Source organism: Ostrinia furnacalis, unplaced genomic scaffold (genome assembly GCF_004193835.3).
Source record: "Ostrinia furnacalis isolate ACB-3 unplaced genomic scaffold, ASM419383v2 OfSCF7332, whole genome shotgun sequence".
Classification (NCBI taxonomy): Eukaryota; Metazoa; Arthropoda; class Insecta; order Lepidoptera; family Crambidae; genus Ostrinia; species Ostrinia furnacalis.
Window position 1 is genome coordinate 63,079 of NW_021137571.1, and position 144,179 is coordinate 207,257.

Below are 144,179 nucleotides of genomic sequence, written 5' to 3' on the forward strand. Positions count from 1 at the left end.
AGTGTCGGCTCATATACCCATTTACCTAACACCCTGTAGAACCATAATAACATTAGAGTCCGATAAGTAAATGACTTAGATGCCTTATAATATCAGTAGTAATATAATAATATAATGACTTCCCGTGATATAATTGATGTCATCTAATTTCTGAATGCAAAATCTTCTCTGTGTATTATCAACTTCTATTCAAACTATGTCCAATGTCTTGTTGAAGATAGAAGACGACTTTTCTGTCTCGAACACATGAAAACTATAATATTTTATTGGACGGGTTGCTTCAAAAGATTTACAGGTGCCTCAACTGCAAAACAGACCCAGACGATTGTATAATTTACAGTACATGCACTGAAAAATCGGAAGCAATTTTAGTTGTTGGTCGTGTTTCTAGAGTCACAAAGTCAATATATTTTACAGTGCCACATCTTTTCTTCTTTTCTATTATGAACAAAAATGAAAATATTGCTCATTTTAAAGCAAATTTGCAAAATTGTAAAATACCTACATAATTTAACTTTGTTGTGTAAATGATAAGATTTATTCATCAGCCATATTTGGTCTTGAGTCTGCAATCCAATAAATATTTGGTTTAATATTACATATTTTTAAAATCAATTTAGCTAAATACTGTAATTCCTCTAAAATTTATCTAAAACAGAGATTTGTTGGTGTTTTTTATAGTTTCATAGTATTATTTGTACTTTCCAATGCAGTACACCATCTTGTTGCTAAAATCGAAATGTACTATTGTATGTTGTACGCAGATTTAGGGCAGAGTATCTTTATTGAATGTTTTGATTGATGTGAATGTTCGTATATACTGCAATAACGCATATTTATTAGAAAATATACAATAGTGTTCATAACACTATATTATTTTCTTAGTTATGTCTCATTTAAAAATAATGTAAGGTTTTAATATACGGTATGTCGTCTAGATGAATTGGTGCGATATTGCAGTATTTGTAAGGGATGACTATTATTTTTAAGAAAATAATGTGTACGTTTAATAATAATTATAAGAAATTAATTTCCAATTATTTGTTTCTGTTAATTAAAATACCTAAGTGAAAATTCACCATTATGTTAGCCGCTAAATATCTATTTAATACGTTTTAAGAAAGAAGGTCTATTCTTTACTGTATGTATTATCAGAACGAAAATACTTATCTGTATAGGTATACAGGTGGCAACACTTGAATATACACACTGGCTCCATAAATAACATTGAATTTATTTACATATTGACTACTTATACATAAACAGTACAGACTTTCTCAGAGAAAGAACATTCAAGAACTTTTTAGATATTAATTCAAGTTTGTTTCTTCATAAATTTGTTCTAAGAATCGAATATTTTCTGCACCACTAATATTAATACACGTGTTTTGTTTATCGATGACTAAACAGTAGCGGTCGGATTCTGTAAAAGGTTGCCATAATTTCGTTTCTGGTGTGGGGTTCCTGCAAGGAAGAAATATATGAATCTATATCATTTTGCAAATGTTTAAACTAAAATTTAAAACCGATTTTGTTTGCAAACTAAAGATAAGCGGCGGATCATGCTTTTTGGCACTTCTTAAAAGCTCACGTTAATAGAAAGCAAGCAGCAGCTTGCAGTGAGTTGTTAGCATAAGCTGTGTTTTTATAGGTATAAATAACTACAAACTTACCCTGATGTCGCAAAATCCACCCATAGTGTTACAAATTGTTTAATAGTTTTTTTAGACTCTTCTGTCAAAGGTATTGGTAGACATGAAACGTGGAACAGGTAATGCAAATCGTCCGCGTGGCAAACACCGTTTATGGAATCCATGTTATATTGTTGTTTTGTATAATTCCTTTCAGTTTCTGCTGCGAATTGATATACGTAAACAGGGGAATTGTTTTGGTTGATACGATAGTGATGTCGAGCAAACCTCAGTATATTGTATACAAATAGTAAGTCGGACGTAAAGTTCGTCAGTTCTTGAATCATATCAACAGTTATTTCCTTATCTTGAAAGTAAAACTTTCGAAGTTTTTCGTCGACCTCTTGGATTTTTTCCAACGACCATTGGAATTTTAACTCCCTGGGTACGACATCGCCAACTTGGGACAATATGCCTGATGCAACTAGTCCATTTATATTTCTCGTTATTTCGATTCCTTCTCCAGACGTGTATCCCAAAATTAGTGGCACTTTGGCAATGAGACCCTTCCTGACTAGATTGCATGGTGGTTCCGTAACGAATTTCTCTACTTTCAAATCAGATTTTTCAATAACTGGTCCAAAAGTTATGCTATCTGTTAAATCTCTCTTAACGTCGATATGTAGTGGTGGCAGTTTTATTTTTATTAACGAAGATGCTGGCAAACTTTTTAAAAATTGCAACAACTCTTTTTCGTCTTCTGTGTCTATTCCAAGTAATTTACCGAGTTGGAAAGCTCGTTGTCGTGGGTACAAATTGTAGCTCCAATCACTGAGGCAAACTCCGCTTTGGCATATCGCTTTATTAAACAAGCCTCTGCTCATTTCAGATATTAAATGGTATGACGTGCATGCTGCACCGGCACTGCAGCCAAACAAGGTGATATTGTCGGTGTCCCCACCGAATGCGGCTATGTTCTTTTTTACCCACTTCATAGCTGCCACTTGGTCTTTTAGTCCGGCGTTCCCAGGTACTTCCTCGTTGTCGAGACAGAGGAAGCCAAGCACTTCCAATCTATAATTGAATGTGACCAGAATAACATCGTGTTCCATGAAAAATTCCGGTCCATAGAAATCAGAATTCCCCGACCCAGTATAGAAGGATCCACCGTGGATCCACACCATGACGGGGAGGGGTCGTGGTGGTGTGAGGTTCTTGGAGTAAACGTTGAGGTACAGGCAATCCTCGCTGCCTTCGTCGATGCGGTCCAGGCGCTCATTATACTGAGGACACACTGGCCCATGTTGCGAGGCATCGCGTATTCCTGACCAAGCTTCTGGAGGTTCAGGAGCCTGTAAAGAAATGTAAGTACCTATTTGAGTATTTTTGGAAGATTAAATTATAGAATCAATAGAATTAAACCTGGGGCTAATTCTGTGTTGATACAGCCTCTCGACGGTATACATTAAAATTTTGCCTGCATCAGGTTGGCGCCGGGGAAGCGTGTGGCCGTAAATTGTATTCAGACACGCGATCTACCTGCGGCACGCCGCGCCGCGGACGCGAATCGAGTGCTAATTGAATGGGCATTAACGCGTCGTGAATTCGTTATAATTTAAAATTAAACCACGTTTTTTATGTAAGATACTCTCTGTTTGCTATAGAGTTCCCACAGCATACCGTGTAGCCATGGTGACATAAGAGTAGCTCTCATTGTATGAACTTTGCAAGTTCCCGAAACGTATTTCTTAGATACACATCACCAGTGATTTGGCCATGTTCTTTCACAAAACACAAGGTAGCCACTGCAATTTGCAATTTGTGAATTTGTACGATACTCGGATTAAACGAAATCTGGCGAGTGCAACGAGGGAGTTTACGAAAGCCTAACGTGAGTAACACATTAATAATTCATATGCCCAGTACACACCGATTATGCAGATACATAATTATATTGCATATAAAATCGAATAATGATTACGTGAATGACAAATCTGTTACCTTGAATCTCAATGGTCCGAGTGGCGGCTTCGCGTATGGGATGCCTTTGAACGCGTAGTATTTTCCCTCTTCATGTTCACAGACTACGCCAGCCAACGCGCCCTGTTCGACTTGCACACGTGGCATGCCGTTAGTCGCCTGCAAAGGCTACGCCAAACTGAAATGAAAACACAAATGACTGACTTTTCACTATTACAGATGAATTGGCAAATTGCCTAATACTAAGACCGCAAATAATAATTAATATACATAGGTTATAATATAATAATAGTTAAATATGGCTCGGTGTTTGATTGAACCTTGGACGTCCGCTCACTGCGCGTGACGCGACAAATTACTCAGCAGAGGCAGAGCGATCAATGCGTCTGACTTAATTTTGGATGTGTATTGTGTATTTTGTTGAAACAAACGACTGCTTACGTCAAATAAAAAAAATCTACGATTTTACATACCATAGATAGATTTCAATAGCTAGGTACGAATTCGAAATACTAAATGAGACAGTAATAGCCGTGAAGCGTGTTTTGTGAAGTCAGTTTTGCGTCTGGGATTGTGTGTTGATAAACAAAGATAATAACGCTGAGCTGATAAAAGAGACATAGTTAACATTTTAAAATACCTCAAAATCAAAGAGGAACTCAAAATTAAACAAGGAATATCTGTAAAATAAAAATTCGATACCTAATTTGATTGTATTATAGGTACAAAGGTAATATGTTAAGTAATTTTATTTTAGGTTTATAATGTACCTATTATGGAATTTGAACATACACATAATGATCTTGTTGTTCAAGATAAACTATCTTTAGATACTGTGTGGCTAGCACGAAAAACTTTCGTCTTCGAATCGTTTGCGTATTCGAAAAAATGCGATATCCAGCCTTCGAAATCAACGTTAATATGACGATCTCGACTGTCAAAATTAGTTTCGTTCTACCTATGTTTCTGCCATTTCTCATACTGAGTTCATTTTAGGTCAAGTTTACAGGGGCGCTGTTTAAGTTTTCATACTAAATTTTTTGATGGCGATTCGAATACGCAAACGATTCGAAGTCGAAAGCTTTTCGTGCTAGACGTACTGAAGTGATGAGACAGACAGCTATATAGAAAATATCACATTATGGTGGTAGTAATTTTAAGATATTTTATAATCAGGAAGTTTGATATTAACATGATTTTAAAGATTAATCATTTAGTCATATGTTATTCTGTGGAAAGTCCACATAATCTATTACTTAACTCTATTCGGCTCAAAGGTCATTTAATTTTCAGAAACTAACTGAGCGATGACCATGGCAAGGCAAGCGTTGATGGATGCTTGTAGCAGCTTGTTTATCTTGTAATTTATAAATATTCGTCGCGTAGCCCTGCCATTGAAGGGCCTGCCTTGTAAGATAAAGTTAGAAGGTAGAGCAAGCAGTTTAAAATTAAGCTTAAATCCGTTTTCCAATTATACAGGGTGGAATTTTGTAATGCCACCTGGAGGGAAAGTACTCTTAATATTGTAGATAGAAAAATGTTCTCAAAGAAAACATTCCTTTATTTTTTAAAGAAATAAAACTGCATTCAAAGATTTCCAAAAATTTGCTTGCTACACCTGGGAATCGAACCAACTAAAATCTGTTAAAATTACACCCTGTATTTTTATTACATCGATCGTTAGGGTTAAGCGTATAACGATGAAATCTCTCTAACATACTTGATAAATCAAATGAAAGGAAAACCATGAAGACTTAAATTATTTTAATTATGTTACAGAAAATTGTATGGTAGTGTATGGTATGGTAGTGAATTTTCGAAAAATTTTCGAAAATCTTTGAATGCAGTACCTCTAGTACGAAAAACTTTCGAGTTCGTTTCGTTGCGTATTCAAAGTGTCATCGAAAAATTTTGTATGAAAAATTAAACAGCGCCCCCTAGGGCGGCTATAATATAGGGGGCGCTGTTTGATTTTTCATACAAAATTTTTCGATGACAAAAGTGTCATCAAAGGAATACGCAACGAAACGAACTCGAAAGTTTTTCCTACTAGAGGTACAGTTCTCTTTCTTTCCAAAAATAAAGGAATGTTTTCTTTCAGTAAAAATGTATATCTACAGTATTAAGAGTAGGTACTTTTCCTCCAGGTGGCATTTCAAAATTCCACCCTGTATACTTACCTAGTTTAAAGAGTATAGCTTAGCATAGCTTTAAGTAAGCGATATAAATGCTAACTAAATAGTTCTGTGCTAGTTTCGTATTTCCCTCTACTTAGGTCGGATCTGAATAGCCAGACAAAAATTGATAACACGAGGCTTGGCTGGCATGCAATGTTTGATGTGTACTTTGATACCGTGCACATTATTGTTTATCGGCACCCATTGATAAGATAAGTGTAGGTAATTAATCTTACGCACATCGCAAAAGTGACGCATTTCACAAACTCAATTTTTGAAAGTTTAAGTAAGTTAACTAGTTTTTTTAATGAATGTAGGTACTTGTACCGTACTTAGATGGCTAAAAAACTATCTACAAAATAAAACTAAACGTGTTGGTAAATATGTTCATCAAACTTTATGGTAGCGTTAACTTTATTATATTATCACTTTAGTCCAGTAGAATTAGCTTTTAAATCGGAAATAATTCCTACAAAAGATTTTATTGTTTTAATAAGACCAAATTCATATGTTTATCCAAAACATATGAATTTGGTCTTATTCAATGCAGGATTAAGTGCCCTTCAACCGTCATGAAGACCACTTTTTGATAGGGTAAGTCCTTTACGCGGTATAACCGGAAAACCGAAAAAATGCCCCTTTCGGGGGCCCCCACCACCAATGAATGGTTGCCCATTAAGACTCTCCTAAGTTTTCGACTTCGACGGAGTTGTGCTTAAGTGGTGGGGGCCCCCGAAAGGGGCATTTTTTCGGTTTTCCGGTTATACCGCGTAAAGGACTTACCCTATCAAAAAGNGGACCAGGCATATGGCTAAGCAATGAAATCGTACAGAAGGGTACAAGGAAGAGGGGCAGCCACATTAGGTAACACAGAGTCGTTTAGGAGAGTGCCAGGAAGAGGTGCAGCAACCGCAGTTAAGGAACGGCTGGGACGAACAAGGATAAGCGAATCAAACTCGTGAGCCTTGTTAGGGTTACACTGGTTAAGGCGACCCTTTACAAGGATTGGAAGCATGTGGGTAACAAGCCATTGGACGTGGAGAGGGTCATTAATTAGACGTATATTTTCTACTTTGCCGAACTTCAGCGCGAGAACGGTTTGTCCAAAACATATGAATTTGGTCTTATTCAATGCAGGATTAAGTGCCCTTTAACCGTCATGAAGATCACTTTTCGATAGGGTAAGTCCTTTACGCGGTATAACCGGAAAACCGAAAAAACGCCCCTTTCGGGGGCCCCCGCCACTTAAGCACAACTCCGTCGAAAACGAAAACTTAGGAGAGTCTTAATGGGCAACCAATGAAGCCATTAAAGCAAAAGAATCTTTTGTAGGAATTATTTCCGATTTAATCAATTTTTGTGTTTAATTCTACTGGCCTACTTACCTCTTTTCCTGTATGTGAATTAATGCTGCTAACTCCAATTGAAAAAATCCGTTTGCACCATTATTAGTTTGTACCTACTTAGTATGATTACATAAAGTGGGTAATGTACCACATTAGGTACAGTTAACAAAATAACCAAGTAATTTGTATTTTATGGCGCACAAACTTAATATTCGTATTTGCTCTACTTACAAAGCAATAATAGCACAGTTCATTAATAGCTATAGGTACGTTCTTAACTACTTACACCACTAAATAGGTCTTCATCTCATCAACTTCTCAGACGAATATGCAGGATTTATCTTAATTTTGTAATTTATCACTTGCTGTGGATGAGTCGCGTTTTTACAAATTCCGGTCTGAATACTTCAGGTGTTCTGCCTACAAAAGCTACTTTGGTTGATAACACCATTCACGTTTATGAAGGGTTTAAGTTTTGTTAAACTGGATAGGTAATACGAGTATTACTGATCTGGTTTTCGAATGATATAGGTACGCGAAACGTCTTGTATTCGCATCACATTCACGATTGTTGAAATTTTAAATGACTTCAAATATTTTTTATAGGAATAAATATACAATTATTTGAATAGGTATTTGTAAATACGCGGTTGAGATAAGATTTTATTAGTATGTTTATAGCTTGCGTAGTACTTGTGTACCTAAATATAGACTTAGCACTTAGCTGAGTCACGTTTTCTTTTAAAATGAAATGCCTATTCATTTAATGTCGATTTTCAGCCCACACCTACACGACACTCCAATAAATTAAGTCACCTGAATTACTTAAGTGATAAAATAATTCAAATTCAGCAATATTTTAAGTATAGTTTGGGCGCACGTACGTCGTGTATCTTAACATTGAAAAAGGAATAATTGATGACAGGAGCAATAAAAAAGCCATCGTAACGTGTCGGAGTTGGGTGTACGATACTTCATACATTATGTACGGGGCTGAAACCACATATTGCATAGCGACACCCTCAAACGTTGCTGATTCTACCCTCGGGACGTCTAACCGGGCCAAACTTCTGCACACAGCTCTAAATAAACACGCTGGATGAGGCTATTTTGTAATATAGGCAGTTTACTTTACTTGGCGAGCAAATTGTTATTATTTTAGTTTACACAGGGTCTATCCACATTGATAAATTAGGCTTATGTAATTAAGTTTTATTGGTTTGTAAAGATTTTGTTTGGATTTTGTGTCTGACTCTTGTGGAAGGGTTTCTTTCACAAGCGTTTCACACCCCGCTACGCGCTATAGTGATTTGTCCTCTGAGATGAGATTTCACAAATTGCTCAGTGTCAGTTTTGATGCAGAATATTTTTTTTAGATGTAGGTATACAAATGTCACTGTTGTTGCAGTTGCATTTCTTCGGGTTTACATGAAGTTCTCTATCTGTGTAAGAAATGAAAGAACGGGTTTCTTATTCTTCCTTGCATGAGTGCTTTTTAAATAAGTATACTTCAATGTTAAAAAGTTCAAAAAGCTCTTCGTAGGTTTGGCTACAGAAAATGTAGAGGCATTCGCTAAACCTAAGTAGGCAATAAGAATTTAAAAATACTACCTACACGTTATTCTGAGAATATACGAGTAGTTTTTTACAGTGTGTGGGCTTCCAGTAAGATAGCGTAGGTGTTATTTTGCTCATAAGACGTCCTACTTTAACCTCATTAATTTTTCATTTTTTTCACGCGACGGGACACAAAGGAGGAAAGGTAAGTGCTTCGCTACATCGTACGTGAATGAACGAACGTGTAATTATGAAACGAGACAACGCTGTAAATTAATCGCCTTTGGCTATAAAGATTAATTACTTTTTGGTTATTTGACTTCATTACAACACAGATAAATAATTAATTCGTTAAAAGATTAGGTTATTTTTGTTTTAAATGGACAAGTTATTATTTTGGTTAAATATTTCACCTGAACAATATTTTTCATACAACTGAAAATACTTTCAAAGCGCTAATAAATAAAACATCAAAATTTCACCACAATTTCCCCTTTCATGCTGTGCGTAACCCCATAAAAGTTTTTTTTATTTTCGAATATTGGAATATTATTAAATAAAAAGAACACTTTGAGGACTTGGAGGGGAAACTTTGGAGGGCCGTTGTCCCCGCAGGCAATTGGGGAATGCAGATACTATTTAGAATTCCTATGGGAGTGGCGTCTGGCAGAGATGAAAACTGGTCATGTGAAAATGTTGTCATTGCTTTTCGCGCGCTGCTGGAGGTTATTTAGACGTAGCGGTGTTGCGTAGCGATAGTGCGCCCCTCGGGACCCGATGATGCCAATGCGATTGCACGCGCTCTGTGGGAGCGGAGCCAATGTATTCCGCGCTATTGATTTCCCTTACAAATAACCATTTGATCAGTTAAATATCTGTGATGCATTGCGATGGGGGAATAAAATTTGTATTAACGCAGAATGACCATGTAGGAAGTTATTAAGTGTTACCTACTACTTCAAATGACCTGAAGATGTAAGACAGTGTATCATTTGTTTCATGTAAATATTGGATTCGACAAAATAAACTGCTTTGTAGAAAAGTAAAAGTCGTTTGTCGCTATTAATTCCTGCTAATATTACGAGTAGGTAAGACAGGGAAGAAAAGCTTACAGGCAGGCAGCTTATTTAATATAGAATATCCCGAAATCAAGCTCGACAAAGCTTTTAGAAAAATGTGGGAAATTTCGTAGAAGCTCTTCGTAATATCAATGATATTCATTCCCTTTTTTTACATAGAAGTTTGCATAGGAATATTCCTCGAACAGCATATTATTCTTGTGCTACTGTTTTTGGATTTTATGGTCCAAAAAAGAAAATAAAGAAAATTGTGAATTGCTAACAAAATTCTGATCACGAAAACTTCTTTATATTTAAGAAAGAGTAACTTATTTATAAAAACCAAATGACGAATTACCCCACATTGTGAAGGTACTCGTATGTAGGTGGTACTTACTAAGTAGTATTAACATATTAATAATAATAAATTAGAGCGTTGTGGGAATTGTTTCCACGAGTCAGAGATTATAGGTATCGTATTATATTTGGGGATTAATTACTTAGTTAATTATGTAAATTACACCGTTAGTCATATCGGAATTTAATCGGCAACCGAACGAATTACGAAACATCGATTTTTTAGATAAAGTTAGAAATGAACTGAAAAAATGAATTTCATTTGTTAGGCTCCCAGTTAGGTACCTCATTGGTGAATTATTCACCAAAATCGTCCCGTTAGACATATTCCCCCTTAATAATAAAAGTTACACCCTAGTTAAACTTAGTATGGAAATGTCATTTTCATCCAGAGTTTATCCTAGGTGTAACTTTTTATTAATAAGGGGGATTGTGTTGCATCTCTACATTATTCCCTGGTAAATATAAATTAATTTTCTTAATCTGTCTAAACCGTTTTGTGCAAATTACAGTTTTTAAAACCTTGTATGCATGCAAAAAAGTAAGTTATTTATGTATATCTTTGTATCTACTTAAACCCTGATCTGATAAAATAAGATCAAAGGCATGTTCAAGTAGGTAACGCATTTAATCACTGAAATCTAAATGTATCGACAAATAGTTATCCCACCAAAAACATTCTGTAAAAAACTAGCCAAGTCTCGATGGAGCTGCTTGTTTATCTCTAAAAAGTAATGAAATCTAGACAAAGTCGTGCCAAGTCTATGGTTCCTTACTGCGATTTCTTTATTATTATAGTTAATGTTGTGTGACTTGGCCGTTGAAGGGTGACAAAACCAGGTGCTCCATGACACCATTGCACCAATCTGTCGCCAGAACCGCTACCCATTGACGATGGAAAATTGCCACTTGGAAAACGTTGATTCAACAATAACCAGTCAATTGTAGGTTCAGTAAAATTATCTTAATAAAGATTGTTCAACGGCCAAGTCACACAACATTAACTATAATAATAAAGAAATCGCAGTAAGGAACCATAGACTTGGCACGACTTTGTCTAGATTTCATTACTTTTTAGAGATAAACAAGCAGCTCCATCGAGACTTGGCTAGTTTTTTACAGAATGTTTTTGGTGGGATTTCACTTCTTTTTGTGGAACGTGGCAAAATTATTTAACGTCGTCGTTTATCAACATTTTTTTACGATATTAAACACAAATAAACTCAACGACCTTTAAAATGGACAACGAATCAGATTGTTTTTAATTATAACATAACCTAAGCGAACCTTACAGTATAATAAACGAAATCAACGAAATGCAAATTACACAACATTCAACTTAATCGACGACTTTCTCTAGAAAGGAAAAAAATCTGGACACCGCTTGCTAGTGCTAGCGCCATCTAGCGGTGAGCGATACAGGCGAACACCACGGTGCCGGAGTAGTATTGATTATGAATGTGGTTACTCCAGATCTTCGATTTTCCTAGTTTTTATAGTTTTCCCTTTATGTGGCCATTAAACCCTAACTCTGTACCAAATTTCAGCCCTCTGAGTTAATGGGAAGTACTAGTTCTATTTTGATGATCATCAGTGAGTGAGTGAGTGAGTGAGTGTCGTAAATGCGAAACTTTGCTTTCGCTTAACTTCGGAACTAAATGACCTACAGACTTGAAATTTTGGATTTAAAGTATGTGATTATAGCTTACTAGATGACGAAAATTTCTGCGTTCTGGTCTTATCCAGAGGTTCTCAAATAGGGGCCTGAAAATGCGGCGAAATGGTTCCAGTAAAGGATGGTACGGCAGTGTTTGCTTCGCGCTCGACTTGGCGGGGGCACTGCCGTGCCCCCAGATATTATCTTGTCGAAATTGATCTTGAGGGATGAAAGCAATTCTTGGCTGCTAAAACGCTACAAAGCAAATAATGGGGTGCACACACCCCGGAGCAATTATGGCGAAAAAACTTTGGGGAACCCACGAGATGAGCAGTGAACCCTCCCCTTACATAAACAATACACTCCACCAAACATTCCACCCATGCATCGCTTTTTAGGGATAGAAGTACCTATAGCTACTTTGGAGCTTTGACTTAACAAAACATTGAGTTTACGAGTCTTTTGGCGTGTTTCTTCGAGCAAACGCAAGAAAATTTTCCGAGAAATCCAAGATCTCGGGCATACCTAAGGCAATGTAAAAGATGTATTTTTAAAATATTTTTGTTTAAGTACTTTAGAATAGTTAACTACACTCTTATGTACCTACCTAAAACCTAAAACTAATTTACTTTGTCACGTTTTTTTACATCGCTTGTCGTTCGGGCTCTAGGTTAGGTAGGTATACATATAACCTTGGGGTCGACTTGAATATGATATGATCGTTCATTGTGTATTGTGTACAGATAGGTTCATAAGTTTTCCATTTAATTATTTAAAGAAGTTAATAAACAATGTTACTTTCTGACATAAAGGCATTAAGTTTGTTTGAGGGAAAAGGGTGTTTTGTGTTAAAACCCCCTATAAATATTGATTTATTATACAAAAGTTGCAGCGTCAAAGTTGCAATTACAATCGCTGAGTCACATGGGGTTATGGATTACGATGACTAAAGTTATTTCAATTTGGAGAGCATCCTCATGCGCACTTTAATCTATTATTCAAATGGGACCCTCTGCAATTATGACATTTGATGTGCCGGCCTGGGGTTCCGTGCACGCTCACTATGGCACTTGCATAAATTTAGTCAATTTGACACGGAGTATCAGGGAGGTTTGCCCTCGGGGTGACGAGGGAACTGCGCTTCGATATCCGCGCCCGAAATTACATTTTCAGAATAGTTATTGATATTTTGAAAGAAATAATATTTCCGAAGAATAGAAAGATGACGAGTAAGTATGATGTGGTTATAGTGAAATAATTAATATATCATCATTAACGAACGAATGTTTCGATACGATTATTCCCAGAACAGTGTGTAGGCCGTTTCGTGTGTCGTTCATCAAGTTGGAGAAATTCAAAAGTTTGCTTCGTTACGGGTGGTCCAAAAGATAAATAAGCAAAACATTACGCAGTTTTCTCTGTCGTATGGTAAATAAAGGGAGCCACAATCGTCGTAATTGCGCAACCAAGCACTCGCCCTCCAAAATATAACTATTACGCTTTTATTAAGCTCACCAAACCCGCCGAAGGGATACTCATAATTTAATTACGTACCCCAAAATAACTTATTTCAACTTGCTAGGGATTGCTGTGCTGGTTTAATTGAAATGAAGGTTTTCATAAGAAGTCGGAAGTTGGGCGGGCTGTAGCTATAGACTGAAACTTTGAACAGAATAGGCAAACTCCATACAAATAACGTGAACGGATGTTTAATTATTTGTTTTCAAAATGTTATAGGTTGTACAATGTACCTATAGCTTGAACGACATGGGGATTTGGGATATAATAACGTCCCTAAGGTGGCATTGCAATAAAATAACGTCGTCTTAGGTACATAATGTCAATTTATCCTAACAGAAAAAATCTGCGACATTTTCTGCTCTACCATGCGAAGCGAAGAAATATAACGTTTGCCTATTCCCGGATGATTTGGGAGATCATTAATAAAATAATCGACAAGACCTTGGGCGAAATCTTTGTAGATTGAACTCAACCGTGTGTTGAAGGGAGCGTTTTATGTAAATAAGATATGAGGAACTGAAATTTGCGTACAGCCGCTCACAACGCGTTAGCGTGATCCGTATTCATGACGAATTACATTGTCTTAACCACGCTATGCATACGAGAGGGTGTTTTGAATTTTCCTAGTTGTCCGTATATTACTAGAGTAGTCGGTAAAGGGGACTGTTATTAGGGATAATACGGGCGCCCCCGGGACCCTCTGGACTGTAGACAATAACCGTTTCCCTTTCAATATTGCTTCGCTACCTTCCGTTTTCGGCACCGCGTCGCTAACTGTAGATTTATTATGTAACCCAACAACCTTCTGCTATTGTGCGAAATGTCTCTTATTGTACACAGTACGGCATTAAAGAGTGCGCAGTGATTTGATGTTTATCGAGAGCCGGATACTTAATAATAAGTCTACCAATTCAGTAGCCTTTCATGTTTCAGTTAAGTACCTAACTACTGGATATTTTCTTTTATGCAATAATTTAAAAAGTCGATAGGTGACCGTGACCGTCTTTTTAAAGTAATCATAACTATTTTTGGTTTGAATATTTCAAAGTGCCTTAAAAGTTACTTAAGAAATAAGAACATTGGATCTTACATGCTTATCTGAAACTCAAGTATTATTTACCAAAATATCACTTTTAAAATCATGAAATGTTTGGATTTGATTGATAATTTGAAAAACCTTTCACTTGAGACTGCTAACAATCATAATGGGGAAAAAAGTTTATAATGAGAATATTAGAGTCGGAGAACAGAGAAAAGTAGTCGACGTGCATTGATCAGTCCCAGAAAATGGGGCGCGTTTGTCTCTGACAGATGATGTGAAAGAAAATAAATAGGCAATAGCTATCTTGCAGGAGGCGTAGAGTTCAATAATATCTAAATAATAACACAGGGCTGAACGTAAACGTAAATAAATAGTTATTGTTTAAAGAATTCACTCCCCATAAATCATTAGTCCAGTCAGCAATACGTATTTTCATGGCAGTAATGGAACGAAGTATTTCTAATCAATATTTAACTAATTTACTTTCGTATTAACAACTTTGTATTTTATCCATATTCGTAGTGGGATTAATTAGTGGCAAAATAATGATAATGAATTGTATGAGCTAACATAAATTATATACACGTTATGTTAAGCGTGGGTAGAATAAATATACTACTGTTTAGCGGAAGCATTAGTTTAATTTTCACGTTCATGATTGAGTTACCAAATATGTTTTTCTTTCTTTAGTTATCATAAAAAACTTTTTAACTCTTTAACTAAAGAAGAATTCTCTATTAAAGAATTATATTAATTTGAATTTCTGTAAGGTATTACCACAAGACCAAGACCAAAGCTCGAGGCAACAAAGGACACTGAAAATTTATCGCTACTGCAGAAAGGGTAACGCTTTTATAAAAATAATATTGCATCCCAATGTAAACGTTTTCGCCATTTTTTCGATATTGTAGTCTACAAAAATAGTCGATCAGGCGCTTTGTATGCAAGCGGCGGAATCTTTCCGCTGACGATATTTGGGTAACTTACTCGACTCTACATAACTAGCAACTTCGCCCTGTGGTTGTGAAAGATATGTTATGATGGACGGGAATACAAACAATACAGACAACAAACACAAAAAATATAGGTAGGTACAGTTTTATTACTAAGTGATATAACAAATTATTAGTTATCTTGAAAAAATAACATCATAATCTATCTATATGCTATCTGTTGCTGTGATGTTTGTGAATGGGGTTTTTTTTTAATTATAANAAATTATAATCTAAAAAATCAAAATCAAAATCAAAATCAAAAAATATTTATTCAGTTTAGACCACAAGTGGCACTTATGAACGTCAATAGAAAATAATAAAAAAAGAAAAAGGTAGCCCTTATGGGGCACTTTACATGTCTCCTTATCTTTTCTCTTCTCGTTTTCTAATCTCAAGTTTAGACCATTATACTTGCTTATTCTTTCAGTTTCTGAAAGATACATTATTCTAGATAGAAATGGGCTATTATACTTTGTAAGTATGTGCACGGTCATGACAGATAAATTGTGAAAAACTGGGATTGGCTAGCTTATTTAAAATTCGTAGTCGTAATTATCTGAACAGATTTTTTCATAAACACGCAGAACAAAAAGGTTAAATTGGGAACATTTACCTACTTAGTTACTGTGTGCCTACCATGAGTTTACGTTAGGTGAGCTCGCTAGCGAATACGTCAAAAAATTCTATGAAGATTTTATTTCTTGAAAGTAGCCGCTAGGGGCGCTGCACAATATGTCATACATTCAAATGTCATTTTTTTACGCAGTCGCTAGCGAGCACTGCTAACGTAAACTCATTGTAGGCACACTGTTTATTTCATATTATCCTGTGATGATCCTATTATATTAGATATACAGGGTGGCCCAGAAGAAAGTTCACTTTTGAAAATTCAAGGAAACGAAAACTACATTTTTATAGAACTTTAACTATTATAATTTAAAGGAAATTTTATGCAATTTATTTTTAAATTTACCTTTATTAAATTACATCGCCCAGGAGATTTCCTTGACGCTTACAACATTCGATCAACGTGTATCAAAATCTTGGAATGCGTTCGTTAGAATTACCTCGAAACCTATTTTAATTTTTTTGCCGAATTCTCGGCTTCAGTTGCTGCATGGTTGTTGGATTATAAAAATATACTCTATTCCTAATGTAACACCACAAAAAATTATTTTCTGGAGTGAGATCAGGGCTTCCTGGAGGCCAGGAGATGTCACCCCTGCCTGAAATTATTTTTTTGTGGGAACATGTCTCTTACCATCTAAATGCTCTCATTTGAAGTGTGACACGTAGCCCCATCTTGATGAAAGCAAGTGCTCCGGTCATAGCCTTGCGAATCTTGCAGCTTTGAAATCAAAAAGCTTTTCAGCCTACCAGTATAGCGTTCTCAAAAATTAATCATCCTTTCAATGCAACAAACCAATTAAGCAGGGGTGAAATCTCACTGCCTCTAAAAAGCGCTAATCTCATTCCAGCAGACTTCTTTTTGTGGGGTTACCTTATGAGCAGAGTATACTCTAATAATCTAAAAACTCTGCAGCATTCATCCATCCTGAATCCATTTCGAGGTAACTCTAACGAAAGTTTTCCAAAATTTTTATGTATGTTGACCGAATGTTGTAAACGTCAAGGGAATCACATGTACGATAAAATTTATAAAAGAAAGTAAATTTTAAAATAAATTGCACTAAATTTCCTTTAAATTGCAACAGTTAAAGTTCTACAAAAATTTACAGTTTTCGTTTCCTTGAATTTTCAAAAGTGAATTTTCTTCTGGGCCACCCTGTATTACATGTATAACGGAGAAACCAAAATAAAGTTACACGAAAACATGTAACCTGACCTAACCTAATTGTGGAGAGCGACTAGGTAGGAGAAAAAAGGGTCAGAAAGCAGGCGCCTTAATTATAATATTATGCTCTCCACGACTCTAGGCAGGTACACCGTACTCGTACGAATTTCTCTCGAAGGAGTTCATTTTGATATGTATGCATGTAGGTGTTATCTTCAGAGCCTTCATTCCCTTTTCCTAATGACATACTTATTTGCGTTAAAATTGTGCCTATCTCGAACTAAATTTTAAATAGTAACTTGAAAAAATTTACATAGGCTTAGTCACCTACTTCAGTTACTAATTCAGGAGCAAATGAGTTCCAAGCTAAATAACATGACTTAAGGAAATAATACCTCTCAGTCAGTAACACCAGTCGAATTAGAGTCCATCAATTCATATCGAGCCTGTCGAGATTCGCAATGTTCTTAATCAAAGTCAGAGCATTTATCAAGTTTTGAACTTTATTTTCCGTACCTATCTCTTCACAGAAAAACGAATCGAAACGACACGGGCGCCGCACAATGGAGGGATAGGACCAAATACCCATCTCAGTCATCGTGTGTAATGGAGTATGGAAGAATTATGATAATAATTTCTATACAGAAATGTATCACGCTGTCGAAGCAACTCGGAGATATTTATATTACAACAAAGGCCTAACAAATGCAAAAATGTCTGCGGAAAAGTTATTTCTAGGACGTAACGTAACTTGTTCGTTCTTTTCCTTGAACATACATCTCTCTTGAACCTGGAAACACTGGCGAATTATGAGAACAATTCGTTATATTTTCATGTAACTATCTATATATTAATCAAAGGGCGAACAACGGTCGGATAGCATTTCTTACAGAAATCTCGGCTCCATTTTTAACATGCAGACGTGAAGGAAATAGAGAATTAGGCATAAGTGAATTATTTTGCTGTCGTTAGTTCCAATAATGTAACTAAACTTACAGATTAGATTGAATAAAATTACATTGTTTTTAAAATTAACTATGAGGTAACGGCTATCGATATGCTTCCCCAAAGAAATATTATGTGTTTTCGACCGCGAAATAGTTACAATCTTCGCTGCGTCCACTCACACGATCCGAAGAGCTGGAGTTCATCTTCCATTCTGGCATACTATCTAAATGTAAATCAGAAAGCGGCTTACAAACGAACCATAAAAACAAACGCTTCTCCATTTAATATTTCATAAAACGAGGCCCGTAATAGCCCCCGCTTATTTACGATTTTCTTTGAAACTCATGAACGGCTTTCGTCATGATTTAGGAAAGGTAAAGGTAAGTTGAAGCAAATATTAACGCAATAAAAACGCCTTCTGTTAGGTTTCGTAATTTCTCTTCCGAGCTCTGGAAACATTATGTTAGTCAAATAGAATTCAAATAATAAACAAATAATATACTCCATTGTTTTATTTACACGTAAACTGGATAATGCTCTTGTAACGTTTGAATAGCACGAAATATGCTCGCAAATATTATATCTATTCCGAATATGCGTACCATTGAACATTATGTGGTAAAATGTGAGTGTGGATTAATAAACCAATACGCTTAAAACAACTTTCATTGAACTGCGATCGTCATCATATTTCATCGAAAAAAATATTTATTATGTTTCTACAATACCTGTTACCATTTTACAAAAGAACTTTATAGGTATTTAATTGATTGCATTTGCATGAATACGAGTAAAGGTTTCTTGTCAGGACTACGGAACTTTTTGCTGAACCGAAACCAAATCAGAAAAGTTATTGTCAATTTAGAAACAATAGAATCGTCATGCGATGACAAAATACGAAACAAGAAAAAGTGAAACTGATGTATGTTAAAATGCATGTCAATCAATATACTCAGTCGCCGTCACAGCATTTTATTTTCAATCGGATGCTTACAAAAAATATAGGACGAAAAAGATTTTACCCGACAAAATAAAGTGACCGATGCAATGTTGAAAATCCACTGAGATAATGCAGGTATCTATCGAGTGTCCAGTGGCAGGCTGGCTGATTTATATGGGGTGCAGCATCGGAATGCAAACGAATCGAAAAACCACATTTCCGACAAACCATTATTGCGATATGTATTAGGAGCTAAAAGAATTATCCTTGACGAGTTAACCTTGGAGAGTTAACCATACAAAAGATTTCTGATTTTGTTAAATTCACAATTGAATTTTAAATGAATCAAGTTACAGCTTTGGCTTTTTAGGAGAACAATTTGGTTAAAAATACAATATTATATTACTGACTTAGCGTGTAGGTGCCTATGTCAATAAATCGCGCAGGTTACAATAGATCAAGAATCCTTGAACTTATAGAGGCGATTAAGAAAATGGGGTCAATAAGACTGTTCTCGATTAAAATATTTGTGAAATACAAACACACATTCTTGAACGGGTGGGTAGACATTACTAAAGGACCCAAAAAGGTCAAAACTACGGCTAAAATATGAAGAAAACGCAAACAATTTTGTGTTTCATAATTTGTTTCTATTGGAGTTGGGCCCCCGTTAACTTTGCGAAGTAAACATATAAGCGCTCCCATGTGGTGACCCGAGTAAATCTCCCGAACCTTTTAAAAGATCTCTAGCCTCATTGGAAACCTTTTGTTCACAAATTGACCGGGGAATTCAGTCGCATTAAATAGTATTTAAAGGATAGTTTTCATGGTTAATTAAAAGCACTCGCGCGCGCATATCCGCGTTGATTTCGTATTTTCATTGTTTCTTAACTCCGCTTCGCCGCCTAAATAGTTATTAGAGAGATTATTGTGGAACTTTCAAGGTAATTTTGAAACTTTCACATTTGAATGGGTGCTAATTATTCCATTTTGATATACTGCCCAGAATCTACTCGTAGCTTTAAAAAGCTTTATTTCTGTTAAAAAAATATCCCTAATTGTTTTAGATATCTTTTTCAATATTTAGTCATAAGGTTTCATCCATCCAATGACAATAAAAAGTAGTTAAATAAATANCTTACTTCGAAACAATGAGACCAAATAGAGCATTTAACAGTAAAATCGTAAAATACAGAATACGAGTTATGTGCATATACCTTGATGTAGGATTGTCCAGCAGTGAACGTCATTTGGCTAAAACGAACGAACCTATACGATAGTGTCTTCAATCAATGTGGCATATTTTTTTTCAAAAAGCTGGATTACTAGTCCAGTCAATAAAGCATTATAGATGGAAAACTGTAGAACACAATTTCTGACTTCAGGACTTTGACTAGTTAGGAGGTGAACATAGCAAAAGTCCCCGCCCTTAACCCTTGAGCCGGCGGGGACAGGGGGGTTTAAAGGTACCACTTTTCGGTTTTTCGCTTAATCCTCGGAAACTATGCGTCCTAGTGACATGACTACTATGAACCAAAAAAAGCTTATTCAATTTGCTACAGGTGAGGTAGACAAGTTTTTCTATTAATTGTATAGTTTTCGCGGCATCTGCACTAGAAGGTCTGTAATATTGGAAATTTTATTTTTGTCTTACATGTTTCCATTAGGAGAAAATCGACTAAATCAACATTGAGCAATCATTCTAGACATGCGGGAGCATGTTAAGCTTAGTTCCAGGGAGGGGACTGCACCGTGCGTATATTTAGACGAACCACTTTGAGCCACTTTTGACTCCTCATCACTCAAAAACTACTGTGCATTAACACTTCAAATTTGGCTCATGTGTTGAGACTTGCAAGATATACATCAGTTTCAAATTTCATAAATATACCTCAAACGGTTCTTTAGATATTGACGTCCAAAAATCTACATGTCTGACCTACAGACCAAATTCTAACCACTTCCAGATGTCCTCGAAGGTTCAAATTTGGCATCCAGAAAGGTAGTTATGTAAATACATAGGAAGAAATAAAAAACCAGTAAATTTTAACATTTCACATGTGATAGATAGATTTTAGTGCTCTAAATATCGATTTTTGAACGTCAATACCTAAATAACCGTTTGAGGTATATTTATGAAATTTGAAGCTGATGTATATCTTGCAAGTCTCAATACATGAGCCAAATTTGAAGTGTTAATGCACAGTAGTTTTTGAATGATGAGGAGTCAAAAGTGGCTCTAATTGGTTCGTCTAAATATACGCACGGTGCAGTCCCCTCCATGGAACTAGGCTTAACATGCTCCCGCATGTCTATAGTGTTTGCTCAATGTTGATTTAGTCGATTTTCTCCTGAAAGGAACATGTAAGACAACAATAAAATTTCCAATTTTACAGACCTTCTAGAGCAGATGCCGCAAAAACTATACAAGATATAGAAAAACTTGACGGTCTCACCTGTAGCAAATTGAATAAGCTTTTTTTGGTTCCTAGTAGTCATGTCACTAGGACGCAAAGTTTCCGAGGATTAAGCGAAAAACCGAAAAGTGGTACCTTTAAACCCCCCTCTCCCCGCCGGCTTAAGGGCTAAGGGCGGGGACTTTTGCTATGTTCACCACCTAACTAGGCTAAAAAAAGTCCCGAGGTCAGAAATTGTGTTCCACGGATTTCTCTCTACACCGTCGTTAAGGCATTCATTGACTGGACTATACATAAAATGTGTCATTTTACAAAGTAGGTCAAACATGATACAAAAAAGTAAAATCTTTTTTTAATAGTAAATCGGGTCAAATATTTACTATTTATACTGGTTAAACTATTTACATACATACAATCGGTTAAACTATTTACATAACTGGAAAATACTTTATAAATGAAAGATAAGCAAACCAAGGTTTTTGCTGATTATGCTGCTACGAGCGCTCGTAGCCGCGTAGTTTCGTAGTTGCTACGACTATTATTATCATTACCTACTACAAGCGAGCAACTACATTTTCATAAACAATGAAATTTTGTTTCCTTGTTTGTCTGAGGAAAATCGCATAGCTGCTTTCAAACTACACTTGATGCACTTGATACCTACAGTAGGTAGGTAGGTACTTTAAGCTACTGTTAGATTTTGTATAAATGTGTATTAATACGCATTTGCGAATCATGACAAAGTAGGGTTTATTTTATTACCTACATTAGTAGCCTTTACCTGCGACCTAAGGAAGTAATTTATTTGTAATGAACAAGACGTTAATTACAACAAGATTTAAAGTGGTATCTGCATAATAAATGTTGTTTTCAAAATACGTATACAATTTAAATAAATAAATAAATAAAAGTACTTAGATATAATGAGAATATCAATATTTCTATTATTTGTTGGTTATCCGATAGTTAATTGCAGGCATATCTCGGAGGAACTTATAGCTTAGTAGATATGAATCTTTTTACGAGTAAATAAAACTACCCTACTAGTCTACTAAAACTTTAAAAGAGCTATTTGTTCAGAAATACTTCGAGTGAAATGTAAACCTGCAGATTTTATTTTTAAATCTTATCTTATTTAATGCCAGATTTTAAAATAATAAAAACCCATTTGCACATGGGTAAAGTCGCGGGCAAAGTCTGTAGTGCGATTAATAAATCTCTAGAGATACGAAACTGGGAGCTACAAGTTAGTTGTTTGCAGGAAATGAAAGGTTCCATTGTTATTTAATTCATTTCGTATAATTATATCATGTTACGGAACCACCCACGTTACATTATCCATTTTGTACACCAATATAATATAATGTTGATCCAATAGGTAAATATTCAATCCACTTTCACCAAATTACCTTGGATAAAACGTAACAATGTTTCACCCATTTTGTGTGTTTCGACAGCTGTCAAAAGAAAATGCTTTTATGGAAATTGTTTTTTATTAGGCTGCGATCACACGACGCGTGAGCTTCGGCGAGGCTCATGGGGATGACATGAATGAGTAGTAAAAGATAATAGATCAATTATTCAAGACACTGAGTAATAATTACGGTGGTTTATACAGCCCGGATTATTTATTTATCGAATTACGAATAATAGTAGTATAGTATAGTAATAATAGTGTATTCCATATTTAATTTTATGAACAGATTATTTGGTAAGGAATTTATTTTAAGTGCTGGAATGTTTTCATACACACATGATTACGTTTAACTTTGAAAGTTTTTGTGGTTGAAAATGGTGTGATCAGGTCAGGTTACAAGCTGAGTTTTAATACAGTTGCAATCACCCGAATATTTTTATACGTTGTTATGAAATTGTCTGGCATTGCGGCTATTATATGGTATGATAATATAATTGAATGGTGGCCACTGAATTACTGTAATAAAAGAAGCCTTAGTTACAGCTGATTTAATTTGTGTTGTAAAGTTATTCCGTTCGTAGATTTTTATTAAGCGCATGAAAAACCACACATATGAATAAAAAAGACGTTAAAAATAAATAAAGCTAGAAAATACTAGTAGCTATAAAAAGAAACAGGTATAAAATAATGATTTATTACTTATGAAATATGAAACTGTTTATGGCTATTGTTGTTAATTTTTAAAATCCTACCAACTTCATTGAGCATTTCGCGCCCTATCTTTTTAGAACCTTTTTTAGATATGTCTGTCTGACTGTCTGTCTGTCCGAGGTTTTGCTTGGAAACTATTGGCACTAGAGAGCTGAAATTTTGTGGAGGTATGTATATTAATCATGAATTAGGGGTTTCTAAGACTATTTTTCCATTTAGGGATCTGTTTGCAAATTATTAAAGTTTAAAGTGCCTATTTTTGTTCGAGTAGGACGTCCCCCCCTCTAAAAACTAAACTGTTGACATGAAAAATCTGAAACAATTCGTAATAATACTGCTTTTCATGAACTTTCAAGGAAAACTGTAACGGTTAAGATACATTAGTTAGTTTTACGAGTAATAGTATTTAACTCGTGTATTATAAAATTTCTTAACTAGTAAAAATTCCTTAGAAGAAAATATTAAAAGTGACTTTAGATGAAGTATAATTGCTTGCCTCTGAAATATATTGTGTTACCGACGGACAACTACGGAACCCTACACTGCGCGTGGCACGACACCAACTTGGCCAATTTTTTTTTAGCACTTGAAATGCCATTAACGCGCTGGCCACGTCTGACATTCTCTGGCGTCCGCGTCGGGCACAGCAATGTATGATAATGTCATTGTATTATTATTAAAGTATGTAAATCAGTAGTACCATGGTTGGTTTGCAAAGGTTAAGTATAGTTAGCTTTTTAGCGAACTAATGCATCATCACTTTTTGTAAAAAATTGTATTGTAATAAAGAGACAAGAGACAGCATTTGTTAAAACAGTGTTAAATGTATGTTTGTCTTGTTAGCTGTCATTAAATAAATAAATAAATAAAAGTTTTGTTTTATTTCTTGGTCTATTTGTTTCTTTTGTACTTGGTAGTAATAAAAAAAAAGAATTTGAATCAGCTTACTCCGTGCGGATAGAAAAAGCATCGTGTGACCACAGCATTAATCGGAGTTACTTTTACGTGCCCTGTTTATTCGTGCTAATTCTGTGTGCTGGTGAAAACTGTATAATGCACAGCAGCCATACAATCTATATATATAAAAGAAAGTCGTGTTAGTTACTCCACTTATAACTCAAGAACGGCTGAACCGATTTAGCTGAAAATTGTCAGGGAGGTAGTTTAGAGCCAGGAGAAGGACATAGGATACTTTTTATCCCGTTATTTATTGCCATTAAGGCGGAACAAAGTTCGCCGGGTCAGCTAGTATTTTAATAAATTGAAGCTTCGGTGCGACACGTTGCGCTCCTACACAAAATATTTATATTTGATTGGGCTCGTGGGCTCATAGCCCATTGAGTGAACGTTTCCTTATTGAGATTAAGTGAGGCAGAAAAAAATATATTTTCTCTGGTTATTTAAAGACAAGTGACAGCAAAATTATACACCCACCTCGCCTCATCGAACATCTAACAGTAGTGTTATATTTCATATTTACTGTCGCAATATTTTTTCGATTAATGTGGGAATTCTGACGTTGAGTGCAAGGACTCTTAGACAATTTGAAATAACTAACTTATTTTTTCAACTTCAGAGTTTGCCTTAGTTTAAAAAAAAATCTGTTTATTGTAAATAAAGAGCTAAACACTTCAGAGTCCCACGTCTAATTCTGAAAAAATATACCTACCTATAGCAAAACAACATAGCAATGTTGCATGCTATAAACTTTACTAGCGAACATAATATAGTCTACAGTTAAACAGTGTCTAAGTGAATCAAAAAAGCGTTGTTATTTACACGTATATTAAATCAGGATTGATAGAGCTGAAATGGATTTACAGGATTCATTTGTATTCAGGTAGTAGGGCTCCTTGCTCTAACAAACGTCACTCTGACCTTAATCAAAAGTGAAATTTAACGTTAGTTAGTGCGATGTTATTAGTTCGGGTTCCAATATTGAGGAATAATTGTATTATGTCGACCAAACACAATCAACTCGTTAGTGTTTATTCGATCTAAGCTGTGTAACGGACTGCTGAAGAGTTTTAGGCTTAGGGACTAGATCACGCCGTAGTGTAAAATGTCGAAGGATATATATTTATTTCCTTTTTATTTATGTTACAACTTGTTTTCATCTTTGCGAGTACCAATAGAGAAAAATTGTCACTCAATGCCAATACCAGAAGTTCATACTTAAAATATTACATTTCCCAGTAAACGCACTGGTCCCACGGATGTGCGACAGCTTCTTTGAAGTACATAATAAGCTTCATATTTCCCGTAAAATGTCACACATGATATTTTATATTTTAGCGAAATGACGTAGTTTTACCAGAGTTCTGAGTAGTTGGCTACTTCGTGTTCTTGTCTTGTTCGCGCTTGGAAAATCTAAGAACTAAGACATTATGAGACACATCAAAGAATACCCTGATTAGTACTTAAGTATTTCCTGTTTATTTTGTAGAAGACATTTATCATCTGCTTCAGTGTGCTGTTGTGCGATTGTATTGTAGGTTTCTTAGAAAATTACATTAAGGTAATCGAGGTGCCCACAACTCCATTAAAAAAGAACGATGTTGTCAGTTTTATTTATTTTTCTACAACAGAGGTACCTTATTATAATTGAATGCATTGATAAGATCTCACTATCATATCCCTAATAATACCACGTTTTTTTAAGATATTATAATATTAGCTGGTAAAATTAAAGGACAAATCTGTCATGTTTAAAACAATGAATGCTGTCGGAAAATAAACACAGCCTACATGTATACTTAACAAGTTCGTACGAGTTTAATGATGTACCTAAATACTTACAAACTTTATAATTAAATGCCAAGTAAAAACATTCTTCTCGCAGCTCTGATCCGGTTTTGAACTTAGAATTTTGTTGTAATGCGTACGTTGAATAGCACGGGGATATTAGCTTAATATGTAAAATAATTGCAAGTAATTTATTAATTAAGTAGGCAAGTACGAGTAGGTAAGTATTTCGATGTTCAAAATTATGTCACTTGTGGCTCATGTAACGGATACACAATCATTATGTAAATTATTCACTTAACTGTGTTAGATTTGTGAAAGCTACGTTTAATTTTTAGAGAAGCGATCTAAGAAGCAACGTCTTACAGTCTTCAGTTTTTAGACTAAGTACCTACATGTATTTCATAATTTTTAGTGTAACTCTTAATTATGAAATTGTCCCAACAATTAACAAAAAATAACAATTAAATGAGCCTACTTCAGAAGATCGTTATGTAAAAGTATGTATATTAAAGGTAGCAAAAGAGGAAAATCATCGAGACGTGACTTGTGTAGCTAAAACGTTGCTAATATTTATGAGGAAGTTACATACATAAATGTAGGTCNCTACATTTAATGTAGGTCGACCACAGTTATCAAAATATTGTCAAAGAAATTACTTTGTTTAAATAAACATTTCAGGAAGAAAATGATTATAGCGTCCATTTTTTGAATTGCCTTTTAGCCTTTATTAAAGCGCAAACTTTGGCAATAAACTTGGCAACTATTACAAAACATTTTCCGCAACAATCAAACACAAACCTAAGTGCTTTGGCTTCTTTCTTGTTCAACTCTGGCCGCAGGGAAATAAAACAGAGTTATACACCGTACGTTAACAGTCCGTGAAAATGCCAAGAAGTTTTAACGGGGGGCAAAAACACAATATATTTCCCCAAGTTTGTTTAATCAGTGTGTGTATTGTATAATCTACGGCGCCTAAAGCAGCCCGTTAGAACCAAGTTTCCGGATAATTATTTGTTTTGAACGGTTAAAGGAATGAACTCCTGAAAGTCCTTTTTAATTTTATTGTTGTTGGTCCTTAACCATTATTTTTTTCTCAGTCAATAGAATGTGTAAGAAGAAGAAAGTTGTATACAAAGAGGGATTTTTTGCAGTATTTTTACCCCCCCTCTGGATCTAAATGACGAACTACTTCTCAATTTTGTAAACCTCACCTAGCGATCGCTTTAATTATAGTATAATAATATGAATTATCTTGGTGTTATTTAATTAATTAACTTTAGTTTCATGACACCTTGAAATGCTGAAAATAATTTCTACTCTATTTACTTAATTTCGTTTGAACGTCTGACGGCTATTTAAGTTTCTGAAGAAGAGTTATTTAGATATGTAAGTACGTGGATTTTCACGGCGAACTTTTACAGTTAGGCATTGATTAAATTCAAATAGGAAAGTTCAATTCAGTGTATGTACCTAAGTGTACCTAACCTTTCTGTGTACATCAGACTGTACGCTGGTTATAATTTCGTTTTATTTAGTGACATTTATAGCCAGAACGCAATATCAAACAAAATGTTACCACAATAGATACATCACGCTAATTAATGGTCAGGTCTGTGTCCGTTCTTCTAATGATTTGGTCTATTAAATAAGAAATAATATTGTCATTAGCAAGAAATTAGTTACACAGTCATCGGTGCTTGTAATGACTAAGGTACGTGTTATCTAATTATTCAATACAAGTATTTTGATGAATAAATGGAGGTGACCAATTTCCATTTAGAGGAAACCATTCTTTGACTAGGTACTAAAGAAAAGTAAAGAATAATAAATACTAAGAGTTCGACGTTGCTATCGAGGCTCTTTTCACTTACAAATATCCAAGTACGTATCGCATTTTTTGGCTGTTTCAATGTAAATAATACAACCGGAAAGAGATCCTGAGTGTTTGGATAAAAGCAAGAGCTTTGACCCTTGTGTGTATGAGAGGTTCCTTCAATGCTACCTACAACTTGACCCGATGCTTTCAGGAGTGAAAATATATCGAGTATTGTCACAAACGCTGCCGTTGCTGAAGTAAATTTTCCATATACTTACCCTATTATTTACATAAATCTAACACATTTTCGAGATCAAAGTTGATTTCACAGGAGTAACTGTGGCGTGTATAATATTTACAAAGAAATTCAGTTAATCGCCCAATGTTATTATTACAAGTGAACAAATTATGTACATGTGGATAAAATTTATTTCAGACTACTTATTGAAGCAAGCTATTTCTCATTTCATTAATTTTATGAACTGTTAATTACATTAATCGTATCAGCTTCATCTTTAATATAATATACAACTTATTGGCTACAACTATTTCAATAATATTGCTTTTTTACAAAAAAATATTTCAAAAACATGACGAAGGTAATTTACTTATTTCTACTACAATAAATCAAAGTCAAAAAAATGATGATAATGTAGTTACATACTCTAATGATAAATGAAAGGTTTATTTGAAACTTAAAATACAAAACACACTAATCAATCAAAGGTTAAAGTTAAAATATTAGTAATAATTAATTTTTATTTATTTAACTTTCTGGCTTTCTTTGAACATTCCCGCGTTAGATCAATTTCGATCTGAGTTAAGTAAGTCGGTATAAGTATAGCGACCATTTAAGAAATATGTAAGCCCTTATGTGACCATTAGTCTACCAGTTTCTTCCTGAGACCTGTGCAAGCAAACCTGAAGACCTGAAGTCCTGAAAAATCCCCGCGAAAGTAATTGCAAGGTGGACCCAGCCTAATAAGTTAAGACAGTTGCAAGTAATATGTTAAGGCCCGACATTATTACTGGGCGAAGCAGACAACGAGACAGCCTAGTACGATAAACACCCAAATCGCGTAATTAAATTCCAGCTTTCGACGATTTTGCGAGAAGCAGCTGCAATTTTTCGATGTCGTTTTCGTAGTAAAACTAGCTGACCCAGCAAACGTTGATTTGCAGGTGTGAAAAATAGTTTACGTCCTATTCTCATTTTATAAGAATCGGTCAAGCCGTTTCGTTGAAGTTTTAGTACCCGACTGCTCCAGAAGGAGGGTTATGTTTTTACAAACACTGTGCTGTGACTGTGACACGAGAATTTTATATTAGAAGATATTCTAATCAACATTTATGTATACTTAGTTGCTTCGTGCCACAAAGAAAAAACACCCTGTATATAATTATGATGTTGATTAGTGTTTTACTAAATTAAAAAAAAAAGAGCGAATACTTCTAACATTACCTATTATAGTTGTAAAGAGTCCAATCATGGCGAGTTTACAAATTATGAATGAGTGACTATAATTTGATTAGGGTAAATGTATTGTAATAGGGTCCAGTCATGGAAACAAAATTTAAAACAAATTATTTTTAATTAGTCACTTTGATACAAAAAAATCAAATAATGTAAGGATCCCAACTGTAATTTTACTTGATTTTCATCATTTTCATGACATATTCGTTACTTATTTCGACGGTTTTACCTGATTGGCACGTATCCCAATCTCAAAGCTTTCATGTTACGAACTGTAGGCACCGCTTCCCAACTACTCCTAATAGCTCTATTCATCGTTATCCACGGTCAACACTCCAAACAAGACACTGAACTAAACCTGCATAGAATTTTAAATTACAACAGTGCCGCCATCTACTGCCAAACGCGTGATATGCTCAGGTAATGGCGTCTCGGGCGTTCGTTCGTTGCGTTGTTGCTACTTCCATAAACCGGATCGGCCCGATGGAAACTTTGTGCTGTCTCTTTCACTCTCAGCAGTTTACCGCCAGCCTTGAGCCGACCGTTGCTCGAACGTGACGTGTCTGTTGCTCATTTTGCCGGATCTCGCGCCAAAGTTTACCCTGAGGATTGAAAAATGTGATAGTGCTTGAAGTGAACTTAGTTTGTAAGAGTTTGTGTATATTGTTTCACCTGACTCGGATACAAGTGACATACAGAAGTGCACATATTTACTGGATTTAGTAAGAATGCAAGACAGTTATGTTAAAGTTTTGTAAAAAAAGTAGTGAAAGATGGGCGCGTAAGAATCGTTGAAAAGTGTTCAAATATTCCTTAGAAAGTTGTATGTATAAGTGCCAACTGCCACCATGGGGACTAACCGGCTGCTTTCACCGTTTACTTTGCTGCTGATTTGTACAGGTAAGCGGCTGCCTACTTTACTTTCTGACTCAACGGCGACGACGCTTCTCACGGCCGCGTGTCGTTCTGCGAGCCTGTGTGTTTCTAAGAATGTAAATGTATGCATGCATGTACGTGTTTGCTTTCATTAAACTTAAGTACTAGCCAGTAGAGACACTAGTGTAAGATACTAAAATAAATTTTGCATGCTCGGTTGGAAACCATTACGAAGTTTAAGCAAACTTTTGTGACAAAGGCTTCTATTGAATTCAATCGTGATCAGTACATTTAGATTTTGCAACCAAATAGAAAATTGTTAAATGTAGACAAAGTAGATCCCAAAACTATTCACAGGTGATTCACGAAATTCAACTTTATTTTGCAAGTTCAGCTTTACTTCAACCGATGAAAAATTTGAACAATGAATCAGAATTATTGCCAAAAGCTGTTTACAATGGAAGAATAAATGAGACGAACTGTTGTGCCCACAACAGCCGCAAATTTAAATACAAGTGGATTTTTGTTTGTGTTGTGACAATTACTTTTATTGACAGAACTCCAATCAATCATGGTCAGTGTATTGTTGTTTCTGCTAATAAAGATTATGTATGGTTCATATCATTCATTAAATGTGCAAAGTTGTATCCCGAGTTTGAACTGGTGATCCTTGAATTTAAACTTAAGTTGTTACAATCATGGCTGCACGCCGTTAGAGAACTGCAAACTTGTAACCCGCAGAGCTGTAGAATGTTAATGGCCATGGTGACTGGTGCGTCTGGTGACTGGCGCTCAGCGACGAATAAGGTTTAGTCAACAATCGGAATAACAAAGTTAAAAAAAGTCTGCACAAAGCGGGTAAGTAATAAAAGAAACAAAAAGATCTCTCTACATAAAACAAACAAAGAAAATCGCTTAGAGGGTCTTATCTAAAACTCTTGGAATTTTCGATACAACTTTTTACAAAACTTTTTTGAGGCTTATAATACATATAATAAAATTTGAGTTATCGCCTTGCACTTAAAAAGTACACAAAAGTAAAGTTAAATAGGTAATTTAATTATTGTCAAAAAAGAAAAAAAAACCTAGAAGATACTAACTATGACTTTTGCATTAGGTTTGCAGCAACCGGAAGAAAATATTAATCTTAGGTCTGGCGCTCCAGAAGTCCAGACTAGGTTGTCTCAGAGAGTCCTTGAGTTATTAATACTTCTAATAAGTTTAAAAATTGAGGGAGGTTATTACTAAAGCAATTATTATGTTTGCTTTAGTAATAATAACATCAAACATTCTGGTACCTAACTCAAAGCGGGATGCTTTACAACTGTTTGTGATGTTTTACCTTTTTAATCTGTCAATTCTATAAAATATTATGATAAAAGGCAAAGGAAGGTATAAGATATTATATGAACTCCGTTAATATTGTCCTTTTCGATGTATTTATAAAGCCATGCATTTTAAAATAACGTCTGGTTTCAAATTGCAATTTGAGATAGCAGCACTAGAAATATCGCGATTTGGCAGCACGTACAGCTTCAATTTTTCTACATTATTATTCCAAACGATATCTTAAACCAGATACACGTGGTGACATTCTTCACAAACGAGTGATTTTTAAAATTCGACTGTTGTTTTGTTTGTTTTGGGGACGCATAACTCGTAAATTCGTCCATCGGTTAATTGGTGTTTGTTTTGCTTTGTACGCGCAGAAATGTCAATCTGGTCTGGTGTCAAGAAGAGACAAGATGGTAAGGACATTAATTATGTAGAATCGCAAATGTACTGACTGAAAGGAAAGTCTTTAGTCTTCATCTCGTTGCGTGCTGCGCGTGGCAGATAACGCCTTCCTCTTTGTTCCTATCCACCGTCAGTCCCCGGAAATCTCACATAAGTAATCTACCTAAAACATGACAGAAAAAATTTCGCGCTAAGCGGTTAGCCTTTGTAAACCGACGACTGAAGCCTTTGTAGTTAACCAGTGGCAATTTTTTATTCCATTTTACACCACCACATAAATGTATTCACAATTTTTGGGGTAGCTGCGCCCAAAAGGTAGGTATTAATTATATGATGGGTATGTATGTATCCAGCGCGATGTTGATGGGGTAGTATTTATTTATAATTATATCAAATTATATTTATCTGAGAACTACCTACGAATCATCACTCACCTACCACCTTCTCATTTACCAGGTTACATCGCGGGTTATCGCTCGTTTACGTGAATATGTTTGCGATTTCTGAGCCTTGTTATATACAATACATCATCACTATTGCAGACCCTGTCGACAAAAAGAAGCATGTGTAATCATGAAAATCTGACATTATCTACCGTTGTGAAAACTAATAACAATGTTACATTGTCAATTAGAGAAAATTAATGTCTGATTACTTTCATCATATTGTCTTCGCNACTTTACTCATGTTGTCTTCGCACACTTTCGTAAGACGAAACCTGCTTGTAGTCGTTTGTACATTAAAAAAAATACTTTTTTTTTAATTTAATCTTTAAATAACTAATATTTTCAATGTATCGCTGTCGGTCACTTGAAATAAATAGGTAAATCTATTTAATTTTTTTAATACATTATGTAAACGCGAGTCTAATTGGGTACTATTCCCGTTTTACGTGATTAATTCTAGCATATGAAATTTCAAAATCCTAATTGTTACTGCATAATCTATCCAATTACAGCACGCCGCGAACTACTGCAAAGTGGTGTTATAATGCAGGTGGTGAAATTCAGATTTTTTCAAAATTACTTTAATTGCATCTGCGTTTTAAAAATTAACAAGGAAACTGGGTTTTTAAACTAAAGTGTAACTCGGTAACCTGTTTAATTATGGTGCAAATAAAGTAAAAAAAATCCAAATTATGAAAAATGTATGTACGCGCCATAAATTGATTTGGAAAGTCACTATATTATGTACCTGTTTGCGCAAAGTCTATGATTGGGTCGTTTACCCTAAATATTAAATTTGCTTTTGTGTCGGTAAGCTTGCAGCTGAAAGGTATTGAAGATTTAAAATTAATTTTTGTGTAGCTTGACTTGCCGTCCGTAACGTCAATTTTTTTGATAAGGGCAACATAGTGTAAGGTAGGAATAATGTATCAAAGGTTCATTCTAATACATAAGAAATGACTTAACTTCCAAAATTCCGAGGCCTTTTTAAGCATACCCTTTATAACTTAGGCACCTTCCCTGTATATTTATTCGTAATGGATTAGAATCGACATAAATCTCGCAGGCCTAAGAAACACCATTTTAAATAATCTACGGGAAAGTTCGCGTGTTTTGCCACAATAGAGATAGCCGACGAATTTCAACATTGTTAAGGAAAAATTAACGTTGCCTAGCTACTGTTAATTAATTCATAATTTGAATTTGGTTGTTTTTCACGAAATTAGGTGGTATCTTACTTAGTTAAGTAGAACAGTGCCCTACACTTTGACCGACTTTTATAATTTTAAAAAGTTTTCACCAGCCTTATTAAAAACCGTTTAAAGTATTTTTTATGTTTTACCCCTGCAATGCGATGGTAAATACGAGTTACTTTTTTACACAGGTCATGCATAATCTAACATTTGGAGTAAGCTTATACCAAAAGCCAACAGATAGGAGCGTAGAATTAAAAAAATATAGAGACAGAGAAAATGTAATTCGTATTTTAGGCAACGCCAGTGATGCTCTGTTGAGAGAGTGAAATCATGTTTTCGAAAACCGGTTTCGGTGCAGGTGTGCGCCGACCGGTGTGCGGCGAGTGGATTCTATCTTTAAAAATTGCCGTTGACTGATCCACTGTTTGGAGCAATTTAACCTACTAACTTCAATCGAAAATAAGCATCCGATTACATATTTCAGTATTTTGAATATGTACGATTGCACCTAACCATCCGTGAAATTTTGTCGTTATTCGCTTGCAATATAATATGTAATTTTAATATTAGGTACTCACAACATTACCTGCAAACAAGTTATTTCACAAAAGTGTTCTTTCTAAATTCTCAATTATTACATTTTTACACGGATTTTGAATAATCTTTTAAATATTGATATTTTACGCGTCAGTTTTGGAGATACTTAGTATACTTAGTCGATGGCATTTAATATTATACATTTAAATTTATTATAAAACCGCATCTATAAGAACTGCATAAGATTGAAAGTTGTTTAGTTTGATGTGCCGTCGTCTGTAGACAACAAGACCCTGTACACTCAGTTCCATCACGGTTTCACCTTCGGCTTGGGATACGTACGATCCTGCCTCTACTGGAATAATCAACTTAGCACATTTTTTATTATGAGGTTATCTGCGTTGTTAAACCATCTATTATTTTCCCAGAATTTCGGAAAAGCGTCTGATTTCAGGGCGAACTCGAAACCAGGTGTTCGGTCTAGACCGAAGATTAGATCTGTCTAACACGGCAAACAATTGCGATAAATCCTCTCTGTCCATGTCCTTCACTCATACCGGCGTTTAAAGGCGAGCGCGAAAGACAAATATACCCGAATTACTCTAAAACTGTTTGCTTTAGTAGGCCGCCTGGTTTTGTCACCTTACTTTATTCCATTACCTACGTAAATAATAAATTAACAAAACCTTTTCGTTTATTTTCCACTAAATGAATTGGTCTTTTATCTGTTAGACATCGCTAGTGAAAATTAATAGCACCTCGTGTTCTATAGAATAACTTTACAGACAAAATTCTGGTGGTTAAATAAAATTTATCAAATTCTAAATCGGATACCTTGCGCACTTGTTTGTTATGAATATTTTGTTGTCGGTATGAGCAAGCTAAATAAAATTGTCAACAGCTGCTACTTTTTTGTTTCTTTCATTCATTAAGAGAAAAATACCACTGGTTTCATGGTCGCTAGGGTCTACTCGTACTTGCCAGGTTTTATTTTTCTTTATTGACACAGGTGTGTGGACACAACTGGGCCAAACTGGGAGGGCTGGATTGTAACGAATTTTGAATATATCAATATTTATTTATATCCTGCCTTAATTTCTATTTTAGCAGATATAAATATCTAATACTGTCAGGGCAAAGGTGATAATAAATCATGGGTTGGAATGTGTGTCCTAGCGCCATTAGCAGGCGTAGGTAGGTACTCATAATGCTTTATTAATTGCCCTATTGGAATGTTTCGATTGTATTGTATGATTGCTTTAGCTGTAAGTTATTTATTTCGTCCTTCGGGAATTAAAAATAATTTGTTTTTCGGGATAGAAAATATAGCCCCTGAAATCTATGACAATTGTTTAACTTTTTGACTTTCCATTTTAATAACATAATTTATTTACATTTTAAGTGATGATGATTGACATTTTTAGCTCCAGCATTTTCGAAATCAAGTGCGCTCAGTTTACATGAATTTTGTATTTATATCTGAGTAGACTATTAGTCCCATGTGGCCTTTTAGCATCATTTCATAATACATAGCGCATAACCATTACCGCTCCACTTTGTCAATTACGGGGGTGTGCTACAAAGTACAAAACAGCAACAGCCAGCGATAAGGCTAATAATCCTGTCAAGCAAAGTGGTCATTAGTTCATTACCCCGACGATGGCGAATATGATGCGGTAAGGAATAAAATTATTGTTGACCCCCCAGCTGCGTACAATTTGCCCCAACGGTCGGTCGTGGTTGAGTTCTCAGCGACTCGTTTTCTTTTATTACCGAGGAGCAGGGCTTCCGCCTGCATGGGAGCAGGGCTTGGGTGGGACCGATTGTCTTGTAGTTGTACCTATTCACATATTACGTGTATTAAGTTCCTACTTTAGTCATCAAGTCAAATATCCCTCAATTAAAATAACATCACTGGGAATTTTCTCGACTAACGAAGTAGAATAACGCACCAATTTGCCTGTAAATATTTTAAATAGCAATTTCAGAATTTTTTTCAGTCACTGTTCAGGCTTATGTGCAATTGACGTCGACATGTTGCCCATCATATCGTGAAAAACATTTAATATGATTTAGCCGTTATTATAGCTTTTAATCTATATACATACATTTTATTAACTTTATAAATCTTTCATTATCCAAGGCATACAGAAGGTATTTGATATAAGACGTATAGGCTGGATTATCAGTAAGTGTGTTTACTTGGTACAGGCCTACAGTCGACAGCACTTCAGTCAAGGTATATTTTTTTGTTGCAAAATCGTTCCTATTGCTACTACATAAGATGGCTTGCCTTGATCTGTTTTTTGTATGCTTAGGTATTCGCAAATAACATATTTTATTGTTAGTTTTATCATATTTGCAACAGGAAGGTTGGCACGTGATCAGTTTAATAGAATATTTTTTGTACCTATCTATGTATGTTATGTTGTAACTACTTAAAACGTAGTAAGAGAACATTTTTAACATCTATTTTTCTCAATCAATCTTGTACGTACGTGGTGTTGTTGATATTGAAATTGTGTTTTATATCCGTATTGTTAACTGACTGACTTTGTTCACCAATCAGTGTCATTCTTGTTAATGAAATCTCTAAATTGAATATATCGACGACTATTCAAGTCCGCCTTTAGCAGAAGGCTGATGTTAATTAAACTTATTGAGTACTGATTTATGGAGCTTTTTGGTTTTAATTTTCTAAAAGGGACTTTGGGACCAGTAGTGGTAAAAAAACAATTTGATCCAAGATCTCTCATAAGAACTGCCGACGCCGTCCAGGTCGATGGAATTTCATCCATCCTTCCTGCCTGGTCACGCGAGAGGGGAAACACGCCCAGAGGGCCAATATTAAGAATAGACGGTTTGATTCTGAAACGTAATTTCGTCTTTTTCATCTCCCCACGCACAAAGAGTCGCCTTTTCAGTGCGTTCACTGGTCACTTACGCTGAAAGTTGAAGTGAAGCTTTTGCCTTGCTATATGTATGTAGTTTTTTATGTTAATCATTTTTGGTGATTATTTGAATTGTGTCCAAAATTAAAAGACAGTCCCGCTTTAAATTCAAGTTATTCAGAGGACCCTCCTTACATTGCGTCAAATTGTTTTCAAATAGATACTTAGTAAGTTATGTAGATATCTACACACATTATATAACTTACTTAAACGACTTTGGTTATAGTTTTCGTTAAAATTGAGTAAGGGCCTATATCCCTAATAATTTCCAAAGTTTGTTCAATAACTTCTGAGATAGGGGGAGTGGAGAGGATATCATGATATAATATATTATGTAATCGGTATTATTAATTACATAATTACATAATATATTTGAAAACATTGGATTGCAATAGAAGTTTTTGTGTTTAACAGGCCCTACATTGATTCCCTCCTTAATATAGATGTTTTCTACATAGAATTATTCCGTGACGATCAGACAGGTTTGATACACGTGATTTTGATTATGTCCCTAAGCGTTCTGTGTTTTAATCACATATATCACAGGAATATCAGAAATAACTAATATGAGTTTCACATACTTCCGAATTACGCTGATAAATGTTTGACAACAATCCCGAACTGCTCGATTCTCCGAAACGTGTGTGGGAATAGTTTGTGAATTATAAATTATCAGCTATAAATTACTATTTTCTAAATCCCTATAAAGCTTATGTAATAACAGATAGGTAGTCATTAGGTAATAGGTACCCATAGACGATCCCTAAACCCTAATCAATCGGTTATAATCCCTTGTGTTAAAATCTAATTTTAATAAGTTACGTCTGGATGTATGGTTGTACAACATCTTAGTGCTGTAGAGTAGAGTGTAGATACGTAAACATCATATTTAAACGAGTGTACCTACTAATTAATGTAACCATGCCCCAAATGTTTAATTAAGGGCACAAAGAAGGAGCCCTATTTATTTTCTGGTTTCGTCGAATTGAAATTAGGAAACTTAAACAATGGATTCCGTTGATTGAAAGTATTAATGTTTTGGAAGTTTAATAACTCCATAATTAAATTTGAATACATCAAGAGAGGTTGGGCATCTATAAGCCTCGGGCTAGCGATGTAAATCTCCCGCTCGTTTATCAAAGCGTCGGTAACCTACTTGCAGCCATTTGTACAGACGACAACACATCAGGCTATACGTGTTTGTTGCAAACTCAACCCTATTACATACGACTAACTACTACTGCTGCTCCTGTGTTTATTTTCATGTGCTGGCGTTTGTACGCGCGTGACGCTGTCATACATACAACTCCTACCAAAAGCTGCTTCTTTCTAAGCCACCGTCGCGTTCGCGTCCTACTTATAGCGGCTACTACTTACATTGGAATGCAATAATTTGAACGTACTCGTAAGTATGTTTATTGTATCTTTCCGATAGCTACGCAGACGACGTGACGGCTCGGACAACAAATACCCGGAAATAAGGAATTTAAGGATTGTTACGGGTATATTAACAAAAGGGATTCAATTTGACCCTTATACAATATTTCCATCGGATGTATAGTTCCAGCTTTAAATACCTACTATCTGAGTATTTGATTAATAAATATCTGTAGAGATCCTGTCGAGGAATTAGTGTACCATGTAATATTTCCGTAGCAAGCGGATAAAAGCTTTAATACTATAAGTTACGGTTAAACTAAGGTAATAAAACATTTGCCTTAGGGCTTTTACACTAGTCCGCAGTCTGGGTTTTTGTTCCTAAGCCAAATTAAGGCTCAAAGGCCTAATTACAGGCGTTACTTTTCCCTGTGTCCAGTGATTCGACGAATAAACACATTAGTTTATTGTGCTTTTTGTAGGCGCGGGCAGAATAGTCAACCTTTGAGGGAATCGGGTGTAATCATTAACCTTTATGGTTCCCACTGCGGACCTGCGACCTATGCTAGCGTGTAAACAGTACGTATTACGGTTGGGTGCAATGATGTACCTAGCCGTAAGCAGAGAATACACCATAATACTCTGTAAGTCAGCGCAACAACGTTGAAAATGCTACACGAATATTTTTTACATTTTAAAATCTTCCTGATTTTCAAATGAATGTGTGCTTTTAGGAAGGAAGCAAGTTCCAACCTTATCCTNTTTATCCTGGAGTTCTGAAATGGTTGGTTTTATTATTATCGTTACCGTTACGTCCTAAGCGCTTCTGCTAGCTAATGTTGAAGGTAAACCGTACTTAAATAGTTAAGTATTTTAAGTTACCAAGTCAAACAGATTCGACACGATATTAATGCAGGTAAGCAGATATAAATTAATACCACTCGATTCACATGACAAGTGTTGATACCTTTGTCTATATTAATTTCCTGTTACGCTCTTTGATCACCAAGTAATTGACATCGAGTATGGATTATGATACGTTAACATATTAATTAATAAATTAAGTAGCGCATTCAAACCAATTATCAATTAGAGAACTTTTTCCCTGAAGTAAATTGTACTTAGGTACTGTTTTCATAAAAGCTAGCTGATCAAACCTTAGCAACCAAAGTAATATACGTCCTTACAGAGTAGTTAATAACGTATTAAATAATATAATTAGCACTAAGTCTTACGATTAACAATAATTACTAAAATTTGAAATACGATTCAAAATTAACATAATTCAAAGCAATTTGAAGACACGCTTACTTAATTCGTAATTTATTTCATTGTAAAATCGGGAGAAGATTAATGTTCAGCAGCTTTTACCCACCCACTGCTAGGCATAATAAAGTCTTTTCCCCTCGAGGGCGTCATTGGTATTTTATCTTGATAGTTCTGGGCTTCTAGATAATGTGATATTCGTGACAGATTTTTCGTGATCACTCGTTACGTTTTCCTAACGTGACAGGTTATTCCACCTTTTCCCTTGAGTCTCAACTGTAGAGAGACTAAATACAATAGAAAATCTATTGCTTGGCGCTGACCGGTGACCCCACGGCCTTCAATAACTTTAAAGTTCCCCATGGGGAATATTTTATCTTGTTTCCACTTTCTCAATTTTCCAAGAACTTTCACGATTTCCCATTTAGATTAAAAATAAAATACAAACAACGGATTAAGTCATCTTTATTTTTTTATTTAGTTAATGAATCAATAGGGAAAGTTGAAACAACAACAACAAGTAAATTATGCTACCTTATCGACACGAACTTGACAATAATGATGGTACTACATCGTTTACAAAAATTGTTTACCTCCACGAATTTTCTTATGCCTTGAACGACCAGACAAAGTATTTTCATTCAAATTCTCATACCAATTTGCAGTCTATAGTGTTTTAACAAAGGCTTGAGTTCAGTTAAGGATGTACTCCGCCTTGACAGCTGGTGGGAGGAGATACGAGCTACGTCAGTCAAGTGCAGTCTTAAATCCGCTTGCCCAATTACACGCAGTAGAGCATGATATTTTGTACTTTTAGTTAGAACAAACACGTTTCCAATTAAATTGCTAAATTGAAATTGTGTTCATTGTTTGCCATAATGGCATCTTTGCTGGCATTATTTTTCAGATTTTTTAAACCTCTCCCAATTTCATGTAACGAATTTAAGGAGCAGACTTACAACGGGATCCCCTCTGAATTTGCGTTGAGGTGTTTTCAATATTTTATTTTCACCGAGTAAATACATTAATCATGGGCTTGTCTAACGGACTTAATTTCGTTTTTCAAATTCAAATTCAAATTCAAATATATTTATTCATAAAACATAGGTACAAAGGGTGATAATTATAATTGCAGTGAGCTCTATGCTTAACCTATTCAGGTACATGAATTATTTTGTGACTTCAGTCAGAATACATAATCAAATTTAAAATTATTATTAATTGTCAATTGAAATTAAATTATAGTTCGTTCGTTCGTTATTAGTCAGTCATTTTAAATCAGTTTTAAATGTTTACTCGGTATAAGATATTGTTTGTTTATTTATATTTATTAAGAGGAACTACGAACGTACGGAGGTTTCCTTGTTAACTAGTCTTAAATTCGCTAAATAATGTAATAACGAAATAATTGAGCACAACACAGTTATTTTGATCTTCCTTCGCTACGTTAGAAAAGGTACTTTTAAATGCTTACTGACCCAGAATTTTGTTGCCTGAATTTCTAAGTAGGTAATATGAGAATGAAATGTATTTCACATTGTACTCATTACATGTGTTGTAATAACGTTTCATCTGTTAGTTCACGAGTGGTCACGATGTTGGAAGCTGAGGTATTATTTTTGACATTTTGCTTTCATAACTGTGCCTTTTCGAGTAGCATAGTTCTCGCGTTTTAGTGTAAAGTTGTGTCTATGTTAACAGGTGACTTTCAAAAGGTAATAAAACTGGAGACAACAGTGTCTTAATAAAGCAATATTTAAGCATCTCGAGGCTCTCGTAGACGCAGACAATGTGCCACTGTGTGGCGTTCACGCATCGCGGCATCGGCGCGAGCGACATCTGGGACGCATGTGTCCGTGTGACAGCCAGATCCTTTTGTCTATACTTCTATACTAATATTATAAAGAGGAAAACTTTGTTTGTTTGTTTGGTTGTAATGATTAGGCTTAAAAACTACTGGACCGTTTTTAAAAATTCTTTCACCATTCGAAAGCTACATTATCCACGAGTAACATAGGCTAAATTTTATTTTGGAAAAAAATAAGGTTCAGGGGTCCACGCGCGCGAAGCCGCGGGCGGAAAGCTAGTGAGTTATAATTGTGTAAACAAACACTTCAGACCTTGCAAAATACACCCATATTGTGTTCTACAAAACACAAGTAGCAATTTTAATTTAGCGTGAAAGAATTTACCCAGAGAACAATCTCAAACAGAAGCTTATTTATTCATCTGGCGTAAAATTTGGCAATGTACCTCTGACCGAAGTTAAATCACACTCAAAAGTAACAGACTTTAATGAAAGTTTGAACTCATTTACATCTTGTTGATGATACCTACTTAATTTAAGTACATTTATTTACGTACTTGGACGTAAAACGGCGAGGCTGTGCGGCGATGTGTGTGGGTTGTTTGAAAAGTTTGCGACATTTTAGCAACTGAAAAGTTTATTTTCTTTTTATTCATTTAACTTAAGCTACCTTCAAAAATATCTCGTTTTGTGTTGATTCGAGTTTTCTGCCTGAAAACTTGTAATTTCTGTCAAATTACTTCACAATACCACTGGATGAAGGTGGTGATTTTAATAAGGTGCTAAGTAGTAGTACTTAGTGGTAAAGTTAGTCCCTCTAGTTATCAACTAGAAAGGATAGGCTTTATTTAGTGAATCATTTATTTGCGATTGAGATCGCTCCAAAGATAGAATGTCAAGTGATACGCCAATTCGATTGGATCACTCGGACTTATAACACATTACGTCCGTCTCGATCCACGGAGGCCGATGGCTGATGGCCCGGGAGACGTCCCTGGCTGACAACACAAATCTTAGTCCGCTTCCCATTGGCACCTTGTCGTACCATATTCATGTTACTTACGCTACGTGTAAGGGACAGTTTTTCGTTTGCCTGTGTTTTTTCTGACTATACCTGCGTATTGTGTTTGCTGTCCCTCGCATATTGCCAGGAATGGCGTACCTGCACGTATATTGTATGTAGTGGGTGCTATTGAGAAGATAATACTGATATTTTATAAATGAAATTCGAAACATTTCGAAAACTATTAAATGGCGTGAGTTCCCAAGCTTTGAATCTGTTAACCTTTATACGAAAAAACAAATTCTATTACTAACTACGTCTATTACGTCTATTTACGCTCTTATACTGTTGACTTATTGAAGTAAAGACAATTTATAGGATCATAATTTCCTGAAAATTGGATTTTACTCAATTATATTGAGTTATTGGTTTAGTACGGAGGCTTCCGCTAAGTAAACGCGAGGAATTTCGCGTCTAAAATTGACTCGCCCTATAGCGGCTAAGTATTCGTCAGTCACAATCAACTGAGTCAGCTCTTTAGAGTATTTTCGCATTCTTAATGAATGGAAATGTGAGTTCAGTGAGAATGGCTAGTTTCATTAATGAGACGATTTTGGAAAATACGGGCGTTGATAAGTAGTTTCTAAAACCAGCATATCGCAGGTTACGGTTCTTTAAAAGTATGTCTACCTACGTCAATAACGGTAGCTAGAAAACAAGTAAGAACAAAAGTAATTACGAGTATTTAAGTTACCTATCATTATTATCTCTTTTTTATTCCATCATACCTACAAGTCTACTCGTACATTGTATGGCAACTTAGGATATTACGACAGAAATCCGAACACTGAATGAAGCTTAAATGAAAAAGAAAGCTCGGAAAAAATCAAGTAATGGTTAAAAATATGAAAATCCGAACAAATTAACTACATGACCGGACAGGACATCCGGGCATGTCCGGATAAATCACACTGGCGATCGCGGGCGACGGACGCAGCAGTTATAGATTTGCCATTATCCTTCGGTTTGTTATTCACAGTGCTTTTATATGGAGCCTTGAAAGTTGCAGCACTAAGTTTTGTACATAGACGTAGGTACGAATATAAATATCTATTACAATTTCTGAGAATATGTAAGTAGAACAGACGACAAAGACGAACAGATGGTTCTGAAAAAGCAATTCTATAAACTGCGTTTAAACAGTGGACTTTAAAAATTAATAGGTATAATTGTGATGAACACATTTTTATTAGGCATTTTCATCTACTTAAATAAGTAAGAAGTGAAATCAGCGTTAACGGAATGTGACAAATCATTTGTAAGCGCTTGTAAGAAGCTAACAGGTGTATTCGAAAATTGATGAATTCTTTATGAGTTTGGAGAATATAAACTCAACGTAACATTTATGCCCGAAATCTAGAACAGTAACATTTAATTTAATCATGCTAACTTGTATTTCCGAAGTTTTACACCGAAGTATTTTTTGAATAGGTACCTACTACAATGAATTTCGTTACAAAAACTAGTAAACATAGTGGTGTGTTATTATTAGGTATCGTGCTTGTAAAATTATGATTCAATTGCATGATACACGATAACTCATTTTGTAACAGTTCCAAGTCATGAAATAATAATTACGAATCGATTATACGGCACTGCTTTATTGAGTTATGCTCGTGTGAGCCTCCTATTCTTACACTGTGATGCGACACTAAGCGGATTATGAAACGAGACTCAACTACTCAAGTATGGAATCTGCACTTAAGAATATTTTGAAGTCTGGGATTGGTCTAAATATTTAGTAAAATCTAAACAATCACAGGCTTTGAACGATTGGATTAAAAAAATACAGGGAATTTCCATTTTTTTATGTAAGCATACTCGTAAAAATAAAGTAATTATTTTCTATGATTTTAAGGTTTCTATATTCTCACATTCACAGTTGACGAGAGATTATACGAGTACGTTTGGTACAATATTTCCTTTTGTTATTAAATAATGAACAAAGATTCAAAGTTTATGTGTTTTTGCGGTTTCATTAGCGCCGTAAATCTAATAAAGTAAGAAGCGTTCAAACGAGAAAAAAGCTAACCGAGATGTTGAAACATAAAAGTAATTAATAAAGAAACAAGGAAAATTCAGGAAAATTAAGTAGGTATTACAATTTCTCCGTCGTTAAATTATGACGATTTCCATGAATTAGTTGATTTCATTGTGATTGTTTCTTTTATTGTATTTTAATAATTTTTTCATTATTTTTTTAATGTACAGCATATAAAAATCTTTTGTAGCAAAAACGATCTTATTGCCACTACATAAGGTGGCACTTCCACAGTGTTTAGGTGTATGTGCCGTTGTCTGTGCTCATCGTCCACGCTTGATGGACTAACAGACAATTTATAGCCCAAACCAATGTGCCTGTAATGTAGATTTTATGTTTGCAGGAAATATACCTTGAAAACCCTAGAAGTGTTAGAGGTGAAATAGGGTGGCAAAGTATGAAAGCTACGGACTTTAAAAGGTTTTGGAGGGTTGAAATATTTGTTTACAAAAATATTCATTTTTTATCCCGAGTTTCTTAAACAAGGAATACTTTTAAGCAATCATGAAAGAAATACGGATGTTTCCGAATCTACATATAAAGGTAACGAACATGGGAGTTAGTTTTTCTCTCCTTTTTATATTTCAGTAGTAACTTAGGTACCTACAAGCTGTTCAAAGTGTAGAATTCAAAGAAGGAAAATGTTATCCTTTTTGTGAGCTTTTCAAGATTTATCGCGGTGCTGATCGCAGTTAATTAATTTTGAAATCTAAACATGGCTTTTAGGAACTCCTAACTGGTTAATAATACGTACATTTTCATTAGGTTAGCTCCACTCAGACCCTTAGAAAAATTAATGAGTATAGGCTATAATATACTTTCTAAATTATTTCTACCTACATTCCTCATGTTTGAAAAATATGAATAAAAGAGTGGTACTTTGCCTTTCATCTAAAATACTTTATTTATGTATTTCTTTTATAATAAGAGACAGGGAAAATTATTGTCTTACTAGATTCATCCGAGATCAGTCAGATGGTTGTTATATATTTTATTAATAATACCGAGTAAAGCGACAAAAGTTTCCTGTGCTTTGCAAGCTTCTGCATCGAACCATTGAAGTAACTTGTCAGAAATAGAATATTAATTGTTACATGCAACTTACTTAACTAAATTCAGGAGGCACTTAGGCTAGTTATCCATTTTTTGTATGGAGTTTGACAGATTTTTGACATTTTGTTATAGTTAAAGTAAGATGGTGCAACCCGGCCTTAAAGTCTGTAGCTCTAATAATAATTAGTGTTGAATAACCAAGCAATATAAATAAAGGATTTACACTCCAAACAAATAACGTTACCGTAAACCTGTCTTTGAATTTGAAATTCAATTTGACGTACAAAATATTTACAAGTCAATGAAAATATACAAATACCCAAGATACCTTTTACCCGAACATTTTGAAATATCGTAATAATATCGTCTTTGAATTTGAAGCGGAGGCGTCGGCATCATCCCCATCCCCCGCTCCCCCCGTGAAACTCTGAAAAGTTAACCATACGAAATTGAACTATTGACGAAGCACTCCATGTTAATGAAACTTATCCCAGAAAGGAGCCTCTAATAAACTATGTATAGGTAATGCTTTACTATTAAAAGTTAAAATTCAACAGGTCGACTTGTTGCACAGTAGTTTCTGACGCTGTTATCTTTTTACTTTGAAAAGGATGATATTGTGCTTACTCAAAACTATCACTAGCACACCTAAAACAAAATTAGTAATAGAGATCGAATTAAGAAGTATTGAGCCACGAATAACTGTATATCTTCCCTATTTTTAGTTAGGTACACAAAGTTTGTTTCTTCTTAAAGCAAAGTTATTTTTGAAGTAATCAGTTACAACATTTTCTCAGTGCCCTCATTAATCTATCTGCTATTTTAAAGGTAGTGAACAATATCCAGTATCTATAAATAAATATGATACAATATAAAACTGTAGTGAAAACTTACACCGTTATAGGTTACACAAGACCTAAATTAAAAAATCTGAACTGCCCAGAAACTCTGGATTTATAGAGACTGAATTCTAGGACGTTACAGCGTCTCAGTGTCGCAAGGTAGATTGCTTAGAGTTTAATTAAATCTTACCCGATCTCTAGCTCCTTTCAAACAAGGTAGTTCTTTGAAACATTCCTCCAATTCTTAGCCTGAGATACAAAATAATCAGCTAAGTTCCGCGTAGCGCCAGCAGCCTAGCTTAAGCGGAAAAGTTTAGTAATAAGCGAAGTAATTGAAGTAAAGAGTTTAAAATGTTTGACCTATATGTATGATGGATGATACTACTTAACAAGATTAAAATAAAGGAGTGTCAGTTTTAGAACCTAATTTGCTACGTATAGATGAACTGTCCCACCAAACTCAATGACAGGGGGGCGCTACCATCGTTCAACTGTATGGTTTCCAACATGGCAAAAATCGGAACCAGCGATCCGGTATAGACGGTGGCGCCCCGCTGTCAATGTCATGCACAGCACAGTTCAGTATTTTGGAACTATAAGATAGTTGCCAATAAATATTAATATTATTGAAGATATTTGAGAACGGAATGCAAACGAAGTTGCAAACCAGTTACAAATACACATATACCTACATGTCAACATTGCATCAGTACGAGTATGTTGCACTGTTGCACACTAGTTAGTGCCGTGTGTGCACTACACTTGTAATGAGTAGATATTGTCTACATCGTGAGACAATGGCGGCAAGCGGGGGCAGACCATTCACGTCAATACAATGGATGTTTGTGTCTTATCGGGTTCCCACTATCCCATTCGCATAAAATTTTCTCATCACACTTTTTTACAGTGAAAAGAGGTCAATGCGTGAACTCGACAACTCTGTGGCGATGTTTAGTGTCGGTAACGGTTCCGCTGCTCGGAGAACCTGGTTGAGAACTGGTTTTACTTAAGAACTTGTATCTTGGTATACGTGGTACTTAGGCACTATCTAGTCTAGATTAATCTCTTAATAAATATACCGATTCTGATAATATTTATTCACGACATTAACTAAGCTCTAAGCTGTTTTATCGTCTTTAATTCCATAGACAAACGTTTACCCTACGGTGCTCTACATTTTCTCCAAGTGCTAAAAATATTGGTCAATAAAGTAAGGAAACCACACTAATTGGTGTGGAGTGCGGAGGCGTTGATCCCTGCTTGTGGATTGATTAGCAGGTCAGTGCCTCGGAAGTGGATAAGTGAAGCCACACGCGCGCACGCGGATTTCTGTACTACTTTCATCGCCAGAGAAATCTAAATTAGACCATTCATTATGAAGATTCGAGTAGGTACACACGAATTGTCCGATCTTTTCAAGTGTAAATAAGAACAAATACCAAACTTTACTCTATCACATAAAATACTGAGCACGTACGTATTAGAAAACTTTAGAATGTAGGTAGTCTCGTACAACTATTTACTGCTTATTAAGTCACTGAAATATTTGCTCCTAGAAAAACGAATTTCAAAAGCAATTGCATCCGAACATTTATCAGATAGCCTGCATTAAAACGAATGATACTACATAAAAATGTAGAGTTCCCGAGAGACGCACTATGTTAAACGTTTATCGTGTATAAAACTTCTACTTTTGGGAGTGGGAGTTAGGTAGACACTTTATCTGGCAAAATTGCGTTTCAGATCACCGTGACCAAATAAAACGTTAAAGAAAAGCCTACTCACGCTTAGGACAGTTGGTAATCCGATTAGAGAAATGGGGTTTAGTAATAAGCCTTAGTTATTTTAAATAGACTTTATTAATACATCAAATCATATTGGAGACCGCTTCAATAAAATCATAATAGAGTTAAATATGATTAGGATCCTATGTTGTCAATAATATACTGAATTACGAAGCTTAAGTGGAGGTATAGGTTCGTGTAATATTTGATAAATAGATGCCGAAAACGTGTGTACCTGTACCTAACGATGGTTTATGTTCTAGGTATACAAACATATTGGTAATTAGGTCAAACTAGATAGAGATATAAAGTATTTATTTGTCTCAAAACTAGGTCTACCGAAATAATTAAGTATTGTGTAATTGGATCAGTTTACTCTGGTACAACTTGTAACATTGGCGTACCATACAACTATAAACTTTGGTATAATACTATTGAAAACGTAACCAAAGCAATAGTTAGATTTAACAAACATAAAGCATTATGCCTAAAATTCCATGAGTGATTTGTTACGTTATTTTATGTGACGTTACGAAGATGGGTGTTCAATAAGATTTTATAGCTCTAAGCAAGTCTCTCGATTTTGCAAGCATCTTGTCCTAAGTCGGTTATTGCAAAGACAAAATAAGAGTAATAACAACTAACATATTTTCTTGATACAACAGTCCATTTTTAGAGGAATGCAGACATTATTTACTTATTACTATTAATGAAAAAAACTAATGGGTTACCGATCAAAGTTTAGCGGAACTTTCGGTTCAACCCTTGTGTTGATGACCCTTTATGGCGTGGAATTCCAAAGAGGTATTTTGTATGTAGGTACACTTACCTTTTACTAACGATATAACGTTCAATATCATACATTCCGTAGTAGGTAGATGTGTTGTCCATTGTACTCGTACATGCTGCCCACTCATGTTTGAGGTTAGCAATTTCTATTTGGTATATATCAGCACTGAATGTTCGAATCAATTTCAGGACTCCTTTTATATCTTTAGAGAACATCTGTGTAATCCTTTATTATCTCCGTTTGAAGAAAATTGGTTTCTTTATATTTATTCGTTTAGTTACTGTTATTGTACCTACCTATACATACTGTATATCAGTGCTTACTGCTAAGTATGAGAACGCATGTACCTATTAATATATTAAATAAAGTCCTACCTAAGTACGGTTTCTCATTTCTCATAGTTAGTAATCTTGAGGCGTATTGTTGCCGCGGTGAAACAACACGGAGTCATAATCTCAACACTCACTGGGGATTCAACAGATTATAACAATATTTACGGGGTTATTCAGAACACGGATAAGGTTTTACTTTATACTTAGGTTTGTTGGTACTTAATCTTAATACAATTGATACAAAGTCGAAAATCCGACACTCAGGTAAACGTAGAACACAAATCGTATTAGAAGTGATTATATCATGTTCTCTTACGTCATGAGTAAATGTTTTTTAGTGTTCTCGTGTCGTATGTCAGCGTGGGTAAAGTTTCAGTTACTAATTGATTAGGTACTTGAAATTACCTTAAGCTCCTTACCTACATTCCTAATTTGTGTTTATGATCAACACATTGGTGAACTATATAGATGGGCTGCCGATTTTTTACAAATAAACATACACTATCATCATCATCAACATCGTAAAACCTGAAATTAGCGGGTTCAGAAATGGATTTCACTGATTTCATAGCCAAATTGTTCACCAAAAATATATTTTTTGTATCATTCCGCGCCTAAAAGTTATGTAGTTGTGGTGCGCGCGGTAGGAAGGTATAAATAAACTCAATGAAACGTACACATATGAAAATAACAAATTAATATGAAATATACGCAAAATAAATAATAATAGCTAAGCTGTATCATTATGAAAACCAATTTTGATGGCATGAGCTTTTCATTTAGGTCTCTTATGTACCTACTCGTTGAGACGTCTTGTAAAAAGATGTAATGAACTATTTAAGACGAAGGAGTACAAATCAACAAAGACTTGTTACGCTACCTAATTATAAGAGGATAACAATGATTTCAATTTCCCAGAGTCCAATTAAACAGGATCGTTGTTTTCCATAATATATTAAATACAGACCGAGTTTAAAATTTTCGATTGTTCTCCGAGAAGTTAGGAAGTAGTCCTGAAAGGGTTTGAGTTTCTTCAATAAAAGCGATAAACGGCTAATTATCCGCATCTGTTGGCTCCTTTGTTAACACGAGGATCGCCATCTTCTCGGAACATGGTGAGCAGCAAATCGGCCACTCTTGTAGTTCACTCGTGCTCCCATTGTCCCCTCGTTGTATGAACTCGGGCCTGAATGAACTGAGGTACGAGTACAATAGTAGATTGGCAGCTCGCTTATATAATTTTAGTTGAGGCAGCCTTGTAAGGTGAAATCAAAAATAAACACAGCTATTGTGGCCACTGAAGAAGTTTAGGGGTGAACGTATTTATGATCATTTCCTTTAGTAATCTACGGAACATTTTAATACAGGGTGGCCCAGATGAAAGTTCACTTTTGAAAATTCAAGGAAACGAAAACTGTAATTTTTTGTAGAACTTTAACTATTGCAATTTAAAGGAAATTTAGTGCAATTTATTTTAAAATTTACTTTCTTTTATAAATTTTATCGTACATGTGATTCCCTTGACGTTTACAACATTCGGTCAACATACATAAAAATTTTAGAAAACTTTCGTTAGAGTTGCCTCGAAATGGATTCAGGATGGATGAATGCTGCCGAGTTTTTTGATTATTAGAGTATACTCTGCTCATAAGGTAACCCCACAAAAAGAAGTCTGCTGAAATGAGATTAGCGCTTCTTAGAGGCAGTGAGATTTCACCCCTGCTTAATTGGTTTGTTGCATTGAAAGGATGATTAATTTTTGAGAGCGCTATACTGGTAGGCTAAAAAGCTTTTTGATTTCAAAGCTGCAAGATTCGCAAGGCGATGACCGGAGCACTTGGTTTCATCAAGATGGGGCTACGTGTCACACTTCAAATGAGAGCATTTAGATGGTAAGAGACATGTTCCCACAAAAAAATAATTTCAGGCAGGGGTGACATCTCCTGGCCTCCAGGAAGCCCTGATCTCACTCCAGAAAATTCTTTTTTGTGGTGTTACATTAAGAATAGAGTATACTTTTATAATCCAACAACCATGCAGCAACTGAAGCCGAGAATTCGGCAAAAAAGTTGAAAATAGGTTTCGAGGTAATTCTAACGAACGCATTCCAAGATTTTGGTACACGTTGATCGAATGTTGTTAGCGTCAAGGAAATCTCCTGGGTGATGTAATTTAATAAAGGTAAATTTTAAAATAAATTGCATAAAATTTCCTTTAACTTGCAATTGTTAAAGTTCTATAAAAATGCAGAGTTTTCGTTTCCTTGAATTTTCAAAAGTGAACTTTCTTCTGGGCCATCCTGTATATTCGATAACGTGAAGTGTTTCTATTTATATCCACCCTCATTGGATTTTAAGCGGAACTATGAGAAATTCAATCAATCAAAACGGCATTTCGACGATTGTTCATTGACTTTAAGTTTCCTGAGTATCTGGGGACCTTAAATTCTTGGTAAATCAATTCATCCATATATAAGAGGACCATGTATATCCTTACATTCCTTTAGGTTGATACTACACAATGTGAAATAAGTAATTGTCTTAGTCGTCGGCTGTGCATGCAAATGTAGCATCATAGCGATAATTTCGGTATGACGCTACGCTATAATAAAGAACTATTTAATAAATCTGAAATACCGGGAACGAATAAATTACCTATAGGGTGGATTAATCGTTTTGTTAGTGTGAAATGAAGCAGAAAACGATTTAATGACTACTATCTTTTACACACCGCTGGTACCTACTAGTCCAGTAACGTGTAACGTGCAGCTTGCAGTAAATGAAATATTAAATCATAAAATGATTAAATAACACACTTTATTCAACAGTGAAAATTTTAGTGTAAACGAGTTCTTTTTTTAAATCTATTTTTATTAACATTTGATACTTAGGTATTAATTTGTATGTTTGCCGATACATCAAACTTGTTTTGCTTTTATTTTACATTTTGTAAATATACAACTAAAATACTCGTAAAAGTTGAATCTGTCCATTTAATTTTTTCGCGGAGAGTACCACTTTCAATCACCAAATGGAAATAAAAAGCAGATTGTATTGGTTTGACAAGCTTCCGTCAGATCGCTTGTAGGAGAAAGTTGTACGAGATGACTCGTTTTCAAGTGTAGCAATAGTTATTAGCGATATCAAGTTTTATTACATAAAGCATGCTCACCTGTGATGCTAGCTGCAGTACACGGCCATACGAATTCATTGTTGTTATTTTTCAACTCAACCTTACTTTGTTAGACGATTACGCTGCATTCACATACTCATATTAAGTAGTTGATAATGAAAATCGAACTTTAATGTACAATAATTTATAGCATCCATTGTCCTTATTTTGTGATCTAAAAACGAGAAGCAATTACGTAAGAAGGTACTACTAAAAGTCTGTCTTTATGAAATGACCGAGGAATGATCTGGGCGCTACAAACCAAACTTTTAACGAGGTCTGTCATTGATGTCAAAATATTGGTGTACGAGCTCGTTGTATACGTGCTGCCTACGGGTAGCTTTCAGAATCTCAATGCGGCCACACTGCTTGTTTCGCAAACATGTCCCGTGATTGATTGGCGTGGTGCTTTCAATAATCATTAAACTTCTGTCCGTTAGTTCCCTTTGTGGATCTGTTCCTAAGCTAACGTATTCGACGAAACTCCTAGCTTTGAGCCTGAGCTGTGCGCTGTTAGTATGCGATAGCTGTACACGAGCTGTTAGTTAAAGAAGAACAGTAACTGTATCCTGTATATTTTAAACACTCGCTTATAAATTGGCTCTTATTACACCGGTTTTAGGTCGATAATGCACTTAATTGTAAACATACGCATGCGTTTTAATTATCATTACCGAGTTGTGAGTGCATTTAAATTACCTTTAAAAATATTCAGCAAAACATTTTTGAGTTTAAAGATATTAAAATTTTAAGTTTAATATACATACAGCATCGGTTTTCAACAGAAAGTTTATCAAAATTCTCTGGTTGCGCCACAGGCTATTTCACATCGTGAAGTGATAACCTTTTAGTTAATGTGATAAGTTGTCCCAAATAAATTAACAAGGTACAAAGCTTATCACGAGCTTGTGTTATGCTTACAAGTTAGAGCTAGGTAGGATTTAATTCATGTAAGTAGTTTCAGAAGCGCTGATGTTTTATGCAGATAACTGTTCTTAGTACACTGGCCTAAAGTTCAAACTTTTCGCCGTTGCTGGTTAATTACACCAATATCGTGAATTAATTATGTTAAAGTCATCATTAGACGGACCATTTTCTGAAATTTACACACTTAATTTATTATTTAAAAATAACTTAATAACGGCTTTCTAAACTCGTTCTTAGAATATTACTTGTAGTTACTGGATTATTTAATCCTGATTGCGTTAACTTCCTATTTTTTGAAATAAATAAATAAAATTTTGTCTATTAATTTCCAAAAATAGGTAGAGTATATATACGTCATCCAACCGTTGCAAACTTTGGCGAATACTTATCATCCCATCATCTCGCTGGCGAGCGCCCTACGCTGCACTTGGCGTGGTCTTATTCCACTCTCTGCCCCCATTTGTTATCGGCTCTACAAATGGTAAATGTGACTATTCCACGCTCGGTATAACCGTGTTCAAAGGTGGACTTAGCAATGGTGTGTGGTATTTTCAATCAGTTGAACATTGCCTTGAAGTCTTGTGAAAATAGCACCCCTCTTATGTAAAAGTCTGAGTATGCAATGCAAGTAAAGGAGAGAAAAAAAGTCAAAAATGATAGTTACGATTAGTTAGTGACCTAAATTAAACTACCTAGAAGACCTATGAAAGATAAATGAAGATTTTCGAATTTGAAACTTATTTCGCCTATTATGTAACTAATTAATACATATTGATTTTGTTATAAAAGGCTGCAGATTCTATTCTGGAGAGCGATTACAGACTTCTAAATAATTTAAACGCCGTTCATGTAGGTAAAGCAATTAAGTATTCCATTCTGCGGGCCTAAATATATATCGTGAATCGGGAACTAAGTTACGTTATTTTGTTATTAAATATTTAATAACTCTTACGTTAGTTGTAGTACCAAACTAATATCATATAAAATATGTAGGTACATACATACTTTTAAATTATGTTGGTGCACGTCTCTTGTTTTTGGAGAAATCTAAACCCATTTTTTCGTCTATCACAAAATACGTCATGTATTCATTAAGAAGATCGAGTCAGGTTCAGGTCAGATGTCTACTAAGAACTACTACTATAGCTTATAAATTCTTGCCGTGGGTTATTTCAATCCCCACGACCAGTAGGATAAAAGATAACTTCAATTTTAATACAGCGCCCTACTTCCGTAATTCATAATTTCACGGTCTTATGCTCGAAATCATAAACCTCGCAGTTCAATCATTAAAAAGTTATTAAATGACTCTTGTTCCGTATCTTGGTTAGGCAGGCACTTTAATTCATTTCGTTGGAATTTGGCATAAAAGGAATAATTTTCAGTTACGTGCTTATTTCTATTTAGCGACTACCTTTTTGCAAATCTTATTCTAAAAATTGCATCCGGTGCCTGGATATTCTATGTCAGGGCCCTGGAGATAAGAGGCACGAGAAACATCCACTATAGGTTATTTTCTGCTTGGTGAAATACCTAACCGTGAAACCATAAATGTGTTTGCTCCGAACAATTTTGATATCTTCGGCACACAGTGTTCTATTGCAACAATTCAAAGGAACGTAAGGAATACAAAACCTAGTACGGTATTTCCTCCATCAATATGCGATACGTGTTTACTGAATTGTAACTGGGAGCGTTGTTACTGCTTCCAGGCTGTCGGAGCGCGGCGAAGAGAGCGCCGTCAAAAATAATGCAGCCGGAATACCACAGCATGCGTTCACAGGCACGTATCAACATGAGCCGAATTCAAATAGCAGGATCCATCTCCAAAGTTAATTTGCTCACTCGTCACGGCGGACGTACCATAAATCTACCTAGATATACGTACAGATTTATTCGGTACGGTCTACGGTGACCACATAGCATAATCAATCTGAGAAATCTTAGATGGTCACTAACTGTAACTTAAAAACTTATCTCAGCCTATTTTCATAATGAAATCTCTTAACTAAATTGCTGAAAAGGCGATGTGTACTACTGACCTTTCACTTTTACAGACCGTAAAAAGTTAGAGAACAGATCGATAGATGCTGTCTATCAAGACTCGTAATGGATTGATAAAATAATTATTACTAATCTTCTTTAAAGCTCTCTACATTTATTCCTTATTAGTATATTAAATAGAACATTAATTAAGTACACTTTATTAAATGGACGAATAAATTATGTGGATTAAATTCTTAGTAAGTACCTACATAATTAATACGGGTATGTGGCACGCAAAGAACAAGATAATACTGTTGTACGGAAAAAACAGCGTATGTTCTCCGTTTCGTTAGGAGCCATCAATCACCCGGACCCCGTACCTACTTCCTCCTAGCAGTACCATTTCTAATTTACTTGTGTATGTCTTATATGCGAGCTGACTGTACTTACCTATTTCAATAACATCGTTACTGTGAAATATTCGAGTCAAAATTCGCAAGTAGAGTCATTTCTGAGAGAAATAAATATTATTAAGCCTTAAGTAACGTAATAGCGGGCAGTGAAAGACCCAACTAAAAGCTTAAGTACGAACGCTTATTTTTAATGTTCGCGTAGTTTGTAGGAGATAAATGAGGTCATGAAAATAATTATTTCAGTAATGAAATTGGTATCTATGTTGTAAATTATGACATTTGCTTTTAGTGAATTTTTACGAAAAAACAACTGCCGTTTCAGACAAATAGCTGAATTCATGCCAAAAGGCAAGTTGGGTATTGGCGGAGCTTCCGGATTGAACTCTTGTGTTCGAACAAATAGCATGGCAGCTTTCATATTGGCAATATCCTAATACATAGTGGGCAAAATTTCCGCATTTCAAATGCATTTCAGATATTCATTTGTTGTTGCGCAATCAATCATTCTCTATTTTAAACGCTCTATGGTAAGTTCACATCTTGAATTCTTCAAAAACGTGTGTTTGAAGGCACTATCCAAAAACTTTTGAATTCAGGCAAAACATTTTCCTCAATCTAGGTTAGTTTACCGTACTTACCTTATAAACTACCGATTATTTACCAGGCTGGCACCCAGAAATACTTAATTCCGCTCGTTAATTTGCGCCCTAGCCAAGCTAAGATTTTAGGAAAAGCAGTAAATGGAAAATTCTGTGAAATTACATTTTACAGAACGAATTTTTAAAATTACTTGTAGTTCCATGGTCTGGAAGAACTAGGTCAGGATTTATCTTGACACGTTTTTCATTATAATAGCTATTTTTATAACGTGGTGTGTATTTAACATCAAGCTCTGGAATCAAATTAAGATTACACTATATTTTTATCCACTAAGTTTTACTCAAGGATTGACACAAAAAATCTGAAGAATTTCAAGACCATATCGGTAAGACGTGATAAAAAATAATTACCGTTTTTTGTTTCATTAACCCCAAAGCAGGGACTAAAGCTCGAGTTGGTTTAAAATAAACATAAACGGTATCTCTGGAGATAAGTGAAACAGCCAAAATCACTTAACACGTTTAAAACTGTACGAGTCAAGGGGGTGACATAAAAATGAGAATTCATGGTAATGCGCGATCAGGCTCCGCTGCGGACCAACTCAACTGCTCCGCAATTTCTTGCTTTGCCGCTCTCGCTGCTCCGTGCGTTTGATTTAAACTTTCGTAATAATATTCCACGTTTAGAATAGAAATATTCCCTGTTACAGTTTTTAATTAATGCCCTTTTGTGACAACCAATTTTCGTCCAAATGTACGGGTGTATGAAGTTTTAACTGACGTAGGCTTAAACGAGTTACGTTAATTAGTGCCAGTTCCTCGTTATTTTTTAATGGCTAAGGTTGCGGTCGTATGATGCAGTTTATCATAATTTGTATATTTTCAGTTCAAATAAGAAATAGCTAAATTCACTTCACAATTTGTAAAAGGGGTCCAAATAAAGTCTCTCAAGCCGCTCGAAAAATAAATACCTACAGTTATTTAACAGCAATCCGAGTCCACTTATCCTTAGTAAAATTTTGTGGGAGCGTTCAGTTTATTTAGGCCCATATTCCCCCACTCATTCAATCATTCAAACACTTAACGTGCCCTACATTTCAATACGTTACTTTTTATGTCTTCACACTACCATGGAATTCTTCTCAATTAGAAAACTCCGTCGTAGGTTAAAAGGTGCCTACACAGTAGATAAATCAAACAGTACGGAAGCTTCATACAAACGTTCGAAATCAGACTCACGCACACAGACGCACGCTTTACACGGGCTCTAAGCGAACCTCGCAGTCCATCCATCGCGGGTGTCGCGCGCGTTGTGTTTTTATTTAATAATAATTTTATTGCATGCGCTGTCCGCTGTATTTTTAAAAACATGTCACGAGTCAATGATATTATATCCACGAGTGTATTGCGTAGTATACGGCTGCTAGAACTCGGCATCTTCAAAACCAGAACTTTCATTTTTTAAACTTAGTAATAATTCTGAATTGTAAAAATGATTAAATATTACTTTTGAAATAAAGTGCTTACGTCTGATTTTGTAATAGTTCTTTTTAAATTACGTAATTACACTTTTTATTGTTAAATGTGTTCTATTTGATAAAGTAATTTGCTCCGCGCGCTTTTGTACTAAGTGATGAACTGTATTTAAAATGAGGCAATAGGTATGTGAAAGTAAGTATCCGGTATTTTATTTATGAGAATAGATCTTCTACCGGCCTCTAATAGTACTTAATCAATTTATTCGATTATGTATTCGATCATTATAGAACCTAATTAACGTTTTTTGTTAACTACTTAGTCAATTGATTTATTCCATTAGGTATTTGATAATTAACAAACCTAAATAAACGTTTTAATAAATAAGTAAGAACCTTAATTTTATAAAGATTGAGAGTGCCAACCCTAACACTCAGTTGAAGTGTAGGTATTTAACTCGCCGAAAGGGCTAAGTTTCCGTACTGCTTTAGCTCATATATATACTGTGGTGCCTATGTCAATTAATAACAAGAATGCCCATTCTCTTGAGTTGAAGTTCCTGGTAATTGGCTTATTCGCAAACTAATCAGCTTTTCACAGTTAAAAGTACTTTTATAATGAAAAGAATGTAATCAATTATATTTTCAAGTTCGGAATTTATTGACAATTTTTTTATTAAATATTCAAGTACGTAATTATGATTAATTTGTCAATAAATAAAGTCTTGTATACCTACTCAGGAAATACGATTACGTAAACTTGTGTGTGTCTTACATTTTCTAATAGGTAGTATGGTACTATCATATTATATAAGAAATTATATATTAAATAAGAGACAACACGAATATTAATTTGAATCTGATCGCTAGGATATTCAGTACGCTCTCTAAACTACTTTGAAATTTTTGCTGATATAACCTGCTATTTGCCTGCTATCCCAACTCAAGATTTTCGCGTTTAGGAAAAAGTGTGAAAATTGTCTCTTGGGGAAATGGGGTTTGCATGCAATCATGAGTTAAGTGCTGAGCAAAATGTTTGGAATTGTTCCATTGGTATAGACAGACCAAGGAACAATTCCAAACATTCCGCAATTCCAAATACATTATAAGAGCTTTGCGTAACAGCTCTGGAATATTGGACGCCTAACAAGCTCTTATATTGTATGAATAGGTATTTCGCATAACAAATCTCGTAGTTGCGGTCATAAAAATTCAAATCCCAGAAAATAATGTAAGTTGTTATTGTGTTACGAAATAAAATAATATTGCTGAATCATGCAGATAAATATGTACTATTAAATTGAATTTGTACTTAATGTAATATGAAATTTGATTATATCTATCATCATCATTACTGTAATTTAAGTAGAGAATAGACAAATTGAATGGAACAAGACGTGTTATATAATAGTTTACATAAAATGGATTAGGTTACTGCTATGGCAACTTAAAACTTTAAATACAAGATTAATATGAAAATATTTTAGTTATTATAATCATCATCATCATCAACAGCCGTTTACAGTCCACTGCTGGACTATGAGCCTCCTCCACTATAGTGGAGGGTTTTGCCATAATCTCCACGCTTGGCAGGCGGGTTGGAGATCGCAGTTTAAAAGATTGATGAAGAAGAAGATTGATGTTTTTCAGAGAGCGCTGCTGCCCATTCTCTGTTTGATGTGTAGTCCCTAAGTCGCCTCTTACGACACCCGCGGGAAGAGTAGGAGTAGTTATTATAATAACACACGTGAATTTTGAACTTTAGTAACTATTTATGTATTTATCATTAATCAGCCTAAAATTTTGTTCCAGGTACGGAAATTACAATACTCTTTGGATATCAAAGCATCGCTAGTAAGTTAACAATCTCCGGTAAGTTCTCCTTCATGTAATAATTAACCACAAACAAGGATTTTGAGGTAGTTAAAATTGCGTATTATTTTTGAAATCACTGAACACGAAATAAAATATTTGCGAAAGGTTTCATTTCTAGCTGTACCTGTTTATTCGATGAAAAATATAAAATGCAATTATTTTCGAGTGAACAATCTTTGCTGCTGTTGTTGATTTAAGTACCCACTGAGTGCGACATTCCCGGTATTGTCTGATTTCCGTGGCCGAGCGCAAATGTGTGCCCCGGTTTGCATGCCACGTAAAATCTACTTGTCTCACGATAAAATTGTGGTCATATTCTTTGAATTTTAAAACTGGCGCTTTTCGAATCGGGTCAAACTATTATGGACGTAGAAATTCTAAACCTAATTCAACGATCAAATTCGATAATCTTTTTACAGGTTTTTACCTGTCAGCTTTAGAAACAAAGCATTCAAAACTATTTATCGTCTCTTGAAATCATCAAAAGAAACTGCCCTTGAAGAACAATAATAACCACTTCAGTTTTTGTGTGTTGATTTCTCTGAAAACAAAATAACAATAAATTAATAAATTAACGGCATGGTATATTTTATGCCTTTGTTGTAGGAATATTAGGGATCTAAAGTAGGTAAAAATGACAGTAATGGCTACAAATAGAAGGAAACTGAAAATACTAATGGTATTTTTGTTATAATAGATCTACGAGTATTGGTTTATTTACGAACTCTTAAATTACATGGATTAAGTTACCTACAACGGAGTAGATTTTAATTCCTTTGATTAGCAGAGAACTTGAGAGAGATTAGAAAATAAACGTAGGTACATGCGAGCTTATTTTAATGAGGGTTTCGCAGAATCGTGCCCGGCTTCGAATTAAATTAGCATTTATTCATTCAAAATAGATAAGTGCAATAGACAATTTCTGAGTAAAACAGGCGTATGTAACAAAATAAGCAGGCATAAGTTTAACAAACTGTAATGCCGTTGCATCTGGCTTCGTGATTTCGATGCACGCAACGCAAGCTGGCTGCCGCGCCCCGCACCCTCATGACGTGACACCATTAGGGTTGCCAGCGCTATAAAAATGAAATATCTGACTGCTTAAAATTCTGGGTTTCCACAAGCCAATTTCCCAAAGTGTCACATTGTAGTCTTTTTCAGAAAACGGGATCTATTGATTTCTTTCTACATTTTTTTGTAAGGATCTCCATATTGTTTGGAAATATTTATCTACACTAATATTATAAAGAGGAAAACCTTGTTTGTTTGTTTGGTTTTAATGAATAGGCTCAAAAACTACTAGACCGTTTTTAAAAATTCTTTCACCATTCGAAAGCTACATTATCCACGTGTAACATAGGCTAAATTTTATTTTGGAAAAAAATAGGGTTCCGTTAAATATGTAGATAATGTAGTCAACGCACGCAAAGCCGCGGACGGAAAGCTAGTGTATAAATAAAATTTATATAACAATGACATAAAATAACGTGGTAAAGGTGGACATACAAATTCATCTCTGTGAATTATTGATCTTCAACGAGAAACGAACATGAATTTTCGACGTTATCCTTTTTGTTCCATTGTTTTTAGAATTTGACAGCCCTAAACCACGCTTACCTGCTCAGCCGGTCGTCGCCCCCCTCCCCCTCCCTCTTCCGTGACGTACATCCGTCACTCTCTAGCACTCTACATTGCAATCGTGCGTCCTTGTCGGACTGCGCTGGCGCAGCCGCGACGAAACGTGATCATTTTACCTGCGGGGCCAAGTCTGGGCATGGTTTATACAATAATAGAGATACATTCTCTTCTCTGTTCGGGTACTTTAATATCTAGTTAACAAAAAAACAAACTGCGATTGTTACGTAAGGAAAAAACACTATTTATTGGCTTGCCTTGAAAGAAAAATATCAAAAATATAACATATTAAGTAGGTAGATACTAAGGCTTTTTAAAAGAACAGGTGAAGTTTTAGTATTTTTCCTACATTTAATTCAAGGATAGGACTGTGCAATAAACTTTAGACTTTTTCTCTTTGTCTCAGTAAAGCCTTTTCCGAAATGTCAACAGATTCTTTAATTCAGAGTAAAATGAAAATATCTGAATAGATACGTAACGTTCAGACTAGTTTTCTTCATAAAAAAGTTGGAATGATTACAAGAGCTATGTGCATATTTTATGTCCTCAACGACTGTACGAATGATTGTTCGCAGTATAATGCGAAAAGTAGAGCCATCAATAACTATTGATAGAGTCCATGAATGCCGCCATGAAAAGTGATAGTTTAAATGTCAAATGACTCAATCTGAGCTTAGCAGAATGGTTTTGAATAGGTAAATCTAGTGTAGTGATACTTACTCACATATCGCACTGTTTGATTCAAGAATAGATTTTATTGTCCAATTTACTTACTGCAACGCCGAATCGAATGTCCATTTCACACACACAATAAAACTTTAATGAGCTCATGTTGATATATTTAACGCCAGAATTGCAAGATAGCTAAAGCAGAGTGACGCAATGAAATTATTCGTCGTCTCATTACGTAATTCCATTATGAGTTTCACGCTTAAATAAAAAAGAAAGTGACTCTATGATCGAACTTTCATAATTGCATTTTTAGATATCTAAAAGATCTTTAGTTTGTGCTTATATTTAAAAGCATGAAGCATAATCAAAACCTAAAGTTAAAGTTAAATTGAAGAACTTACTGTAGAGTTTCAAGCCTGACTCTACATTACTGCAGAAATGATAACACGCTAAGCGAAACGTCAACACCGACCTTTGTTTAGAGTTTCATTCATTAATTATGTTTGTTTGCGTAATGTTATCACAATGCATTCTGTCTGACAACATAGGTGGAATACATTAGGTTACCCACACTACCCTCAGGTACGCAGCACGGTTTGTATTACTTCCAGGAAGTACCAGAACTGAGACCGAAGTTCTTAATTGATTACGTTTATCATTAATTTTGAATGGATTTCATGCGAATAATAAATTGACAGTGGTAATATTAACTCCTTTATTACGCTGAAATCGCAGATTCTAATTCAAGGAATCCGAATTTATGAAATTCTGGTTCAGTGAGTTTGAATTCTATTAGATATCTTTTCCCACTTCCTGCGCAAACTTAGCCCGCAAGCCACGGAATAATAACTTACGTACCTAGTGTATGTAAGATTTTTATTAAAACTTATATAAATGCATTATTTATTCACGGTGACTATAAAATAACGAGTTCTGATTGATCCTCCAGGCTTGCGTGAGTGGAGCTGCAAACATTTGTCCTCAATAAACTAGGACAGGGGATGCGTGTTTACAGATTCAGCCTGTATGTTCACGTTACACGCGTGTCTATAGTTAGTAATAGGTTCTAAATCGGTTAACTGATCATACAAATTATCTATGCAATTTTTAATTTGTCCTTTCAATGTAGGTAAAAAGTTACTACATTTGTGTGCATACTTCTGTTACATTTTTCAAGATTTATCTTATGAAAAAAAAAACCCCTTCAAAGAACGGCAAAATTAAGAAAAGTCGCTAGGTAGCACTTAAATAAATGTTTGTTAATTTTAAGCCCGTTTTCCTGTTAATTCACTCAAAAATTGTCTACTTCTTAGAAGCAAACGTTACGTTGAAGAAAACATTACGCTGTGATTTCATTTTGAGTTGTGCTTGTTTGAGCAAAGTAATTAGTTAATTACTCTTTCAAGAAGCTAAATTTATAAAGTGATTTAAGTACCCGGATGTGTGAGGATGCGACACCATAGTCGTGCATGGGCACGCCACATGTCAGCTTTTTCAACCCAAGTGTTTTTCGTTCCGCACACATGGTGCGGGCGGAATTGACGCGAACGCAAAAAACGCACCAAAATATATCCCCCTAACGATAGATACTCCGATTCAAACCAATATGTTTAAAATTTAAATCTTAGCTGCTTCTTTAATGTTCAAATTCAAATTATTTATTGCATGTTTTGACTCTATTGTCTATTCCACAAGAAAATTAGCGCTGTAATTACGTGATAATAACATCGATTTTTTTGTTAGGTGTCCAATCTTGCGACAGATCAATAAGAACAAATATTTTATATCCTAATTAATTCTAATGATATCTTAGTGACCTTGGAAAAGACATTATGTACTTTAATCTACCTACATGTATATTATTATTAGCAAGTACTGACGGCATCTCAAGCGAAACAATATTATTTGTAAATAAGTGCTAATTAAAAAGAAATGATCCACCGTATTTAAATATTCTGTTATAATTTAACAAAGTTTTTTTACTACCATTCAATTGCTTACTTAAGCGTAAAACGAGTCAGTAAGTCGACTCATTAAACAGTCGCGGAAGATTTACTTGCAAAATAATATTGCTTTCCGCAGTTTTCACTAGGTTTCGAATCTCCTATTTAATCTATTTAAATATTTTCCGGCGTCTGTTCAAATATGGGAAAGGATTTCATGGAAATTACATTTATCGCTTGTATTTTGCAGAATCTGCAGGCTAAAAGTCTTTCTATGACAATTTTTTTAAAACGTAGTGAAAGGAGAATCTCGTTCGAAAAATGCCATTCATTGAAATGCAAATAAAGTTACTAATTTCATATTGAATGCTGAATGATTTCATACTCGTTTAATATCATAAAACTGTAGTACAGGTATCCATTGTCGTAGCTTTTGTCATGAAAATTCAATTGGTGGTGATTGTGCGTTGCTTATCAATGATAATTATTATCTAGTTACACAATAATATTCACTGTTGAACGTCGTGGGAGACAGGACGAATTACAGGATTGGTCGCTGAGGAAACACTTGGGGGAAGGTCTTTGTCCAGCAGTGGACGTTATTTGGCTCAAAAAACGATAATATTCACAAAGGTAAAGCTAAAGGCGGCAAGTCCACGACATCCTGGGCCTCTAGTAGGAAAAACTTTCGAGTTCGTTTCGNACCGTTGTCCCCGAGACCTACTCAGAGCCACAGGGATCGATTCCAATTTCTGTGATTCTTTCTGATGTTTCTATTTCTTTATATGTATTTAAAGAAAATTGGATGAAGTCAAATAAAATAAATATTATGTTAAAAGTGACTTGTTAAACAAATATGTTCACGCACACTTGTTTGTGTTGTTTGGGGATCGAATCAGCATCCTTTAGCTTAGAAAGCGAGGGTTTACAATCAGTGTACCAATTCGTCGTTTAAGTTATTCAAATAAAATCTGGTAAAAATTTAGATTGACTGAATAATTTCATAATGAATATTCATCTATTAATGTTAAAATATCGCGAGAACCTAATTCGAAATCACTTAATTAAATTTGAAAGTTCTCAAGTACCTACCCAGTCTTGTCTCTTTTCATTTGGAAGGAAACAAAGTTAGACGGGTATTTATAATAAATAAAGTCACCTTCTTAGAATCAGTTTAATTTATTATCTTTGCACCATAACAATTCCCTCAAACTCGAATTCAAATTCAAAATTAAATTGGTCGAGGTTAATTATAGAATCATTTGGTCCAATTTAGAAATCAAATATAACGACAAAATGTTCATTTAATTACTATTCTAAATTATGTTGCGCTCTTGTAAATTTGTTTAAGCCATAGTTAAATAAATTTAAAAGATTTATTGTGGAAGCTTGCCCCTGGTGCTGGAAGCACTCACTGGTAAGATATGACCGGAGAGATGACCTTTTTGGCACATATTATAATAATTACTAATGTTTTGTAAAATCAAACTTGTCACTGTGCCAAATAAAGCATTGTTTTATTTCTCTCTTTTTGCTAACGCTCTGAAAAAATACGAACCAGTTATTACACAACAGCTACAAAGCTTCGAAAACTTTATTCTAGGTTATTATTACATGTGAATGAATAATTACATCGATTTATTCATCAGCTTTACGTTGAAAGAGTCTTTGCGACTGTTATTTGAAGCGTGGTATTTATTTAATGAAAAATCTATAGCCAGATCAGATTGTTATATCAATACACTTAAATTAAAAAAAAAACATTTAAGTTCCGGCGCAATGCGTAATTGGGTATTTTATTAATAATTATTATATAAGTCATTTGTTCTCAATTTATGGAGTCAATAGATTTAGTGTAAAATTACATTATAAACATCCTAATCACAAATTTTACGTACCTATATCCCAAAAAGTTATGTCCATTGATAAATAATTGATCAGTCAGAGTCAGTTACGAAAAAAGGCAGATTTTTAACTGCTTACTTAATTCTTTATGTGTTGGTATCTCGACTTATATTATAACGTACCCACACAAGTCGGAAACAAGAAAAGGAACCCTGCTTTTCCTCTAATGGTATACTTATGAGAGTAATGTGCGAAAGAAAAAGTTATTCATAATTAGGAAAAACAACGAGTAGGTATAATTGTCGCGAGTGCCTTTTACAAGTGTGAGTAAATATTATATTCGGAATCCATTACATTGAAAGATAATAATGTAATCGTTAATTATGGTATGTAGTTGTTAAAACCCATTGATTTTTAATAATCTCAAAAAAGAAGATATTATGTTAAGAAAGTTCGTTTCTGCAGAAGTTAGGTTAGGTTAGACACAAATCTGATTACGCTAACTTAATTTTGTAATGTAACTCGCTTCATATTTGGAATTGACAGAAAAAAAACCTAGAAGTAGTTTGCGCTTTGTTTGCGGGGGGTTACCACTGACTGCCCGAAGACTGCCTCAGGCTGCTTGTTCTAACAAATCCCATAAATGTTACGATAGTCGCTTTCCATTTCGCTGTTCTTTGTGCACTCCGTCTTTTTAATCCCTCAAGTTCGTATTATATTAAATGGTATTTAAGTAGGTAACTGTAGTACGAAGAAACCGTAATCTAAATACACCCTTGAGTTTTAAGAGCGTTGTAGCAAAAAGTTGGCGTTCGAATTTTAGGTTTTTATTGCTTGACGTCGCGTAGTGAGTGCGCAAACTGCATTTATCTGTACAATTTCAACGCTGCGTCGACTAAACGATCTTAATCCGTAGTTGTATCGTACCTTAGACAGCAAATCATACATAATGATAAAGAAATAATGTATAATTATGTATGTTTTACACTAGTAAATCCCGCGACAAGTTTTTAATCTTTAAATTGAGTAAAGTAATAATAATATGTTGATGGGTTTGAAAGAATTTATGTTTTATTTTATTCTTTTTACAGCATCAAAAGCTTGTTTATGAAAAATAATTACTATTTAAATTTTACTTTTGACTTTTTAGTTTTTATGATGCGGGATAGAAAAATTAAAATTTATTCTGATTTTNTGACAAACGACTTTTTTCGACTCTTTTTCTGAAACCTAAACTACTTGTATTATGTTTATAAATACATAGATTCTGTGGTTGGTCTAACTCTAAATATCAAAATTCACCAACTGCGTGAATCAATCCTTGAGTTACATAGAATCAAGTTTTCAGCGTCGTTTCAGAATATTAGCCTTAGAAACATAAGTTTAGAATGGTACAAGTACTAGATAGTTTAGAAGTCTACTCAAAAGTGCTTTAGCTCGAATTTGGGGTTTAATAGTTCTTAAGTTTGACAAATCTGTACCTGGCTCTTAGGTATTTGTTTAGGCTTCTGTAGCCTATTTAGGAAAGTCTCATTAAATTACTAACTACTTGAAAGCTGTTTTACTTGGTTTCCATTTCGGTAATTCTGTTAGCCAGGTAGGTTCCTATTATTAAAACTTAAATTGTATGCGTATAAATCTGCCAAGTTTAAGCCTCACCTTTTTATGGACGCCTTTAAGCAAATTATCGATAAACCAAGTTACCTCTTCGTCTAACTAAAGCAAAAAACGTTGATGTTATACTATCTAACTTGGCAGTCTTACTTAAAAATACTCAGAATCTTTCTTATATTTGGTGGCTCTATTTGCTTAACAAGAATTTGAACATTATTACTAGGTCGTATTTAGTTAAGTACTTAATTTTCGCCAATAACTGCATCTTGATTAAGCTTTTGCGGAATACTAGCTAATAGAAAGCTTCCCAATCCAAGTTCTCGCAACGTAAACTACTGAGTAATATTCAATCGAACCAACACACATAAAGCATGCATGCCGGAGTAAAATTTAACTGCAAGTAACAAACTATGGCTCCAAAATCAGTTAAAATGAATATGTTGATTTTCATTTAGGTAGAAATTGAGTTATGTTTGTTTGTTCATGGTTGTAGTTATTAATTTATATTAATTATTATTAGAATCTTAGCTATACATAAGTAATGTAATTAAATAATCTGTCTAGGCTATCTATGTTTAAAATTACTTGTTACGTTAACCGATTGTTCCTGGGCGAGCTGCGCCCTTTACCTCAACTGGCATCCGCAGAATACCAGTGGTCGTGATGCGCTCTCTGCCGTCACGGCGTATACTGAGCTGATGCCATTTTGGTGCTTGTAGACGTTCTGTTGTCTAGTTTTAGTTATTATCTTGCTGTGTACCCTACTTGCATGGAATACATATTTTTCTTTCTTTCTTTCTATTACGTGAATTGTATTTAATGACATTAATAAATAAGTAAGAGACAAAATCATAAAAGAAAAAGGTTTCCCTGTGAAGAGCTCTTACAAGTCTCCTTATTTTGGGCCTTACCCGCTGTAGGTACAAAGTAGATGAATCAACATTGAATCAGAATAGAAAGTAAGACGAAGCGGACATGGAAAGACGCGAGGCGAATGAGCAAGACGTGCCAATTAGGCAACTTTGTAAATATTGCGCATAGCGGTTGAAATTCATATTCTGTCAGCTTTAAATACTGGCTTTACGTCACAGGCGTTCGTCGCTTACCAAAACACGGAGCCGTAATATGCCCTTAATTAAATTATTATTTACAATGACATGACTCGTTCGTTCGTTCTAGAAAGCGGCGACATAAAATAAATAATAGCTTGGCAATTAGCTTCCAATTTATCGCAAAACTTTTACCGCCATTGTTTTGTAGGTTTACTTAGGCGGTAACAGTAAACTAACAGTCTAGTTATACGATGTATATCGTATCGTTTTATGAATAAACTAGCTTTCCGCCCGCGGCTTCGCACGCGTGAAATTTCGTTTGTCACAGATCGTCATAAATTATAGCCTATATGTTATTCTGGATTATGAACAATAATACTGTAAAGTTTCATCAAAATCCGTTCAGTGGTTTTTGAGCCTATTCATTACAAACATACAAAAATAGGTACAAATCTTTCCTCTTTATAATATTAGTATAGATAAGCGCTAGGCCGGACTGTAGTAAGAAGATAAATTACCTACGTACTAAGAATTAAATACAAGTTTTGAGTGATTTCCTTTAAGTGATTGCAGTGTAACTTAGGAGGTAGAGTTTAAAGACAGTTCAGCGACTAATATTGAAATCGGTCGCCAACTGCTAGACCAGATTAAACATTGTCAGTTAAACTGTAATGCTATGTAACTGAAAATTTGCAACTTGGAGTACAACTTTGTCATGCTTCAATTTTAGTTGATTTATGAGTTTCTAATAGACTCTTCCTGTTTCTTTTGTACCAGACTATGCTTATTCCATTCTCTAGGTACTTCTTTTATTTTATGTCAGTAACTGAAGACTAGTCAAAATGCAAGTGGTAATCAAAACTGAAAATAATATTAAATTTTTTGAACTTGTTCGACTATATTCTTTTCATGAACACACCGTACGTGATTATTTGTTAAAACATGAGCGATATTCTTAAACATCAATAGACAACTGGTCCTTGTGACATCGCGGAGCAAGTTGCCATCGCAAGTACATGCGGTGGAACTCGAGCCGAGCAATCCGAGACAGTGGCTATGGCCCGCATGCTCCCACGGTCTCGGTTACCCGCGGGCAGCTTGAGCCACCCACTTACCCACTTCACCCCACACGTGTGCCACTACGGACGCATTGAGCTAAACACGATGTCGTATGTGGCTGTAATAGGGGACACTTTGCAACAAAATCAAGTCTTTGTCGTGTCTTGTGTGCTTGACACAGTACATTCTGTTGTTTAGATTCGACAGTCTAACGAAAGTGCGACCAGTTTAAAGCACATGGTCTAAAGCTAATGTAATTTTAAACTTTACAGCTGAGAAATATTAGACAAATTCTCTTTCCAAATACAACTGACAGTGTTCATTTACATAATAAGTACTTAGGTAGGTTTGTACTTCTTGTTTTTATTTCCTGAAATACAATATGGCATTTTACGTTCTTCAATTTTATTGTTTACGAACTTCTAAAACATTCGCTAAATATTTTATGTTCATCTACCTTCATTTGTTTATTTGAAAAGGTTTTAATTACCGACATTAAACCTTTTTGTTGGGTTGGGAAATTATAAATAATTATAAAAGTTACTCACGCACTTTATTTTATGCCAAAGCACCTAAATGGTAAAAGACAAAAGTTAGGTTAGGTAATTTTCAGTTTCGTTCCTCTGAGATTTTGGGCACTTTTCATTTGACCTAGATACATCGGAAATTGCCGATTGCCTGTTAGTGAAGCACAAAACTCTTTCGTCTTCAATCAAAAGTAGCGTCTGATGAGTCTGCCATGTACGCGGTGCTATTAACGAAAGAGCCTCTATTATGTAAAGGGTATTCGAACCATTTCAATTGATTGGTCATTCTCCGAAATCAATCTCAAGACTCGATAGATGCTTACGTGTTACAACAATGGATCGATTGAGACCTCACGATTAATTAGTTTATCTATTAAATAGATAAATCAGATATAACAGTGCTCAATCTCCAATAAATTGGTTTCAGTATTTACTTATTGTAATGTGGAAAATAGGGAAAATGATAGAAGTAAGTAGGTAATATGTTTTTTCTCAATGTGTGAGACGTTTAGTTAATTCTTATTATTTATGCATAATATAGGTAGGTCTGCGGTATAGCATCCCTTAATTATCTTCAAGTTTGTTCCAAATAATTGTTTCAAGTTAAATAAAGACATGGGTCACTTTATTTTGTAAATATACNGTTTTTATCCCGGTTTTTGAAACAGGGACGCGCGCGATAAAGTTTTTCTGTGACAGACAAAATTCCACGCGGGCGAAGCCGCGGGCGGAAAGCTAGTATACATATAAGAGCACGATCATCTCTAATCAAATGTGGTTTCGCTTTCCAGACGGGTTGAGGAAGCCTGAAAGTCGCATAATGTCCCTCAGTCGCCTTTTACGACATGAAAAGTTATACACAAGTCATTATTGTATACAATCAGTGTGTTTTCAGGGATCATTAGGCTACGACAATTTGATTAAACTGATGCCCTGATGAGATTCTGTATGCCCGTCTGCAAACAAATCCATTATTGTAGTAATTAGCCGACCTGCAAGCAATTAAACCCTGAACTATGTATCAAATCACTTAAACAATACACACCGAGATTGAATTAGTACAAGCAATTGTCAGAATTCATTAATCTTTAATTGTCTGCCTCCTAAAAATGGAATTAGCTTCGGGTGTCTGTATTTCTACGAACTGAAAGCCTCCAGTCTGTCCTAAATTGAATCTATTAATATTTTTATTGAGACAGATTTAACAAGGAAAATAAATGAAATATCCGCAAGAGAATATTACAAATACAACTTCCAATACAAAAACACAAAATGACAATAATTCATTCAATTTAGTGTTATAAAAAATATATAACGAGCTTTATTTCAATGGAAGACTATACTTATTTAGATAGCTTTTATTAATCAGAAATGTTTACCCAAGTATTATTAATATTATAAACAACAGGTAAAGGATAAATGAACACTTTATAGACATAAGAAGTATCTATATATATAAAAGAAAGTCGTGTTAGTTACTTCGCTTATAACTCAAGAACGGCTGAACCGATTTAGCTGAAAATTGTCCGGGAGGTAGTTTAGAGCCAGGAGAAGGACATAGGATACTTTTTATCCCGTTCGAAATTAAAAAAAAGTCTGCTTATTTATTGCCATTAAGGCGGAACAAAGTTCGCCGGGTCAGCTAGTAAGAAATAAAACTAATTGATACAGTTTAACCTGAAATAAAACCTACCTACTTTATTATGCGATATTAAAATTTAAAGCGCAAGTATCTTTAAACACATTAATTTTTCAGCGTAATTAAAAATAAACTGAGCAGAAAATATCCAACTTAACACTATAAAAACGTTACTTAATTCAATCGCTCTGTCTGTGTTTCTAATGGTTACAGAATTTCGTTACGTTAGCTTAGCCATCTGGCAAGATACAGCCAGCTCGTAAATTTTCTATGAGCCGTGCTGAGCCGTGATACAATTTGCCGCACACTAACTAAAGTAGAAGCACAGTTGGGTGAAGACTTAAAAAATTTAAACTTGATTATTCCCACAAACAAAACACACGAACGCATGTTATATTATGCGTGCAACCAAATGTACACAACATTTGCATCTCCGCTTGCCTTCCGTGGTTATTACCGCTCAGAAATGGAAAATCGCTTCCAAGCAACGTTGTTTATTATTGTAACATAGATATATCTATTTGCAATGTTAAACCTTGAATTATGAACCAATCGATGTCGGTTACCAAGAAACCTCTATTCGTCAACTCAATGGTTGATTAAACAATGATACGAGCAATGAACGTCTCTCCTCGAAAGATTTACATGCCATTATCCCTTAATCTATGAAGATTCTAACTAAATGTCTCGAGTCCTAAGATAAGTTCAAACGTAGCAGACATAAGAACCGCTTGATACCTTAGTTTTGATTCTCTCGTACCCAATGAACGTTCCTAGATTTAAAAGTAGAGTCTCTGTTGGAAACCAAACGTTTTCCCCAAGACCTACACGACCTTTTTCATGACAAAATTGAATCGCGTTCAAAGCAATTTAAAACTTAGTTATGGACTGACCAGGTTGGGAAAGTACTAGCTTGTTGTTATCTATGTAGACTCTTTCATTCTATCTCTTTAAATACAGTAGACACAAGATTCTTTTATAAATAAGTATGTAACTATAATAAAAACAGAATGCTTTGAGCAGATCATACTTAACCTTTTTATTTCTTTAATTTTATCTAAATTGTCGTTGTTTGCTACACATATTACGAGTATGTAGAGACGTATAAACAGCGGAAAATTTTAAACATATAAATAGATTTCTTCTTGGAAAAAGATGTAGGCCTTTTGACGCAAATAACTTAAAGGCTGTGAAAAGATAATGTTGGGACCTTGTCGTTTCTCGTTAAAGATATGTAAAATCATATTTTTGCGTTGGTAAGAACGGTTTGAAAAATGGTTTAGATTTTCTTTTTATATATTGAGAAACCGACGCCCACGCCGATCAAATCGTGGGTGCGAGAAAAATAAGTTGTAAATATTATTCTAAATGTTATGAAATGCAAATGTTATGAAATCATTCAAATCTGGAGATAAAAGTGATCCACGCAAGGTCATGACCGCTTCGAATTACTCTCAATATTGCCTACCATTTAATAAAATATTTATAGTAATAACTTTTGTACTTAGTAGGTGGCAGGACATTAATATAAAAATTGTGGTCGTAGAACCTAGGCAAATTTTACACGAAATCTTTTTGTTTGCATAACTATTCGATGATTCATTTATATGACATCATCATACTGAATAATTGTAGAATAATCGATGGATTAATCAATTCACAAGCCTTACTGAATGGCCTGTGTTTTTGGAATTCGGATACACTTTTTATAGTAGAACTTAATTATATATTTTTTAATAAAAATATAATACTAATAGTAAATAGATAAAAGTCAAATGTAACTTGACTTCGAGAAGAAATAGCTGAAGGAAACAAGTTCAATAAACTTTAATCCGACCGGGGAAAATAAAATAAGCTTGAAAGTAAGAATAAAGTTAAAATATGTAAACTAGTCTTATTTTAATTAAGTCTCACTTCTGCTGTCGTAAGTTAATTATTTCTGTTTAAATATTTTGGCAGTGCCATTCCACATCTCAGTTCAAATAATGTATTTTTGGTCCTCCAATGTTTTTATTTCTCTATCAAATTATGTTTTTTGCTTTTTGTAATAGAAAAGGCATCATCATCGTCATCGTATTGTACTGTATCACCATGAAGTACTGTTTGTCTCCTGTAAAATCCTGAAAAATTATGGTGAGGGTTTTTAAAATGAAATTATGATAGCAATCTGCACCTGTAGAGTTTTAAAGTACCTATCATTTTCCCTTTAAGCTTTATCCTGGTCTAGTAAAATGACAAATGGTTATATGTATGTATTAAAAAACTCGTATTCGTATATAGCTAAGTAATGTAAAGAGCTAATGTATTTATACCTAAGCAAAGATGGCCTAATTTTAAAAGTGGGTGAATTTATCATTTCTCGACTTCTTGTCGGTCAATGTGATGTATTGTTTGTTGTTGCTCTATAAAATCCGTCAGCTACTGCTTAACTGATTTACTCCATTTTATTGTTTGTCGATTTATGTTCTTAGCTACATCTGGTAACGATCGACCTAAATTAGGTACATTGATCCACAAAAACGAAACTTACAAAAACGATCAACAGGATCGGCAAAAAAATTGTCAAGAGTCCATTTTCTGCACAATTTACTCGACTTTTGACAATCGACACGTGTAATTAAAAAAAGTAAATGTGTTAGAAGGTAACTTTTGTTTGCCAAACGGTTTCGCGTATTCGTGACGTGCCCACCTTAAATCACGTGGAGCGTCGACAATACGAATATAGGTGATTTTTCGTTGTGCCTCCGAAGGATGACGGCAAAATTATGCAAATTGCGATGAATCTGTTACGCCGCTCAGAAAACAAATTGAGAGATGTAGGTATCCAATTGATATGATTGAAAGGCAACCTCAGTAATTCAGGCGTGTATTTCATGAAAATATGGCACTTAATCAAAAGCAAGTTTTAAATTCGTAATGGATACAGTACAGTTGTGGTTTCCTTTATTATGAAAAGAGAATTTATAACGTGATTTGTAATTTACAATAATGAATTTTAATTATGTAATCAAAAGTGGGTAATAACTAGCTTATTACATGTAATTTAAACGTTCTCTATTTGCATTATTAATAACTTCCTTGTTAGAAATTCCGTTACAATCGACTCTACCTTCTACTGAAGGGTTTAACATTAAATACATATACATATTATCTTATCTGTAAATTGTTATATGTAGTTCTTCAAACTGTGTCGAGTGCTACTTTTATTTCTAAGTATTTCTCTATTGTAGAGACATACGATCCTCTGACGAGTGTTAGACACGTTCACACGTGATTCAACCGTCCATGGATTTCTCCGGAAAATTGACGGAAAATGGCTGCAACTACATATTATTTTCTTATTTGGTTTGCTTTATCTCGGTGCCTGTTGCTTGTAACTGTTGTTACTGCAGGCGATGCTTGTTCACCGAACAGTCGGTACACAAAGGGATGAGTGGTCAGAATATGCAAGTGAATTCAGTTTTATGAATAGATGTTGCCAAAGTTTAAGCTTAATATGAACTACAGCACCCAGTTCGTAGAAATTGGCAAACTTGTACACAAATTAACCATTAACTTCGTAACGTCTATATTATGTCCTCATCTTAGTCACAAATGGGAAATGTTTGTTGGCAAAGTGATAATATATGTTTGTATGTATCTGTATATTTTTCCCACCTCTCGTTCCCACCACTGCAACTCCTGTGTAGCCAGGATCTACAGCTTGACCGCCACAAAAACCCAACCAATGAAGGTCAAGTTTGTCCCGGGGGAAAGTTAAACTGTCATTGGACCCGCAACGAAATTAATCAGAAGAACATAGGAGGAGTTCGAAATTAAGGTTCGACTTCCCTCCATTGCAAAGCGGATGACAGGTGACAAACAAAGGTTTCTGTATATATGAATGTATATGTATGTATGTATGTAGGTATATGTATCTTAAATATTATATCAATTAAAAATTTAACTTCAATTTTAACTTCTACCCTTCTACCTCTACCTTCGCACTCACAGCTTTCTGCATAACCCAGGAGTCGACTGGCTGAGAATGCTTATATAGCATTAAGTCCACCTTTTGTACTATTTTATTGTGCAATAAAGTTTTATAATAATAATAATAACGTCGAGGTCAGATAGATCAATCTCTTTTTTTTTTATTATCACCGTATTTTATAACAAGATTAACAAATTCTGTAGGAGGGGACTAAGTACACACAATAAATTAAATCCCATCTATCAAAGCTTCGACTGCTTCGATTTTCGGCTTAAACCTACTTACTTAAAATTCTCGCTCGATTTACAATGAATAGAGATCACTAAATGTCTAAGAATTTGAGATACGGCGTTATTTTCTGGGGGAATTCTACTGACAGAGAAATTATTTTTAAAATGCAGAAACGTTGTATACGAGCAATGTTTGGAATGAAAGCGGCTGATAGTTGTAAGCCAGTTTTCAAAAAACATAAAATTTTAACATTTCCGTCAATATATATTTTAGAAATAGTACTGTTTGTTAAGGCCAATCCGTCACTTTTTATTCGTTTAGAGGATGTTGTCAGTCGCAACCGACGTGACTACTCAAGACTACGGATGCCCCCCTCAAATTCAGCTCTTATGAGTAAAAGTATATTATGTATGGCACCTAGAATTTACAATAACATCCCCTTAACAATAAAAAAATTAGAATTGTATGAATTTAAAATGAAGGTTAAAAATTTATTAATTGAAAAATGTTATTATAATCTGACGGACTTCCTAAGTGACAAATTTTGATTTACTTCTTAATATTATTATTTTTTTCATTTAATCTGATTATGCAACATTGACTTTAACTTTAATTTGATTTGATTATGCAGTATTATTGTAATTGATATTTTATTTTTAATTTAATTTGTACACCGCAAAGGTACGACATGTTGATGCCATTTTGAATGCTGACTTAACACCTTATGTACACATGTTTGAACAAATAAATGTATCTTTATCTTTATCTTTATCTTTATCATGCTTTGTCTTTTTTTGTAGATCATTTCTATTTTTAATACATTTGAGTATACCCGGCGTGATCCACGGTTTGAGAATTTTTTTACTGTTGGTCGTTTTAATGATTTTAGTATTTTCATTGAGTGAGTTTGTGATGTATTCCAGTAACTTATTTGTCAGAATATTAGGGTCCATAATGCTCAAGAGATTAGCAAGATCACATTTTTGAAGTGATTGTAGAGAATCTTCAAAATTAGTTACTATTTTAGTATTTTTATTATATCGAGGTTTTAGTTTTGAATATATATTTGTAAGTATAAGACAGTGATCAGTTATAGAAGTTTCTAGCACCGCTATAGTTGCCGAATAATTTAGTGGATTTAAGTTTGTAAGTACGTGATCTAAACAACTGTTTTCTCTTGTATCGAGTCTATGTCCTGGCAGTACGCCGTGCTCAGCCAGTACTTCCAGATAGCTATTTGCTGAGCTTGATGTCGAGCCTTCTAGAATATTTATATTTATATCTCCGATCAAGGCAAAATTTTTGTTCTGCTGTTTGTTATTCGCTAAATATGAGTCCAAGGAAGAGACAAAGTTTTTAGTATTTGTATTGGAAGGAGATCTATATACGCATAGGATAGATATGTTTGGCAGATCGATTTCAAGACACGATGCATCACTAAAGTCAAGTTCTTTGACTGTATGTTGTATACCACTGTGAATATAAATTACAACACCATCATTTTGCGTGATTTTCTTTTTTGTGCAATATGTAGTATAATTATATTTATGGGGTAGTGGCTTATCAGGATGAATACGACACTCAGTCAGAATCATAATATCAATATTGTTAGTGATGGCATCAACGTGTATTTCAAAATCGTCGAAATTTTTATAAATACTCCTAATGTTTTGTGTAACAATTGAGTATAGTGGACGTTGATCAGTCAAACAGTTAGATAGGTCTCTAGGGGCGCATTTAAAACTATGAACATTATTTGTTTGGTCTATTTCTTGCATCAACTGGCTTTGCATGTTCATATGTGAAATATTTTGGTATAGTTGTTTATACTCAAGGTAATACTATTAAACAAGATTTCAAGCAAGCGTTGAAGTTCTTTACAGTGACTCAGTAGTGTTGCTAATATAATTATTGTAATAAATTTGTAGGCTTTGGATGTTATGTTTATATAATTACATTGCATAGCATGAGATTTGAATAGTGAAGGTGAGTTGATGATGCAGTTAAGCTGCGTTTGATATATTTTTAAGTTATTACTTATCAGAAGCATTAGGAACGTAGTGATTGGGGTACCCCTAAAGCACTTCAACTTACATGCATGTTTATATCCGTACCGCGCGGGAATAACTTGACATGCCATTTTTGCGTACTTTTCAGNCCCTCAGGCGGCTAAAAAATGGAAATTATTGTGAAAATTAGTTAATAACTATTAAGATAACAAGACTTTTAACGACATTTTACAACATGTTATGTATAAATACAATTAATTAATGTTAACGACCAATAAAGATAATGTTAATTACGCACAGCGTGTCATCATACATATTTAACATACTGGAGAGTCTTCCTTATAAAACAAAAATCTGCATAAGAACCCAAGTACCGTTTCATTGAAAATGCAGAATTCATATTAATTGACCTTTACAGGGAATTGAATACACGAACAAATATAACCTTAAGTTTACAACGGGCTAATCGGACTTATGAATGAAATGTAAACAGCCGCAATGAAATGATATAAATGATAGGAGGTCCGCCGCAGCGGCAATCTCCGCGCGGCATCTAGCGGCCGCGCCGTCCTTTATGATGCTCCACTCTTTTATTTAGATATTTGTACGGATCCCCTCATTTTTATTCAACCGAAAAAACATTATTATGCATAAATAAGTACTCTTTTATTTTATTCCCATCGTTATTTTAATACGTTAAGTTTCGAAGTCGTCGTCACCTCTTGTAGGCTGCCGGGATGTGCCGACAATATTTAACGGATCCGAGATAAGGCGCTCTTTAGATCAGTTCGTTGTAACTCGATGCTTTCCGAACGATTATATTTATTGTTTATGAATCGTCGATATCGCTTTTTCATATTTTTTCTGTGAATGAAAAATAAGGGTCTGATAAAATCTTTTCGAACGTTTGTGGTTACATTTTGTAATGATATCAATATAACGGGTGTAAAAAAACCTATCCCGAAGCCGAAGACTACTTATTCTCCACATCATGAGGATCATTTTTTTCTTTGGGACCATACCTGGGAAACTTGTGGTTTAGGAGATATTGAAGGTCAAAGTCAGAATATTTTTTTCAAGATTTTTACATTATCAATTACAATTCGTTATTTAAAAAAATGTTTTCTAAGAAACCTTATTAAAATTTTGAGTATTTTCGTCACAATAAGGCTTTTGTCTTTACAATAAGAAATGTACAGTAGCGCGCGCACACACGCTCAAGCGCTGCCCCCACGCCCCGCAACCGCAACCCGCGCTCGCCCATGAGTCATTCAACTCTACTGTGAGTTCAACGACTACGACTGGACCAACTGGAATAAGCTTAAGCCAAATCTACCCAGTTTGTAAAAATGAATTGAGTACTTAAATTAGTTACTTACACCTTAATATCACCTTACCAGTTTAGTTTTTATTCTAAAAAATAATTAATTACACTTTTATTAATAAAAACCCTTTACACGAATTTGTTTCTTTCCGCAAATTAAATAATCTTACAGAACCTAAAAATGATTATTATTAAATAAAACTAACATAGAAAAATCAGTAATTTTAATGAACTTAAAACTTTATAATTTGGATTAAGTGGTACCTATGGTAACAGTAATAAATGTAAATTCTCGATCAGAAATAAATACGTTACACACATGAAATTACTATAAAATTACATCACATAAATCAACTTCTTAGAAAATAAGGTACTCTTTTGTTCAGGCAGCCTTTAAACAACAAGAACTTGATGACCTCGATGAACTTGACGAACTAGATAGTGATTTTTCATGGGAAAAGGGCTCAGAGAAGTAGGTTTAAATTCTGGATCATTATCCAGCGGCCATTACCTCTGCGAGCTATGTGCCCCGGCCACTGCCACTTGATTTTAGCGATTCTGCGGGCTATGTCGGTCACTTTGGTTCTCCTGTGGATCTCCTCATTTCTGATTCCATCACGTAGGGAAACTAACTGAGCATCGCACGCTCCATCACCTTTTTTGTGACCTCTCAGATCCATAAAATATCACTGGCAACACACACTGATCAAAGACTTTTGTCTTGAGGCACTACGGTATTTCGGACGTGAGAATATCACTAAGCTTCCCGAACGCTGCCCAGCCGAGTTGGATTGACGATTGACCTTTTTCTCGATGTTGGACCTACGTAACTGGACTGTTTGTCCCAGGTATACATAAATTGTCAACAAACTTTCGAGCGTAGAGTCTCCAGATGAGTGGATACTACATGGACATTTGACATGTATTTTGTCTTGTCCATATTCATTTTCAGGCCCACTTGTCGAGAGGCTCTACTTAGGCCATCGAGCATTATGCCTAGATCTTCCACAGTCTCAGCCATGATTACGACATCGTCCGCAAATCGAAGGTGGATGATGTACTCGTTGATATTTATGCTGAATCCGCTCCAGTCCAGAAGCTTGAAAACATCTTCCAGGGCGGTGTTGAACAGTATCGGAGATATTATGACGTCTCCCTGTCTCACCCCTTGCTGCAACTGGATGAGTTTCGAGTCCTGATCCTGGAGACGAACCGACATTGTGGCGTTTTCGTACAAGCTTTTCAACACTTCGATGTATCTATAGTCAATTTGGCACCGTTGCTTGGAGAGACTGTAGCACTGCTCAGATCTCGATCGAATCCAAGGCATTATCATTTCTTTATAGTTACTTTTGTGAAGCCTCAATGTAACCTTGTTGGTGATCGAATAAATAAATAAATAAATAAATAGTCCACAAACGCTAGATAAAGTAGTAATATCCTTGATAATTTATTTTGATTTTACTAGTGTTTGGATTGACTGGTGGCATTTTTGTTAGCTGTTAAAAAAAATATAACTACTTAATCATTTAAAAATCTTTCTTGTTGTTTTAATATTACACAATTTGGATAAACACAATATTCTACGAAGTGATGGAACAATTTTATTAAAAATGTAAGAGAAATATTGTCACTCTTTGTTTTAAGGCGTTTTTCGTATTACTTTATTGTGACTTATCTTAATGATTTGGAGTAAAAGCGTCTTTATGCTAAAAATGACGTTTATCAACACAGAGTCCACATAACTATCACGGCGTCCCGTCCAGTTCCCGTCACTACTAAAAACGTGTCACTGTTACTCACAGCATATGCCGGTTTCCCCATTAAACTCCATAACGACACTAGTGATATCTGCCGAACTATTTGAGTTTTAAGCGTGGGATTTTTACAGCATGCACTTTTCGCGGAGCTCTGATTGATGACGTTGTTAACTCAATTTCTGCCAATTTCGTATAGTGACGGTTTGATTATGAACGTGCGATATTATAGATATGAAAAAAAACGTTATAAAGGAACGTTGTAAGGAAAACTGACACTGTTTTTACTTTTTTTTTTGTTTTGTTTTGAAAGGTAGAGAAAACTAAGACCTCAAATTAAGACATGAATGAATGAATCGATGAATGATGTAGCTATTATATTATAGTTTCTGGCTAACTTTCTCTAAATTACTGTGAATTCAAACACTTACGGTATGGATTTAGCTAAACAATAGAATTATCAACAAAAACCCGCAAATAGAGACGTGCTTTTCCCAGTAATATTCTTGACTTGGTTCCCGGAAATCCATAGACATAAGAGATCTTGGAATAAGATTGTAATTTAATATTGGTTTCTGTTCTGTTCAGACCTATTATAGGTACACTCAGGGTGTTTACATATTATTATTAATGTCATAATTATTTATTATTATCAAAACAAACGAATTCAAAATATTGTTCACATTAATTAGCCATTTGATCTATTAGGGGTGTAAATTTTATAGTATAATAAATATGACTGATTGATAGGTAACCCTACTGCAACTGCTCAGAATGATGATGCGTAAAGAGGACAGCCTTCTGACATTGCGGCGAGAGTGACCGAGACAACACCAAAACTAGTTGTGTAGAAAAAGAGAAACCTCTTGGAGAAAAAAAGTTTTTTGAAAATATGTGGCATAGATAGTTCTAAATGCAATATTATAATTTAATGAGTAGGTATTTTTTTTATTAACCAATTTTAAATCTAATACAACTTATTTACATGCTTTGTTAACAATTTCCTTTTTTTGAAAATTTTGATTTGTGAATTAATTATGTGTGTGTCATTCCAATATTATACCTAGGTATACTAATCAAACACAACACAAAATGACTTGTCATCTTAGTAGATCTTGTTGTAATGGCTAAAGATGACCATGCAAGATAATACAATATAACCCACATACGCCTACTAACTGTACGTCCGTCATTAAGCCTACTTAGTAATTCTAGATTTACGACGGTCCTGCAACATATACATTTTTAGAAGCTAGTCTTGTGATGAGTATACGTAGATCTTTCGTTTATTCTTAACTCAACGTGATAATGTCTATAGTAGTCTATAGTTTTCAGGGGTCTACGTACAGGGACTGCGCCGCTCGGCACGTCATTTCGCCTTCACCATTTAAAACAAAGTTGTCGGTATTTCAGTAATATACAGAAGCACGAAGTTTGTTTGCACAATGAAAGAGGCAGTTCTCCACGAAATTGAGTTCCGTATTTCGTAAACTGGTGCCTTTCTTCAAACCACAATGTTACTCGTAACTCTTACTACTTATTATCTTTCCATTATCAAGTCATTGTTGAAATCAACGAAATCTTTTAGCTAAACCTGGGTTCAGCTTACATTAAAATTTACCACATTTTTATTGGCCTTTTGACCTAATGGTTCGAGTTTCCGTTCGAGGTTACGAGTTCGAATCCTTCTAGGGGCAAATGTTAGTGTAATAAGAACGGTTAACGTTTATGAATATGCATGTACATTAATATGTATTTATTTAAATATGTTTATCCGTAATCTAGTCGATATAATAGGCACAACACTGCTCAGTTAGGGCCTAGGTAATTGGCGTGATAGTGAAACAATAAAACTCACAAAATAATAGCGGGACTAAAACCGCCTAAGGTGCACACACACCTGTCTGAGCTAAATGCGACGAATGTATTTTTATCTTATACACTTTTAAGATCTATTTCAGTGCTCTCTTTCTTTAATTGAATTTAAAAAGTTCCCTTTATCACAAACTATTACCTATATTATCTTCTAAAAGTGTTTTATTACCACTCAGACATTAATTTCTACCGCCGTAAATATGTTGCTGTATCCACGAGGAACTGCGAATAATCTCCAGAATTATTTTGACTGGATAATAATTTCACGGGTTATACGCGTAGTGGGCAGAATGTTATCATAATAAATGATGATTTCAGTGGAACTTTCATTAAATATTGCACTTGTTATTCGTTTAATCGAACATTATTATTTTATTTATCGATTCTGTATCAAAATCAAAATCAAAATTATCTTTATTTGTTTAGACTAATTAAATTAGTTCTTGCAAATCGTCAAATGCTCTTAAGGAGCCTATACATGTCTCATTCTTTTTTTGCCCTACCAGCGCTTCGAGACAAACATTTGGCAAGTGCTGAGAAGAAGCGCCGCAACAAACTCAGTCCAAAGTATCCAAAAGTATTTGTTCGAATCAAATTGGATGGAATGTTTTAAGAGTAGAGGTAGAGTTCAGTTTCAGATATGTGACCTGCACAGGTCAAAAAGTTTCAGCCAAAAACTACCGAGACTAACCACGATGTATTGTTTGCCTCTCGTCGCATACAAAGCTCTAGAACATGCAATTCGGATACAATTGCCGCTCTATTCCCGACTAGGATTTGCAATTAGTTAAGCCACCGTTATTCTGCCTATTAATTCCCAATCCAATAGCTAAGGGTGTCCCATTGCATTCACGGTGAGGTATTATAAATTTAGGACAAGTTACCTCCCATACCTACCCAGGCAGTTGTCAAAGTGGACCCTAAATAATTGATTACCTCGTTAATTAGTATCAATTGATTAACGTTAGTGATCAACTGATATGGTATCAATTAATTAGTACGTAGAGAACTAGAACAGCCTGCCTCGAAAATTTGCATCGTAAAAAGGTAATAATATTCGAAAGCTTCTTAAAAGTAGGTATTAATCTATTAAGCATAATGTTTAAGTAAGTTAAGCATATGCAGTTTCATAAATATCCACTAGTGGGCAAAATTTACGAAGACTTAGCATTTTGATGAGTAATTTAAAAAAGTTACGAGTTCAATTTCAAACTCCAAAGTCTAGTAGGGCAGCTAGCATTGGATAAGTACCTCGTTGGTAGTTGAATTAACAATATTGCAAAGCCGTTCACTCAGAAAATTTTAATACGTTACGGTGTTAATCTAGGTAAACCCTGCCTAGATTACATCATCTAATATCGGCGGTATTTGCAAAACTTAATTACTGAGCACTAACCCCTCGTTAAAGGTCGATGCCCATCACTGCAGAAGCAACTTGGACTACATCCAACGACTTTTTATATTATTTACAATTATTACTTAAACAAGGGTATTATTACTCTGGCGCTTATCGCGTATCCCATGGAATTAAGCTTACGAGTAAGTAGCAATCAGATAAAGGCTCCGATATCCGCTCAGTTATCTCTGCCTGACTAGACATTGTAACATTTGCCATAGTCATACGGAAGTCAGTTGCTTACTGATTTATATTTAACTTAAAGATGTAACAAAAAGATCACAAAATTGAGTATACAACCACTCTGACTTTAGCTGGGCGCAGTATGAAAATATTTCTCTAGCTTAATTTTAAAAGAAAGTTAAGTTCAGAAAGCGACATCTCTTGGCGAAAAATTAGAACTACTAAGAAAGCTTACCAAAACGTTTTCTTTCCAGTCGGTTGGACGGCCAGCGCAGACGACGAGCAGCACGACGCGCGCGAGGGTGATGACGTCACGATGCAGTGCCGCTTCTCCCTGGACCACAACGCGGGGGACTCGCTCACCTACTACTGGGTGCGCAGCACGGCGAGTGGGCACGAGAACGTCGCCATAGGGAACATCCCCTTGGAAACTAATTACGAGTAAGTAATTTAACTAACCACCGGAATCCCGGTTGTTACGGGCACAGATGTTTAGATACCTATATCTCAATTGTTTCTATCGTGACACGTTTTGCTAGTGTAACAGGTAATAGGCACTAATCTTGTTCGAGTATTTCTTGTCACAGAAAAACATAACACAACAAACTTAGATATATATTGCCTGGATAAAAAAGCATTTGCTACTCGGGATTCGGGAATAAGTGTCTGTTTGTCAATGTTAGAAAATTAGATCAGTTGTTCTTGTTGTGTGTGTAGTGTTATAAGATTATTGCTTCCCTTATGTATTTACTTACATTCAATAACTTACCACGTTATAACAATACATGATGAACATTCAGGGATGATCGAACAAAACGATAATAGGTATTATGTTAAACTCACTGGTGGGAAATTCAATCATCGGGGCTCGAAGCCCACTTTCAGTATCTGCACTTGCAAAGTTTGTTAAAGATAATGAAATAAAATTTAAAATGGAACACAAAAGAGAATAAAATACGAGTAGGAAGCGAAGCCATCCAGATTTTATTTTCCACCAGACTGTCGTCATTATTCGAAACACCGCAATATATTGTAGTAATCAACATGAATATGTACCCTCAGAAAGAGCCAGCTTTATCCAACCATATTTCCATAGCATTTATAATAAATGAAACATTATGAATTCATGTCGCTAACGAATCCTTAAATAAATAACTGTTGGGTTTATAAAAATAATGTTGTCTTCCAATAGCAATAAAGTGATAAGTTCTCATACTACGAACTCCTACAGACGCGTTTGCCGTAGCACGTTTATTGCGAAAATTCTTGTGAAAATATCTACTTTCATTGAAAATTTTTATACTTCATTGAAATATTGTGAAAGGTTTTCCTTACTCCTATAATAGGGTGCAACAAATAAATATGAAGAACTTTCACATTGAAACTACACAACAACAAATCGTCAGCTCTAAAAAAAGTAAATTTTATCTTCAAGAAGTACAAACGACAGCACATCTGAATAATTTTGTTATATTACATTCTTAGTCCTTATTTAGGAAGTTATTCTCCTAATCATAATTAGCAAAAGTGCCCATCATATTAATGACTCATCCGATTATCCCAACTAATATTATAAATGCGAAAGTAACTCTGTCTGTCTGTCTGTCTGTCTGTCTGTCTGTTACGCTTTCCCGCTTAAACCTCGCAACCGATTTTGATGAAATTTGGCATAGAGATAGTTTGAGTCCCGGGAAAGAACATAGGATAGTTTTTATCCCGGTTTTTGAAACAGGGACGCGCGCGATAAAGTTTTTCTGTGACAGACAAAATTCCACGCGGGCGAAGCCGCGGGCGGAAAGCTAGTTTCTAAATAATTGTGTAGTAAACGAAGGCAAAGTCTGAATCACAGTGACATGTTTTGTAGCTGTAATAATTTCTCAGATTGTCCATCTAGTGAGCAGGAATTCCATACTCCCTTCATAAGCTCCGGTTGACTTTAAGCTCTCTACAAATAAATAAAACTTTTCAAAGAATTTTCATCTCTGACACTTTAACGTTTAAATGTAATTTTAGTGCAACTAAGCTCTGTTCTTAGAAACCTTGATGAAAAGACGAGTAGATAACTTACATGTAGCATTGTTATCATATTTCTGATGAAAAGACGAGTAGATAACTTACATGTAGCATTGTTATCATATTTCTGATGAAATGACGAGTAGATAACTTACATGTAGCATTGTTATCATATTTCTGAGATTATGACTTGACTAGATGCAAATATCACTAGGTAAAAATTTCCAGATTTCCAGGAATATATTCAGGTTTTTGTTTGAATACCTACGTGTATGGTAGTGTGCAGGTTTTACGATGTTTTTCCGTGACAACGGCACCGATATCTCAAAAGTAATGTACATACATGTGGTGACGTTTTTGCCACTAGGCTATCGCGCCTTTTCCTTTTCTTGTTCACGCACAAATCATTTTCACGAAACAAATATAACAGAGTTGAAGACAACGGCGATAATCTTACGCGCTCGTACATTACGTATGACGTAGATTGAATTTACGTCACAACATTCGAGGCCAATTTCTAGTAGATTTCGATAGATTTTAATCAATACAGGTGAATAATACTAGGAATAAAATGATAAAATAGAAATTCTTGATTTTCTGTAAAACAACAAATCCGTTTTCAAACGTTTCCTTAATGAAAGTTACGATATTGTAGAGCAGCATAAGCTACTATTTGTATTGGGAATATCACAGTCCTCGAGGGATTCACAATAGTCTTTCTGTAAAGAACCGAAATCCGCAAACGGACCTGTGGAACGAGTTTATCTATTATATTAGAGTATCCTTCAAATTTCGCGGGAGTGCCTGTTTCTGTGTAACAAAGAGCTTAACTCTCATTTCTTCCAGCAACTACTTTATTACAAAGTCGAGATGTTAATAATGAGAAACAGTAATCTCAATGAGCTCTTACGTAAAACCATTTTTGAGGTAAAAAAAACACCTACTAATGTAGAGTACTTAAACATTCCTTTGATGTTAACGTTGAGTCTGATTAATTGGGTTTCTTCTTTGTACAGTCCTTAAAGAATCATGTCATGCCTGAAGACAGAGCCGTTATATTATAATTCCAATATGAAATACTTAATACCTTTATGTTTACTAATTACGAGTTATTCTGTTTAGAGTTTTACTCCTTTTCCTATTTATTACGATGCCTAGACTGTAATAAGTTTACTTACCTACGTATTTATTCTGCCCTCGATAGTTGAAAAGGCACATTTATCTAACACTATTTTCGGATATGAGTGAAACTCAAGGGCAGCTAAGAATTAAAATTATTTGAAACTTTTTTATCTACTTACGTTTTGATTTGGTGTTTGAGGCGCCCTTTTAACTACTCGCGGCAGTATTGCAAATAAATTAAATGAAAGTGAGTAACGACGACAATATCTCGCATTGTTTCAGAATATCGTACAAGCCTGAGGAGGGCCGCTACGACCTGATGGTGGCTAACGTATCGTACGAGCGCGACAATGGGCGGTTCGAGTGCCGGGTGAAGGCGGGCGGCTCGGGGCGCACACTGCACTCGCAGGTATGGATGGATGTGTCCGGCTTATTGACTTTTTCCGGAAATTTTCTTTTTCTTTTGTCCGCAATGAGTTCGGGTTTTTGAGTTTTCTTGATTTTTTTCTTGGATGGAAAAAGAGTAGTAACTAGAATAGTTAATCAAATAAGTCTTCAATCTGTATTAATCTGTAATTTGTCAATAACAAAAAAGAAATATGTCTTTCAGTTAACGAGATCAAACATATGTATTGCAACTTACTTCAAACTTATTAGTGTCAGGATTTTTCATATTTCAAGATTGCAAAAATTGAGCCCACATCATCAATCCTCATTATCTCTCTCATTTGTCTCAAAAGAAAATAAGTATGAAACTTGCAAATGTTACTTGTTTTTATATTGTACTTGTAACTGTTTTGCAACGTAATGAGATCAAATATATCATCCAACTATTATAGTTCAGTCAGCAGTTCAGTCCAGTAGTTTCAGGACTTTTACGAAGTTTCCATGTTATTTTCAAGACTTCAAATGTCTACAAATAAAACCTTCTTGCAGGGGCACGCGCTAGTGGTCCTAACATTGCCGCGCGCGCCGCTTCTGACGCCGGGGCCGCACGCGCAAGCACAGGAGGGCCGCGAGCTCAAGCTGGCCTGCTCCAGCTCGGGCGGCTCGCCTGACCCTTCCATCAAGTGAGTACATCCTCGTTTAATAATCAGCAATAAGCAACGTCAGGACGACGTCCATTTAAATCGTACTTGGTACAGTGAACAGATCAGACTACAAGGTGCTCCTTTTGTTTTCCTGGAATTCAAGACCACTTCAAAGAATCGAATGGCATCAACTTTTTTTAAATTAATTATTTTTTCTTACAAATAATACGCCATAGTTAAATAACCGTGAAAAAACACCTAAGACAAGTAAAAAATATAATTATCATCACTTTATTTTTCTTTAAATAATGAACGATCAATGAAAATTATGTACAAAAAGATTAACCGGGTAACTATTTTGGAAAAAACTTCGAAAATATACGTTTTTTAACACATTTTCATTAGGATTTATTCATAGAATATACCCCTAAAATTTTAGTAAATCAAAAAAGCACGTTAAATTTATGTTGCAAAATAACAAATGACAACTAGGTACGTATAAAATACTTTATTAGTGTGTTGCCCGTATAAATAAATTAATTATTGCCTTAATAAGTTAAGCTGCTACGAGAAAATCTGCTGCTACAAGAAACCTAGGCAGGTTTTTTGTGGTCCCAACCAACCTATATAATATCGTTGCTCATACTACGTAATAATTTTAATACTTTTTTGGTCATACTCGTAAATTCGTCCTCTTAGGATAGATAGGTACCTAATTATTTCGATGTAAGTGGGCAAATAATTGATGTATTTTGTTTCTATGTTGATGCACCAGCTCCATTTTTTGCGTGAAGGGCAACAAATTATATTCATTCTTCCCCACTTTTGCGATTGTAATAATTATGTATAGATTCTTAATCTAGTCCTAAAAAATTGTATAGCCACTGGGGTCCATATTTTAACGTTAATTATGCTCAAATTTCATGCTTTAAGTTCATTAAAAGAAGTTCCCATTCTTCTGCCGATAGAAATATCGGGCTAATAATCTAAAATTACGGACCTATGGGTAACGTTCTCCACCTTATCCATTATTACACATTAAGAACGGCCTACAGGCAAGATAAAAAGCTGATAAATGTGGTGATAAATTTCGCGTAGGCAGTGAGTTGGATTCAATTAGAGTTAGGGAGAAAGGCAAGGATACGAAGCCGGCGGGCGGTCGGCCAGAATGGCCGGCAAGGCGACCCTACATTGTTGGGAGCCGACAAAGCACCACAAGTGAAAAACGAAACGCGGTTGTGCGTAATTATCTCATAAGAAAAGATCACTGTCATTTCCAGCGGTTTTATACGCAACCTTGGAAGAAAAGTCCTGAAGGAAGGAGGTTATTACGTGGGTGTATGAATATCTGGATTTTGAACTGTTTGTTTTATATAAATTAACAATAACGGAGTCCAAGTTAATTATAAAGACCTAATTATAATGAATATCTCTAACGGTCTCAAGGTTATGTTTTGAAATAATTACGTGTATTTTGTACTTACCTACTTCGCTGCGTTTCAGTCTTCCAAGTAATTGAACAGACATTAGATGTGTCTTTGCTTCGTGAAAGTTAATGGCAAAACAAAGAGTACAACGTAACATTAACCTTCTCGGTAATTCCCCTAGAAATATAAAACGGGATTATAAAATACATTTACATTAATCTTGGTCTCTGCCTCAATGAATGTAAACTAGGTACCCACGTCTGTTACGGTACTTAGTTTTTCCATCTAATATAAAAATGCTTTGATGTTTCTAACAACGATTTTCATAGGGGTTCTCGGAAATTGAGATGTAGGGTATGTACGAATGACAGCGGTATCATAGGATAATGGAATAGATAGATTTGTTATCCGCCTGAGGCCCAAAGAATAGAGCTTTCATTTGCATTTGTCATTTAGAGTCTGTTTGAGACGAGTAGTCCCGACCTATGCTATCTTTCATTGAAATAAATCAAGTTACTGAGTTATATTTATTACTTAAACCACAGTTCTCAATCTCCGAAGACATTTTAATGGGAGCTTGTATAGATCAAAGTGAATTTACTTTAAAGCCTTATGTTTTTAAGGCGGAAGAAGATCAGCGATCATCTCAGTCACCCTTTTTTTCTATAATTGGGAAAAGAAGAAATAAGTAGGTACATATTAAAAATAATAATGAACCTATTATTTTAAACTGACGAAGATGCGACGATTTATATTACCTACATTATATGGAAATGTAGAGTCGCATTCAAGTCGCGTTACAGTTACGTCGGCAGTGTAAAAAAACTGAATTATGCGTTAAATAAAATCGACACCAATAAATTAACTTGCTGTTTAAAAACTGTCCAAATATGATTTTTGTATGGCAGTACAAGCTTATGACATAATTGAGTAATTTGTATTAATTTCAAATTAATTTTATAGTTGATTGACAACTAATTGAGTTTTTATGACCAAAATCATCTGATAATTTGAAAAAGTGGTGCTTTCGAATTAAATAGTGTTAAATACCCAATATCTTTACGCCTATTTGGAAATTTGACCAAAAATTTGTTACAGATGGTACAAAGACGGGTCAACGTACCCCCTAGAAGCGGAGGTGACGTACGGCAAGACGCGCGCCGAGGCGTCGGTGGCGACGCTGACGCTGATGCCTGCGCGCGAGCACGACGGCGCCACCTTCCGCTGCGTGGTGTGGAACCGCGCCATGCCCGAGGGCCAGCAGCTGGATGCCACCGTCGACCTTAGCGTCAACTGTGAGTACTTACCTATAATAATAATGATTGGCTGAGGCCCGCATAACAGATGTTTAATCCATCCTAAAAAGGTGGAGAAAAGAAACGAAAAAGAATAATAATAATAAAATATCCTTCGACTTTTTACACCTGCGCCTCTAGTCCCAAACTAAGCAAAGCTTGTTCTATGGGTCTAGACAACAGATATAAACATACTTAAATACCTTTTTTTGTAAATACACACATATTACACATACAAAACACCCAGTACAATACAAACAAATATGTTCATGCACACGAATGTGATGAACATGCGACCTCTCGGCATTGTCAGAACACCATACTCAATTAAAACACCATTACATTCGCCACAATCGTAGAATATCAAAAAATCTGAACACCAGCAAGCCCACAATTAAAGCGCATTTATAAACCGACAAACGTTTTACCTGTTTTAATATTAATATAGCTAAATCCAGACGCGTAGTCACGGCCGGACGAAAGCACAGAAGTTTTTCCCTGTCCGTGTAAAGACCGGTAATAAATAGTGGATAAAGTTCTCCACCGGATTTCATTAAGCACCATCTGGGATAGATCCTATTTAGGGAACTAAAATCAATTACTAATTAATCCCCGCAATCTGGCACCGTTAACATCTCTGTCGGATTGTAGTGTCATTATCAAATCACTCTCTCAAACCCAAGCCCGACCGCAATACTCTGATAAATGTAGTTTATCATATTATGAAAGTTATAAAGTACTTATTCGAGAAAACCTCGCTATTCAATAAACAAGTTGTAACGCTTGTTTAGGGTGAAACTAACTTCTGTCTCGCACATACAGCGTGTAATTGTAATAACCCAAAAGTTCTTCAGCATATAAAGAAAAGTTTTATTTTATTTGTCTTCTTGTCATACTTGATTCTTAGCTCCATATTTATTTTATTTTAGTCGTTACCTAGTAGTGGTTGTGTTGTAATGACGTAAGAATTTTGTTTTAGCAAAAAAACTTACAGAATATAATAGTGTTATTGATTTATGAAGCAAAAGAGTGGGTTATCCATATATCTACACCATCTTTTTAGTATGAAAGTAGGTAGGTAGGTAGTATACACGCATTTTGCAAATGGTTTCTCCTGTTATTATTCTCATATTACGTTGTACATTTTTAATGCTCTCTAAATATTTCCATTTATTGGGCACTTTCATACCTCACTTAAAAATTGGCTCGGTATGAATGCCATTTTCGTCCTTTTGCGTTTCATAAAAGGGCACCTCACATTTCCGCGGTTCAGTCCGCATGTTTACAAAAAAATGTCCAAGTCCGTGCTGGATCAAACGGGAAATAAGTTCTGTCATTTATTTATTTGTGTAAAACGGAAACATGGATGCCAAACATGATTACTATCGTAAAAAAGTGAAATGTTCATTTTATTTTCTAGGATTAGGAAATATCCCAGAGACAAACTTTCAAATTACCTACTACTCGCCTAGGAATATGTACAAATTATGTATATCTTGAAATTAGTATGCAAATTAGATTTTGAATGTGGATGAAACATGCGAAATACGTCATCGGAACTACTCATAGTTCGGCCAGGAAACAATAGCAATCAAAACTTCCAATGCTTTATTCGCAATTATTAATAGATTCTCGTAGAGTGTTAAGTATTTTAACAGAGGAAAATCAAGAAGCTCTACAACAAAGTAATCGTAGTTTGAGACAGTAAAATGTATTGAGTTTCATTAATTAAGGGACGGTATTTATGTAATAACCTACACCGATCATTATCGTATAAGTCCCATATCTATTGAGCTCATGAATGCGACGATCCCCTTTGAATAAGGCGTTAATGTAAAATCAATAATAGTAAATAAGCCATTTAGTATTCACAAAGTACCATACAATTTCACTTTTGGAAAATACATTACCTAAATTATTTCTTGCAGACGAGCAGTGTAACTTATCAATAGTGGCAGTATTATTATTTGAAATTGAATTGAACCGAATTTAATAGGCACTCATTTATTCTAAGTTCGCCAATTTAAAGTAAGAACACCAATAAAATGTAAGAGCACAAAATTACTGACACCAAGTTGTGATTATGTAGGTAGGTACCTACGTTCCGTTTCACTTCTTACAGAATCCTAAAATACGGGGAATGTTCCATTTCAAAGTAGGGACTCGTGAGCAAATGTAAGACGTCTAGGATCAGTGGCCCGCAGCTATCAAGCGGAGGTACAGTCGACATCAAAATATTTTTACACTTTAAGTGCTTTTTTAAAAGAGTCTTTGTCGTCCCATGAAAGTGCACAAAGAGATCTTAACGTTTCTGTGCCATAAAATCTTATACTTTGCTCCATTTGCAAAGATATTTCTGAGCACTTAAAATGTTTTTGATGTCGACTGTACGACGCTTTCAGCAAACAGCCTCAGTCATCTGGGATCTAGGCTATTTCCACTGCTGTGAACGACACACGTTCACACAGTATGTCAGTAATACTGATGATAATAATCAAAAAATCTCATTGGACAAAAATTACAGCATGCAATTTATTCACTTTTTTTATTAAACTACAAAACATTATTAATAGTTTCCTGTATTTCTTAAATTGTCCGTTAAACATTGAGAAGTTAGTCTTTTTCTCGATCTACCCATTTCAATTCACTTATATTTTATAGTGTAGTAAGTAGGTAAGTAACTGAAGGTCATAAAGGTATTGAATAAAAACACACACAAAAATCGAATGAAATCAAGATACATTCGTGATGTCTATGCCCTGAATGTTGGCGTGCCTAGAAATAATTTCATATTATGTAGGTATCAAATTATATTAGTATTGTACTGGGACTGGGGCAAGTTAAGCTCTAACTAATGCCCGTTCAATACTACTGCTTATTCCCCATCGGACAGATTGTTTCTGGCGTAATCGTAGGTTACTGCCGTGACTCGGTGTCTGTTAGTTGCGTGTGGGTATAAAATATCTGAGTTGTACACACAAAATAAAGTTCATTCTCTCCGAACTATTGGTTCTACATTTTGTCTATATCAAACATCAAATATCCTGAAATTCAAAGATATGAATCGTAGTCGCCTGTACATAACATAATACATTTATACCTACTAAAAAAATAAACAAAAGCCACAACTTTAACGATCCTAAATTAAAATAATTATCAACATCTTCAAGTAATAAAGTTTTTGTTTTCTCGATCTATCAAGCATTTCTTATAAAATAACAATTATCTTTTGAAACAAGTTTCCAGAAACAAGAAATTATTTCTAAGATTCCACAATTTCTTACCGAGATAAAATAATAATGTTGGTGTTTGTTGTAATAATAACGTACTTAAGTAAGTATAATATTCTTTTCATATCATTTTTTATACTTATTAATTGTGAATAACAAGCTGTGACGATAGGATAAAAAACTAAATATTTAATGTAGGTACTGAAAAATAGAAAATTAAATGAAATAATTACGTCGTTATTAATAATGTTTGATCACCACCAAATAAAAGCTACAGTAATATTTCAGGCATTGCGAAATAAAAGCAACCATTTGTTTGGGCTTGTAAAGAAAACTAAGAAACAGATGCCCGCAATAATCACACAGGAGTTTGGATGTGAGATCTTCCAGATCCCATATACTATTTCTATCAAATCAATTGACCTGGATTGAAGGCATGATGCTGATGCGCGTACTCGCACATGTGAGTTACTGTAAACATAAATCGTTTATTCGGAACATCCGTTTCCTACTGCATCATACCCACTGCGATAAAATAAACAGCACATATAAAGTTAGTACAAATTTACAAAATAGTTCACCGGCCCGAAATTGCATCACCGGTATAGCTAACCGGTTGCTCAACTTTTCAAACAAAATAAATCTTTACTTTTCAATCGCCTGAATCATAGTCCTACCTATCAAACAAACAAAATAATCACGATATATTTGAACAGATAGGTAAGGGGAAATACTACCACAAAGCTGTTCAGGAAAATGAAGACAAAAAGAAATGATATTTATTTGATACCAAATACTTGGCAAACAAAATCATTGCAAAACAAATAACTTTTTATTGAAACAAACACTTTATTTGATGATATAAATATTGACAGCTTTAAAAGAAATATAGACGCGTACCAAATCAGACGAACAACTTATACGTCGATTTGAAGAACCCTATGTTGTAACTAAATTGAAACACTTTTACAACTTACGCTTTTGCGGAAAAAGTTGTCGATATACCTAATGTGTGGGATGAAAAGGTGAAAGGAATTTGGCGGAAATAAAATCTTACCCAGCATTTCGTTCTAAAAATATAAATAGTAGTTTTGTTTGACTGGTTTGTTAACCTTATTCTTCGATAATAAAGTTGATTCCTTGCTTTATTATTCGTATATAATGCTAATAAACCATCTCCGATCGAATGTTATGTCAGCAGACGCTATGGTTCATTAATTCTTGTTCGCGAGAGAAGAATAAAATTGGAATATTGTCTCAAACAAGTTATGATTTTGCCCTAGTTAAAGGTAGACATTACTTGAACTAGAATTTTACCAAAATACAAAGCCATATAAACACGTGCACGTGTGTATGCTAAATATACAAATTATTGAAAATTTGAAACTCGATAACATTTTATACCGGTAACGAAGCTGATTTCCTTATTTACACTCAACGACCTTAAATTTCCGCCGCTCCCTGTTGCCTAAAATGATGAAATGTTTAGTGTAATGCTCAAGGTAATGCTCAAAAGACCGCGCCGCTACCCTACTCACTTGGTGTACTCGGAGGCGCACGCCCTTAGCGTCCGAAAACTATACATCCTCAACGCCGTTCTTTCGACCCACAAGTCGGTGTTTGGTTCGGCTGATTACAGGGATCAACTAACAAAAAGGATATTTCGAATTAAAATTCCTTCTGTCGCAACAACTTTTGCAAAAAGACACAAGGACTTCCTATACCCTTTCATCTACAACAAAGTGGCATCTTCTTGTGACATCAAATCGAGCCATCCATCTGTCGTGAAATCGAAGCTATTCGACTGGCTTCTACAAATTAGCTACCACGAAACAGAGCTCCTGTTGACTAACCCCGCGTGAATACTTTGAACATTTCAGTTTCATAATCTTAGTGACATCATACCCATCTCTCTCTTACATACCCACACAAACACACACCTACTCACTCACACTCACACACCACACATACCTTATGCATCCATAAAATTCACTTTTGCCAGTACCTGTGCAGTTTAAAGTNTTAAAGCACTGTGCGTTATTACCTTATTTTAGGCTAAATAGAGTCGTAACGTTATATGGCTGAAATGTATATTATTATGTATGTTACAGGAAATGTATGAAATCCGTCATTGTATACAATTCCTAGGAATTGTGTATAAGTCCTAAAATCACCCGGAAATGTGTGATGTAAATTATATTAGACACATTTCCTAGGAAATTAACACATTTCCTAAACAGCAATCGGAAATGTAATTAAGATATCAATGAATACTCGTGGACATGCGGTGCGAGGGGAGGATATTGCATCATCCGATTATGCGGGGTCTCTATCGAATCGCCAAATTTTTTGTACGCCTAGTTGTCTATGGCACACAAATTATAAGCCTAAAATTTTTTTACACAAAATTACCACTTTTNTAAGGTGTATTAATTTAATATTTTAGAGCAATATTGCTTTTGAGCGCAAAGGGTTTCAGTCCCAAGTCGGGATAATTTAGAAATGCTTTAATCAAATAATATTTGACTGAGCTCATAAAAACCTATCTATTTGTATTAGATTTATCATAGTAAAAAGCATAATCTATCATTTATGTTATAAGTAATGTAATATTTTTGTTACAGATTTCCCTCGCATCGAAGTCGGCCCTGAAAACCCTCTTAGAGTAGAAATCGACGGCAGCGCAACCATGGAGTGTAAAGTCGATGCCAAGCCACAAGTTAACTCCGTGCGATGGACTCGGAACGGAAAATATATCTCCAATTCGTTCACGCACACCATTCAGGGCGTCACTATCCAAGATGCTGGAACATACTCTTGCAGCGCAGATAACGGCCTCGGTCACCCTGGAGAGAAAGAAATTTATCTCGATGTCCTCTTCCCTCCTAGTGTCACTGTTGAATCCAAGACCTACGAAGCAGAAGAAGGCGGAACAGTTGAGATACACTGTGAAGTCAGCGCTAACCCAGAGCCAACTGTCATAGAATGGACTATGGAGGGTAGGCCAGATTTTCACCAAAAGGGGAAGACCCTTATGCTCACAAAAGTAAACGCTGACATGGTCGGTACTTATATCTGTCGAGCTGTCAACGTCATATCATCTATGAACGGCAAGCGCGTGGAACGTTCCAGTAGCGCATCAGTCGCGGTTCTGGTGAGACATAAGCCTGGCCGGGCACACATCAGTCCAGACCGCCCTGTCGCACAGGAAGGAACCGGGGTGACCCTCACATGTAGCGCCAAACCTCCGGGCTGGCCGGCGCCACAATACCGGTGGTTCCGAGACATAGAGTCGTTGGACTCAAAGCCCGGGGTTCTTGCCACAGGAAATAAATACACCATCCCGAGTGCACATCTCGGCAGCGAAGGAGTCTACCACTGCCAAGCCACTAATGAACTAGGCCACGGAGATTTAGCTTCAGTTACTCTTGAAGTTCATCAACCACCTCGATTCCAAGCAAAATTACAGCCTCATTTAACGAAGCGTGCTGGTGAACAAGATTTCTTTGTGACCTGCAGTGCGCTGGGCAAGCCCCGACCTCATGTCAAATGGTTCAAAGATAACGCTGAAATAAGTCTAGATACAAATATGTATGAGATTACAACAGATGTATCTGAGGGCAGAAACTCTGTGTTTAATGTCCAAAGTACTTTGAGATTCTATGGAAAGGCGAGGCCAAACACTAACGACTTGCTGCCCGAGGATAGGGGCATATATTCTTGCACATACGAAAACGAAGTGAAGAGGGTGGATTCCACAATGCATCTTCGAATAGAGCGTAAGTTCAAAACTTAATACAATACATTTCTCGTCGAACTTTTCCAACCATACAAGTTGAATAGATTCTTATTAGGGGTTATGAAAACTAAATAATAGTATCTACAAATTGCATACATTTTACACTAATCACTTTCACAAATTAGTTCAGTTAATCTCTTTTTTATTACACTCTATTGAGGATAATTACCTTTAACTGAACGTGGTTAATTGATCAAGGTAACTATGTCATTTCATTGTATATTTTGTTATTTCAGATGAACCGATACCAATAAAATTGCAACATAAAGTCGCTTACGATATCATGGAAACAGCCGAAATATTATGTAGAGTTCAAGCTTACCCGAAACCCGAGTTCCAATGGTTTTACGGGTCCCACACGTCACCTCTGCAAATGTCCTCCGACGGGCACTACGAAATAAATACTACGACTGATAATAACGATTCCTATCGTAGCGCCCTCAAAATAAAATCCCTGAAGCCCCAGGATTACGGAGACTACTACTGCAGCGTGAAAAATGTGCTGGGAAATATTCGGCCTCAGATTAGGTTGCAGCCGAAAGGCGCACCTGAATCGCCGAGTGGGCTCGTCAGCCAGAAAGTGGGCCCTTCGTTCGTCACGTTGAAATGGGAGGCAGGCTTCGACGGCGGGCTGTCGAGTACGAAATATTTCGTGAGGTACCGGCGCGCGATGGCCCGCCGCGCGGACGGAGCCTCCGCCGCTGTGAGCTCCGATTGCGCCGCGGATAAATCAGATTTTGAGTGGATGGAATACGACTGCGGCAGAGCCAATCCCTGCAACGTCACAAAATTAGAACAACAAAATTCATACACGTTCAAGGTGAGTTATGCTATATTCCCTTTGTCTCGAACCAAAATTTAAAATGTATGATTATGTCTGTAGAACTCGCCCTAAGCCTAGATTGGTTATGAATTGTTAATATTTTTGATTACTTACATAGCCAGATGATAATTAAATTGCAAATTTTATGGCTAGGGATTTTTATGGACTTCGTTCGTCAACATTTTGTAAAAATATTATTTTACGACTTAAAAAGTCTGGTTTAAGCACTGTGCGTTATTACCTTATTTTAGGCTAAATAGAGTCGTAACGTTATATGGCTGAAATGTATATGTACATTCTTAACATAACTTGGTAATTTAAATGTAAAATAATTACATTCGTAATATCTACGACATTGCTATCTAATGAGTCACTTTTAGTGTTCTAAAATACATAATTAACATTGCCATCAAAAGCTTTAGACGGCAGTCAATAGAACTGAAATTAATTAAATTTGATTTATTACAAATTCATGAGATTAGTTTCATTCACTTTTATGAAGATTAGATAATTTCCATTGGCTTAGAATGCAAGGTGTAGAGGGAAATATCGTCGTCATTGTCTGGGAATGTCAATATACTTAAATAGATAGAACCCCTGCCCCTGCGGCAAGTAGGCAGACGTATCTACTCGTATTTCTTCCTAGATAATAACTTATTTTATTTTTTCATTTTCTCGCAACCGACAGCATCAGACATTTGTTTTCAAGGTAATCTTGCCTAGATGATATGAGTTTTTTTCATGTTTTGTGGTGTTTGCTGTGGTTTTTTATCACGCTTGAAAAATTCGCACTTTATTGTGTGTGGGAGTGATTGACATTGTGCTGACGTGCTGTGTATTGTGTAGGTGAAAGCTGTGAATACGAAAGGTCAGAGTAACTACTCGAACGAGATCACGGTGACGACGAAAGTGGACCGTATCCCTGCGCCGGAGCAAGTGACGTACGACCCGAGCACCAAGACCGTGGCGTTCAGCGTGAGCCCCACGTGTCTGGCGCTCATGGGGGTGGCAGAAGGGCTTGGAGGAGTCGCGGGATCGGCCGGCTGGCAGGTAAGACAGAAATATCAACCATAAATAAAATCGTAATAAAGGATTGAAGGATCAATAAAAAGAAAAAAAGTTGGTTGAGCAAAACGGAGAAAGATCTAGGTACCTAATTTCGTCGTCATAACTATACTTTATAGTTATATTTATTTTGATTGCACCCTCCGATTTATAGTTAGTTCTTGGAGCGAGCTTGTATTAGGTATGCATTTAATTACAAGTCTTGCTATCCACCTATAATTATTCTAATCGCCTTATCCTTATAATTGGAATAGGTACAGTTAGTCTACAAATTGCTTAATTAATCCACACAAAGGCTGAACAATCAAGGGTTCAGGCAACTTTATTAAAAGAAGATATAATTTACCAAGGTATGCATCCTGATTCCTAACTTTAAATGACTAAAATAACTTTGTACCTATACTGATACGAATCTGTAAACTTCTCATCAATAGAGCGATTCCCCGGGCTACTTTTATCTTGCTAATATTGTGTATTAAAGTTCCCGAGGGATGAGTGATAATATTTCTTTGACTTGCCGAAATTAGGGCGTGCGAATCAGAGGGCAAAAGCCTCAGTCCGTGTTATCGCTAATTACCTACTTACTTCATAACAAGTGACGGATGTTAATGCGGCTTTTATTATAATTTAGAGGAAATGCTGTGGGCGTAAATATTTGGAATAAATTCTTAGAAATTATTATAACTTACTGGCTGCGCCCACGGTGTTACCTGCGGTAAAACGTAGCCTACTTATGTCTAATCCAGGGCTTCAGCTAACTCCATACCAAATATTAAAATCGCTACAGCCGTTTAGACGTGAAGAAGTAACAAAAACACACACTCACAAACTTTCTTTTAGTGTGATTACAAAACAAATATTAATATTATTATTATTATTTAATAAAAATATTCAAGTCATATCAACTTGTCAATATCAAACTAAGATCTCATTATTTATCACTCAAAAGGAAAATGTAAAGGAAATTCACTTATTTATTAATTTGCCTTCAACGCCATCAGGGGTAATTAGTTACCTACTTAGCGATTTAATTACATCCTACTTATTAAGTCAATTAATGTTTGTTAAGGTGGTGGATACCATGCCGCTGAGGCTTTCTGGATCTACGCCAATGCTTCAAGAGTCGGTGCTGGAAATCCCAAACAAGCCTGGCAGGAAAAGCAGTCGTCACATGAACGATCCCCCTCTGGACGAGTTAAACCCTAGGATAAGAGTTAAGCTCTGTCTGCAAGTTAACCAGGAGTTCTGCAGCGAATACACTGAAGCCGAAAGTAAGTCCCTTCACTTAACTGGTAAAGCAACTTTTAAGTAGGTAGGTAAAAATCTCACACACCACAAATAGATTTAAAATTATTGTATTGAATTGATACAGTTGGTAATTACTTATTTTCGTCATTGATTTGATTGGTTACATATAGCTTGGTATAGCTGACGCGTCAGCTTGTACTGGGCGTCCTACCTTAACCTCAATTTTGNACATTTTGGTATGATACAAATTATGTGTAAAACCTAAAAATCGCCTCCCTCTCAATTTTAAACAAAAAAAGGTTTTTGCCTTTATTCCTTTATTCATTTGCACGCTTAAAGCATTTGCACACAAAACACGAAAATCTGCTTACCATAAACTTTTTCTGTTTTGCAAGCGTTATCAATCATTTTCAGGAGGATGCTATTAAAAATTCTGTTAACACTCGCATATTCATAAACCTCGAAATGCGCACGTTTTAATAAAATAATTAGAGTTCGCTAATTAATAACGTAGACGTGTTGTTGATTGAGGAATTTTATTTTCAGTTGGCCCGGCTTACGTAAGGAAGGAACCAGACATGTTGGTAGCAGTTATGACCTCAATGATTGTGTTTGTCGTACTAGTGGTGGTCATTTGGCTGTTATTCCTTTACTGTCGATCGAAACGAATGGAAATGAAAAAAGTACGCACGAAAGATCACGAGTTGGATTCAATGAAATCCGCTATGGAGTCGATGAAATCCCAAAATCAAGGCCCGCCTCCCTACTCCTACCCATGTGCGGGAATGGAAAACAAGGCACTCGAACATTCGATGGACTTGCCACTGCCCATAGACGACTCCAAAGACGCCGTCTACTCGACGCAGGGGGGATATGCCTACCGGCCCTCGCACGCCCAGGTACACCACGGGCAAAATATCCCCACCTCCGATTGTAAGTACCTCCTCATTACGACTTTATTATAAATGTAGTTTGACTAATTATATTATGTGAATAAACTTTTATAATTACGCGACGAAGGATCCCGTTAATGATGTTTTACACAGAGCACAAACCCTCATTATGTGTAATACCAAGGGATTTTGTTTCGCTTAAATTAGGCACTCGATCCTCACAACAAAGTTAGCATTGACATAATTTCGAATATTTTTCCTTGTGCAAACGAAGGACTAGCAGTCTTCATCGAAGGTAAACCGCACAGGCATGGTGTTGGCTGCATGCGCGCGTGTTGTGCACGCTCAAACTTGTGTCGTTTCCCAGGGCCGTACATGGAGAACAGTTACACGAACAGCAACAACGGGGGCAGCGTGAACTCGCAGGACTCGATGTGGCAGATGAAGATGGCGGCGGCGAACGGCGCGGCGGTGATGGCGCCGCACCAGCTGCTGGAGCGCCAGAGCAACTACGAGTACGACCCCATGACGCACGGCGGCTACGGCACGGTGGAGGACTACGCGCCCTACCAGCGCCTGCCGCACGCCGCGCCGGCGCCCGACTACCTGCGCGCCGCGCAGACGCCCTCGCGCCAGGACTACTGCTCCGACCCCTACGCCTCCGTGCACAAGCCCAAGAAGCGCATGGACCAACACATGGGTGAGTGCACCACCTTTTATTACTCCAATATCAACTATATATTTACAGGTGGTAGGTAGCATTTCAGCTGGAAGACGTCAACTTCGACAAAGAACTTCCAGGATTTCGACAGCCATTTGTTATATTTTGGAATCAATGAATGAAAAAGACTTTATAATGCGTTAAATCACGGCTGGATAAATGCAGATAATTATGATGTTTTCAAATATTTCTTGAAATTCGAGAAGATCTTTCTAATCAATAGAAAAATGAGAAGCTTTCCCGGGATCATTTTATATTTGGGAATAACGAGCGACCTTTTTTCCATGAAATGTTTTTTTATGGGAATAGGTATTATTAATAACAAGGGGTCGGTCGAGTACATATTTAAATACATAGAAGCCATAACCACATAACCTAATGGTTCCCGAACGGGACTATAACACAGATTCGGTTCGATTCCCAGTGTAAAAAAAATCTCAACTGTGATGATGAGATTATGTACATTATTTGGCATTTTTATGGATATTGCCAAGGAACTACCTATACTTTGTGTATAATAACTCATTGTGTTGACTTATTATTTAATATTTTACGCCTCGCTAGCCCACTACAAAATAATGCAAGCTCTAAATAGTTTTTTTGGATTCTACTCGTAGCTTATGACGAATGAACCTAGTTGCATTGCAAAACATGTCAACTTGTAACTAACAGTTTGATATGCGCATAAATTGAATAGATGGTGTTGTAGGTACATACGCATTTAACATCTCGTGAACAGTTTTAATTTATTACAAACTACTAAGTGCATACTTTTAATAATTAAATGCACCTAGCCTTCTAACTTACCCGATTGGATATATCACGCCATTAATAGAAGATATTTGAGTTCCCAGTCAGTAGTCTTCGACCGGACCAAGTGGGGTAGATCTTATTTGCTCTTAAATATTTATTGTGTCTATTATAGTTGTCATGGTACCCAGAATTACCTTTTTTTATTGATTGTTGGAAACAGCATCAAAACAGTCTACCTGTGCATGTTTCCCCCAGCGCTCAAGATTCGTGCCGAGGACTATAACTTTGTTGACTTGACGTCTAGTTAACACGCTGTTCGTTCACAGGCGCCTTTAGTCACGCAGAGTAGCACCAAATTTCAGTTTGGCTGAACGCAATATTCAGTGTTCGCAAGAGTGTGTCACCCAGTTAGCACGTTAACTTAGCTTTTAAATACAACCAAGCGTGGCTAGTTAGGTCATGTGGCTCGGGGCTAAGTCTTCGTAAAGCCCCGAATTCGGCTCAAATTAAGGTGCCGGCGAAAGCGGTCGCTAAGTGCATCTAGCTAAAGTGTTATGCAACTCATTAGAGAGAGCCAATAATTATACCAATAAATACAGGATAAAATTTTTTAATACCACTTGAAGGGAAAGTACTCTTAATACATATACTGTAGACTACTGAATACTGTAACTGCATTTCAAGATTTAAATTCGCTTACCACACCCGGGATTCGAACCGTGTTTTTTACATGTTATTTTTGATATTTTCCCCATAATTAATGGTTGATAATGTTGATGTGTTTTATCCCCTAGAATCCCCATACCACGAAGTCAGCGGTTTACCGGAGGCGTACGAGGGCGGCGGCGGCGACGCGTGCGGCGAGGACAAGCCGGCGCACCTGTCGCTGAGCTACGACGAGTCGCTGGAGTCGGGCTACTCCACGCCCAACACGCGCTCGCGCCGCGTCATCCGCGAGATCATCGTCTAATGAGCGCTCACGCCTGCGCGGTACGTGCGCACACTTAGGCCTCAGCCTCGAACTTAGCGGGCAGCGGGGCGGCGGCGGCGGCGGCGCGGAAGCGGGGCGGGTAACGCAGACCCGTTCTCGAAACCAGCGGGCAGCTCGCGCGGCGCTTTAGCGGCGAAGTGTTGTGTTCGGGGTTGTGTTGTCGAGATATTTGTTTTTATTCGCAAACGAAATGTCTGAACAACGGCGACAATTTTATTTTGATTCAAATTTATTCCTAACGCTCGATTTATTGTGGGCAAAAGAAGGAGTGCGCTCCCCGCTCGATGCCCGCTCCCTCGCCGCTGCCCGCTCGTTGCCCGCTGCCGCGCCGCTGTTTTCGAGAACCGGTTCATTTGATTTTACGCATAAGATCCTGCCGCTCCCGCGCCGCCGCCGCCGCCGCCCCGCCCCGATGCCCGCTAAGTTCGAGGCTGAGGCCTTACACCACAGCCCTTACCCCCGAATTCATGAGTTCATGCTTAGATAGGAAATTGCCGTTTTTCAACGTATAATATTAATTTGTTTGCAATTTTTTACATCTGACTAAAATTTAAAAAAACATGTCTATTTCCATGATAAGACTCCTAGTAAGTCCGTAGGATAATTTCCAAAATTAAGCTACTGTTAGGTAGTAATCTTATACACACAATATATTTGGGTTTGTAATTACTAAAATGCAAATTGTTTTTATTAAGAGCTACTGTTTTCTTATATACCCCATGTAAAACGGCAATTTCATAGATAAGCACCTAAATAAAGGAACAATTTGACTTTGTTACTTAATTAAATTAAACTTGAAAAGGAGGAGTAAGATTTTCAGGCTCTAGGTATGCATCGGAAAATCCTTCGGGAATACTCACGCTCGATTCAAGGTTCTTTTCTTAAACGATACCTTAAGAAAGCGGCTATTGCAATTAACAAATGAATATTGTTGTTAAAAACTTATTGTACAGTGATTAATCCAGCTTAAAACAAAATAATGCCTCCTTAAGGTTCTTTAAGTAAGTGACTTAAACCTTGGACTTCGTTAAGAGGTTGGGTTTTTATTCCGATGCCAGTGTCACCAATCCGGTTGCAGGCGTGATAACTTATTCTATGCTACGGCCACATTGCAAGGCGAGTGTCCACGATCGGGACTGCTCGCCAGAAAAGTGCCATCGACCAATCAGTCAAACTCAAAATAATACAACAGTTCATGCATTAAAATAATCATGAACGATAAACGACGACGGTAATACACCTCGAAGCTATGTGGCGAGGCATAAGGTACACAATGTGTACTACACATACACGAACACTAAGGTTGCCCCATTTAAGTCACTTTTCGAACTCTAACGAAACAAAAGTGGTTTTCAGCATTAGTTACGACGCACTCACAATCTGTGAAAAAATCGGCAACCTTACGCGAAGCGATCTCCAATTCTAACCCACCACATCAATAATTTTGTGCACAATATAAATTCGTATTCTGTACAAATTATGTTATTTACCTTAATTTTCTAAGGGAACCATTGTTGACATTGATTTTATTTACAAAAAATAATTAGTTTTAAGAACTTTTTTACCCATGAAATTGAAATTAGCAAACTCTACACGTAAGTCTACGAAATATGAATTCAAATGTATTGTCGTAGATTGCTCATTTACAACTACTTAAAATGCAATTACCTAGCTAAGAATACGAAGAAGAAACGAGAAGGTATGAAATATTACTACTTAATATTATAGATAGAAAGAAAATAGAGCAATTAATGAACCTGAAATAGAAAGTGGTATAATTTTAAGTCCGGCTTAGAACAGACTTAAGTTCTCGATACGTTCGTTTTTAGTGACTACTAATAATAATTATGGTGCTTTCAATTAATGGGGAAGATATTAAAGTAACATTACAGCTGTCTTAGATCTTTTTGTAACTTTGACAGGTAAGACATAGGTACCTACCTAAAACATCAAATGTGAACCTTCGTAAATTATTATTTTATTAAACTCTATTACCTACTTTTAAAAGATTTATTGATTATTAACTAACGACGAACGTATCCCATTTTTCAAGTCTAACGGATATTTCAAACTGTGTATACTTATTATAATTATATTTTAAGAATTTTACATGTAATTCATTAAATATGACCGTTGTGCTTAGGCTTGTCCTGAACTTCTGAGTCAGACTAGAAAAGCCTTAAGGTTTACTCTATATTTAGTATGTACAACTAAAATATGTTATAGAGCGCTAAATACGCGCAAGCCGTTTGTACATAGTATGTTATAAGTAGATAATATAAATGGTCGCAACACTTGCATTTATTGTAAGTATGTTGTACTTTACTGTGTACATAGTATAAATAAACGCAGATAAACGTGCGAGCGATTGTCGATTATTATAACTACTGAACTGATTTTTATATAAATTCTTCTACATAATAAGTACTGAATAGTATCTAAATTAANTTAATTAAAATTAATTATTTTAGCAGTTTCATTAATTAAGATGCAATCCCGAATAAGATGCTGAATATATAACATTAAATGCTAGCGAGCACGGCAAGTACTTAACCTAAGAAAGATCGAGAGGATCAATTGCTATGCAGGAAAGGAGTCTTAGATTCATAGTTTTTATTTTAAAATATTTCTCAGCACAATTTAAAATAGCTCAATAAACTAAAAATAAATTTTCATTACTGCCAAGCCAATGTTTACATAAATCAAACAATTCGTTTAATGTTGAACGTCCAAGTAGCTTTTTTTACTAGATACTTAATTATGGATAAATTAGAATTTAAACTTGTTAAGTTTAACTTCTATTTTGGACCTTGTAAATAGTACTATTAAGTTGTAAATTAAGATTGACACATAGAGTTTTGACGAAACCCCATTGCAAGTATCGGCACAAAAGAACTAAGTATAATAATTATTATAAATTGTACTTTTTACATTAGTGATTTACAAGTTAAACCTGTCTAGCTAGAACAACGAATTTTCGTATTGTTTAAAAATATTTTGTCTGTAACTTGTGCAGCCTATTCACTAGGTTACCAGAATATGATGAAACAAATGAAACTGCGGTTTTAAGCCCTTCGTTTACGTTGATATTGCAACTTTGATACACAATATGGTATTTGTAATCTAAGGGTGCTCCCTCACCTTGATCATCCGAGTGTAACAATGAATACAGGATTCAATTTTAAAGTGCTGTGTCGTAGAAATCAAATTGTATCTTGCATTGTTAGACTACACTCCCCTCCCGGTGAGGACTGCACCCTAAAATACAATATGCAATTAATAAAACAGCTATTAGTTTTTGGATTGCTTTAGATAGGTACCTACTTATTTGCTGAGATAAACGTTTTTAATTACATCTCTCCGATGACTTTTTCACCGACAAAATGGAAAATTTTACTTTAGGTCACGTATTGGCAATTTGGCTCCACACCGTGAACTAACTGAACTTTTAACTGTGCCCTGTTAGTTAACCTGATGATCGCAGTAATACCTTGTAACAAACTCTATCGCTCATGCCTCTCCTTATACCAGCAGTTGTCATTCTTAATAGTTTCTTAGTATTATCAATCATATTTCTCGGTGTGGACTCAAATATTTAATAGTAGAGATAGCTTAGCCTTAGATTCTTAGTTCTCTGCAGCGATTTATATGCAAAGCTCGACTTAGCTCAATTTGTAGTGTGACCTGCTTTTAACCTTTTGCCAGAATGAAACAGTAGGTATCATTCGTTTTGAACTTTATTTATTTTCATCATCTAAATAAAGTTCAAAATAAGGTACCTAGAATATACCATTTTACATTTAAAGGACTAAAAAGGTTTAACTATGGGCCCCACCGCGAACAAAGCTAACATAGCTTAGCTTAGTCGTAAAGTCCGTGTTAATCTTCCCTTGTTGATGTCACTAATTAAGTACCACGTTAACTAAGCTGACTTGCATTTTAAAGTAACGTTATAGAAGTAGAAGCGTTTGGCTTGAGCTTGGTACTATTTTATTGTGAGATTCCCGTGGTGTGAGACACGTGGCCTACTTGTACTAATATTAGTTTACTCAGTTTTCCTTCTCGGTCAAAAAGTTGTCGTAATGTAATATTGAGGTAGAGTGTGTCCAATATGTGTTGAAAGCTATAACTAAGTAATAGCCCCGTTAACGAAAGGCTTTTTTGAATCGCCGGTGTCGGAAAAGTGCGCCATTTCAGCGAAAAGATCTGATGATAATCTAGTGAATATGTGAAGCTTTAAAAATTGTCAAACGATCTGAAAATATTTGACAAACAGTCAATTTTAGTATCATTTAGCATAAGTAAGTAGGTAAGTGACAATACCTGCGAGCTTTTTAACAACCGTAAGTGTATTTTATTATAGATGATTACTGAGCATTTTATCTTTTATTGTATAGAACTATTATGATTTTTCGCTAATTGTATTAAATTGTTAATTTTATTTACTTTTTTGTATGTTTAATTAAATAATCCCATCAAGCAACCAATTGCATATTATGATATTCCTGTACGTACAATCTGAACACAGTATCATTAAAATAATTTTGATCTCATGTTTACAGCTAGCTGACTCAATGAATCTTAATGTAGGATCATTATTTATCTTCTCTCTAATGATTTTTAACGTCACTGACTAAATCGGAGTAAATTCAATGGAAAACAAAACAACAAAAAAACTTGTGAAAAATGGTTGTTGAATAAAATTATGTAAAACACAGGGAAGCAAATTGTTATAATGTACAATAATTAAAAAAATATAATGTTATCAATTGATACATAATTATATCCCGTTTTTACTTCACATCGATATACCTACTTATAAGGAGAACATTTTATTAATATCGTAGCAGATAGGAAATAGTAAGATTACTTTGAAACGTTATCTTACTTCGGGAGTAATAGTACCTAATAAGCTTACCTACTGCCGACATTTTCTTATATTAGGCGTGCTTGGTTCACTGAGAATTATTATTAATAGGTTTTTATATTGCATTTTACAATTGTAATTATCTTGAACAATGTATATGATTTATTTGTCTGTAAATCCCATCATTTGTTCTAAGGAGATTTAAGCTATTTGAAATCTCTCCATTGCCATATAGCGGTTATAGCATAACGTTAATTTTATTACTTCCAGTAATAAATTGACTCAATTTATTGAGGTATATTATATACTCAAACTTTGTAAATAATACATCATGTAAGTACTTTATTAAATAAATGTTTTGAACAAAGTTGTTTTTCTCTTTACAATCACATTATTCTTCAAAGCTGGCCAAATACTCCCTATTTTCCACGTTATTGAATTTGAAAAACGCCGGTGAGTAGAAACTCAAGAAAGCGTTCCTATACCTACGTGTATTTGTGCTTTGTGTGCGAATTGGAATTCGGATGCTTTAAAAATATGTATGCTTCCCGATTTGGAAGTCTAAACATACTAGGTACTTACCTAACCTACTCGCAACCGATCTCGTTCTTTAAATTTTCTAAGATGGAAAATATAGCGTAGCGCTATTGTAAATAGCGAGAGACGAACCTAACTCAAAAAATCCATTCATTTAAAAATTACATTAGTGTAATATTTTAATTTGAGTTTATGGATAGTTATATTTTTAAACAACAAATAAACAGTTGTTGATCAGATCCCTCCTAATCCTTTAGTTACATGTCTACGCATTGAGGAATGACCGATTACTATCGAAGATGTAACCAACTCATTGCCACTGTTATCTAATAAGCTTTGGATTAGATCGATTACTTTCCTGTCACGAAGCGACGGTAACTAGGCTCTATCTTGTATTAGATAAGTATCTTTCATATCGAGGATCAAAGGAATAAATAGGCCGAGAACTCAAAGCGTAGAACAAAATGGGCGAAATTATAACTCTAAGCAAGTTATGCACTTTACCATCGTTACTTTAGAACCAAACATTTCGGGCAGAATACTTTTCACGGAGGCCAGAAAAACATACGGAGGATGTTTTAAAACTACGAGGCACATTTTTAGAGAATAGATACAGGATCGGATCTTTTAATAAAAGTAAATAAAAAACAAGCTTCGATAGTTTCAGCCAAATTACTTCCTCTGCTAGATAAAGGATTTTCATAACCAGCTGAATAATAATATAGGTAAATTTTAATATTAAAAGAACGAAGATTTGTCCAATCAATGTCGTCAATCCTGTTACGGTGCGCACGGTTGCCTAGTTAATTTTCGACCTAGCCTTTGCATCCTATGTTTGCTTCCAACGCTTGGATATTTTGAACGAATTCGTTTTTTATTTATTTTCTTTTGTTTTATTATTTTTATGACCAAAAATTTTTTTCGGACACCACACGAGCAGACCAATATATCTGACTCTATATTTGGGGCAGATGGACTCAGTAGCATCTGAACGAAGTTTGGGTACCACAGTTTACTAAATAAGTAAGTAACCTACCATTACCTTAATTAATTAATAAAATGTGTGAAACAAACATTATCATGATTCCTATCAAAATCGAATATCCGGAATAAAAAATTTTCAAATAACCCATATCGAATAGCGATCACGTGAAACCCCAGCTTTGAATTTCGAGCCAAATAACCGATCTGGAAACTGAAACCTACCAAGAATAGAAATAGTGGCATGTACCTATACCTAGTATTGATTGTGTACCAAATATGTATAACCATAATGTATAAAGATATTTTTGACCATAGACGACGCTGTCAAAAAAAAGTAATGTGTTTTGTTAGATTAATCTTCCACACTAAGCGTAAAGGCACACTTAAAATACAATGAAAAAGACTATCTCAAAACTTTTCCCATGGAAATTCTAACTACTTAATAATATTANTCTATATATATAAAAATGAAACCCGTTTCGCGTTGTCACGGCATCACGTGTGAACGGCTGAACCGATTTCGATAATTCTTTTTTTTAAATGTTTGTGGAAGTCCAAGGATGGTTCTTACGGAAAAAAATTTAAAGAAAATCTCTACGCTAAGGCGGTACGAAGTTCGCCGGGTCAGCTAGTAATATTATAATTATGCCAAAGTTTGTATGGGTGTCTGGATGTTAACATGTTTGTTACTCTTTCACGCAAAAACTGCTGAACGGATTTTGATAAAACTTTGCAGTATTATAGTTTATAGCCCAGAATAACATATAGGCTATAATTTATGACGATCTGTGACAAACTAAGATTTCACGCGGGTGAACCCGCTGGCAAAAGCTAGTCCAGTCATATTTCTATAGCAACGCTTAATCACGAAAACCATTCGGATCTCGGACTGTAGATATTAATTAATATTTCGGAGAAAACGAGGTTGATTGCATTATTTCTGACGGTGCGATGATGTGCATCTTTGAGTTTCAATATTTTTATAGACACAGCAAAACTTTTAAAGTAATTAGTCTTTTATTTTTTATTTATTTTAACATTTGACGATTTCTAAGCACTTTTAATAGTTCATGCAAATAAAGGAATTTTGACTTTGACTTTATTTTTTTAATTTTAACACTCTGCCAAACAGAACGCTTCAATTACGGAAACACTTCGTTACATAGCGCTGAGTGTCTACTTACCTATACCTAAGGATTTTCCTGAAATAGGTGGTAAGTACCTTGTAAGTATTGAACCAATTATGAATTTCTACATAGAAGTTCTATGAGTAAACACCATTTTGATATCATATTACGCAAAAGCTCAATTTTTTTTTCGTTTTAAACAACTTCTATTCTAAATTAATTTATACACGTAGGCCTACTACGACTATTTCATTACATTAATGCTTCAGTGCGGACTTTTAAGTTTTTAAATCAAAGTATTATTATCTATCTTCAAAATTCAGAATAACATTTGTTATACCTTGATGCAGATAACAGATTAGATACTGAACTTGAATTAAGGCCCATTAAACTAGTTACGCTCTGAAAGCATTTTACCAACACGGTAATTTTAAGAAATTTATTAGAGTCATTCCAGCACCACTGAAATACCCTTTTACCCTGAACTCCTGATGCCAGAGGTAATTAAACAGGTAAGTATTTCAATTGGAGAGGTGATTTTCTGCCGGCTGATTTTATTCCCTTAATAGCCACTTACGAAGTCGACTTCGTTAGTGCAAACTTCCGCGTTCATTTGATTTGTCTAGCTACAGATATTCAGGCGACAGGCTTTTGTTCATTTGCCCCAATTTGCTACGCGTGCGTTAACAGATTACCGTACAAATACCGTTGAAGTGCGGGAGTGTTTAAAACTGTGCGTGAATACAAAGTTTTAGACGAAGTTTGAAACTGAAAACACGGCTTACGTGTGTTTAAGTAATAAACATCCTTTTTTAACCGACTTCATTTATTGCAGGGATTGTTTTTTCTGTGAATAATTTCTGTGATCTACTAGCCTAGCCATAATAAAATTATTTTTAACAAGTCTGATGATAACTGCATAACCATAATACTTATAGGTAGGTAATATTGTAGTACCTACTTATAACTATGTAGAATAATTTTGGAAATCAGGTAATTCTGGCCAGTTTCACAATTTCCATTATGATTTGCAATTTATAACAAAATTAAATGCAAACGGGGTAATAACTATATATAAGTGAGTCCGTACGAGTAGGTAATTTATTGGTTTGAAATATATGATTGTGGTTATTAAATATTAGGAGAGATATTAAGGAATAAAATAAATAGTAGTAGTCTTGTCGAACCTGGTAGTCTTATCGGAGAGATGTAACGGCGCCTTTCATGTGGAACGGTTTTTATTATTTTCGATGTGGACAAAGTCTGGTTCCCTTTGCATTTTCCAATCGAATGATACCTACGTGGAAAAGTTATGTCACTTCGTGTGTTTACTTGTAATTATTTAGGTAAATAAATTACTGGCTATGTATTTAGGTAAATAAATTACTCGTAACTTGATACAAAAAACAATTGAACATCGCAGTTAGCCCTGCTAAAATTTCATGGCAGATAATTTTCTTTTTTCTTAGCAGCCAGTAAGTAGGTACCGTAGCAAAAGCGAAGGTTTCTACAATTTCTCAAAAAGAAGTTTAATGTCAATAAATGAGCTATGCAATAAGTGAGATTTACTTTGCTTTACGTATTAAGTTTAAAAAAGACATCTGCCAGTACCTAGCACTCATAGTAACAAACATTCAGAGTATTATGTTGTCGAGCAAGTTAATTAATATGGCTTTCAAAGCAATCTTTTCAATTATTAGAATTTATAAATAAGTTCTACTGAGACTAAGATTTTATAGAGTGTACTTACTACAATTAAAATGGTTAAATTTTTTACCTGTTCCACAGAAAATCTTACAAATATTTCCAGCCTGAAACTTTTCTCAGGTAGTATACCTAAAAACAATGTTGATAAAAAATAAGGCGACTTAAAAAACAACATTAAAAAAGACAAACACACAAAATTGGAAATTGATTTGATCCAAATAGGCCTACATAAAAATACGAAGAATAATCACAAAGTATTTTCAAAGATGGGAATGACTGATAAACGATGAACACAAACATGCGTAAGGTAAACTTTGCGACCAAGTATGAAAATCATAGGTAGCGTGAGAAGTGCGAGGGGAGTAATGCCTACACATTTAAAGGCGACACGCACTTGACACGGCGAAAACATGCTTGTTATATCCTTAGAACTTATTCTCTGGTAAACGTGTTTGCTAACTTTTATTAATCGCTACTCTAATAATAACTAGCACAGCATACAAAAAATAATTATAAGTAAAGTAAATTAAACCATATCTAACCATATTTTTGTTCCAGNCATAATAAGAATGATGTAATTGGCACATACTGCACTATTACTGTGTAGAAAATTAAGTAAGCGCGAGTATTCACGTAATATTAAGTTATTATGTGCTCTTACTGCTAACATAGTATGTGAAGAAACCTACAATCTGCTCTTTACTGCGTTTATGATAACATGTATCTTCCGTTCTAAGATAGATAGAAAAAAACGGGTCTTTGATTCTTATAGATCGCGATGTCAGGATTCAGAATATTCAAAACAATCATAAATGCAGTAAGTGGTACTTACTGCGTTTATAAATTGTGCGGCAGCATTGTTCGTAGCAGTTCGTAGCACCAATTCGAAAAAAAAATAAGATTTGTTGGTCTTTGAAAATCACATTTTACAGAGAGACGAATTTAAGAACCAATAGAGTACAAATTCTCATACAATCGCGCAGATCATAAAAGATTTTCAATAGAATAAATTTGTATGTGCGACTTTGTATCCGAATTGGAATTCTAATGCTTCAACAAATGTTCCCTGTGCGAAAATCTGTCGTAAAAAAGGTTTAGAAGACAGCAGATAAGTATGTAGGTGAGTTACATAGGCTGAGTAATAAATATGATAGTCTAAAGTCTTGCAACGTACCGGAGTAAAGGGGATCTAAAGGATTATCTGGCTCTCTTTTTTTATAATCACCAGAATAATAAAATAACCTACATGGTTACTGGATATAGGGCTTACATATTTTTTTTAGATTTTGGTAAAAAAAGGTTTTTTTATGTCTTAAGAGAACCTTATAAGGAATTTGGAAATAACCTAGATAAAAGTTGACCTACATGATTGTATTATAACCGTAGCAATAGACGGATGTCGTTTTACTCGTAGCTACGAAATCAATCTTATCGTAGACGTCATGTTTCTACTTTATTTTAGGGTTTCATTATAGTGATAAAATGTTTCTATTATTTTTAAGTTCAACGCAATAAGCTTGATAAATATTTAGGTTTTAAATTACAAGTAGGTACTTACTCGTAAGTGGCATTATAAACTTACCCTAAATATTGTTTAACACGATTGTAAATAATTTTTTTAAATTTATTTTCACCAACTTAAACTATCTTTACAGGTCAATAACCTAATGCGATAGCATAAATTGCGTCTTGATTGACCTAAAATCACTTGAGTTTTCAACTTTAAGTAATAAACACCCTTTTTTATTGCATTTTAATCTATATTTTAATTTTAAAATTTAAAGAACCGAAGTTTTATCTGTGAACATCGTTATATCTGTGGGTACGGTACTTTATAAGAAACCAAAAAGATTTCGTTAACTTAGGCTTGATTCAGCTCGCGTGTCCCGCGCGGGCAAACTGTCGTGAATTTTTCGCACGCATAGTAAGTTGGCGTTTAACCCCCAAGGATTAAACTTCGTTTGCGAATACCTATCTTTCATTGAAATAATCCTGGGAAGTGGGAACGGATTGTGCGATTACCTTCCACCCTACCCCATTTTTATTGGAAGGTATGTGGGTTTTCTAATTTACACCATAAGTAAGTATCTAAATCAGAGTTCATCCACTTGTATTTGTACTGAGACCTCTTCCAATATTAATATTATATGATTTTACAATATGGTGCACGTAGCAACTTAACGTTAATAAAATTAAAAGCGCTAAGTAGGTAAGAAACATTAGGTACGAAGCTATATTTAGTCATAGAAGGCGATTTTGATACGAGATTTTCTTTTAGGTAGCTGCGTGTAAACACAGATGGTATGGAAAATTTCATACCAAGAATAGGAAGCATCAAAAGAAAATAGAAAGTACCTACCTAGTGAATACCAACATAATAATATGTAGATAACAAAGAGGAAATATGATGTGATACAGAATGCAGCATGATTTACTCTTTGAAAGAAAGAAGGCGAAAGTTAAGAAAGATACAAAGACTTGAAAAGTTCGCGTAACAGATCATATACCTACCTCTTACCTACTTCAAAAATATAAATGATCGATCTAGGTACATGTCAGTAGAACTGGAAACAAAAGTTACTCAGGTACTCGTAGTAAGTTCTGGTAGAACTGTAGCAAAGCTAAGTTTTTGATATTTTTACCCTGTACTGTACTTGACTTATTTTAGTGGAAAGATTCGAGAAATATCATTAGGTTACCCTTGCCATTTGGATAGGACCGAAAACTGTAAGACCGTGAAATAAATGTCGTTTTTACACGTTTGCGTTTTCAATAAATGAGACGACCGAGGCCCAAAGAAATTCGATTTGGCCTCTTGATAAACGTGACAGGTATGTAAAATTGAATGTGGAGCGTGTCGAGACGCGGAATCTTAACTAAATCTTCGTTGGTACACAATCTAATTATTTAAGGCACTATTATTATTTCACTTTGAGATTTTATTAAATAAACTGTTGGCTTCTTTCTACTAGAATTGCCTACTACGTCCTCATCATCGTCATTTCCATGATCATTTTAATAATCGTTTCCCAACTACCTCGTAGGGGATCGTACCTTTACCCTTCAATATTAATTAATAGATTGTAGTTACAATACAAATAAGACATAACTAAGTGTAGACACTACGATATACAAGTTTCTAAAGAACAAGACAAGGAAGACTCTTAACAGCCCATAAATATTTAAGTATCTAGTTATTGTATTTGCTTCTTCGTGAATTGAATATTTTACTCGTACATATATTGATCTAACTGAGGCATAATAGTAACAGTAGGTGAATGAGCGCCTGAGGGATCCCAGAGCCAGCCTCGGTGGTAATTCGCTTCTTTGCAGAGCACCTTCCTTGGGGGGCGATAAAAGAAAACAATTGAAACAATTTCCCTCACAAAAAGCTTTTTCATTCCAGAAGGCGTAAGATATGAAACATGCCCTCACAATTCATATTCGTACTCACACTTACATAAGATATAATGTAACGAAAATTGAGGATTGTGTTCATCATGAAAATCTGCTTTTTAATGAATGTGAAAAATGACAAAAATAGTTCTGTTTAAGTTAGGACATACAGATTTTGGCCGACCATTGTGACCATGTATTTTTCAACTCCAAATCCCAAAACAATAAATTGTGCCAAATACCTACTATTTGGCCGCTTTATTAAACGGTCGTGTTTATGTTTTTTTATCCACATCACTAGAAGCGCTGATATTGTTCCGTATTAATGATACATCATGGCAGCAATTATTCTATTTTCAAAAGAAAATGTATAGGAAATAAAAATGTCGTTTCAATGCTTAACTACTTAAAAGTCACTGGAAAAACGAGCGCAACGTTTATTAGCAATAGAGAGAGTTCGAAACGTTTTTCACAGGTAGAAGAGGTTTATGCAGACAGTTCAAACTGCAAGCCAGCTACTAGGATTTACAAAAGCAATATGTTAAACGTATTTACATAGTTATATTAAGTTGCTTTTTCCTTTATATTTTTACTTTAAACTCCATTTTACGTTATAATAGAATTTATGGAATGTGAATAAGTACCGACGACAGTGGCACATGAAGTCTTATTAGGTACTTATGTATAAGCTGTGTACATTAGTTATACCTAAATGCAATTAACTGTTTCATTAAATGAATGGTCGGACACTCAAATCACACCAAATGATGAGTGCATTTGGCTACAATAGATCTGCGGGTAAGTTGTGGTAATTTTTTTTTTTTTAGATTTTGAATGTTAAGTAACTTGTTGTCTTTAAAATAATTAAAATTTGTATTTTACAGTAGAGATCATAGAATTAAAGAGATAATGATTCCTACATTAGTATTCTTAATATTTACATGGAATTATTATTTAGAAAGATAATTTACTTTAGAAGCAGGGCTCTGTGACTGTTGTTAAGCATAGCCGAAGACTAGAGACTTTTTGTCGGTCGATAGTTGGGTCGGGATGGACATGTATGAAAGGGCACACATAGGTATCTGTCGATTCTTCAACAAATTAGAATAGGGCCCAACAAAGTCTGTAGGTAGTCGGCGGGGAGTCCAAGCCAATTTATGACACAATTTCAAGATTATAAGCTGTTAAAATATAGCTTAGCGACTCTACTTCAAAAAAGTCAAACACTAAAATAATTTTACGTAAGACGTTTATTTTGTACAAAATGATTGCTACGAGGATTGCGAAACGTGACGCTCGGGATTTGGCGATTTTCAAGGAAAGTGAAGTGGTAATCTGTCAAAATTTGCTTTTAAAATTATTTGACAAGGCAGAGGCAATTGTTTTATTTAATAGCTGTACCTAGGTATTAACGTTGTTTTATTAAAATCGTCCGGTAGTTTTAGTGTCATCCATCAACCTCAACAGCCTCACAAACTTTCAAGTTTAATTCTAGATAGATACCTACTCTCTTACTAGATTTTTAAACTCAATAACTTCAAACTCCATGTTTCCATTTTACACACCTTTGATCTCTACTATTGTGAAAATCAGCGGTGGTTAGAAGTAGGTACGTATTAAGGATTTAGATAGGTACTTACTCGAGTAACTGTCGTTTACAGCTATACTCTAGCTGATAAGAGCAACCGGGGATTCGCTAATGTACATAGGTATCGATTCCCAAATATTGTTGTTTGACTCTGTCAATAAATAACCGCAAAAGGTATTTTGCGGTTATAAAGAATACAAATAAATATTCAAGCCATGAAACGTTCTGATTCGTTTATTTGATTTTGTTCCTCATATTTTCCGGGAAAAACCAGACAATGGCCAAACTACGCCCGAATGCTACAAGCTATTAATTAGGCAGTTTCCGATTGAATCGCTGTAATATGTTAGGTGTTCTGTTTGTGTACGATATCAATGCGTAGAGCTATGGACTATAGGCAGATTCATAATGTTATTTAACGTTAAATTCTTTACAACATAACAAAGTACCATTAGAAAAAAAATGTTTCAATAAATATTTTTAAAATTCATAGCCGAAATCTAATTAAAATACTTTATACCTACCTATATCTACCTTTACATAGGTATTCAAAGAAAATAATGGACTTGAAAGACTATCATCAGTTTAATTGGACCGATAAAATGTAACCCTCGTTTTTATTTTCAAAAGTTAACAATACATAACGAGATATTTTTAAAACAACAATAAATCCTGCCCTTTGTATTTAAAATTTAACCACAAATAACGAGTTATCAATTTAATTTCGTTTCTGACCCTGATGGTGTCATATTTCGTTATTCATTATCTGAAAACGAAATGGGTTTCACTTGAAATATCTAAATATTTATTGAAGATGCTCTGAGAGAACAATAATAATAGAAAATATCCCCTTTTAATATGCCTGCACACAATAAATAAGATAACTTTAGCCTGAGTGTGAGGCAATAAAAGGCATGTCTATTTCCGGTTGGGACCCTGCACAAAACTTTCCTGTTATTATAGAACGTATTTTATATTAAGTGCCATTTTAGCGTTTGTGATGTTAATTAACTTCGGATTAACTATCTTATGTTTTCAGCTGCTTTACTTCCTTTAAATGAGCAACTCCGTAAGAAACCGCTGAATTTACATCCGTAATGTACAGCAAACATTTAGATCTTGAAAAATGATGACCTAGTTTTACCAAATATCTTCAAGAAAGTTAAATAAGTAATTAAGGGTTTCAAAAAGATTAATTGGTATACTTATACCGGTAATTATACCTAGGTTGGTAGAGTTCCGTAAACATCGACAACTATTAGCGACATCTGCCGTTACCTGAAAAAAAATATATCAAACTGTTCCCACGTAAGAGGTAAGAGCTTTTAGCGGCACCTGTCGACATAACCTGCAAATAAATTTCAGGCTGAGGTTCTCCACTAACTTCTATTCATCCATCCCAGTGGCATCAGCTAATAATGCATAAACAAAACCGTTTAAATTGTATTAACACTTTNAATTAAAATCACAATTTCCGACGTTATTGGAAGGGGGCAATCCTCTTAAGTTTTAACTTTAATAGGTACTATGTTGGTACTCATCTAAAGATATTGATTAGATGATACTACTGCGCATGCTTGGTCACAGCTAAAGCCGCTCCTGTCTGCCGACTTCTTCAATGGGCTGTGAGTTTGCAAATACTACTAGTCCTGTAGTTTCAGTCTAAATTCAGTTTTATAACGCTACGGGATACGAAGATGTCTTCCAAAAGTCAGTTCTAAGATAATTGATTAAGCCCCATAGTTCATAAAAATGGGTAACATTCAAGGTAATGAGAAACAACCTAAAACTGGAAAATCACCTGCAAAAAGTAAACATTTCATAAGGAACCTAAACAGAAAATCACCAGGCAGAGACAGTAAAAAACATGGGAAGAAAAAGGGTGATGCAAAACGCGAGACGATCGATAGGGAGTTTGATAAAACGCCAGATTCCGATAACAATGAAGCGATCGAAACATCCGATAACGATACGGTCGAGTGCGTGTTGTCAACATCGCGGCGGGATGCGGAGGGCGAGTCGGCGAGCGTGCACTCCGAGGTAACGGTGACCAGGTGCGAGTCGCGCGCGGGGCCGCGGTCACCGACCCGCGACCACTCCGCCCCGGCTGCCTCGGAGAACGACTCCCCGTCCGAGTCAGTGTTCACGGACCCGCTCACGCCGCTCGCCGTCGAGCTCAACCAGTGCTACTACTCCGCGGAGAGCGACAGCGCGCTCGACGAGCCTCCGCGCACCCTCACGCCCTCGCTGTCGGCGGCCGCCGCGCGCTCCGGCTCGCAGCTCGACATGCCGCACGACGACGCCGCCTCCTCGCTGTCAACGGATGACATGGAAAAAGAAGAAAAAAGCGACGTATTTGATGACACTAGTGACAGGGGCGATGAAAAGGTTATGGGCGCTATAATTTCGGGGTTTCGCGGCGACCACATAGACCGCAGTGCGCACGAGTGCAGCCATGACTTCCGCGACAACCGGCTGAAGGCTTGTCCAGGGCAAACGTCGTTTACCCTCTCCAAGCACCGCAAGGTGGAGCTGACTCCCGTCGCCTGTGAATCTTCGCTCAGTATGCTTGATAACGGTTCGTATTATGAATTATTTTCCATTTCCAACATAATCTTACCAAGTATTCCAAATTTAGCTACTGGTTTACCTACATATCACTTATACTGATACGACTACGAATTTAATTTCATACCTATCTGAAATATTGGACTATAGTTACAGGAACTGTTTCAATACTTATTGGAAACTGTACGATAAGTACTTGTTGCTGTTTCTTGTTTGCGTTCGTGGAGTACTCTTCACAATGTTTGAAACCAGTTTGTTGATACTGGCTCTACGGTTCAGCACACTTTGATTAAGGAGTACTCGATTATGAATCTTTGTACACCGCAATAAGAACTGCTATAAAGTTCATCACAAACACAATCACCATAACAGTTGCTCTTTTTTGTAACAATTAAGGTCGAAAGAAACTATTTTTATTCACAACAAAAGGTTTCTGGCATACATAAATATCGCCTTTACCATGGAAGGCTGGAAGGCATTACTTAAACGTTATTTTAATGTACACTTTACACTTAGTAATAACGTTCTTTCTTTCTGTCTAGATTAAATGGTATCCTAGGCTAGCCTTACGACTCTAATATAGGTAAAATAAACATCAATATTTACCGCTACGTTATCTAAATACGGACAACATTTCTCTACACAAGATACCTACCTACCTATTTAACATCACCTTTAACCAAATTACTGTAGAATGACGCATGTAGCAAAAACTAACACCAAAGACCTTACTTATGTTTTTTTTGTAAACATTGTAGGTAAACATTATTTCCTAGAAAACTTTTACAAACTGTTATGTGGAAATTCTTCAATGATCTTAAATAAAATTAAGACACAAATGTAATGAACTTAATGAATATTCATGAATAAAATTAGTAAAAGTTTTCATTTACGTTACAATTCCACATACAGAGTAAAATTAGAATAGATTAGAGAAAGTTTTGTAATTCTCGTAACGTTTCTTAAAACTCAACACCAAATAATTCCATACCGTTTTTTAGGATACTTGAGGCATTACTTATCTTACTAATTTACACAAACACAAATCAGATTTTTATCAAGCTCATTTAGCAAAAGGTCGTGGGGTCAATTTCCATCTGAGGTTATCGATTGTTTCAGATTTATTGCTGTTTTTATTACAAGCAGTATCTACGATTGGTTTTGCAATTTCATAGGACAACAAATCCACGGTAGTGCTCTACTATTTACGCACCTGACATTTAAACTTTGTTACAATTACAGAAAAAGACCGAAGGCACTCGAGTGTCAGCGACATGCCCATGGGAGAGTCGAACGTGCTGCGCAAGGTGGCGTCGCTGACGCTGGATAAGCACGCCGAGAACAGGGTGCTGCGCCCCCGGTTCGTGCCGGAGAAGCTCGACTTCCAACTGTACGAGAAGTTTGAAGGTAAACGATACTGGCTTCTTAGGCTTTCTACTAAGAGTGTGTTATGTGTTATGAAACTATGAAATTAACACACTCAAATCCCCTATTTCTGTACGTGGAAAATCTTTTACAAACCATAGGGACCTAGGACTAGGATCTTGAATTTACGCGTGTAAGTGACAAGTTTAGTCTACACACATCACAAATACTTCTTAAGAATTAAAATAAATCAAACCCAGAACCTTTTGTGCTTAGGAAATGCTGTAACATGCGATACCTACCGGATTATCAATTCACGACTTTTGGATTAGTTCGTTAGGATAAACCTTAAGATGTTTTTCATGTCATACCTATCCAGCTTATTGTGACTTATGGCTTGCACAACAAATACATCCATCAGACATCTTTAACTGGTTAGAGTTTACCTATATTGCTTCAAGGCACTTGCGATAAGATAAGGACGAACACAGTCATGCAGAGTTATCTCGAGCAAAGTGCAGATTTTATTTCGTCACACTCGTGCACAATATTGTCCGCCACCGCCGAGCCAAGTGATATTATTTACCAATTTCATTAAGCTGATTCAAAGAAAACCTGCATGATTAAATTTAGAATTCGTAAAATCCCCGATTGTGAGCCGAGGGACTACAACACCACTCCTTAAGCATAAAAAGCATTAGGTCAATTAGAATCGTTCAAATAAAGTTTTTCAATTAATAAACACGCTTGCTATTTGCAAAAAATAGCAACTGATCGTACCTACCTGAAAAGTAAAAATGATAAACAACGCACGCTATAAATACATGAATGAACAGCTTGATAAGAAAATGATAAGAATAATTGAATTATCTATTATCAGCAAAGACTGCCCCCTAATTCTTATCTGCATTATTACGAGCCATTAGCGACCTGTATACGTGACTTACTGGTTAGTTTAGTCTATTAATAAAGTGGTGAAGATGCAAATCTCAACCAACCGCGTTAATTTCACCAATTCGTCGGTGGCACACTTCAACTATGTCAAGTTTCTTGGCCAGCATCGCATTGCGGATAAAGGAGTTCAAGATATCGTGACTATACTGGGTCTACATACAGATGAAATTACTATAAACACCGGTTTGGTATCCGCAGCGAGACGGTTTCGTTCCGCTTCAAGGCGAGCGAAAAAATGCGCCTGGGTATTAGTGCCATTGAAGAAACTAAGTTATAGAATTGAAAGAACAACACAGTGGTGTAAAACAGTGATATTAGTTATGAACAGTGAACGTCAAAGGATCAAAGTTGAAAGTGATTTGGCAATAGGCGTTTTAACAATGGAATACGAAGTCACATCTTCATACGTCATCAGTATACGAAATAGTATGTTGCAAAAAGTGATGTCTTACCGAAGTAAGTTTTTTGTCTATTTTTCGCGATAGCTCAAATCTTATCAAATCAGCAGGTACCTAACCTAATCCTAATCATAGTACCTACCTACATAGTGTGTGGCTCTTTTTTTATGTTGCGAAATGCTTTGGTATGGACGTTCACTGGCCGATGGGGACGAACAGTGGGCTATGTGCGATTCTCTCCGCTAGAAGGGCGGGGCCTACTCACTAAAACCCAACCATGTCCTCCGGAGCCCAATGAAATGTAGCTGCGAGTTACTGTCCAAGCTAGGACATTCATCCGGTCGCAACTCCATCTCAGTCCTCAGGCTATGGCTTGTTCTCGATCGAGTCTCTCCAGCTTCAAGGGTCCTAAACACACACTATTCCTCTGGTTGTTTTTTGTAAGGGGATTTTCTCCTTGCGGCTCTGGTGAAACATGTTAACAGGACTGGCCCGCCATAGCGGGTTACAGTCTGATCTATGCCGCTGCTTTTTTTTCGTCAGGAAAATACATGAGTTTTATGTGGGGTTCTCCCTGGTAGGCAGAGCCTACCCACTAAGTAAAAACGACGTTGCCCTCGGTAAGCCACATGAGTAGGGAACGCGGGACATCGCTATCGGCGTTTTGCCTCAAGTATTCATCCGCGTTCCCTACTCAGTATTCGGCTCGCTTAATGCGCAGCCCCAAACCAAGGTAGGCGTCTTTACGCCTTCTCAGCCTCCAGCGCCACCAGACACCCCCGTATCTGATGGCCGTGGTCTATTATGAAGGGGCTCTATGCCTATGCCCCTGCTGAGTTAAGTCAGCTAATTAGAGAAATACCAAAAAATGGGCCGGGCAGATGTTCAGACGGCCACGGACCTCCTCTATTGAGGAAGAGCTCAAACCAACCTTTGTTAGATTGAGATGCTCCGTTTTGATCAAAGAACTCATAAATGCATGTGCTAAAATGTATGGTTTCCATAAAGAACGTAACCTAATAATCATTATTAAATTCTCATAAATACAGGGTGTTAGGTAAATGGGTATATAAGCCGACACTAGCCCATATTGACATACGCATATAAATAGTATGGTGAAGTCAGAATTTTGATATCATCATTTTATTTTGTAATTTTCATAAAAAATGAAAATACCTAGCTAGGTACTTACAGATTATTTTCTATTCGTTTTACGTAGATACCATAATTATTTTTTTTTTAATATTCTAATAATCTACTACTTAATCTACTTAATATTATAAATGCGAAAGTTTGGATGTCTGGATGTGTGGATGTTTGTTACTCTTTCACGCAAAAACTACTGAACGGATTTTGATGAAACTTTGCAGTATTATTGTTTATAACCCAGAATAACATATAGGCTATAATTTATGACGATCTGTGACAAACGAAATTTCACGCGGGTGAAGCCGCGGGCAAAAGCTAGTTTTAAATAAATCATCATTCAGAGTGAGACAGACACTGAATCAAAAAAAAACCTAACTTCCCGCCAAACAGTGAGTGATGACAGATATCAGATACATCCCAAAGTTTAATAACCGTTCAGTAGGTAATCAACGTATAAATAAATTTAAGAGCCTATAGTATAATTTACTTAAAGACAAAAAATTAAAGCACCAATAACGCAAACAATTAAATAATCAAATCAATCAAGCTTACAATGGGTAGGTATGTTTTTCGTTTGAGCGAAAAAAACATCTCTCACATGAACTTACATCTCAGTCCTGTCCTGTCACTGTCACTGTGACAGATAAATAATAAACTTTGACATTTTCTTACAGTGTGTGTAAAAGTTTGTATGGTTTGTATTTAACTTTGTAGAAAACAATATTTATTAAACTAATAATCCATTTTGCCAGCGACAAATCATTAAAGTAAAATATATCTTTCCTTACCTTTCAGGTCAGATGCTTTTAAATTGGTTTCTATCATCGATTTCTGAGAATAATCACTTGAAAAACTTGTTGAACCCACAAGATCTGAAAAACCTTGGAATTCAATATTGTACTCACCTATTAGCAGCTGGAGTTCTGAGGCAGATTTCAGACAAAGATGCACCTACCGAAAACATATTCAAGGTAATATTATTTACTTACTTGCCTTCTGCACAATAACTACACAACTGCATAACATAGTAATAATATTCCATAAAGTGATATAATTTAATCGTCAAAAATAATGAAAAGACCTTAAAAAAATAGTAATTCACCAGTAAAAATTCACCCTAACCAACTTTCTGGTTACTAATGTTAGTGACATTTTGAAGTAATCTGTTTCAACTTAAAATGTAACTTAGGTTTTAACCTTGGATTGCTTAACTTACAGTAAATAAGAAATGGTCTGTGAATTATTTATCTTGATGACTATCAATGTTTACTTTTAGCCGAATCTGATGTACTACTGGGCACACATGGAGACACCAGCATCCCAGCCCGTGACCCCGGGCCGCCTACACATGGCCGCTTGGCCTCCTGACAAAGAGTTACTACCGCAAATAACTCAAGATCAACTTATCGTAACTAATCGTTGCAATGTAGACAATAAATTCTTTAATCAAAATAATAATGAAGAAATAAGTGACATCAATGAAGCAAAAGTAACCATTTCACAGCTAAAACGAAAACTTCAAGAACTGGAATTCCAATTAGAAAAATATAAGATTAATGCTCAAATAGATGCTCTAAATAAAAATTTAGGAAAGAGTTTTGACTCACCTTCTCAAGTGGTAGCTAAGACTAAAGTAGAACTAATGAATAAAGAAGTACAGACATCTTATGAAATTAATAAACTCTCCTACAGGCCTGTGATAATACCTGACCCACATTCAAAGTCAAATGTAAATATTGATAATGCAGTAGTAGTAAGTAGTTGCCTAAAAGATATAGAATTGAAAACTGAAAATAGATCTGATAAAATTGAAAACTATTGTAAGTTAAATAAAAGTAGAGATTATAATGAAGCTATTAGAAAACTGGATGTTCCTAAAAGTTCAGAAGATAATGCAAACAGCTCAAGAGATGTACAGGATGATAATACAATAGCTGTAAATAGGAATATCAACAAATGTGCACATCATCCTAATAATAGTGCGACATGCATAATTTCTTGCTGTTGCTGTTCTTCTGATGCATCATTTCTTAGTGCATTAACTTCAAGTGAGTCAATGAGCAACCAAACGGAATGTGCTTTGGAATCAGATGAACTGGCATTGAAAAATAACACTGATTTGAAAAACACCCCTATCACTGAAATGTTATTTACAAGTATTAAGAAGAATGTTACTTTGGAAACTAGTCAATATTCAGCAATTAATACGTCCAGTGCACCATCATCAGAAATAAAAGATGGAAATTCTTATTCTAAATTGGAACAGAACATTCCAGAAGAAGACAGTAGTATTCATCTAGCTAGTCTATCCCCACCAACATCTAGTATTTCTACAAGTGAGACGCCGTCAGTATTAATTTGCCCAAAGCCACCGTCTTCCACTAGTCAACCCTCGACGCAGCCGCCTCCGCCGCTGCCGGGCGCGGCGCCGTCCCCGCCGCCCACGCCAGGGACGAAGGAAGCCACAGCGGCTACTTCAGCGCCGTCATTGTCTGAATTAGTTTTGTCTGAACATGAACAACCACATACACCTGATGTACCAACTGGCACATCAGCGCCAGAAATGTCTACTGCCCCACCGCCAATTCCTCCACCACCATCAGCTGAATTATTAATACCTTCATCTCCAGTGGCTGGACTAGGTCCACCCCCACCTCCAATGCCAGATTTGGGACCCCCACCCCCAATGCCAGATATGGGGCCACCTCCACCCCCTATGCCTGATATGGGACCTCCTCCTCCGCCAATGCCTGAAATGGGGTTACATCCTCCCCCAATGCCAGGAATGGGACCTCCCCCTCCCCCTATGCCTGGAATGGGTCCTCCCCCTCCCCCTATGCCTGGAATGGGACCACCTCCTCCTCCAATGCCTGGTATGGGTCCTCCACCTCCTCCAATGCCTGGAATGGGGCCTCCCCCACCGCCAATGCCTGGAATGGGGCCTCCCCCACCGCCAATGCCTGGAATGGGGCCTCCCCCACCGCCAATGCCTGGAATGCCGGGAGCAAGCCCCCTGCCGCCGCCTATGCCAGGGATGGGCCCCCCACCACCGCCGCCGATATCAGGCCCGCCGCCGCCGCCGGGTCAAATGCCGTACTCAGGACCAGTGCCGTTCCCCGCCCCGCCTGTTGGTGGTTGGAGCATGCAACGATCGAGTAAGTTATGATCAACGATCAGTGATTCACTCATGAAGGGTGAATCGTGATATATTTTTATTTTTTTATTTTATTTGTTTAACAATGTTTCAACAGCATTAAATTGTTCATAAATGTGCAGGAAGATACAACTTGAACATAAGCCAATTAAAGAAACACATTCTATTACTAAAACATTTTTAAATAAGTTAACGTGACATAACGTAACATATTTATTGATAAATATCAATTCCCTGGAAGAGTCTGTCGCCCTTTCAAGATCATCTGGTAAAGTTAGTTGGCTTTTAAAATATTTTTCTATGTTTCATTTTAGCTCTAAGAAAAACACCTGTGAAACCTGCTGCGCCTATGAAGCCGTTATATTGGACACGAATTCTAGCAAATCAAGTAGCGCCTCCTTGCCAGGGCGAATCAGATTCTGTACTTTTAAAACCTCTGTGGCTTGAAATCGAAGAAACGAACTTGGACAACATCGAAGAGTTTACAGATCTGTTTTCGCGGCAAGTTGTAAAAGCACCGGTTAAGAAGAAAGTTGAAGTTAAAACTAAGATTCAACCAGTGAAGATATTAGATAGTAAAAGGTCCCAAAACGTTGGTATTCTTGCTCAAAGCTTGCACGTCGAGTTTTCGGAAATAGAAAATGCTATTTATAATTTTGATACGTCTGTCGTAAGTTTAGAAGCTCTACAGCAAATATATGAGTTGGTATGTAAAAAATATTGTTTATTTTCTCCCCTTTGTGTATGCTTAAAATTATTGTACTTGTGTTCAAACATGTCTGTCTTTTATAGCGTGCTACCGACGAGGAATTGGCTATGATAAAAGAACACTTGAAGAGCAAATCCGATGTACCACTAGATAGACCAGAGGCGTTCTTACACGACTTATCTGGGATCCCCAATTTTGCGGAGAGGATATCATGCTTCATGTTCCAAGCCGATTTCGAGGATGCTGCCAGCACAACAATGCACAAGTTAGACAATTTGAAACACACGTGTGAGGTAAGTTATGTTTCATTTGTCTGCAATTTTCAGCTATTTTCTTGCGCATGAGTGAAAGGCAGTCATTAGTTTTGTATTAGATCGTTATTTCTTACGTTTCGCGTTACTCGTCATTAATTAAGCTCATTTATTTACTTGATTTTTAGTAACATTAATAGATATTTTCCTAATCATATTTTTTATTTCAGTTTCTAATGACCAGTGAATCTCTAAAGAAATTATTTGCTATTATATTAACACTCGGTAATTATATGAATGGTGGAAATGGGCAAAGAGGACAAGCTGATGGCTTTGGGTTGGAGATTCTTTCAAAACTGAAAGATGTAAAGGTAACAACACTATTTTTTTTTCTTTATTTGACGATTCCCAAGCAGCGATACTTTCCAATTTGAATAATTTAAATATATTGCAGACACAACGATGTAGACTCGTATTAATCTCCTAATGTTAAACCATGTTAAAATGTATGAACTGTATTATGTGACTTTGTTGGTGTACCTAATAAATAAATAAATGTTTCATCTCGTCTCGCCCCCAGTCGAAGCAGTCGAACGTGACTCTGCTGCACTTCATCGTGCGCACTTATATGCGCGCGTGCGGCGGCGCGCTGGCGGCCGCGTGCGCGCTGCCCGTGCCCGAGCCCGGCGACGTGGCGCGCGCCGCCGCGCTCGACTTCCAGGACGTCGCCGCCGGCCTGGCCGCGCTCACGCACAACTTGGAAGGTGAGCGGTGACGCGACAAGCGACATGCGGCCTTGTGTGTATGACGCTACAGCACTTCATCGTGCGCGCTGCCCGTGCCCGAGCCCGGCGCGACGTGGCTTCCAGGACGTCGCCGCCGGCCTGGCCTACTAATAAGACTACTTACTTACTCATGATGTATCCCCAAATATGAGACAAATCCAATGAGTTAAAATGGCCATAATTAAAACTATGCTAAACCGTTTTAATCATAAATAATGAAACATTTTTTCAATTTTTGTTTCAGCTTGCAAGGAAAAAACCAAGAAAATCCTTGACTCAGGTGCGCATTTAGAGGAGTCTCCTTCGGGCGAAGGACCAAAGAGGCTCGAAGTGTTCAGAGAAAAAATGTCTACTTTCTTAAATGCAGCCGAAGAAAAACTTAAGACTGAATACGAAAACTTAGAAGATTGTCGTAGTAAATTTATAGCAACGATAAAATTTTACCAGTACACCCCAAAATGTGGCAAAGTTGAAGACTGTGAGCCTAAGGAATTCTTCAGTCTGTGGACATCATTTTGCAGTGACTTCAAAGATATTTATAAAAAGGAAGAACAGATTGCTATAAAAGAAAAGTAAGTAATAACAGTTAAATTATAGAACTTATTTACAATTTATAATGCTCAACATTTTCATCATTTTTTACTACTGGCGACGATCGTCAATATTTTCCACTTGGTTGTCTTGATAACTAGTGGCTTGTTGCAGGTTAAAAGAAGCCAAAAAAATGCAAGAGGAACGAAAATCATTAACCCAGCCGAAAAAAGAAGGAGGCCTAAAAGCACGACTGCAGAAGTTATCAAGTACCAGAAAATAATTATATTCTCTGCCATTGCTTAAGCACAAACAATTCAAACATTTGCCATTTAATTTAAATATTTTTATAATATTTATCGGTAATTATAAGTTATGTTTATTCTCTAGACTGCAATCTAAGATTAAGCGTTACAATTGCCACCACTTTTAATATTGGTACATTGATAGTTTACAAAATACATCTAAACAAAATTGGCACCTGTTTCAAACAGAACCCAACTGAGCTTAAAATTAGATTGAAGTCTAGAGATGATGTGCAGTACATTAATATTAATTAATTTAACTTATAAAGTGCATTTCAGTGATCAACGAAAATTAAATACATTCCATTTAAAAATACTGTATTGTGGTTTATGCATCTTTTGTGAATTAATGTCGATTTCAGTTACAAGAATGCTTTGTTTTTTTAAACTTGCATAATGTTAAAAGAATGTTTAACAAAGCCAATAAATAGGCATATAATTAAACTTGAACTATTTCGCTTTTCTCATATAATCTGGTTAATAAAATCAATTTTGATATACCCAATTGAACAAATTATGTTATTGTTAGAGTTCAATTTCATTAAGTTGAAAGTATTAACCGAAAAGAATATGTAACAACAAACCTGTTTTTTGTGTATTCAACATTATTTAACCCAATTGAGATTTATTATAAAAACCATAATGCTTAAATTACAATGTATAATGAGCAACACTTTTCTAGAATGTTATACAATTTTTGGAGAAAAAAATAATATTATAAAAGTTAATGGTGCATGCAGCTTAATGCACACTCGGCCGATAGCAATGTACCATTTACGTCGTTTTTAAAATAAAAAACAATTTCTGCAATCATTAATTTTATGTATTAAAATTAATTATCTTAAATCATTAGTAAATTACATTTTCCCTGCTCAATCAACTTATGCGTTATTTCAATTACACATTGTATAAAATATATTTTATCTTCATAATGAAACTAAGATTATGCAAATTACTACTGTAGGTAAAGCTAGAACATTGAAGTATATCAATATGAATATGTGTGCAGTTCACATTCAGCTGATGTTTAATATTTGAGTACATATTAACTAATATTCTCAGCTGAACATTTAACAATAATTGGCTTTAACTTCAACAGTTTTTATGGCCAAAGCTAATTTTAAAAATTATCACCTATAACTAAGACCTAAACACGCTTGTTTATTATCTTTTATTTAGGGCATATAAAAACAAAAATATTATGAATAATTTATTGTACCTGATCTATCTATGTATAAAATCAACATATGATTTTAGGATATCTTTATCTACACAAATGGTGCTGTACTGTAACATTTATATTGTAAATAACTATGAAATATACTACTGTAATTGTAAATTTTAATTTCATTTATAATCTAAACATTTCTCTTTCCATAGTTTTTGGAATTTTCTTTCAATTTTTCTATTTTTGCTAAGTGATTCTTTTAAATTCAATAAACTGGTTCTTAAAGATTGCCATTGCATAAAACTAAGATGTTTTGTTAATGCCAAGTCACCATCTTCATTCCTGTACTTTTCCTCTGTATTAATAAATTTATCCAGGGATTGATTGCTTGTGACATTGTCTGCACTATGTTTTGATTCCTTTTCATTCATTTTATCTGTTGGCTTATTGACGAAGAATGATTTAAAATATTCTCTTGATATTTTTTCTCCTTGATTAGACTCCTTTTCATTAATTTGCATAGTTTGCTTACTGATCAATGACTTGAAATGCTCTCTGGATATGATTTCACCTTGATCCACTTCTTTTTTTATCATATCAGTTGTAGTTACACTATTTTCTTTTGGAGATATAAAATTAGATACAACTGACTTTTTTGCATTTTCTTGTACGCTTTCCACATCATTTATATCATTAACATATTCTAAAATAGTGTCAATAGTTGAGTCATCTTCAGACAAATTCATATTGACTATGCCTTTTTTGTGTGTCCATTCAAACCTGCCACAGTCATCCAAGTTTTTTAAATCAATCCATTTTCTCAAGTCCAATGGAAGTGCGTAATTTGGTGGTAAAAACTGGACACCTTTGAATATCAACTTACTCAGATATGGATATAGTCCTGAGTACCAGGTGCAGCTGTGTTGCAACAAAACTGAACTAATGGACCAAATCCGACTTAATAGAGCATAGGGCATCAGGGACATCCAGTGACTTTCACCCCTTTTCACTCTGTCCAAATAAAAAACAGATGATTGTTTTGAACACAAACATATTCTCTTCATTACTTTAGCAAAAGAAATGATCCGAACCAAAACATATTCCAACATTTGTCTTGTGGGCAAATATTTATTTTGATTATCAACAGGTATGACTGCTGCAAAACTTTCAACATCTTTCCATAAATTTACGCCTAAATATATACGTAGGGCTGTATTTAATTTTTTTAAATGCCTATATCCAATATCATTCCGAAACTTTTTATCAAATTTATAGACAAACCTTGAAAGCAAAGCGCTTTCTTGGTGTAAGGGAGACTGATTGGCTAAAACCTTATTGATATTATTACACAAATGTAAAATATCTCGCGCATCTGCAACAAAAAGTAACACTAACAAAAAAATGTATAACCTACTATGATCCTACTATTATTCTAAATGCATTAAGGATAAATCTTATTTTATCTAACACGAGACTACTTACTGATTTGAACATCAACTTTAAATGTATTGATAGGTGGAGGCAAAATACTTGGATCATTCCAGGGTTCTGAAAAATTCATTTTTACCTACTTTACAACTGAAAATAATTTGATTTTTACAGTTCCGCAACATGAACATAACCTCTACAAACGTCAGTGAAGAAATAAACAAACAAAAACGTCATAATTGACGTGAGTGACATTATTGACACCCGACTGAAAAACAAACCACCAAAGATAATAATGGAATGAGTACATAGGAAAAAAAACATTAATAGAAAACACTAAAAAAGTGGATAACTTATAGTTAGGATGTTTTCATAGCCTCTGATAATGTTGTTTTACGTGGTTTTACCGTTACGGTTTTAGAACCGTAAGCCATAATATGGTTATAGTTCCAAAATACTGGACTGAGCCCCGATTACGGTAACTTTTAACGTCTAAGACAATCCAGACGCGTTTCTGATTCTGCGATACGATTGGTCAAAACAGCTGACGTACGCTGTTGAACGACCAATCGTATCGCAGAATCGAGAAGCGTGTCTGGATTGTTGACGTTAAAAATTACCGTAATCGGGGCTCTGTCCTGTCGATGACATTGACAGTGGGGCGCCACCGTCTATACCGGATCGCTGGTGGGTAAATCCGCGAAACAGTAAAAAACTTATGTTCCGATAGATAAAAAAAAAACTGTTGTAGTTCTGGTAAATTAAACTTCTGAATAACGATTCATACAAGTTTCCACATAAGGCGCCATGATCCATATTGATTAAATACTTCAAGTTATTTCGATAATCAAGAAAACACGCACTAAACGTCATTACCATCACAGTAAAAGTACTGACCTTTGCCGTTGTCTTTTAATTTTTTTTACTTTACCTATACACAGACCAGATTTTGATTATAAATTTAAAATGTACATATTTACCGTGACAAAATAACAAAATTATATTGAAATCGTATTAGCCAATAAAATGGAATCATGAATTGAAATATTGTCACGAGAAATCGTCATAGCCATCGCGGCAGCATCAAAGGTTCTGTAATGCGGCTGCGACGCGACTTATCCCCGCTTGTGTCCGCGCGTCCCACTCTTCAATTCGTTGCTCGTAACAGAACAGAATGCACGTAAAATTTACGCAGCTCCGAGACTTTTTAAACTCCGAAAACGAGAGACACTCGCAGTTTGTCATCGGCTCGCGTCATTCCCATTTTGTGCGATTTAGTAAGTTTAATATATCGATATTTTTCTAATAATTAGCACTTTGTAGCATGTGATTACAATAAAAAAATGGCGATATTGAGGTGTCCCAATAGTGGTGACAATTATTTTTATATAATTTTAAAATCGTTTTCGTCATTACCATTAACATCATTACCATATCATTTAGGCTTATGGTGATGACACTTTGTATATGGTAATGATGACTATGAATGGTTTCCCAAAAGAACAATGTAACAAAACGTCCCCAGAACTGTAGCACTTTAATACCTACCTTAAAATACTATAATTTTATTATATGACAGCTCAAGTGTGACATGCGTGTCTCAGAAAAAAGTTATATCTAAAATAAAAATCCATAAGCAACCCTGAAAAAATACATACAAAATCACTTTTGACCAACTTCAATGGGTATCACCGTGATACCATCACGACTACTATCACGACAGCTTAACCCCGGGACAATTTGACTCCTGTGACAACTCGACCCCTGCGACAACTCAAACCCTGCGACAACTTGATTTTTTTCAACACTCAACACTTTTGACTTACTTCAAATGGTTTCACGACTGCTGGACAGTGGCGGCGTAGCATGGGTTGGCACCCGGGGCATAGCACAGCACAGCACCCCCCGTCATAAGTCCTTAATGTAAGTAAGTTGGGTATACATATAGCGGGGAGGTAAGACACCCCAAAATGGTCCTCCCTTACGCCGCTGGTTATTTGATCTTTAAAACGCAACTCTAACTTATACGGTTTTAATAATCCACCGTGTGTTACGTGTCACCAGCTTACACATACGTATCGGTTCGTAGTTCGAAAACGGTTCGAAATAAAGCTTTGAAAGAATTGAAGTCGGGTTTTTTTATTCGACTTTAATTTATGAGATATAAAACATTGATGTAGCTTAAATATTTACGAAGATACAGATGTGTAAGCTGGAGACACGGTACTCCAGCTCGCACATAGTTTTTTGATCGTGGTTTTAACAGTATTTGAGCTAAAGTCTTGAAAAGTGGAAAGCCTACTATTTGGATTCGACTGTAATTTTTGAGGTATAATACATTATCGTAGCATAAATATTTACGAAGATACAGATGTGTCAGCTGGAGACACGTGTCCTCAGCTTACACATAGAAAACAACTCATAGTTATGAAGTTCTAATGGCTCTAATTGAATGACTGAGAGGTTTGATGACTCTAATTAGGCTTTTATTGATGGTATACTTGGAATTGCTCTAGGGCCAATGAGGAAGTTGGAGACATTCTCTTGCGCCCCCCTGTCATTGAGTTTGGTGGGACAGTTCAGCGTGGGTCATCTATAGCACTAATGTCATAAAAAAAAATTACATGCGCTAGCAATATAGGTTAAGTTTGGTATCAAAGTAATATTGGACTAATGGTTGTTTTTGTTTGTTCTGCAGCAAAAATGTTTGATCATGTTTCATTGAAATAAATATTGTAAACAAATTTACTGTTAAAGTTACTGCAGTAAAGTTGACTAACAAGAGTTTATTTACGAATTAGTGTGTAAACCAGTATTTTCTTGTACAAATGGTCTATTGATTGAATGATCTTTAATTATTGAAATAAGTTGATTGAATATTATTTGCTACGATGTCTTTGCAGTTTTGCGTATCCTCTGATAGTTTTAAGACCAGTATCTCAAATGGGTTGAGTTGTTTTCAACAAGTAAGTGAGTTTTAATCTACCCAAGGTAAATTGTATAGAGCCTATAAAATATTATTAACTCAATTGCAATTTTGCAGCGAGAGGAGTTTGTAGATATGACTTTAGCAGCAGATGGGCATTTTGTTAAAGTTCATCAAGTTGTTGTTTCCCTTGCCAGCCCATATTTAAAAGAACTCATCCTATCAGCGCCATGCCCTCATCCAGTCGTGTTTTTAAATGTAAGTTTTAAATAATAAGATACTGACCTGACTGGCATTACTGATTTAATTATGGCGGTATTAACAAATATGCTTTTTTTTTCAGAAAATTTCATATCCAATATTATGTTATATTCTGGAGTTCATATATTCAGGGGAAGTTATGGTACATAAAGAAAGTCTACCCGAGCTCATAGAAGCTGGCAAAGAATTGCACATTATAGGCCTTCAAGATATGGTAAATAATCAAATGTCTAGTAATATAACAACAATAAAAGCAACCTAGGTATAGAAGATGAAGTTTATAAATACTCTCACTATTATTAACTATATAACAACATTACAATTTTAGGAGATATTACAAGATAAATTGGAAACCAATATGGAACAGAACAATGCATCAACATTAGTGGAGAAACTTCAGCAATTCAAATCACAGACTGGACATAAAAGTAACATAAGTATTACAAGTGATAGCATTTCAAAGTATGTATTTTCTCATTTATTATTAAAATGTTACTATTAAAAATGAAACTTTGAATGATAATGGTTTATTTTACACTTACTCACTTATAAATTAATGCAGTTAATTATAATAAAACATTTTTGCATTCATTTTAGCACCAATGAAGTACGTAAGTATGAAAAAATATGTGATCCTTTTGAGGAAGTTGAAAATGACCATCTAAGTGAAGAAAATAACACAAAATATAAACAAACCTCATCAAATCAGGATACTGTCAGCTTAACTCTCGGACCGTCACACAACAACAGTGCAGCTACAAGTAGTACGTTAAAATAAAATATCTATGTTAAAATTAATTCATAAACTGTATAAAGCACAAGCTACAGTAGAATCTCGATTATCCGTACTTCCATTATCCGGACATCCAATTATCCGGACTCATTCTTCAGGGCTCTAATTACTGATTTAGGTCCTGGACCCATCAATATGGCACGACGTAGTCTGTGATACGGCTCGACGCCGCCACCGAAACACGGTTCAGACGTCGTCTTGGTTCATAGTTAAAAGAAATGCATTCACCCAATGGTCTAATGATGTATTTAAGACCATTTCTACAGTAAAAAGTTGATTATTGTTTGATTTTACTTTGAAATCGATTATCCGGATTTTTGATTGTCCGGAATACCCTGGGTTTTAATTGATCCGGATAATCGGGATTCTACTGTATAAAACCATTACATTGCACATTATTGCCAAAAACATTTTAAAAAAATTGGATTATAGATAAATTCAAACAGTACTGAAAAACTTTTTTAGTGTTGTTTTTTACTTACAGATTTTGATTGTAAAACTGTGCAATACACATTATCGAATCAAGGTTCCCTGCAGCTGATCTTAAATAGATTCATATATTATTTGCGGTATTGCCGTAAAAAATCGGATCGACCCATGCGTACATGGAGATGTGTTGACTACATGAGGAACAAGTGCCCGGCTTTGGTTACAACTAGAGATGACATTGTAGTCCAAAGGTATAAAATATGTAACTACATATTTCTAATTCTGTCATGCTGAAGCAGTATTTAAATGGCACAAATAATTGAAAACTACTGGCATACTTATTGCATAACTGAGTTGGTTGGTGTTTCAACAAATCCCGCGTGTTTTAACGCAAGTAGACTCACTATGCCGAAAATTGACCGAGACGAAGCGCGAGCAAGCACGCACAGCGAAAATAACTAAAGTGCATTTTTACACTATAATAATGAACAATATTAATTTCAGGGTCTCAGCTCACAAACATGGGTTCCACGATAAGCAGATAATGAAGAAAGTTAAGTTAGGCACCATATTTACGGCCATTAGAGATGCTGAAAAAAAAGGGTTGGAGCAGAAAAATAAAACTGATGATCACTGATAAGATAACCCAAAACAATGATTTTTAGAATTTTTATTTGTTTGTCTTAGAAACGCCGAAAAATAAATCATAACATAAATTTGGATTGTTTTAATCTTCGATGCACTTTTCATACATTTGTAATTTTGCCTACATAATGAACGAATCAAATCATTATTCTGATATGAGCAAATCAATCCAATAAAAATCGACCAAATCAATCTAACACTATAACCCCCATTATTAACTTTCTAGTTGGGTTTTCATAAGGCTAACAGATGAGATTGGTAGAAAATACCTCCCGGCATTAAGATCACCAACGTTGTAAATTCTAAACAATTCATTATGTAGCACTATGGAGCGAAATTGAGATTTATGGACATAGCGATTTTTTTCACAATTTCTATTTGAAAAAAATACCTATCGATAGGTTACGTTATTCTGATGAATAAATGCTTCACAAGTTTTTCTCTAAAACCAACAGTTTGACTGGAAAAAAATATTTTCCATTTTCGTTGTATGGAATGAAACATAAAGTGGTCGATTTCGACTAAGCCTTGACAGATCTTGCTTTGAAACTACTTAAGCCTTGTTCTATGGCTTGTTGACTAAACAAGTTAGATCAGTGATCGCGGAAGACAGAGTGCACTGTACAACGTCGAAAATACAAATCAAGAAGTTAGGTCAGTGATCGCAGTATTCACTATTATTACTACTATGTATACGACGCCCGAGATTTTGTCGTTTAGAAATATCTTCAAAACTAGGTACCTGACTTAGCTTTATGAAAAAAAACGTATTGGCAAAACTACGCATTTTTACATTTATTAAAAATAAAAAGCTTGAGTAAAATAGTCTTTATTTTATGAAAGTAGGTCATTTACTTACTAGGATATTTAAACGTATGGAATTAAGTATGAATTACTAGTAGTATACTATTTAACATAATGGAATAACGATCATTACTTTCATAAACATTAGGCACAACAAAAATATTATTTGCAAATTAATAATGTAGAATTGTAGAATAACGTCTACCGCTACATAATTATTTTAATCCACAGTCAGACTAGCTATAAATTTAACAAAATATCAGTTTTATCGGAATTAATTAATTTTTGAATCGAGCCACACGATATCATTCGATGACTATGCGAATGCAGTACGATGATACGATTACTTTTACGTTGCGGCAATCACTAAAATTCGCTAAAATGACACTAATGACGTTTAAAAAGTGGCACGCTCGGCTTCATACAATTTTTGACACATGCTGCATCTATCTATATCTGTGGTTATTTCCCATACATTTAATTTTTTTGGACAGTGACAGCACTTACCGCTAAAAGACGCCTCTCTAATCTGTGAAGGACGCCATTTTACCATGAAGCTAGAGATAAAAATGGAGGGCAAAGTTGGAACAAAAACTTGAGTCAAATACCTACTTATATCTATCTCGCTCTCTGTGGCCCTACCTCTCTTTTTAGTGTGAACTGTAGTATTGCTATCTTCTTATTTAAATCTCCTTGTAAATTCTTCGAAATAGCCAATTCACTAACCAAATCAGAAGTTCAACAAATAATCATAGTAAAGAAAAAAATTAAAAAAGTTTCATTTTTTTAGAATAATATGGCGTTTCAAACAATAGTCTGCAGGGCTAAGATGCGAGCCGTGATAAACTGCTATCGCGGCGTTATATCGATTTTGACGTCACTATATCGTCAGTTGCAGGTTCACTTGGGGTAACTGACAAAATACAGTTTTTCAGTAGAGCCGTTTAAAGTTTTTTTTCGTCTTAAATCAGACATAACTTTTTTTCTCTTTAACCTTTTTTAGATCTGTTTTTACAGAAATGCTTAGAATTCTACGCGGTTTTAGATTAAATAAAAAGAATTATCTAATATGCCTTAGTTAAGGAAATAAATTGCAGTTACACCAATGTATTTTTGTACTTTTGACAGTTACACTAATTTTATACCAAACTTTTGCAAAAACATAGGTCAAATTGGTGTAAGTACTGCCAAATTTAAAATAATTTGATATATTTGCTGGGTTTTGTTTACTTAGTTGCTGTATAATTTATGTAAAAGTATTAAAAAATAAGAGAATTCATGAAAAAAATAACATTTTATCTTTTTTTTAATTTTTTTTAATTTTATTAGAAGTAACTTTTATTTTATTCATTAAAAAATGTTAAAAAAGCCACGGAAATCAAGAAAATATGTGTATTTAATTTTTTTAAGACAGAAACATTGAAATAACTAAACTATTACTGTGAAACTAAGTAATTTGAATATTTTTTTAAGCTTTGACTTACTAATACCGTATTTAGCTCTACGGGGCAACTTAAACAGAAAACAAAATGGATTTAATTTCCCATCTCTTTATAGCAATGTTGAATTAAGGTCATGAGTACTACAACAGTAAAAGTAACAGAGTAACAACAGGTTAATGTTAGCAACGCGCCGTGACGCCTAGTTGGCTGGAAAGTTTGCTCAATTTCAACATTTTTTTTGTTGAGCTAACTTTAACTTCTTTAACTGTTACTGCTGGTATAATAATAATGTAATATGCCTTAAAACTTTCTAAATTCCTATTTTATTTCATGTTATAAACCTTAGCAAATCAGTGTAATTGCAAAGTTTTGTAGCAAAATTTTTACATTATTACAGATACACCAATTCAACCTGGTAAAATAATTACAATGTCAGTTACACCAAAATTGTGAAGGAAATCTGAAAAGTTCACACCTGAAAATGTCCGTGTAATTGTAATTTTTTTAAAGCTAGAATTTTTTTACGTATACCATTCGAAAGGGCAGAAAAAACTAAGAAAAACTGTATATTTAACTCAAAAACCGTATTTTGTCAGTTACCCCAAGTGAACCTGCAACTGACGATATCGTTTTATTTACCGGCNTCACCTTTGATGCTGCCGCGATGGCAATGACGATTTCTCGTGACAATATTTCAATTATTATTCATGATTCCATTTTATTGGCTAATACGATTTCAATATAATTTTGTTATTTTGTCACGGTAAATATGTACATTTTAAATTTATAATCAAAATCTGGTCTGTGTATAGGTAAAATAAAAAAAATTAAAAGACAGCGGCAAAGGTCAGTACTTTTACTGTGATGGTAATGATGTTTAGTGCGTGTTTTCTTGATTATCGAAATAACTTGAAGTATTTATTCAATATGGATCATGGGGCCTTATGGTGGAAACGTGTATGAATCGTTATTCAGAAGTTAAATTTACCAGAACTACAATTTTTTTTTTTTATCGATCGGAACATAAGTTTTTTACTGTTTCGCGGATTTACCCAGAACTATTATCACTTGCATATCAACATTTGTCGAAAATGATCACAGAACTTGGGACGTTTTTATTCCAAAGGTTCAATTTGCGATAAATAACTCGGTAAACGAGGCTACTGGTTTCACGCCATCTTTCTTAGTTTATGGTAGGGAACTTGTCACCTGCGGTACCCACTATACAGACTCAGAATTAGGCAACGAAATCCTATTTTTACCTCGGGATATTTATGCCGAAAACTTAGACTGCCTTTCTAGTATTTTTAATGACGTACAGAAAAAGTTATGGCATGTTCACGAAAAAAATACTTCACACTATAATCTTCGTCGAAAGCCAGCAGAGTTTAATGTGGCAGATATTGTTATGAAGCGCGCTTACGTATTAAGTGACAAAGACAAATATTTTAGTAAAAAGTTAGCACCAAAATTCATTAAATGTCGTGTGGCTCATAAAAAATCGCCTTTGGTGTATGTCCTAGAGGATATGTCAGGTAAAGATTTAAGCACTTGGCACATTAAGGATTTAAAATTAGTTGGCCTAAATAAATAAATATTTTTTGTCGTTAATTAATGTTTATACAGTGTGTCCGGGCTTGTAGTGATCAAACTTTAAGGGCGTAATCTATGGACAATTTTATCGATGAAAATACTTCAAATTTGGGGCTTGACCCATTTCTCGCAAAATAACGAGGATTTAAGTTTTTAATTTTTAGTTTACACCTCTTCTTTAAAAAACAAGTAAAAGTGTGGGTAGCTTAACATTAATAGGCAAATATTTTATATCATGCGATAGCCAATAAAATTATCTATTAGTAGAAGAAGAAAACAGACACAANGACTGGTTATTGAATCAACGTTTTCCAAGTGGCAATTTTCCATCGTCAATGGGTAGCGGTTCTGGCGACAGATTGGTGCAATGATGTCATGATGGCACGTGATTTTGTACCCTTCAACGGCCAAGTCACACAACATTAACTATAATAATAAAGAAATCGCAGTAAGGAACCATCATAGACTTGGCACGACTTTGTCTAGATTTCATTACTTTTTAGAGATAAATAAGCAGCTCTAAGGAGACTTGGCTAGTTTTTTACAGAATGTTTTTGGTGGGATTATCTTTTTAGTTTAGAGATCGCAAGTTCAACTGAGCCTATACAGTAGCGTTTAGCCGAACTAATCTGAGCGGCAGCAAGATAAGCTAGTCTGTATTTGGCCCACTTAATGACTCACCCTTGTTTCCACGAACTGCATCACGTTGTAGCCTCAGCCGCTATATTATAAATTGTAATTTAAATTACAATTTCCAACTGGCATACAATGTATTATGGAAATAAATAAGAGCCACATCACACATGCTACTTTGCGATAGGAGATTAAGGCGATTAGAGTCCTCAATGACCTTGGGCGTTTGACCTTCACGCCGCGCGAAACACCCGCGCACCCCGCACGAAAACTCCGATTTGACACCGATCAAAATTACACGGGCATAGGTAGATACAGAATAGAAGCTCTTTTTTCATGACATTACTGCCTATTATTTTATACTTGAATTGATGAACCTTGATGTCGGTGTCATTAAACTCAGGCG

The 144,179-nt window shown here is 35.4% G+C and overlaps 6 protein-coding genes across 14 annotated transcripts in view; 4 read left to right on the plus strand and 2 right to left on the minus strand.

Moving 5' to 3' along the window:
- U2af38 (U2 small nuclear riboprotein auxiliary factor 38) overlaps nucleotides 1-985 on the plus strand; it is a 5,183-nt gene extending 4,198 nt beyond the window's left edge. Inside the window, exon 6 of the transcript XR_003656815.1 lies at nucleotides 37-985. The gene's annotated coding sequence lies outside the window, so the exon portion shown is untranslated. The remainder of the gene's footprint in view (nucleotides 1-36) is intronic.
- On the minus strand, nucleotides 897-7,439 carry LOC114363901 (esterase FE4). 3 transcript variants are annotated; one of them, XM_028319791.1, is made up of 4 exons: nucleotides 7,421-7,439; nucleotides 3,633-3,789; nucleotides 1,674-2,983; nucleotides 897-1,464 (listed from the first exon to the last, which is right to left on the minus strand). In XM_028319791.1, the coding sequence occupies exons 2-4, from the start codon at nucleotides 3,756-3,758 to the stop codon at nucleotides 1,311-1,313; spliced, it is 1,590 nt and encodes a 529-aa protein (XP_028175592.1). In that variant the 5' UTR covers nucleotides 3,759-3,789; nucleotides 7,421-7,439; the 3' UTR covers nucleotides 897-1,310. The 3 variants fall into 3 exon arrangements, with proteins under 3 accessions (XP_028175592.1, XP_028175590.1, XP_028175591.1); XM_028319789.1 differs by lacking the exon at nucleotides 7,421-7,439 and adding an exon at nucleotides 4,085-4,174; XM_028319790.1 differs by lacking the exon at nucleotides 7,421-7,439 and adding an exon at nucleotides 3,932-3,983.
- Nucleotides 7,440-30,103: 22,664 nt separating this feature from the next.
- Nucleotides 30,104-105,323, plus strand: ed (hemicentin protein echinoid). 2 transcript variants are annotated; one of them, XM_028319795.1, is made up of 12 exons: nucleotides 30,104-30,487; nucleotides 85,120-85,306; nucleotides 88,283-88,409; nucleotides 88,937-89,070; nucleotides 91,557-91,753; nucleotides 97,608-98,762; nucleotides 99,019-99,602; nucleotides 100,452-100,655; nucleotides 101,740-101,941; nucleotides 102,465-102,851; nucleotides 103,179-103,511; nucleotides 105,080-105,323. In XM_028319795.1, exons 1-12 carry the CDS (start codon nucleotides 30,436-30,438, stop codon nucleotides 105,253-105,255), a joined length of 3,738 nt encoding a protein of 1,245 aa, XP_028175596.1. In that variant the 5' UTR covers nucleotides 30,104-30,435; the 3' UTR covers nucleotides 105,256-105,323. The 2 variants fall into 2 exon arrangements, with proteins under 2 accessions (XP_028175596.1, XP_028175597.1); XM_028319796.1 differs by lacking the exons at nucleotides 30,104-30,487; nucleotides 85,120-85,306 and adding an exon at nucleotides 87,983-87,986.
- A 15,896-nt stretch (nucleotides 105,324-121,219) lies between these two features.
- Nucleotides 121,220-132,914, plus strand: capu (formin protein cappuccino). Of its 3 annotated transcripts, XR_003656814.1 has the most exons (11): nucleotides 121,235-122,060; nucleotides 123,293-123,457; nucleotides 126,712-126,887; nucleotides 127,193-129,071; nucleotides 129,385-129,776; nucleotides 129,863-130,072; nucleotides 130,261-130,401; nucleotides 130,611-130,794; nucleotides 131,060-131,387; nucleotides 131,521-132,289; nucleotides 132,342-132,914. XR_003656814.1 is itself a non-coding variant. In XM_028319770.1 (10 exons), exons 1-10 carry the CDS (start codon nucleotides 121,235-121,237, stop codon nucleotides 131,627-131,629), a joined length of 4,410 nt encoding a protein of 1,469 aa, XP_028175571.1. In that variant the 5' UTR covers nucleotides 121,220-121,234; the 3' UTR covers nucleotides 131,630-132,635. The 3 variants fall into 3 exon arrangements, 2 of the variants coding, with proteins under 2 accessions (XP_028175571.1, XP_028175572.1); XM_028319770.1 differs by having other exon boundaries at nucleotides 121,220-122,060; nucleotides 131,521-132,635; XM_028319771.1 differs by lacking the exons at nucleotides 121,235-122,060; nucleotides 123,293-123,457 and adding an exon at nucleotides 124,354-124,825 and having other exon boundaries at nucleotides 131,521-132,635.
- LOC114363896 (uncharacterized) lies at nucleotides 132,837-134,608 on the minus strand. Its single transcript, XM_028319772.1, has 2 exons — nucleotides 134,302-134,608; nucleotides 132,837-134,191 (listed from the first exon to the last, which is right to left on the minus strand). Exons 1-2 carry the CDS (start codon nucleotides 134,378-134,380, stop codon nucleotides 132,999-133,001), a joined length of 1,272 nt encoding a protein of 423 aa, XP_028175573.1. The 5' UTR covers nucleotides 134,381-134,608; the 3' UTR covers nucleotides 132,837-132,998.
- Nucleotides 134,609-134,668: 60 nt separating this feature from the next.
- On the plus strand, nucleotides 134,669-139,302 carry LOC114363897 (protein abrupt-like). Of its 4 annotated transcripts, none has more exons than XM_028319774.1 (8): nucleotides 134,669-134,687; nucleotides 137,151-137,213; nucleotides 137,291-137,431; nucleotides 137,517-137,648; nucleotides 137,763-137,896; nucleotides 138,032-138,198; nucleotides 138,712-138,907; nucleotides 139,161-139,302. In XM_028319774.1, the coding sequence occupies exons 1-8, from the start codon at nucleotides 134,685-134,687 to the stop codon at nucleotides 139,291-139,293; spliced, it is 969 nt and encodes a 322-aa protein (XP_028175575.1). In that variant the 5' UTR covers nucleotides 134,669-134,684; the 3' UTR covers nucleotides 139,294-139,302. The 4 variants fall into 4 exon arrangements, with proteins under 4 accessions (XP_028175575.1, XP_028175577.1, XP_028175574.1 ...); XM_028319776.1 differs by lacking the exon at nucleotides 134,669-134,687 and adding an exon at nucleotides 136,880-136,898; XM_028319775.1 differs by lacking the exon at nucleotides 134,669-134,687 and adding an exon at nucleotides 136,903-137,047.
- The last annotated feature ends 4,877 nt before the right edge of the window (nucleotides 139,303-144,179 follow it).

Coding starts and splice junctions, on each gene's coding strand:
- LOC114363901 (XM_028319791.1), bottom strand. CDS start 3,758: ATGCCACGTGTGCAAGTCGAACAGGGCGCGTTGGCTGGCGTAGTCTGT. Junction 2,984..3,632: donor TCGGACCATTGAGATTCAAG/GTAACAGATTTG, acceptor ATTTCTTTACAG/GCTCCTGAACCTCCAGAAGC. Junction 1,465..1,673: donor GTGGATTTTGCGACATCAGG/GTAAGTTTGTAG, acceptor TCTTCCTTGCAG/GAACCCCACACCAGAAACGA.
- ed (XM_028319795.1), top strand. CDS start 30,436: ATGGGGACTAACCGGCTGCTTTCACCGTTTACTTTGCTGCTGATTTGT. Junction 85,307..88,282: donor CCCTTGGAAACTAATTACGA/GTAAGTAATTTA, acceptor GCATTGTTTCAG/AATATCGTACAAGCCTGAGG. Junction 89,071..91,556: donor TCGCCTGACCCTTCCATCAA/GTGAGTACATCC, acceptor AATTTGTTACAG/ATGGTACAAAGACGGGTCAA.
- capu (XM_028319770.1), top strand. CDS start 121,235: ATGGGTAACATTCAAGGTAATGAGAAACAACCTAAAACTGGAAAATCA. Junction 129,777..129,862: donor TACAGCAAATATATGAGTTG/GTATGTAAAAAA, acceptor TGTCTTTTATAG/CGTGCTACCGACGAGGAATT. Junction 130,402..130,610: donor CAAAACTGAAAGATGTAAAG/GTAACAACACTA, acceptor TCTCGCCCCCAG/TCGAAGCAGTCGAACGTGAC.
- LOC114363896 (XM_028319772.1), bottom strand. CDS start 134,380: ATGAATTTTTCAGAACCCTGGAATGATCCAAGTATTTTGCCTCCACCT. Junction 134,192..134,301: donor TAAAGTTGATGTTCAAATCA/GTAAGTAGTCTC, acceptor TTTTTGTTGCAG/ATGCGCGAGATATTTTACAT.
- LOC114363897 (XM_028319773.1), top strand. CDS start 137,139: ATGTCTTTGCAGTTTTGCGTATCCTCTGATAGTTTTAAGACCAGTATC. Junction 137,432..137,516: donor ATCCAGTCGTGTTTTTAAAT/GTAAGTTTTAAA, acceptor TTTTTTTTTCAG/AAAATTTCATATCCAATATT. Junction 137,897..138,031: donor ACAAGTGATAGCATTTCAAA/GTATGTATTTTC, acceptor CATTCATTTTAG/CACCAATGAAGTACGTAAGT.